Raw genomic sequence first — 144,179 nt, forward strand, 5'->3', positions numbered from 1 at the left:
AGACGGATGGTAAAAAAGTAAAGATAGGGTGCAGTCTGACTGTCAGGAAGGACAAGCAGGCAATGGGACGTAGTTGCAACCAATAGGGTGAGTATCAGTACATTAGGGATGCAAAATCAAAAAGGGTAGCAAATACGGTACTCAAGGTGTTGTATCTCAATGCGTGGAGTATAAGAAATAAGGTGGATGATCTTGTTACACTATTACAGATTGCCAGGTATGACGTTGTGGCCGTCACTGAAGGATGGTTGTAGTCGGAAGCTGAGGTCCAAGGTTACACATTATATTGGAGGGATAGAAAGGTAGGCAGAGGGGGAGGCGAGGTTCTACGAGTAAAGAATGGCATCAAATCAGTAGAAAGATGTGACAGAGGATCGGAAGATGTTCAATCCTTGTGAGTTGAGTCGAGAAACAGTAAAGGTAAAAGGACCCTGATGGCAGTTCTATACAGGCCTCCCAACAGTGGCTGGGATGTGGACCACAGATTACAACAGAAAATAGAAAAGGCGTGTCAAAAGGGCAATGTTATGATAGTCATGGGAGATTTTAACATCCAGGTCGATTGGGAAATTCAGGTTGGTAATGGATCTGAAGAGAGTGAGTTTGTTGAATGCCTAAGAGAGCTTTTTAGAGCAGTTTGTTGTTGAGCCTACTAGGAGATCAGCTTTACTGGATTGGGTGTTATGTAATGAGCTGGCGGCGATTAGGGAGCTTAAGGTAAAAGAACCCTTAGGAGCCAGTGATCACAATATGATTGAGTTCAACTTGAAATTTGATAGGGAGATAGTGAAGTCTGACATAGCAGTATTTCAGTGGAGTAAGGGAAATAACAGTGGTATGAGAGAGGAGTTCGCCAAAGTAAATTGTTAGCAGCTGCTGGCAGGGATATCAGCAGAGCAGAAATGGTGTGTGTTTCTGGGGGGAAATGAGGAAGGTGCAGGACATGTGTATTCCAAAAATGAAGGAATACTCAAATGGTAAAATAGTACAACCATGGCTGACAAGGGAAGTCAAAGCTAATGTAAAAACAAGAGAGGGCATACAACAAAGCAAAAATTAGTGGAAAGACAGAGGATTGGGAAGTTTTTAAAAACCTACAGAGAGCAACTAAAAGAATCATTAGAAAGGAAAAGATGAAATATGAAAGCAAGCTTACAATAATATCAAAGTGCATAGTAAAAGCTTTTTCAAGTATGTAAAAAATAAATGAGAGATGAGGGTGGATATAGAATCGCTAAAAAATGAGGCAGGAGAAATAATAACGGGGAACAAGGCAATGGCTAATAAACTAAATGAGTACTTTGCATCAGTCCTCACTATGGAAGATACTAGCAGTGTGCCAGATGTTGTAGTGTGTGAGGGAAGAGAAGTGGGTGCAGTTATTATTACAAGGGAGAAGGAGCTCTAAAAGCACCTAAGTCACCCAGACCAGAGGAACTGAAGCCTAGGGTTCTGAAAAAGGCAGCGTTAGAGATTGTGGCGGCATTAGAAATGATCATTTGGATCAAATGATCCAAAATCATTGGATTCTGGCATGGTGCAAATGTCACTCCACTCTTTAAGAAAGGAGGAAGGCAGCAGAAAGGAAATTATAGATGAGTTAGTCAGACCTCAGCGGTTGGGAAAATGTTAGAGTCAATTGTTAAGGATGAGGTGATGGAGTACTTAGCGACACAGGACAAGATAGGACAAAGTCAGCATGGTTTCCTTCAGGGAAAATCCTGCCTGATGAACCTGTTGGAATTCTTTGAGGAGATTACAAGTAGGATAGATAATGGGGATGCAGTGGATGTTGTATATTTGGACTTTCAGAAGGCCTTTGACAAGGTGCCACACATGAGGCTGCTAACCAAGTTAAGAGCCCGTGGTATTACAGTAAAGTTACTAACATAGTTAGAGCATTGGCTGATTGGTAGGAGGCAGTGAGTGGGAATAAAAGGATCCTTTTCTGGTTGGCTGCCAGTGACTAGTGGTGTTCCACAGGGGTCGGTGTTGGGACCACTTCTTTTTATGCTGTATATAAATGATTTAGATGATGGAATATAGATGGCTTTGTTGCCAAGTTTGCAGATGGTATGAAGATTGGTGGAGGGGCAGTTAGTGTTGAGGAAATGGGTAGGATGCAGAAGGGCTTAGACAGATTAGGAGAATGGGCAAGAAAGTGGCAAATGAAATATAATGTTGGAAAATGCATGGTCATACACTTTGGTAGTAGAAATAAATGTGTGGACAATTTTCTAAACGGGGAGAAAATCCAACAATCTGTGATGCAAAGGGACTTGGGAGTCCTTGTGCAGAACAGCCTAAAGGTTTACTTGCAGGTTGGGTCGGTGGTGAGGAAGGCAAATGCCATGTTAGCATTCATTTCAAGAGGTCTGGAATACAAGAGCAAGGATGTGATGCTGAGGCTTTATAAGGCACTGGTGCGGCCTCACCTTGAGTATTGTGAACAGTTTTGGGCTCCTCATCTTAGAAGAGATGTGCTGGCATTGGAGAGGGTCCAGAAGAGGTTCACAAGGATGATTCCAGGAATGAAAAGGTTATCATACGAGGAATATTTGATAGCTCTGGGTCTGTACTTGCTGGAATTCAGAAAGATGAGGGGGGATCTCATTGAAATCTTTTGAATATTGAAAGTCCTAGACAGAGGAGATGTGGAAAGGATGTTTCCCATGGTGGGAGAGTCTAGGACAAGAGCACAGCCTCAGGATTAGAGGGGCGTCCATTCAAATCAGAGATGCGGAGACATTTCTTTAGCCAAAGGGTAGTGAATTTGTGGCCACATATAGCTGTGGAGGCCAGGTCATAGTGTGTATTTGAGGCAGAGATTAATAGATTCTTGATTACAGGGTTACAGGGAGAGGGCCAGGAAATGGGGTTGAGGAGGCGTAAAAAAAGGATCAGCCATGATTGAATGGCAGAGCAGACTCAATGGGCCAGATGGCCTAATTCTGCTCCTATGTCTTATGGTCTTATGACGAGGACCGCTTACCTCAGGTGGACGAACCTGTTCAAGAATCATCATCTGCTCCAACACTTCCAGAAACTTTCCCAGATACAGTGGTCTCACCAGAAAGATATACTCCATAGCCTAATGGCCAAGCAGAAGTGACTAACAAGGCAAAATAATCCTCTCACCTTGCTGGAGTGTTCAGCTAGTCTACCCTGACCTCCATTAGCTTTGGTGTTTTTAAAAAGAGATCTAATGTTGAAAACATTTCAGAAAATGAGACTGTTCTTAAAAAAACAGGAACTGGTGGAAAAATAGGAGAAATCAGAGAGAGAGAGAGAATTAAATAACAAAGAGAAAGACAGTTATAAGGATGGCAATTCTTTTTTATGTTTTTGTAAGGACATAAGTTACATACTGTGGGTAAAGTTAACTGAATCGCTTGATTTCAGTGACTACAATTTTAATGCAGTTCTTTGGGCAAGAAGTACATACTGTACCTAGTTTTTCTGTTTTTTTTTCAAGAATGGGAGATGTAGTGGTAGTTAAGTGTTATTCCTATGTTACTCAGTTAGCCCCTCCCACATGGGAAGAGTTCACATATTGTCCAAGCAGCATTATCAATAAAGGTCAAACTCAAAATATTACTCCCACCATGCTCAACCTTTCGATTCCTGACTTTGTATATAGGCTTAACAATATATTTCCCCACATCCGCTCCACTATCTGCTCTGGTGTTTCATTCCATTCCCTGTAACTCTAGTTTAAACAGACCCCCCTCCCCACCCCATACAGCACTTCCACAAGGATATTAGAACCCCCCTCCAGTTCAGGTGCAAACCATCCATCTGTACAAGTCCCACCTTCCCTGGGAGAGAGTACAATGATCCAAAAATCTGCAACCCTCCCTCCTACAACATCTCCTTAGCCACGTATTAAACTGTATTATTTTCCTGTCTGGGCTCACTGGCACATGGTGTGGGTGGCAATCCTGGATATCCTTTCCTTTAACGTAGCAGTTAACTTCCTGAACTTACTTTGTATGACCTAATCACCCTTCCTACTCATGTCATTGGTTCCAATGTGGACCATGACCTCTGGCTATTCACACTCCCATGTAAGAGTACTGTGGACTCGATCCCTGGCATCCGAGAGGCAACAGAGCATCTGAGAATCTTGTTCTCATCCACAGAACCTCCTTTGTGTTCCCCTTACCACTGAATCACCTGTCATTAGAAATCGCCTCTTCTCCCCCCTCCGTCCCTTCTAAACCACACAGCTAGACTCAGTGCCATAGACCTGACTGCTGTGGCTATCCTCTGCTAGGTCAACCCCCCCCCCCTCACCGCCACCACCCCCAACAGTATCCAAACTGGTATATCTGTTGTTGAAGGAAACAGCCACAGGGGATCTCTGCACTGGTTGCCTATCCCCTTCCCCCGGACAGTCTCCTTTGTCCTGGACCTTAGGTGTAACTACCTCCCTGTATTGTCGGTCAATCAACCCCACCCCCAACCTCCTGAATGATCCACAGTTCATCAGCTCCACATCCAATTCCTTAACACAGTCTGTAAGAGGCTGCATCTGGTTGCACTGCTCACAGGTGTAGTTGTCAGGGACGCTGGAGGTCTTCCTACATCCTTCAAGAGAAGCATTCCACTGTCCTGCCTAACATCCCCACTGCTCTAACTGTGCAATAAGAAGGAAAGAAAATTTAACAAAAAAAGTTGCCAACAACCTCCACCTCTTCTCACCAAACTCTCTACGAGCCAAGGCCTCAACTCTGCACTCTCTCACTGGCCCGCTCACACAGTGGCCGCTCCGCTTAAACCTAACTTCTTTATTTTGCCCCTTGCCAAGTATTTAATTATGCACACTCCAACAGTCCTAGCAAGGTGTGGTATGCAGAATGTCCCAGCTGGAACCGCTTGCTTCTTTTGAAATCTCTGCCCCTGCACATGCTTCGACATCTAGTGATGTATGGTGGGCAGAACGTTAACAGGAAACCCAACAAATTATTGTGAATTGACATTTTAGTTCCAGGAGCATCTTAATCAGCGTTGTTACTTGGTATCCTAGGACCATTTGTGTTTGATAGGTTTATCTAATTGTTGTCAATATTGAACATTTTCTAATCACGTTCATTATTGGCATTCAGGAATTTCTCCGCTTTTATTGGATTAGTTTAAACATTCCTTCAACTACATAAGATGTGAAGTATCATCCCAAAAGAAGTTTATCACCAATCTTTAGAATAGGTAAGGGAAATAATTTAGTTTTCTCTGGGTTGCTTGTTTTTTAAATAAGGGAAGGAAACCATGTTTCAGTTTCCAAACCCACATAGCACAGTAAAATAAAATATCCCTTTGCTCTTAGGATAATTTGATCTCAACAATTTTCCTGTCATGACCTGTTTAAAGAGATGGTTGAGCTGTTTTACCATACAGGCTTTATTGTTCTGATGGTGAATGAGATGGTTGAAAGCAGTTAGACCACAATAGCATGTTTTAAACAAGCTGCTACATCTGTCACTGGGCACACCATATCCTCCCCCCGCACTGGTGCAATACTCCAGCAGCACCCTCTGAGCACCCAACAAAATTGATGGCTGAGGTCAAGAGGGATATCCTTAGGGTAAGCAAAAGGACCTTGAAAGAGGGAAAAAAGCCTTTTACAGAGAGTGAGATAGGAGTTTAGAGTTCAGGACCTTGGTGACTCATGGCATGACTTCCACTGGTGGGCTGATCAAGCGAGAGATGATCGAGACTAAGGCTGGCAAAAACAGACATCTCATTTTAATTAAGACTGTAGGAAACATACTGCTCAATTTCTTGACTCTATCAGAAAATCCCCACAAAAATGGTTTGAATCTGATCTCTGAAAAAGACCAATTTTTGAAATAATATATCAGAAGAAAATAATTGAAGCTCTTATTAAAAACTGAACTGTTCAACTCAGCTTCTGAACAGACAGTTTTCCAAAAACAATTCAGCATTAAAAAAATCTCGTAAAACTAAAATCAGTGGTCATCCAAGGAAAACAATCCATTGTCATAGAAAAGTAAAAAGTAGGAACAGATATAGGCCAATTGGCCTTTTCAGCCTAGTCCACCATTCAATGCCATGGCAGGTCTTGTATCTCAATATCCATAGTGCCACCCTCCACACTCCCCTTGGTGCCTTGTGAAATGTATCCTTTCCTTTTCCTGAAAAGATTCTGTTGTGTCTGTGCAACTACTTGTCAATGAAATAAAAGCACACACACGGGAGATGGCTTTAACTGGTGTATTCACATTGCAGCGAGAGAGAGAGAGAGAGAGAGAGAGAGAGAGAGAGAGAGAGAGAGAGCAGACCATTACACATACATAGACAACAGATCAATGCACATAGGGTATGTAAGTTATCAGTCCATACGTAGTGTTAAGGAGAGTCATTGCTCTAAAGAAATAGATCCATACATTACACTTCCTCCTCCTTCAGATTAATGTAAAATAAAACTATATGTAAAAACATTCAATTTCCCTTTCATAAATCCTGTTCAAATAAACATGCTTTCACAATAATAGTCAATAACTAACTTCTCTATACTAAAGATTCAGTCTTTTGGGTGTCGCTCTGTTTCTTTCAGGATAGTGCCTCTGTACCCATGGACTGACCTCAGGTTTGGCAGATGTCTTGTCAAAGACGACATTTTCATTGCATCTCTGGTTCTGTGGAGTGGCATCAAGTCTGACAGGTGTCTTGTCAAAGACAAAATTCTCGGTCAACAGTGTCATGTTGCTATGATCATCACTGAGAGGTAAGTCCAGTGACTGTAATGTGCTTGTCTCATTGGATGCGGTTGACTCAGATGTGTTCTTCAGTTGAATATCCAGTATCTGGTCCACATGATGTCTCCATGTATGATATCCAGCATCCACTGTGTACATCAGTGTCTAGTTCCTGTAGCTATCCTCCTGGTGTCCACAGTAATCACGTGCAAGGACTTCCTGTCCAACCTCGAAACTCTTTGCTGCTTCACTGGGCAACTGGCTGAACTGTTTATTTTGCACTTCCCTCTGTAGATCTGGTTAAGACCATAAGACATAGGAGCAGAATTAGGCCATTCAGCCCATTGAGTCTGCTTTGTCATTCCATCATGGCTGATCCTGGATCCCACTCACCTGCCTTCTCACCAGGGCCCTTAATGCCCTGACAAATCAGGAAAAGATCAGTTTTTGCCTTAAATATACGTACAGACTTGGCCTCTGCCACAGTCTGTGGTAGAACATTCCACAGATTCACCACTCTCTGTTCTAAAGGGTCATTTCTCAGATTTGAGGCTGTGCCCTCTGGTTCTGGATACCCCCACCATAGGAAACATCCTCTCCACATCCACCCTATCTAGTCCTTTCAACATTCGGTAGGTTTCAATGAGATCTCCCCACATTCTTCTACAGGCCCAAAGCTGCCAAATACTCTTCATACACTACTTCCTTCTTTCCCGGAATCATCCTCCTCTGGACTCTTTCCAATGAGAGCACATTCTTTCTGAGATATGGGGCCCAAAACTATTAACGATACTCCAAGTGTGGCCTGACTAGTGTCTTATAAAGGCTCAGTATTATCTCCTTGCTTTTATATTCTATTCCCCTTGAAATAATGCCAACATTGCATTTGCCTTCTTTACCACAGACTCAACCTGAAAATTAACTAAATTAACCTTCTGGGAGTCTTGCAGGTCCCTCTGCACCTCTGATGTTTGAACCTTCTCCCTATTTACATAATAGTCCGCACCATTGTTCCTTTTCTCAAAATGCATTATCATACATTTCCCAACACTGTAATCCATCTGCCACTTTTTTGCCCATTCTTCCAATTTGTCTGAGTCCTGCTGCAATCACATTGCTTCCTCAGCACTACCTACCCCTCCACCTATCTTTGTATCATCTGCAAACTTTGCTACAAAGCCATCAATTCCATTATCCAAATCACTGACAAACAATGTGAAAAGTAGCAGTCCCAATACTGACCCTGAGGAACACCACTAGTCACTGGCAGCCAACCAGAAAAGGCTCCTTTTATTACCACTCGCTGCCTCCTGCCTGTCAGCCATTTCACTATCCATCCAATATCTTTCCTGTAATGCCATAGGATTTTATGTTGTTAAGCAGGCTCATGTGTGGCACCTAAGCAAACGCCTTTTGAAAATCCAAGTAAATGACATCCACTGCCTCTTCTTTGTCCATTCTGCTTATTACTGTCTCAAAGAATTCTAACAAATTTGTTAGGCAAGTTTTCCCTTTACAGAAACCATGCTGACTTTGACATTTTATCATTAGTCTCCAAGTACCTTGAAACCTCATCCTTGATAATAGACTCCAACACTTTCCCAACCACTGGCTAACTGGCCTATAATTTCCTTTCTTTTGCCTTCCTCCCTTCTTAAAGAGTGGAATGACATTTACAATCTTTCAGTCCTCTGGGACTATGCCAGAATCAAGTGATTCTTGAAAGATCATGACCAAGGTATCCATTATCGCTTCAGCAACCTCTCTCAGGACACTGGGATGTGGTCCATCTGGCCCAGGTAACGTATCCACCTTAAGACCTTTGAGTTTGCCTAGCATATTTTCCTTTGTAGCAGCAATGGCACTCACTCCTGCTCCCTGACACTCACGTACCTCTGGAACACTGCTAGTGTCTTCCACAGTCAAGATAGATGCAAAGTACCCATTCAATTCATCTGGCATTCCTTTGTCCCCCATTACTACCTCACCAACATCATTTTCCAGTGGTCCAATATCAACTCTCAACTCCCTTTTACTCTTTATATAACTGAAAATCTTTTGGTATCCTGCTTTATATTATTGGATAGCCTGCCCTCATATTTCATCTTTTCCCTTCTTACAGCTTTTTTAGTTGCCTTTTGTTGGATTTTAAAAGCTTTCCAATCATCCAACTTCCCACTCACCTTTGCTACCTGAAATGCCCTTTCCTTGGCTTTTATGCAGTCCATAACTTCCTTTAGCCACAGTTGCCTACCTCTGCCATTTGAGAACTTCTGCTCTGGGACATATCTATCCTGCATCTTGTGAACTATTCCCAGAAACTTCAGCCACCTCTGCTCTGCTGTCATCCCCGCCTGTATCCTCCCCCGATCCACTCGGGCAAGCTCCCCTCTCATGCCTCTGTAATTCCCTTTATTCCATTGCGATACTGATACATGTGAGTTATGCTTCTCCCTCTCAAGCTGAATTCAAGTATATTATGATCACTGCCTCCTAAGGGTTCCTATAAGTTAAACTCCCTAATAGGATCTGGATAGTATCCCTAATAGGATACAACACCCAATCTAAGATAGCCTTTTCCCGAGTAGGCCCAAGCACAAGCTGCTCTAAAAGGCCATCTCATAGGCAGTCAACAAATTCCCTCTCTTGCAATCTGACACCAACTTGATTTTCCCAATCCCCTTGCATGTTGAAGTCTCCCATTACAACTGTGTCATTACCCTTATTACATGCCTTTTTCAGCTCCCTTTGCAATCTCAACCCTATGTCTTGGCTACTATTTGGAGGCCTATATATGTTTCCCATGGTGGTTCTTTTACCATTGTAATTTCTTGACTCAACCCACAAAGATTCGACATTCTCTGACCCAATATCACCTCTTTCTATTTTTTTTGTAATTTATTTTTTTTATTGAAGTTCATCATCAAACAAATATTTCCATAAGATGTATTTCAGACATTGTACATATATATCATATAATCATATATATCACAAATCTCCACAAAGTATTTATCTGAAGTATACACATAGAAAAGAGTGGAAAGAAAAAAACAAGCAAAAGGAAAGAACTATGTACAAGTAGGGAGTGATCTTTTTTTTTTACAACAGATTCATTGATTTGTGAGAATAAAATCAAGCTTATGAGGCATTATGTAGTTAAACTATTTTTCCCTGTATGAAACAAATTGTTCCAGCTTATGATTAACAGATGCTGTTATCTTTTCCATTATGTAAATATCCATTGTAATTTCCATCCATGTATTTAAAGTTGGGCTCTCCTGTGATAACCATTTCCTAGTAAGAGTTTTTACCAGCCACCAACAGTATATTCATTAAATATTTATCTTTTTTCAACCATTCTTGAGGTATATATCCAAAATATATGGTCTTACTCTCTAAGGGTATTTCACATTTAAAGATGTCTTGTAGGGGATTGTGTATCCCTCCCAATAGTTTTTGATAACAGGGCAGTCCCAAAAATATGATAATGATTTGCATTTTGATTTCCACAATTTCTCCAGCAAACAGGGAGGTTACTATCATAATGGGATTTCTGAGAGGGTGTAATAAAATATCTTATCAAGTTTTTCCATCCAAACTCCCTCTATTTCTGTGAACTGGTACACTTCCATTGATATCTCCATATTGTTGTCCATTCTTCCTCAGATATAATTATCCCTCCTTCCTTCTCCCATTTTGTTTTAATGTATGAAGTCGAATGTGTTTTAAGATTTGACAACCCCTTATACATGCTTGAAATGATTCTACTACCATTATCTGAATTATATGCTTTTCTAAAGAGCTCTATCAAGCATGTATTTGCCTTGGTTACATTTTTAAGCGTCTTATTAACATAATGTCGCATCTGTAAATACCGATAAAAACCTTGTTTTTCTAATAAGTGTTTCTCTTTAGGCATTTCAAAACTGAACAGTGTTCCTTCTTTCATTACGTTGCAAAGAACTGTTATTCCTTTAGCTGTCCAGTCCTTAAATCTAGCATCCAATTTATTTGGAGTAAAATCCGACTTATATGCACACCATTTAAGAATTGCAATATCTCCCTTTAGATTATATTCTTTTATAGTAGTTTTCCGTATTTTAAGAGTCAATTTCACCCATGGGTTATCAATAGTATTTATGTACCTTTGCAGGTTGTTATCAGCCAAAATTGCTTGTATGGGGATGGGAAGTACCCGCTCCTCAATGTTTTTCCATTGAGCGTCATATGATGGGTTGCACCAATATATCACAGCTCTCAACTGTGCTGCAAAATAATAATCTCTAAGAGGAGGTAGGCCCCATCCCCCCTTTTCCTTTACTAATTGCAAAGTTTTGAGACAAACTCTAGGCCTTTTACCCTGCCAAATATACCTTGATAGCATCTTGTTCCATTCATTGAATTGATTTTGATTAATCTCTATTGGTAGGGTCTGAAAGAGATATAACAGTCTGGGCAGTACATTCATTTTAATAGACTCAATCCTTGAACTGAGACTGAGAAAAGGAATCAGGTTCCATCTTGCCACAACTTCCTTAATTTTTTATATAAAGGCTGATAATTACATTCTGATAATTTTGCCAATTTTGCCATTATACCTTTTGGTATAATGATGCCCAAATATTTGAAAGACTCTGTGTGCCATGCCCAGGGGTATCAAATTTCAATTTCTCTTGGTGGGCTATAGTAATATGAAAGTAATTGGGTTTTACCTATGTTGATCTTGTATCCTGATAACTGACCATATTGTTCAAAGGATTGCATCAATTTAGGCTAAGAGTATGTTGGTTGCCCTAGATAGATCAAGATGTCATCTGCATAATAAGCCAATTTATGCTCTGTCCCTTTAATAGTAATTCCCCTGATATCTTCATTTTGTCTGATGTATTGAGCTAATGGTTCCAGATATAACGCGAAGAGTAGCGGTGACCATGCACAACCCTGTCTCGTGCCCCTTTCTAGGGTGACTATTTGATAAATATCCATTGATTTTAATCCTAGTGGTAGGATTGTCATATAATGTCTGTATAGTTTTAATAATTGTGTCTTGGAAACCAAATCTATGTAAAACTCTGTAAAAGGAAATTCCAATTAACCGAATCAAATGCTTTTTCAGTGTCCACGCTTATCACTATTGCTTCGATTTTATTTTTTTGTATATGATCCATAATGTGAAGTGTCCTTCGTATATTGTCTTGTTTCTGGCATTGTTGTATAAAACCTGTCTGATCCTTACGTATCAGTATGGGTAGAAACTCCTCGGATCGTTTGGCCATGATGGAGGTAGAGTCACCTCTTTCTAAAGGTGTAATTCCGTCTCTTACCAGCAGAGCCACACCACTACCTATGCCTTCCTGCTTGTCCTTTTGATACAAAGTATATCCTTTGATGTTAAGCTCCCAACTATGACCTCCTTTCAGCTACAACATCATACCGAACAATCTCTAATTGTGCCATGAGTTCGTCCACCTTATTCCGAATGCTACGTGCATTTAAATACAGCACCTTCAATCCTGCATTCCTCACCCTTTTGAATTTTGCCTCTGTTTCAGGAGGTCTATGCTATATCTCAGATTCCTACTCCTGAACAACATTGCAGGTGTTTGATTGAGCAGAGTTCTGATACATAAAACAAAAGTTGTCTACCTTGTGTTATAGAGGAATGTCCTCCTTGTCCATTGCTTTAATGAACTTCTTGAATGTTTGGATAAACCTTTCCGCTAAGTTGAAATGTCTGGTGCCATTTTTCTTCATGAACATTCTGATTCTTCTGACATGCATTGTGGTCCATTATCACTCACAATTTGTGCAGGTAAGCCATTTCTGGTGAAGATAGTCCTCAGAGTGGAAGCAGTCTTTTCTGATGTGATTGACTTCATGGGTATGACCACCAGCCACTTCGAATGAGCATCCGCAGCAATTAGAAACAAGGAGTCCATGAATGGCCCAGAAAAGTCAATATGTACTCTGTGCCGTGGTGATCATGGCCACTCCCACAAGTGAACCGGTGCATGTCAGCGTTCATTTTGAACTTTTTTGGCATCCTGAACAGCTTTTGGTCAAGTCTTCAATCCGTCTATCTATTCCCAGCCACCACACGTAGCTCTGGGTGAGACTCTTCATCCCAACTGCCCCCAGGTGTCCTCCATGCAGATTCCCTAACACTCTGGTACGCAGTTTAGAGGGAAACACAACATGAGCTCCACACATCAGCGTTCTTTGAAATTGGTCTCATCTCACTGAGAACTCTAGAAGTGTATGGTCACCATGAGCTGGCCATTCTTGCATGATGATCTCATAGACTTTCAACAATGTTAGGTTATTCCTGATCTCTCTTTGTATTTCAGAATCTGCTACCAGGAAATGGTCCACCAATGCTGTATGTAACTGGTCCACCACTTCTGCTGGGCCACAGTATGAAGGCTTTTCTTCTTCATTTGTTAGTGTTGCTGTGTTGTTTGGTATCCTTGAATTCTATGTTATAATTCTATTCTGAGGAATAGTGCCCAATGTTGTAACCAGGTAGCAGTCACTGGAATTCCCTTCCTGAGATTGAAAATGGACACTGGGGACTGGTAATGTCACTAGCATAAACTCTTCTTCTGTAGAGGTAGTGGTGGAACTTCTTTATTCCCCATACTAGACTAAGGGCCTCTCAGTTGATCTGTGTGTAATTATGTTCTGTGCTCATCTGTGATCTTGAAGCAAACACAATTGTGCGTTCAGATCTATTTTTCATAATGTGTGACAAAATGGCTCCAATACCATAAGGAGACACATCGCACGTCAGTCTAATGGGCAGCAATGTGTCATAGTGGGTGAGCAGTTCATCTGATGTTATTAGCTTCTATGTTTCCTTGAATGCTTTTTCATGTCTTTCTGACCATTCCCACTTGGCTCCTGTCTGCAACAGTGCATTCAATGGATGCAGCACTGTAGCAATGTTTGGAAGAAATCAGTGGTAGTAGTTTACAGGGCCCAAGTACGACATGAGTTGTGACACACTTTCCAGTTTGGGTGCCTGCAGCACAGCTTCAGTCTTGTCTTGTGACTTACGTAAGCCAAGCTTGTCAATGACACGTCCACAGTATGAGATTTCACTCTTGAAAAGCTCACATTTCTCTCTCTTTGTGGGCAGACCATACTCACTCAGTCTGGTAAGCACTTCACCAAGTTTCTGGAGATGCTCTCCATCATCCTTGCCAGTCATGATGATGTCATCGAGGTAGCATTGTGTTCCTGGGATATCTTGGAGCACCTGGTCCATTGCTCTTTGCCAAATTGCTAGAGCTGATACAACGCTAAAGACGAGATAATTATATTGGAACAGTCCCTTGTGAGAGTTGATTGTGAACTTGACTCCTCAGTCTCCATTTGCAGGTAGTCCTGTAACAAGTCAGTCTTTGCAAACTTTTCCCTGCCTACCAGAGATGCAAAAATGTCTTCTATTCATACAGTACGCAGCACCGGGTTGACGCTCAGCTTGAAATGCAAACAACTCTGGCCTTCCCTTTCTCGATCACCAGGTCAATGGGTCTGGCCCAATCGCTCCACTGCCCTTTGAGAGAAGATTGAGTGAAGTAACTCTGTATCCTGAGACCCTGATCCCTCGCTGTAGATCCACTAGCCAGTGGGAGCATCCAGCCTGTTGCGGTCTATCAACATTTTGTACATGTAATGAAATCTCCTCTCATTCTTTTTATTCTATGAATCCACGCTTTGAAGAGCCAGTCTCTCTTCCAACAAGTTATCTGTTGCTCCCTTGTCTTGTGTAGCCCATGCTCTGATTCCTGCGGCATCCTTGTAGTCACCCTGAAAAAGACCCATTTCTTCCCATTCTCGACTTGCAGTCTGTCAATCAATTTGCATCCATGTCAATGTAGTCACACCAATCCCATTCAGCACACAAAATCTCTGTGTAAGGTAGTGTGGTGAACTACATTTACCTGTCTGGACACGCCCCCCCCCCCCCCCCCCCCGCTGACTGCTCCTGTGGCTCCTCCCACAGACCCCTGTATAAAGACGATTGGAGGCACTGCTCCTCCCTCAGTCTCCAGGATGCTGTGTGGTGGTCTCTTGCTGTTGACGGTGCTTTCTTCCAGCTAATAAAAGCCTATCTCGACTCACATCTCTGAGAGTTATTGATGGTGCATCAGGTAGACAGCCTTATCGAGGGCTCATCGTTTCCTTTTAATCTATAACATTTGATGCTTTCTCAACAAAAATCACTTTTGTCAAACAGGATTTCCCTTTCATAAATTCATGACTGGAGTAGTACCTTACACAAAGGAAGTTAGTTGTTGAAGATCGGTAATCCCAACCCCGAAACATCACTGCATGAGTTTCTCAGGGCAGTGTTTTGTGCTTAACCATCTTAAACTACTTCAATGTCCAATATAAAATAACAAAAGAAATACAAGCCTGGGAAAACCACAGGAAGCTGCCGTTGTGAGTAGATCATACAGACTACAGCAAATATCTCCCAGTCAAGACAACGCCTGCATACAGCGCTCCCTCAGTCGACATCTTCCAGAAAGTCCATGAAACTTTCACTTCTTTTATGTCTGCTTTTCATCTTAAATGTGTTTCTGGAACTGTCAGAGCCTGCAATTGACAGTTTGGAGATTGATTGAGTAATCCTGTGCTTTGCTCTCTCAGAAGGTTCCAGGAACTGAGCTTGAATGCCCTTGAGGCAAAGAAACTTTGAGATGGGGTGCAAGCTGATGTTCGATTCCATTTCACTGATTAAAGTGTCAAGGAAGATTGAAACATCAAGGCAAATGCGGAAGGCGAGAGTGGGTTCAGCACCGAATGCCTGCCTTTTCATCACTGATAAGATCCCTGTCCTGCCGGAAGTGAGACTATGTGACTGCTCACTGTACCCAGAGGGTAGGCCTCTGCGTTGAGTGGTGTCTCTCTTTCACTGATGTCAGAGGATGTTTATGGATTGGACTTAGGACTATTTCATTCCATGGTTTTCTTTGTTTTGAGGCTATCTGGAAAAGACGAATCTCAGAGTTGTATACTTTGATAATAAATGAACCTTTGAACCTTTAAAATATGGGAGTAGTGATTTTTCAGGGTTCTGCACATAGTTAATCCTGGCTGCCATGTTTCCTAACTCTGAATTAGTTGGAATGTAACACCATGAGACAGAAAGACCTGTGACTCAGGTGCAACATCTATCATCATCAGGGCCATGCCATCTTCTTGCAGTCTCAGTTACAGGAGTCCGAAGTCCCACACCACTGGGCTCAAGGATGAATACTTCCCTTCAATCTTTTAGTTCTTGAACCAGCTGGAACAATCCTAATCATTACTGTTTAGACACATCATGATCTTCTCCAGCCCTTCACCTTTCCCACCCATCTGGCTTCACCTGTCACCTTCCAGCTGCCTCCTTCCCCTCTCCCCACCTTTTAATTCTGGTGTCTTCCCCCTTCCTTCTCAATCCTGAAGAAAGGTCTTGGCCTGAAACTTTGTCCCTTTATTCACTTCCATGGACACTGCCAGACATGATGAGCTTTTCCAGCATTTTGTGTGTGTTGCTTTGAATTCGCAGTATCTGCAGATTTTCTCCTGTTTATGGTCACTTTGATCACTTTGCACTAAAATGGACTTTATTCCACTTATGTTCATTCCTCTAAAAACTGCATAATTTGTGTTTCTGGGTTTTTTTTGTGCATATCACATATATGATGGTATTCTCCTGTGATGCTGCTGCAAGCAAGTTTTGCATTGCACCTGTGCATACTTGTGCATTTCACAATAAATTCTACTTTGGCTTTGACTGCAGACCTCATTCCAATGTCTGCTTTGGCAGTGGATTCTGATATGGGGCCTTTGGCCTGAAACCTTTTATTCTCCATTTACAGGGGCTGCTTGATCTGCTGGTCTACAAATTATAAATTACAACAAGAGATAGAAAAAGTATGTTGAAAAGGCAGTGTTACATTAGTCATGGGGGATTTCAATATGCAGATAGATTGGGAAAACCAAGTTGATGTTGGATCTCAAGAGAGAGTTTGTGGAATGCCTCCGAGATGGCTTTTTGGAGCTGCTTGTGTTTGAGCCCATTAGGAGATCAGCAATTCTGGATTGGGTGTTATATAATGAAACAGATATGATTAAGGTAAAGGAACCCTTAGGAAACAGTGATCATACTATGATAGAATTAACCCTCCAATATGAGAGAGAGAGAGAGAGAGAGAGAGAGAGGCTAAAGTCACATGGTATTACAGTGGGGAAAAGGGAATTACAGAGGCATGAGAGGGGACCTGGCCTGTGTAGATTGGAAGGGGACACTAGCAGGGATAATAGCAAAGCAGCAATGACTGGAGTTTCTGGGAACAATTCAGGATAGGTACATCCCAAAGAAGAGGAAGTATTCTAATGGCAGAATGACAAAACTGTGCCTGAAAAGGAAAGCAAAAGACAGGGCACATAATAGAGCAATAATTAGTGGAAAATACTGAATAAGTATTTTGCATCTGTTTTCACTGTGGGAAGTCCAAGTAGTATGCCAGAAGTTTGAGAGTGTCAGGGGACAGAAGTGTGCAGTTGCTGTTACTATGGAGAGAGTGGTAGAGAAACTGAAAGGTCTGAAGGTAGGTAAGTCACCTGACAGACTACATCCTAGGGTTCTAAAAGAGGTAACTGAGAGATTGTGGGGGCATTAGCAATGATATTTCAAGAATCACTAGATTCTGGGATGGTTCTGGAAGGCTTGAAAATTGCAAACTCTTCAAGAAAGGAGGGATGCCAAAGAAAGGAAATCATAGGCCAGTTAGCCTGACCAAGTGGTTGGGATAATGCTGGGATAATCAATTGTCAAGGATGTGGTTTTATGGTACTTGGAGACATTTAACAAAATAGGCCAAGATTTTCTTAAGAGAAAATCTTACCTGACAAATCTGTTGGAATTCTTTCAAGAAGTAACAATCAGGATTGACAAAGGAGAATCGGCGGATGTTGTGTACTCTGGTTTTCAGAAGGCCTTTGACAAGGTGCCACATGTGAGCCTGCTAAGCAAGATGAGAGCCCATGGTATTGCAGGAAACGTACTAGCATGGATAGAGCAGTGGCTGATTGGCAGGAGGTAAAGAGTGGAAACAAAGGGAGCTTTTTCTGGTTGGCTGCCGGGACTAGGTGTGTTCCACAGGGGTCAGTGTTGGGACCACTTCTTTTTACGTTGTTTATCAATGATTTGGATGTTGAAATTGATGGGTTTTGTGGTCAAGTTTGCCGATGATATTATGATAAGTGGAGGGGCAGGTACTGATAAGGAAGTAGAGAGGTTGCAGAAGGACAGATTAGGAGAAGGGCAAAGAGGTAGCAAATGGAATACAGTGTCGGGAAGTGTATGGTCATGCACTTTGGTAGAAGGAAAAAAAAGCATAGACTATTTTCTAAATGGGGAAAAAAGAGAGAGAGAGACTGTGGTATGTTGACTTGTTGGGTGAATGATTAGTTTTTGTTGTACTTCAGATCACGGTCTCTCTTGGGCTTTGCTGTTGTTTGCTTGGTGGATGGAGGGTGCTGATGCTTTCTTTGCTGAAATAAGTGGGGGAGCGGTCATTACTTTGCTGCTGCTTTCATGGGAGGGGTGAATGGGGGTCTTTGGGGGTTCTAGTGATTTTACTGCCACTCATTCTTTGGGGCACTCTTCTGTTTTCGTGGATGTCTGTGAAGAACAAGAATTTCAGGATGTGTATTATATACATTCTCTGATATTAAATGGAATTATTGAAACTATTCAAATATCTGAGTAGCGATTGATGGCTCTGGGGCTGTGCTCACTGGAATTTAGAAGAATGCATGTGTGGGAATTGGATCTCATTGAAACCTATTGAATCTTGAAAGGGCTAGATAGAGTGGATGTGAAGAGGATGTTTCCTTTGGTGGGGGAGCCTAGGACCAGAGGGCCCAGCCTCAAAAGAGAGGAACATCCATTTAAAACAGAGGTAAGGAGGAATTTCTTTAGCTCGAGGGTGTCAAATCTATGGAATTCACCGCCACAGGTGGCTGTGGAGGCCAAGTAACTGGGTGTATTTAAGGCAGACGTTGATAGGTTCTTGATTAGTCAGGGAATGAAAGGCAATGGGAGATGGCAGGAGAACGGGGGTGAGAGGGAAATGGATTAGCCATGATGAAATGGTGGAGCAGATTCAATGGGCAATATGGCCTAATTCTGCTCCTAGGTCTTATGGTCTTAACCTCTCTGGGTTTCTGCCTGGGAGAGGCAGGACTGTGTTCCTTTCTCATCATCAGTTCTTTTTGCTGTGTATTTTATTTTTGAATTAATGACATGACACGAGAGAGAGAAAGAGGTAAAATGATTGACATTTGATTGTTCTGGTTCTAGACTGGCCTGGTTGCATTGCTTCTGAAGTTGGGTCCTGACTCCAAGAGCTACTGTCTGTTCAGAAAAAATGAATTGTTCAGAAGGAGGAAAGAAACAACAAGCAGCAAAGAAAATGAATAACAAAGGCCTGAATTAGAGAACAAAAAAGGGAGAGTAAGTAGAAAAATAAAGGAAAAAAGTGAGTGTAGAAGGATAGATAATGAGCTTGGGTAAAAGAATAAAAAGCTGAGGGAGAGTATTTCAGCACGTGGTGTCTCAAAGAGCCAGATCCTGTGAATGGATTCACAGACATTTAAATTACCTTACACGTTTTCCTTTCTACTATACAATGTGGATACAGGTCCTTGTATTTCAACATGACTTTTTATGAATGATCTGTTACATGGTTTTCTTTGGCAAGCCACAGCTAGATGAACAGACACCTGTTTGTAGGAGATTGAGTCAGTTTGATCATCCTCACAATCCTGCTTCTGTCTTATTTACTCTTTTGTCAGACTGCCAGCTTATTAGGAACACGAATAGCTGCCACATGCATGTTCTATCAGACTGATCACATGCACAAACATTCACCAGTGTCCAAAATATCAAGTCACTTCTCAATGGAGCTTGGCTCAGTGCATTATCTATGAGGAGCCAGTCTTACAATGATGAACTACCATACAGTCTTATAAAAGACTGCATTTTTAATTGATTCTAATAATAATGACATCTGTGTGTTTGGATTTTGTTCATTGTTTACTGTTTCACCATTAGAGCTTCTAAGGAATATTAACATTTTAAAGGGGTCTCATGTCCATTGTATTTGTAGGCTCTCAGTGTTGCTGTTCTTTAAGGTAGCTAACGAGGACAGAGCTACCTCGAAACACCCTTTACTGGAGTCAGTCAATTCTCAATTGGCAACACAGTTCTTATACTACATTACTTTCCCTTAAATCTATATAACAAACAATCATTAAAGTTCAAAGTAAATTTATCATCAAAGTACACATACTGTATGTCACTATACAACCCTGAGATTCATTTCCTTGCAGGCATACTCAGTAAATCCATAACAGAATCAATAAAAGACAGCACTAGCTTGGGCATTCTACCAGCATGCAAAGGACAACAAACTGTACAAATACAAAAAGAAAGAAATAATAATAATGAATAAATAAGCAAAAAATATAGAGAACATGAGATGAAGAGTCCTTGAAAGTGAGTCCGCAGTTTGGGGGAACATTTAATGATTGGACAAGTGAAATTGAGTAAAGTCATTCCCTTTGGTTCAAGGACCTGATGGCTGAGTGATAAAAATTCTTCCTAAAACTGGTGGTGTAATTCATGAGGTTCCTCTACCTTCTTCCTGATGGCAGCAGTGAGAAGAGAGCCTGGCCTGGATGGTGGGTTCCTTGATGGTAGATGCTGCTTTCCTGTGACATTACTCCTTGTAGATGTGTCAATGGTGGCAATTGATCTGGCCGTATCCACTTTGGGCTGTAGGCTTTTCCATTCAAGGGAACTGGTGTTTCCATACCAGACCATGACTCAACCACTCTGCGTCTATAGAAGCTTGTCAAAATTTTAGATGACGTACTGAAACTTTGCAAACTTTCACCTCTGTAAATTCCATACATCTTCCACATTCTCAAAAACTCTCTTTTGTATCCATGCATGGTAGTTCAGTTGTATTTTTATCCAAGTTCAATAAAGTTTTGGAACCTGATTTTACAGGGTTAGCTGGAGGAATGCTAGAAATTAGGAAAACATTTGCAGTGATAAAGAACCCAAGTGGTCTGTTGGTAACAAGGTCCAGAAGCTACAGTTCTCTGAATAAGAGCTAATAATGCAAACAGGCCACAATTTTGATACAAAATATTGGAATGTCTTATCTCCAACACTTTTAGCGAATCCATCACATCGTACTGGCTGTCTGGAACCAAACGAATAAATGTATCATCTGGTTTGGGCCATGATGGGGATTAGATGGCAGATTGACCACAGGGAGCCAGGCAGCAAGTGATGAACCTGTCAGGTTATGGAAGCAGCTGAACTATTTGGTAATTTACAAAGATACATCCATGCCAAGCACGTTTCTATCTTGCTGAATGGAAACAGATTTTCATGAAGTTTCTTTGTGCTGAACTTCTCCCTGTACATTTACACATTCCTCCACATCCTGCATACTCACATCTTTCTAACAGCCTCTTAAACATCACCATTGTATCTGTTCCAGCTACCTACCACTCTCATTTTTTTAAAAACTTCCCTCTCCTTGAAGCTTTATCCTTTTCACCTTCTTAATTGAATGTCCTCTAGTACACGAGGGCATTCAATTTTTCTGTCAATTTTGCTGCCCTGGGAAAAGGATTCAGTGTGTCTACCCTACACACTTCTCATAATTTTATAAACCTTTATCGGGTCTCCCCTCTTCCTGCACTACTCCAGACAAAACAACCTAAGTTTGTCCAAGCTCTACTTGTAGCTCGAGCCCTCCAATCCAGTCAGAATCCTAAGAAACTATTCTGCACTCTCTCCAAAGCCTCTACATCCTTCCAGTGCTGGGCGACCATTAACAATGGTTTAGAATGGTAAGAGAAACCTTCCACATGTTCCCTTCAGAATCACATTATTCTTTAGTGTTTTCCATTGATTGAACAGGAGACTTTACAAAGATTAATAAAGGGCAGTGTCTCTGCAGCAGCAGAGTGGTCAGTTCAGGATTCCCAGGTTATGACCTGACAGACGTTCTTTGTGCCTGAGCAGATGCAGCTTCTCTTTGTGTTTGCTGTTTTATGGCCTGACACAGAAATAGTGCAGCCCCCTCAGAGACAGAGCATCTGGCACACTGCAGGACTATAAACCTGGCTTCTTTTATATGAATCATTCCTCCTCAAAGAGGACTGGAACGGCTGGAGGTTTCCCCTCTGTTTTTCTGTTTGTTTCCCATACCAGCAGAGACCTGTGATTGATTCATACCTCACAGTGGGAAGGGGATCTTTCTGTTCTATCTGAAAGACTGCTCTGGCAAAGCTGAATGAAGAACTAGCCATCAGTGGCTTCAATTCTTCTGTTGTACTGAAACTGGGAACAACACAGGTTACCGGTAAAACACAGAAGTGGAAGCAAAATCAAATGCAGCTTCCATTTGGAAATGACATTGAAGATTAAATAATAGGTCTTTGCTTTTTATTACACCCATCCCCTTCACAAAATGAATACTCTTTTGCTGAGAAATTATCACTGGTGATAACAGACAATGACCTTTTGTAGAGATGAATTTATGGCTTAAAGTTTTCTTTGAAAATTTATACAGCTCAGTCATATTAACATTCTGAGCCTCTTTGTTGGCTTTACATCGCTCAGATTATTAATCAAGAGGAAATACAAGAGACTGCAGATGCTGGAATTTGAAGCAACAGAATCTACTGGAGGAACTAATAGCTCGAGCTGCATCTGTGGGAGGAAAAGAATTATAGACGTTTTGGGTCAAAACCCTCCATCAGATTTTTCAGGACTTTTCAGTAAGATTGTGCTGATTGCCCACCATATCCCATTCTCCCATTGACCAATACCCTCTCTGTCGTGGACTTCCTCAGTGCCTGAGTACTGAAACAGAGAAATCTAAGCAGTTACAGTCGGCTGAGTGAAGGAACTGTTAAAAAACAAGTTCTTGACCCGATAGTTTCCACTTGGTACGATCTCATACTTGTGATTACTTATTTAAATATTTGTGTAAATCAGCTGGGTATCATTAGCAGAAACATCTACATGCATGAATATATTTTTGGTTGTTACTTTCACTGAAACACTCCAACCTCTAACTTCCATTGCAAAATTACCACTGAATCCTCCTTGACAAGGCAGACCAGAAACATGAGCTGATGCCTTAGCCTTTACCATGTCAGTGGGCTATATTGATTTATTTCACTACAAAATCCTATGGGATATGAGCAGGTGATGTTACGTAATTCATTCTAGAATTCCTCACTAACTATATACAAGAGACCTCACAATATCTCCAAGCTCTAGATTATTTTGACAGCCATTCCTGATATAAATCAGTTATTTTGTATCTTCTTGTTGACATAATAGCATCCACTACAACACTTGAAGCTACCTTAATTGACTCTCAGTTTTGCTGAATTTCCTTTGCTTGTAATACCCTACCATAGCAACAAAGTCACATAGTTTCCTGAAGATCTCTGTTCCAGCTTTCAAGACACTGATTTTCATTTCACAGCTGTACCTGAGGATAAAGAACTAACAGTACTAAGGAGGAGAAATAAATGTGCTATTTTGGAGAGCCGATGGGCTGAGTGGTCTCACACACTATGAAGATCCATTGATTGTGCATTCTTGGCTTAAGTTAGATTTAGAGTGATAATATTGAAAGGGCAATTGCACTTTTGACAGAGGAGAAACCACCTTTCCTTTGTTAAGTAGGACCATGTTTAATTATAACAAAACCATCTGATAGAGAAATACCTTTCACTTCGAAAAGTTTCTAAATCAAGCCTGGAAGCCATGGTTGTGTTTCAAACAGATGTTTTTCCTTGAGAATATTGCAAAGGATATCAGGCCATTTGACATTTATACCCCACTTGAGCATTCCTCATCTAAGTGTGACCCTGTTCCATTCTCCCTCAAAGGATTGTCCACCTCTCCACAGATACATACAATTCACTTTAACCATTCACTACAGGAGCTTGCCCCACATTATCAAAGCCCTTCGAGTAATGAATTCTCTTCTCATTTCGTGATTGGATTTTAGGACAATATCTTGTATTGATGGCCTCCAGTTCTACTCTTCCCCATGCATGAATGTACTCTCTCCATATTCACTTTTTCAAAGCCATCAGCAGCTTAATGTCTCCATTTGGTCAGCCCACAGCTTTCTTTTCAACAGAAAAGAGTCTATCAGCCTTTCATGGATATCTTCACACACCTTGTAAGTATTCTCTATAACCTCCCTGTTACATACCCACAGTTTGAACACAGGAGAGTGGGATGCTGTAATTGTCTGTTGACCGTGGGGTGATGTGATGTCATTAGATGGCATGTTCCAAACTGTATTTAAACCAATCCACAGTCTGTGACGCAGTTCTCATTTTTATTTTTGTGCAACGTTGTTGTTGTCGGTCGGAGGTGTGGAGGCTCCACCAGTTTTGTTTGTTGCACGTTTATTCTTCCCTTACAGTCCAGTATCGGAGAGTGAAGGCATTACCGCAGTTATCCGAGTTCAAAGGATTGGATAAAGTTAATGTCATTCAACATCTTGGGAATGATAGACCTTTGTGACTGCGTTCAGGAATTGTGGCATGCATATTTGAGTTGAACCCCTGCAAGGTGGGGAAGGTTTGTGCAGTGACCACCCTCCAGTCAAAAGGTCAGTTCCTTTTATTTCCTAGTGATTTCTTCGAACAAGGCATCTCTCGGCTGTGGGATTGGCAGATAGTCATTACTTCGAAGGAATCGTTTATTTCAGGGAAATCTCTCCTTACTGACGATATAAATCACATGGACTTTTGAATTTATCACTTTAAGTCTGTGCTTGGATGAGAACTCGTTAAAAACAGTTTCTAAGTTTGAATGTTTGTGCTGCCTAACTGTTAACTTCTGATTAAGTTAGTTGTTTGATTACTTTTCTAAGTTTGAGCAGAGGTTAATAAATCTCAGGATTTGTTTTAAACCCTGTTTCAGTTTCATATTCATTGCTGCTGCATTCGTAACAAATGTGGGGGCTCGTCCAAATTTGAACCCATTCTGAGCTTAATTGCTTGTTTAATTATCGATCTGATTTGGAAAAGGGAGATACTCAATTCCTTTTGCTTGATTGATGTGTGGGTTGGCAGCAATGGATGTTAATAATTTTCTGGAATCACCAACCCCAGCGGTATTAGTGTATGCAGTAATGGGGTGGTGCGGGAAATTGCTAAAGATCTGAAGCTTAAAGGAACACCAACGGTTAAAACTAAGCCAGTAATTCAGAGAACAATTGCGGAACACTATACACATTTGGGAGATTTTGCTGAAGCGGAGTTAGATAAGTTCCCTATCAGTAAGGGAGTGATCCAGTTGCACCTGGAACAGGTAGCATTAGAAAAACAATCAGAAGGTGATTTGGAACGAAATCGATTAGAAGCTGCAGAGAACAAAAGGGATTTTGAGCTAGCGAAAGCGAAGTTAAGGTCCGAGAATTAGTCCTCTGGTTCTAGGGAACCATTTGTTGCTAGTCAGGGAGTTAAATTGGTTCTTCCATTTAATGTGGCATCTCTGTATACTTTTGAAATGTGATCACAAGAAATGTATGCTGGACTCTAAATGTGATCTAACCAATGTTTGATATGTACTTTTCAATTTCTTCCCTCTAGAAATGAACATGACTGCTTGGCTTAATCATTTTCTATCCCTGCTAACCTGTGGTGCAACTTTTAGTGATGGATATCTCGGCACATTGAGGTGCTTTATTTCACCTGGGCTGCACTTCCTTATTAATAAGTGACTTATCCAAATATGCAACCATGTATTCAGTTGTGTAGAACCTTATCTACCAATTATTTGTCCTTTCTATTACTGTCCTGAAACTTATTGGACAGTTTCAATTTTCTTCCCAGTACTGATGATACTAAGTATTCCCACAAATTGGAATCAGTTGCAAATTTCAAAGTTGTGATTTTGATTCTATTATGAATGCAAACTTCCAACATGGATCTTGTGGAACACTACCGTCCACATGCTTACATCATGAACTTACTGTCCCGCTCTCGGCTTTCTGGTCTAGATCCAGGAAGGAGATTGCTGGGGCCCTGGTGGAGATATTTGCATATCTGTTAGCTGCAGAAGAGATACCGTAAGACTACCAGCTGGGGAGGACTCACCAGGTAGAACAGAAGTATCCCCAGTAGTGTCAGAACCTGAAGAGTGAGGTGAGGGGGAACAGAGGTCTCAGAGAATCACCTTATAGGCTGGCCTATGTAGCACCGGGGGAACAAAGTGTGACTCCTACCATTTTGGGGAGCTATGTCACTGCCTTAAACACCTGGGTTGGACTTCGTGCTTTACAGGAATGGTTGGCAAATTATCTCAACGTCATGAGGACATGACTAAATTTGGTGGGGGGGGAAGTATAACGCTCTGTAGTGTATCACTGCTGATGTAATGGTTTCTCTGTAGTAGCAGTGTTTGGGTTATGACTAAAGTCCACCATCCAATAAGAGGCGTGTTGTTACTTTCTTGTGGGTCTGAGAGAAAGTATTCGTATTCTTTTGTCGGTGAGAGATGAAGAGAGAAGATGCGAGTGGAGAAAGTGGGTAGACGCTGGACAGAGGGGACTTGAAGCGAGGGTCCGAGTGTCCGTGACACTCAGAGGAGGTCGACGGGGAATGAATGGATGGATCTGGGGCGACTCCTAAGGGACCATGTTAGGGAACTGGAGCTGCAGCTCAATGACCTTCGTCTGGTCAGGGAGAGTGAGGAGGTGATAGAGAGGAGTTACTGACAGGTGGTCACTCCGGGGCCACGAGGGACAGAGAAATGGGTCACAATCAGGAGAGGGAAGGGGAAGAGTCAGGTACTAGAGAGTACCCCAGTGGCTGTACCCCTTGACAATAAGTACTCCTGTTTGAGTACTGTTGGGGGGACAGTCTTACTGAGGGAAGCAACAGTGGCTGTGCCTCCGGCACAGAGTCTGGCCCTGTGGCTCAGAAGGGTAGGGAAAGGAAGAGGAAGGCAGTAGTGATAGGGGACTGATCTGACAGGCGATTCTGTGGACGCAGGAAAGAAACTCGGATGGTAGTTTGCCTCCTAGGTACCAGGGTCCAGGATATTTCTGATTGTGTTCAAGATATCCTGCGGTGGGAGGGAGAACAGCCAGAGGTCGTGATACATATTGGTACCAATGACATAGACAGGAAAAGGGAAGAGGTCCTGAAAGAAGACTACAGGGAGTTAGGAAGGAAGTTGAAATGCAGGACCTCAAAGGTAGTAATCTTGGGATTACTGCCTGTGCCATGCGACAGTGAGAATAGGAATAGAATGAGATGGAGGATAAATGTGTGGCTGAGGGAATGGAGCAGGGGGCAGGGATTCAGATTTCTGGATTATTGGGACCTCTTTTGGGGAAGGTGTGACCTGTACGAAAAGGACGGGTTGCACTTGAATCCCGGGGGACCAATATCCTGGTGGGCAGGTTTGATAGAGCTGTTGGGGAGGGTTTAAACTAGTTTGGCAGGGGGGTGGGAATCAGAATGTGAGTGCAGGGATTAAGGTAGAAGGACAAGGGCATGATGCTAAGAGTTCTGAGTTGATGAGGAAGGACAGGCAGGGGACAGAACATAATTGTAGCCAGTTAAAGGGGTTGAAATGTGTCTATTTCAATGCTACGAGTATTAGGAACAAGGAGGATGAACTTAGAGCATGGATTAGTATGTGGAACTACGATGTTGTGGCTGTTACTGAAACTTGGAGGAAGGGCAGGATTGGATGATGGAGGTTCTGAGGTTCAGGTGTTTTAAAAGGAATAGGATGGGAGGTGGAAAAGGGAGGGCAGTGGCATTGCTGGTCAGGGATAGTATTACGGCTATAGAAAGGGAGGACACTGCAGAAGGAGTGTCCACTGAGTCGGTTTGGGTAGAAGTCAGAAGTAGGAAGGGATCAATCACTGTGCTGGAGGTAGTCTATAGGCCCCCAAATAGCCCTCTGGACACCGAGGAGCAGATAAGCAGGCAGATTTTAGAATGGAGCAGGAAATACAGGGTAGTAGTTATGGGTGACTTCAACTTTCCTCATATTGACTGGCACCTCCTGAGTGCAAGGGGGATAGATGGGGCTGAATTTGTCAGGTGTGTTCAAGAAGCATTCCTGACACAGTATGTGGACTGGCTGATGAGAGGAGAGGCTATACTGGATCTAGTTCTGGGTAATGAACCTGGTCAGGTGACAGACCTCTTGGTGGGGGACCACTTTGGTGAGAGTGACTACAATTCCTTTAGCTTCAGCATAGCTATGGAAAGGGATAAAATCAGACGAAATGGTAAAGTGCTTAACTGGGGAAGGGCTAACTTTGAAGGGATGAGATAGGAACTAGCGAGAGTAAATTGGAAACAGATGTTCAAGGGTGAAAGCACAGAAGTAATGTAGGAGAAGTTTAGGGACCACTTGTGCTGTGTTCAGGATAGGTTTGTCCCACTGAGGCAAGGAAAAAATGGTAGGAAAAGGGAACCGTGGCTGATGAAACGTGAGGCAACTCGTCAAGAGGAAAAAGGAAGCATATGTTAGATATAAGAAGCAGGAAGTAGGAGGGGCTCATAAGAAATATAGGGTAGCCAGGAAGGAGCTAAAGAAAGGACTTAGGAGAGCTCGAAGGGGGCATGAGAAGGCCTTGGCATGTAGGATTAAGGAGAATCCCAAGGCATTTTATGCATATGTGAAGAATAGGAGAATGACGAGAACAAAGATGGGACCGCTAAAGGATAAAGAGGGCAACATGTGCCTGGAGGTTGGGGAGGTCCTAAATGAATACTTTGCTTCAGTATTCACAAATGAAAAGGATCTTGATCAGGATGAGGTTGAAGTTGAGCAGGATAATGTAGAGATTAAGGAAGAAGAAGTGCTGGATCTTCTTAAAAACATTAAGATTGATAAATCCCCAGGGCCGGATATGATACACCCCAGGATGTTGTGGGAAATGAGAGAAGAGATCGCAGGAGCATTAGCCATGAATCCTCTTTGTCTACAGGGGAAGTGCCGGAGGACTGGAGAATGGCAAATGTAGTTCCCTTGTTTAAAAAAGGTAATAGGGAGAAACCTGGGAACTATAGACTGGTGAGTCTTACATCGGTGGTCTGCAAACTACTGGAAAAGATTCTTAAGGATAGGATCTACGAGCATTTGGAGAAGTACAGTCTACTCATGGATAGTCAACATGGCTTTGTGAAGGGAAGATCATGCCTCACGAGCCTGATTGAGTTTTTTGAAGAGGTAACAATAGAAATTGATGAGGGTAGGGCAGTGGATGTGGTCTACATGGACTTTAGCAAGGCATTTGACAAGGTCCCTCATGAGAGACTCATCCAGAAAGTCATGAGGCATGGGATAAGTGGAACCTTGGCTGTTTGGATAAAACATTGGCTTAAAGGAAGAAAGCAGAGGGTAGTTATGGAAGGAAAGTATTCTGTCTGGAGGTTGGTGACTAGTGGAGTGCCGCAGGAATCTGTCCTGGGTCCCCTGCTGTTTGTGATTTTTATAAATGGCCTGGATGTAGAGGTGGAAGGGTGGGTGAGTAAGTTTGCGGATGACACGAAGATTGGAGGAGTTGTGGATGGAGCTGTAGGTTGTCGAAGGTTACAAGAGGATATAGGCAGGCTGCAGAGTTGGGCAGAAAAATGGCAGATGGAGTTCAATCCGGACAAGTGTGAGGTGATGCATTTTGGAAGGACAAACCAGAAGATTGAGTACAGGATTAATGGTCAGTCACTTAAGAGTGTGGATGAAAAAAGGGACCTTGGGGTTCATCCCTCAAGGTCGCTGCACAGGTTGATAGGGTAGTTAAGAAGGCCTATGGGATGCTAGGCTTCATTAACAATGGGATTGAGTTCAAGAGTAGAGAGGTCATGGTGCAACTCTACAAATCTCTGGTGAGGCCGCACTTAGAGTATTGTGTTCAATTCTGGTCACCTCATTATAGGAAGGATGTGGAAGCTATGGAGAGGGTTCAGAGGAGACTACCAGGATGTTGCCTGATTTGGAGAACAAGTTATATGAAGCAAGGTTAGCAGAGCTGGGACTTTTCTCTTTGGAGCGTAGAAGAATGAGAGGGGACTTGATAGAGGTCTACAAGATTATGAGAGGCATAGATAGGGTGGATAGTCAGTACCTGTTTCCCAGGGCACCAATAGCAAACACAAGAGGGTATATGTACAAAATTAAGGGAGGGAAGTTTAGGGGAGACATCAGGGGTAAGTTTTTTACACAGAGGGTTGTGAGTGCCTGGAATGACTTGGTGGAGGCTAAAACACTGGGGGTATTTAAGAGCCTCTTGGACAGGCACATGGATGAAAGAAAAATGGAGGGTTATGGGGTAGTGTGGGTTTAGTACATTTTTTTAAAAGGATTATATGGGTCAGCACAACATGGAGGGCTGAAGGGCCTGTACTGTGCCATAGTGTTCTATGGTTCTAACTGTCAGCTCCAATGTGCACATTAGACTGTTTCATGTGAATGGGCCCTTTTTCTTTTTTTTAAATTTACTAACCTATAGTCAGATTAAGAATTATAAGGCTCAATTATTTAATTGCACACGGTGTACTGTCTGATATTTTATGGTTCGGATTTGTAACTGGGCAACACATCATCCAGCATCCACACAGACGAGATTTCTCAGTTTGGCTGGGCCAGAGGCTGTCTTCCCCTAGACAAACGCATGCTGGCCGAACCTGAGGGTTACATAGTATATCAGCTGAAAAGAAGGAGAACTTACGCACTGGCCTTCAGAACATTTCTAAAGTTCATTGGAAAGAGATTGTGCCCACGTTGCTGGGAAATGTCACTCCACTCTTCAAGAAGGAAAGAGGCTGAAGAAAGAAAATTATAGACCAGTTAGTCTGATGTTAGTGTTTGAGAAGATGTTAGAGTTATTCATTAAGGCTGTGGTTTTGAGCTATTTGGAGGCTCATAATAAAATAGGCTAAAGTCAGCATGGTTTCCTTAGGGGAAAAACCTGCCTAACAGATCTGTTGGAGTTCTTTGAATAAATAGCAAGCAGGATAGATAAAGAAGAATCAGTGGATGTTGGGTTCTTGGATTTTCAGAAAGCCTTTGACAAGGTGCTGCACATGAGACTGCTTAACAAGAGCTCATGGTATTACAGGAAAGATACTGGCACGGATAAAGTATGGGTTGATTGGCAGGAGACAAAGAGTGGGAATAAAGGGAATCTTTCCTGGTTGGTTACCAGTGGTTAGTGGTGTTCCATGTGTTGGGACCGCTTTTCTTTATATTATATGTCAATGATTTGGATGAAGTTTTTGATGGCTTTGTGGCCAAGTTTGTGGATGATACAAAGATAGGTTGAAGGGCCGGTAGTGTTGAGGAGGAAGGGGGGCTGAAGAAGGACTTAAACAGATTAGGAGAATGGCGAAGAATTGGCAGATAGAATACAGTGTCAAGAAGTGTATGGTCATGTACTTTTGTAGAAAAAATGAAAGAGTTGTGTATTTTCTAAATGGTGAGAAAATTCAAAAGTCTCAGGTTCAAAAGGACTTGGGAATTTTTGTATAGGATTCCTTAAACGTTAATTTTCAGGTTGAATTGGTGATAAGGAAGGTAAATGCAATGTTTGCATTCATTCCGAGAATATAAAAGTAAGGATGTGATGTTGAAACTTAATAAGGCCTCATTCAGAGTATTGTGAGTAGTTTTGGGTCCTTTATGGAAGTAAGGATGTGCTAACCTTTGAAGAGGGTTTGGAGAAGATACCACCACTTCCCCTTTATCTACAGCACTTTGCTTCTTCCAGTACCTCAAATAAATTGGTCAAACTTGACTTTCCCTTCACAAAACCATGTTGACTTCATCTGCTTTCTTGATAGATTTCCAAATGTCGATACTGTGGATGTACTGTGGACAGGTTTTTGACTGGGATGGGGGCTCCCATACGCGGTATTAGAAGAGGCTGGAGAGGTTTGTAGGTTCAGGTAGATGCATCGCAGGGACAACCCTTCCCACCACCAAGGGCATCTTCAAAATGAAGTGCCTGTGGAAGATGGCATCCGTCACTAAGGACACTCACCATCTGGGGTAGATAATTCTGTCATTAATATCATCAAGGAGGAAGTACAGGAGCATGAAGGCATACACTCAGTGATCTAGGAACAGCTTCTTCCCCCTGCCGTCAGATTTCGGAACAGCCCATGAACCCCTGAACACTAACACACTTTTTCTTTTCTTTTTGCACTACTTATTTATTTTGTCATTTATAGCAATTTTATGTCTTTGCACTGTACAACACAACAAATTCCAAACAAGAGAAAATCTGTAGATGCTGGAAATCAAAGTAATACACACAAAATGCTGGAGGAACTCAACAGGCCAGGCAGCATCTATGGAAAAGAGTAAACAGTTGTCCGAGACCCTTCAGCAGGGCTGACAAAAAGAGAAAAGTCAGAGTAAGAAGGTGAGGGAGGGAAAAAGAAGTAAAGATAGTAGGTTTTAGGTGAAATTGGGAGGGTGAAGCTGAGAGGTGGAAGAGATGAAGGGCTGGAGAAGGGGGAATCTGATAGGAGAGGGTAGAAGGCCATGGAAGGAAGGGAAGGGGAAGGAATGCCAGAGGGAGGTAAGGAGATAAGGTGTGAGAGGGAAACAGGAATGGGGAATGGTGAAGTGGAGCGGGGAGTTACAAGAAGTTCAAGAAATGGATGTTCATGCCCTCAGGTTGGAGGCTACCCAGACAGAATGTAAGTTGGTCCTCCTCCACCTGAGTGTGGCCTCATCACAGCAGTAGAGGAGGCCATCGACTGACATGTTGGATTTCACTAATTTCACTTTGTTTAAGACAGTCAAAATAAATCTGAACCTGATTCAAATAAGCACAAGCATCAATATTTTGATCTCATTAAACTTCCAACACTCTGAAAATATTTATTCCTTTGGCTAAAACATAGTTGTACTTATTTCAGCTTGGAAGAACATAGTTGGCTTACAAATTGGAAGAATGTGCCCCTTGTTTAACTCTATCCTGCCAACGTTCACTTATGTCATTACCTTTAACAAAGCCTGCTTGTAGACTGACAGATGACAGACACAGGGTACATTGTCGCCAGTAATTCAGGAAACACGAGTTGTTCTTGTTAAAGAAAATTAACTTTCTGATTTCCTGAATTCAGAAATACACGTGAGCTGACTTTGTAACAACGGAATTGCTCTAAAATGAGAGAGATTAGGTTCTTAAAAATATGACTTAATTTGGCGTGAGTTAGTGGATCAGGTTTGAAATCAGCAATGCAAAACCAGCAGTCTGCAGGATTTAAAAGGGACTCTGTTGATGGGAATACCAGTAGCCATGTAAAACTTTGGGCGAGCTGTACTAGGCCGAGAACTGTGTGCAGTCCTGGTCTTCCCATTATTGGAAGGATGTGGAAGCTTTAGAAGGGGTGCAGATGAGGTTTGCCTGGATTAGAGGGTATAATCTATATGGGAGGGTAGAGAAACCTGGGCTGTTTCCACTGGAACATCATAGGCTTAGGTGAGATCTGACAGTTCAAAAATTATGAAAGGCATAGATAGACTGGACAGTCAAAATCTCTTTTCCCAGGCACAAATTGTCAAATACTAGAGGACGTTTTGGGTGAGGGGGTTAAGTTTAAAGGTCATGTGTGCAGTAAATTGGAAGTGCCTGGAAAAGGTCACCAAGGGTTGTTGTGGAAACAGATACTGCGGAGGTGTTTAAAAGGCTGTTAGATAAATACAAAGAATGGGAAGATTCATTTAGGTTCATTTAATATCTGCAATGTCCACAAAATACAACCTAAAATTCATACTCTTCACAGACATCCATGAAACAAGAGATCCCGTAGTATGAATGATAGAAACAGCAAAGCCTTGAAGACCCCTCCACCCACCCTTTGCACAAGCACCAGCATACACATTAACCCTATTCATGCCAGCAGAAGCACCAACCCCAAACATGCAAGCAACAGCAAAGGTCCCCAAAGAGATCTTGAACCAGAGTCCATCAGAACCAGAGTTCATAACCCAGCTCTTTGGTGTCTCAGATAAGCTGTCTCTCTCTCTCTCTCTGCTGTGACAGAGACTGTGCTTGCTCCTGTGACAACGAGGGTAGAGACCCGCAACCTGTGGTCCTGATGTTACAATCTTCTGCAAAACTTCTCCAAGCTCTCATCTTGAGGACCAACAGCCTCACACTTTCCATCGAAAGGGAGAGGGATTGCTCAAGTACAGGGCAATTGTCTAACAGCCAGCGACTAGCAAATACCCCACCTGCTGAATCGTAAACACAAAGTACACTGCAGATGCTGTGGTCAAATCAACACGTACAAACAAGCTGGAGGAACTCAGCAGGTCGGGCAGCATCCGTGGAAATGAGCAGTCAAAGTTTCGGGCCGAAACCCTTCGTCAGGACTGAAGAGGGAGGGGGCAGGGGCCCTATAAAGAAGGTGGGGGGAGGGTGGAAGGTGCCAGGTGAAAAACGATGTACATAGGTATGAACATCGAATTCTCCAACTTCCGGTAATTCCCTCCCTCCCCCTTCCCCCATACCACTTCCACTCTGCCTCCTCCTCCAGCTGCCTATCACCTCTCTCATGATTCTGCCTTCTTCTACTACCCATAGTGCTTTCCTCTTACGTTCCTTCTTCACCTCTCCTGCCCATCCCCTCCCTGCTTCCCCTCCCCCATCCCTTGATCTTTCCTCTGATTGGTTTTTCACCTGGCACCTACCAGCCTTCTCCTTCCCACCCTCCCCCCTCCTTCTTTATAGGGCCCCTGCCCACTCCCTCTTCAGTCCTGACGAAGGGTTTCGGCCCGAAACTTTGACTGCTCGTTTCCACGGATGCTGCCCGACCTGCTGAGTTCCACCAGAGTGTTGTACGTGTTGATTCACCTGCTGTCTCGATGTTTCAGTCTCCCATGATGCTTCAGTCAGCAAAGTTGGGGAGGGATTGGGTCATCTGTGGGGCTGTTCCCCGAAAGGCACACGTCTTCCAGTCCATTCCCAGAGTTAGCGAAGCAGTAGGCCACACAGCTGGCCCAAAACCTACTGCTTGCATAGAACCATAGTTTGAACTGTAGACCACAGACTCCAACAGAACCCCAACTACTCTGAAAAGAAGTGAAAGACATAAGAAAGAAGAATAATTTGTTTTGTGGGAAGAAGTCGCTTGGGTTTGCAAAAACTGCTGGCTCCATCTTTCCAGATTTACTTTAGCTCAGCATTATGTTTGGCACAGACATCTTGGGCCACAAGGCTATTGTACTATTCTAAGGTCTATGTCCTGTGCAAGCGAGACCTTCTCTTGTGGTAACTCGCAATTTGTCAAGCTCTGAGTGAGACTAAAAGGATCTGAAAGTCCAATCCCTCATCCACCCCACTCATCCCTCACATCCACTCATCCCCAGTACCTCCACCTTCCCCTCTTCCCACACATCTTCACTGTGTGCCCTCACCATTACACCACACACCTCTAGTACAACCCCGTCACCCCTCCAATCCCTCCTGAATATTATTGACCCATGGCTGATCAGTGCGACCTTAGTCATAAGTAAACCTGGAAAGGCGGCTCCATCCTCCTCGTTCTGGTCCCTCTTAATGGTTTGTGGTTGGTACTTCATTACAATTTTGCAGTTCAGTGTCAGAGATTGACAACTGTAGAATCAGTTCCTGAAAGTTTTAAAGATCACAGATGCTGGAAATAGCAAAGGGAAATAGAAAATGCTGGGAACATTCATCTGGTTGGGCAGCAGCTGTGCTGATGGCAAATGAGTTCAGTATTCAAGCTGACGACCCTTCAGTTTTCACTCTTACAACAGTGTCTATGGAAAGGGATAGAAGAAACACACACAAATTGCTGGAGGAGCACCAGGGGGAGGTGAGAGGCAGGTGAGGAGAAGAGAGAAGAGGAAAGGGGAAGAGCAAAAGAAAAAAAGAATGGGAAAAGAATTACCGGAAGGTGGAATCAATGTTCATACCATCAGATTGGAGGCTACCTAGGCAGAATACGAGGTTTTGCTCTCCAACCTGAGAGTGGCCTCAGTGCGATAGAAGAGGAGGCCATGGATCAACATGTCGGAATGGGAATGGGAATCAGAATTAAAATAGTTGGCCACCAGGAAATTCTGCTTCTGGTGGATGGAGTGGAGGTGCTCGACAAAGCGATCCCCAATTTACATTGAGTCTCACCAATGTAGAGGAGGCCACATTGCAAGCACTGGATACAAAAGACAACCACAACAGCTTTGCAGGTGAAGTTTTTCCTCACCTGGAAGGACTATATGGGGCACTGAATGGATGTGAGTGAGGAGGCGAATGGGCAAGTGTAGCACTTCTGCCAGATGCAAGGATATGGGCCAGGAGGGAGATTAGTGGGGAGGGATGAATGGACAGGAGAATCACAGAGGGAGTGATCCCCGGAGAAAGCTGGGAGTTGGGAGAGGGAGTAAAGATGTGTTTGGTGGTAGGCACATAAAATGCTGGAAGACAGCAGGCCAGGCAGTGTCTATGAAAATCAATAAACAGTCAACATTTTTGGCTGAGACCCTTCAACAGGACTGGAATGTGGCAAATAGAGCTCGATCTGGAGAGGTGTACAATATTGAAAGAGCAAAGAAACGTGCAGTAGATGGCTGGGTACTGAAAGAGAATGTGGAGAGAGGGACCTTGGAGCAACTCCAGCAGACAAAATAGATAAGAAGACATTCCAGATCCCTGCCTTTATTGGCTTAAGTTTAGGCTGCAGGAGAGCAGGGAGCCCATATTTGGAAGTGCATTAAACATGGATTAGGCCATATCTGGAACACAGTGTAGAATTCTGGTCAAGGAGGACGTGATGGTGCTGGAGATGGTGCAGAGATTTACCTGGATATTACCATGGACAGAGAAGGTTAACTCTTAGGAAAGATTAGCAAGACTATGTTTGCTTTCGAAGAGAACTCCGAAGAGAGAGATTTTACCAGGTCTGGAAAATCAGTATAATTTATAGTCTAATTCTATGCAGCTGGTAAAGTGCTCTTTGTATAACTTCATCTATAAACACATTTCATAATGAAAAATGCTGACTTATTATCTTACCAGTGGCTTCTGCCAATGGTTGCGGGCAGATTTAAATCCCTTTACAGACATAACCCAATCCCCACTGAAACATAAATTTGAAACAAATTAAATATTGAACACAAAAAGGCTTCTTTTATTATGAAGATGAAAGATACAGACACAAAATAAAAAGGCAGTGTTTGTTCTGCCCAGATCTCCTGCTAACTCTCACTCCCAGAGGTGTCACAATTATAGAACCTGCTGCCTTTTTAACTCGTATTATCTGATAGGGTTTGACAAATGAATCTAAATCAGCTCAGTGTTTGTTTCTGGCATGGTCTTCCTGTAGACTGTCTCACCAGTGCTTCTGTAGAATGCTTCCATTGTTTTTCATTGGCACGTCAGTGTTTTGTAACTATGTAATGGCAGCATTCCCCCCCCCCCCCCCCCTCCACTTGCAGAAAGCTCTGATTAACACCAGCAGGGTATTTTACAGATGCCGGTGAAATCGGTCGGTGCTCATGGAAAGATGGTCCATCTGAAGTGGAGGTGCTTCCCAACCATGGGCAGATTGGATAAGGGTCATAGATAAAACCAACAGCTGCAGCGAACTGTCTGCTTCTAACCCCTGTTGAACTGTCTGCCTCTAACTAACGTTGAACTGTCTGCCTCTAACCCATGTTGAAATGTTGTGGAAGAGATTAGTTAGAAGATGGTATGTTGGACTTCATGAGTTGGTGGATTAAATTCAAGAGCTGTGAGGTAATGTTGCAGCTTGATAAATCTCTGGTTAGACCACACTTGGAGTTTTGAGTTCAGTTCTGGTTGACTCATTATAGCAGGGACTGAGAAGCTTTAGAGAGGGTGCGGACAAGATTTACTAGAATGCTGACTGGTTTAGACAGCGTGTCGTATAAGGAAAGGTCAAGCAGGCTAGGCCTTTTGTCTTTGAAGCAAAGAAGATGAGAGATAACTTGATAGAGGAGTATAAGATGGTAAGAGGCTTTGATGGAGTGGATAGCCAGTGCCTTTCTCTCAGGATGGAAATGGCTAATACGACAAGGCATAATTTTAAGGTGATTGTAGGAAAGTATAGAAGAGATACCAAAATGCTGGAGAAACTCAGCAGGCTAGGCAGCATCAATGGAAAGGAGTAAAGAGTCAACATTTCGGGCTGAGTCCCTTCATCAGTCTGGAAAGAAAAGGAGAAGAAGCCAGAACAAGAAGGTGGGGAGAGGGAAAGGAATATAACTTAGGTGACAGGTGAAGCCATATGAGGGCAGGTAGGTGTGTGGGGGAGGGAGATGAAGTTAGAAGCTAGGAGTTGATAGGTAGAAAAAGTAAAGGGCTGATGAAGAAGGAATTTGATATGAAAGGAGAGTGGACCTTGGGAGTAAGGGAAAATGGAGGGACACCGGAGGGAAGTGATAAGCAGGTGAGGAGGAGAGAAGAGGTAAGAAGGAAGCCAGAATTGGGAATGGAGAAAGATGGGGGGGGAGGGGGGGAGAGAAATTATCGGAAGTTAGACAGATCGATGTTAAAGTCATCAGGTTGGAGCATGGCCTTTTTATGCCAGCAGGGGAGGGCATTGACCAGTATGTCAGAATGGGAATGGGTGGTGGAATTAAAATGGTTGCCCATCCCACTTGTTGCGGACAGAGCAAACGTGTTTGACAAAGCTTCAGAGTGGGTGCAGAGGAAATTTACCAGAATGCTGTCTGGATTCGAGAGCATGTCTTATAAGGAAAGGTTGAGCAAGCTAACTCTTTGTCTTTGGAGCAAAAGAAGATGAGAAGTAACTTGACAGATGTGCATAAGATGTTCAGAGGCATCAATAGCAGGAGAAGTCTGCTTACCCTTGCCAATTCTCACTGAGAGTAATCATATTCCCAACAACAGTTCCCAGTGCCTGAAGCATGGTTACTCACATGGCTGACAAGATTCCCCACTTGACTCTGCTGCTGAGATTCTCTTCTTGCTTACCCGTGCACAAGAGGCACGATGTACCTTATGCCCAATGACTGGACCCGAGCTGGGTCATAGTGAGTGAAGTCTGTCTCAATAGTCCTCATCACCCACTGTCCTGCAGAATGCACACCCAAGCCATTTCAGACCCTGTGAGAGTAGAATCTATGTGAAAGGCAAGATTGTAGATAAGCAAATCTAACACTCTGGCTTACTTAACTCTGCTCAAACAGATTTAGGCAAGCTAGTCTTCTGTCGCTCAGAAGTTGATTATAAGCTGGCACCTTCCATCAAAGGTGAGGTCTTCCTTCGAATCACGAACAAAGAGTTTAGCAAATACCAGACAAACAGTTAGGTAGTGCCCTTCCTTTCTGCTCTCCACAACAGCTCCTACCAATTAACAGAGAGCAGGCCCTCAGACACACGTTGAGAAGGAAACCAGAAATGAAAGATCATTACATGGAGTTCAGGAAGAGACACTTCAGGAACAATCATGCGGAGTTAGCGCCTCCACCAGATCCCAACAAAAAAAACTGCACAAACACAAATTGCCTTTGACTCAAGTGCACAGTTCAAAGGCTGAACAATCTGCTATTGTAGGGTCCAGACCTCAGTAACAGCTTACTCAGATCCTCATGTGCTTCAGAACTGAGTCCACTGCAGTGATGGCAGACATGGAACAACAGTTCCACAGCTTCCTAGTGAGAGAAAATCATTGAGATAGTAGTGTATTTAATATTTCAGTAATATTTGAGTAATATTGTAAGTATATTGTTTGATTAAGCATTCTTATTCATTAAAATAATTCATCATGGGTTATATATAAAAAATAAGTGAAGTGCATACGTCACGACCTTATCCTGTCATACGTGCATGCCTCACTTAAAGTAAAAGTGAGTTATCTCCCAGCTCACTTGTTTTTCTTTCAATTCATTTTTTGTATGTTTTGGAGTTATAAAACATAGCAGTGGCAACGAGGAAGTTTTAAATGAACCTGAAATGACCACCTACTTGTTGAAGCACAGCGAGATATTTGAGTTTTTAAAAAATGCAGCAAGAAATGGTTGAATAGAAAAAAACCATGCGGTATGTGCTTCTTCAGGATCAGACAGAGACTGCCAAGTTAAAAAAAGGGAGAAAATTCACAGGTTCATAAACAGTGAGGATTGCGTGATAATAATAATAATAAAAAAGAGCAGAATGGTTAGCTATATCAAAAAATTGATGTGTTTGATTACACAGCAGATAACTAAACATTGTATACTGAGCAAATCCAGCAGTATTTTAAAGCAAATGGAATAGCCAACAAGAACTGAATGTTAATGTTGCTGAGTGCATTGGGTTTAAAGGCTTAGAAATTTAACTGCTCCAACCAAACCATCCAAAAGGAGCTTTGCTGATATTTTGAAAGTAATGCAGGAACATTTAGACCCAAAACCATTCTTGATTGCAGAATCAAAAGAAGGGAGGGGTCTATTTCAGCATACATGACAGAATTGAAGAAGTTGTCTGAGCATTGTCAGTTTGGTAATTGGCCTAATAGAGCACTGAGACATTAGCTAGTGGAATCTTACAAGAAAGCATTCAAAAATGGCCCCCAATTGAAGGACAACTTACCCTTAAAAGAACAGTTGAAACTGCTGTATCAATGGAAACAGCAGACAAAGAAACAATTAAGTTGTAGTCAGGAATGAAAGTGAGCATGAACAAAATTGCAATGTCTAAACAGAAACTATCACAGCTGAACAATTTGTGTTACTGTTATGGCAGGGGCTCACATACACCAGACCAATGCAGATGTAAAGGGGAAACTTGCAGAAAATACAACAAAGTTGGACACATACAAAGAGCATGTTGTGCAGGCAAAAATAATTGATCTGCACAGGGAAAAGAAAAGACTAAATAATCAAGTTGCAGCTTCAAAAAGAGCACTAACCTGCATGCTGTTGATGAAAATCTGATGAGGGTGCCACAAGACTGTGTAGCCTTGAGATTTACAATGTGAAAACTAACAATAGACAAGTAAAATGGCTTACACCAGAAGTGAATGGCAAATTAATTAAAATGGAATTGGAACTGGCTTAGCTGTTTCACTCATTCCACAAAACAATTTTGAATGGCATTTCAAAGATACTAAACTGAAGCTTGAAGTTCTCCAGCTAAGAACTTATATTGATGAGTGTTGGCGCATGGCCAAGTGGTTAAGGCATTCGTCTAGTTATCTGAGGGTCGCTAGTTCGAACCGTGTGTGTCCTTGAGCAAGGCACTTAACCACACATTGCTCTGTGACGACAACGGTGCCAAGCTGTATGTGTCCTAATGTCCTTCCCTTGGACAACATTGGTGGCGTGGAGTCGGAAGACTTGCAGCTTGGGCAACTGCTGGTCTTCCATAAAAAAAACCTTGCCCAGACTTGCACCCTGGAAACTTTCCAAGGTGCAAATCCATGGTCTATCGAGACTAACGGAGGCCTACATACATACACTGGTGAAAAGGTAACTTCTGTGGGCATGACATTTGTAACTGTGAAATATATCACAAAAAAACCACATTGGGCTTGTATGTGGTAAAACAGGAGGGCGAGCGTTATGGGGTCATGATTGGCGGAAACAACCACAGCTTGATTGGAGATCCATCCACCATTTGTATGTCACATCCCCGCAATGGAGTCAAATCAAAAATGAATTTGAAAAGATCCCGGATGATGCCACAGCAGTGTTCAACAGTGGATTGGAAAACTCAAATATATTAAGGGTAAAATAGTGTTAAATAAAAATGCCACACCCAAGTTTCACACCCTGTTTCTTATATCATCCACGATAAAAAAGCCAGTGAGCTAGACCAGTGGCTAAAAGAATTCTTTCCAAGGTTGAGTGGAGCCTATGGGCAACACCAGTGGTCCCAGCAGCCAAGAAGAATGGAGCTGTCAGGGTCTGTGGTGATCTTCAGGTCACCATCAGCCCAGGATAGAGGATATCTTTGCAAACCTTTCTGGAGGGAAACTCTTCAGCAAGGAGGAGTTAGCTGAGACCTACCTACAGATGGAGATGGAAGAAGAGTCCAAAATGTTTCTCATCATAAACACTCATAAAGGGCTTTATTGCTAATAGGCTTATTTTTGGAGTTACATCTACACCAGCACTATGGCAAAAAGCTATGGACCAGGTGCTACAAGATGGACCAGGCGCTCAGTGTTAACCTGGATGACATCATTTCTACTAGTAAGGATAACAAGAAACATCTCCAAAATCTCAAGACAGTGTTAGAATGATTTGAAGATTATGGCCTCAGGGCACGACACAACAAGTACAAATTCTTTAAATAAAGCAGCAATTACTGTGGTGTTACGTACCCTGTAACGGGTTAGAAGAACCAGCAGAAATGGAACACACCTGGAGTCTGATTTTTCTACTAACAAACTACTATTTATTTAAAACCAGATAAACCAAGGATTAACAGTGTTAGGCAGATATACGCATATATAGGTGTGAGTATATGTTTCCCAAACTCATTCAAGCTTAGGTGGTAAATGATGCAGTCTAATGATGGTATGTGAGAACGTTCAGTTCAATGCATAAGGTTGCTGTTGTTGGTAAGAGAGAGAGATTTGTAATCCAAAGGCGAATGTTGTGAGAAGGCAATTACGTCGATATTCCACAGATTCCATGACAGCAATACAAAACAACAATAGCAGTAGGTTTTATCTCCGAAGTTCTTCCACTCCACACACGAAGTATCACCGACAGTGATCTTCAACGGATATCCTTTCAAGTGGTACCACACCCGAATTCAGCTACGAGACATCTCAAAGTGGTGGCCACAGGATACTCAAACAGAATCCATGCATGGATTATCACCAACAGTAGCTTATCACTGAGGGGACCATCTTCAAGGGAACCACCACCCAGGCAAGGGTCGACACACCGGTAGATTCCACAAGGTTACCTCAAACACACAACGTGATGGTCACTTATCCAGTTCCACAGCATACAGAATAACTCCAACAGTGATTTGCCACAGGGGTGAACTACCACACCCAGACAAAGGGTAAACACACGTGGTATTCACAAAGGTTTCCCCAGAGAACCCACTCCTGTGGATTAACTAAGTGACAATCACACTTCCGTAGCCAAATGAAACAAACTCACACTTACGGGCTACTTAGAGAGAGAGTCCAAACAGTGATCTCTTTGTCACTAGGTTTCTTCTGTTTCAAACCTTCCTCTCCTCTCTTCTCTTCCTGCAAACTTCTTCTAGTTGCAGAAACTTGTGAGAGTCATTTATCAATACTCTGGATCGATCTCAACTCACCCCTTTTGGGCTACTGAAAGTTTAAACCAGCGACAGACTCACTGGTGTCTTCCATTGACCGAGTCCATCTTGGCTCTGAGCTGTGTGTGTCTGTAAGAAGAATCATCTGACCTTGCTTATTGAAAAGAAGCTGTGAGAAACCATAAACACAAGCTGCTCACCATAGCAACCCAGCAACTCTAGTCAGCAGAAATCCGAAAAAACAAAAGTCAGTCTCAATTCTTTTTAAAGTGACAGACCACAGAAAAAATGATACCCTAGGGGTAGATAACAGTGATCACGCCATTGACACACGAGAATTACACAATTGTGCGGAGAAAATTCAAGCAGTGGTGGATGCCCCAAGGCCAAAGGGCGTGTCACAGTTGAGGTCCATTTTAAGATTTGTCAATTACTACGCCAGGTTCTTGACAAATCTAGCTAATGTGCTCTACCCCTTAAAACTCATTACTACAGATCTGGAGGAAATGGCAATGAACAAAGCAGCGTGAGGTGGCTTTCCAAAAAACAAAGGAAACAGTGATGTCAGACGTTGACTTCACACATTATGATCCACATCATCCAGTGGAGTTTGCCTGTGACTCCTCACCTTATGGTAAGGTGCAGTCATGTCACATGCGATGAGTGATGGAAGTGAACACCCCATAGCCTTTGCATCACATTCCTTTACTGCTGCAGAGAAAAATTACACACAGATTGACAGAGTGGCCTCGAGTCTGGTTTGGGGTGTAAAATGTTTCAACCAGAACTTGTATAGGAGAAAGTTTACCCTCGTTACAGATCATCGAACACTAGTGTTCATTTCTACTCCATAGAAGGTTCTTCCACTAACGGCAGTTGCACGAATACAGAGAAGGGCTCTGTTTCTTAGAGGACACAGTTACAAGATCAAGTTCAAAAGGATGTCTAATCATGGAAATGCTAATGGATTGTCCTGTTTGCCCTTGGAAAAGGAAATAACTGAAAAATTTACAAAAGAGGACACTCCTCTTGATGTATTTTCCATAACGCAAATCAAATTCTCTCTATTATGACAGGGATGATCCAATGGGAAACCAGAAAAGACCCTACACTGTCTCAGATCTACATGGCCACCCAAAGTGGCTGGAATGTCCAGTAGAAATTCCCCATTTTTACCAGAGCTGGGATGAACTTGTCCTTAACAGGGCTCAGCTTACCTGGGGATTGAGAGTTGCTGTACCATCCAAGCTGAGAGCTAAAGTGTTGGAGGAGCTACATGCCAGTCATCCAGGTGTGGTCAAAATCAAAGTGTTGGCTCAAAGCTTTGTCTGCTGGCCTGGGATAGATCAGCAGATCGAGCGCTTGCTATGCACTATTCGGGAGGCCAACATGTCCAGAAGATGCCAAGAGCAGTGCCTCTCCATCCCTGCATTGCCCTGGCAGAGGCTTCATGTAGATTTTGCCGGACCATTCTGGTAGTTGATGCAGCTACAAAGTGGCCAGAAGTGTTTCCAATAGCCTCCACTACAGACTCACACACTGTTAAGCATTAAGAAGGCACCTCTTTAAGGACTGTGTTCCAGAATACTTACTAAGTGACAATCTACCACAGTTTGTTGTGGAACTGTTTCAGTTGCTCCTGAAAATCAATGGAATAAGACATATTACGTCTGCACCATATCACCCAGCTACAAACGGCTTGGTGAAAGATTTATCTACAGTCTAAAGATAGCACTGTGACCAATGTCAGCAGAACTGACACTGACACTGAATCAGAAGCTCAGTCATTTCCTCTTTGCATATCTCAATGCAGCACACTCCACAACCAACAACTCACCAGCTATGCAGTTCCTGGGTCGTCCCTTGTGCTCATGCTGGGATCTCCTCAAATCCAATCTCAGAAGGCGTATGCAAGACTAACAGTTGAGACAAATTGAAGGCTTCTCAAACAAGGAGGTTCGATGTTTCACTGCTGGACCAGTAGTCTTGGCAAGGAGCTTCAGAGGTGATCACAAAGATAAAGGACAGAACTACACAGTAGAGATTGCGCCTGGTATCATCTACAGATGACACATCGATCACTTGAGGAGAGCATAGTCAATGAAGAAAGGTGGTCAGACCTGTCAGAACAACTTCCAGCAGTCCCAGAGTCAACTCCTACAACCACTATGGAGGAGGCCCTAGAACTGTGATTGTTACACAGCCACAAATGTCAGCTGCCAGGCAAAGTGATCCCCCTTGTCAGGAAAGACATTATCCCACAAGAGTAAGAGAGCCTCCATGGTGATTAAATCTTTAGGAGTGAATGGGACAATTTAAAATTGACTATGCTGTGGGTGTCTGTATAGTAGTTGTATTATATAGTATACTGTGTATACAGTTGAGTTGAAGTTTATAACTAAGCAGAGTGAAGTGTTGTGTATTTAATGTTGCAGTAATATTTGAGTAATATTGTAAATATATTGTTTGATTAAGCATTCTTGTCCATTTAAGTAATTCATTGTTGGTTACATGTAAAAAAAGTGAATTCCATACATTATGATGCTACCACGTGATACGTGTGCGGCTCACTTAAAGTCAGTATAAACCTACATGAGCTATCTCCCGGCTTCCTTGTTTTCCTTCCAATTTGTTTTTAATGTTTTGGAGTTACAAAACAAAAAAAAGTCTACCTTAGATTATTGTGGTTTTTGTGACCACCAAATCGACAATGAGATTCTGGAGTACCGCATGAGAGTCCACGTATTTGGTAACTGTCCCTCACCAGCTGTGGCAATCTTTGACCTTAAGAGGTCAGCTATCGAGGGAGAGAAGAAATTCTGTACTGAATACTGCAGGTATCTCAAGGCAACAGACACTGCTGGGCATAGTGAAGCTGGATTCATCCTGAACAAGGCAAAACTCACTTCAGAAGTAACTGACCCAATTGTCATTCTGGGTAAACACCATGTCACCTCTTTGCTCATTAGACGTTACCACGAGCAAGTATAGAGCACAGAAATCTACAGCACATTACAGGCCCTTTGGCCCACAGTGTTGTGCCGACCATGTAACTCTAGAAATTAGAGTTTCTAGAAATTGCCTAGAATTTCCCTCACACATAGCCCTCTAATTTTCTAAGCACCATGTACCTATCTAAGAGTCTCTTAAAAGATCCTATTGTATCCGCCTCCACCACCATCACTGCCAGTGCACCCTCTGTGTGAAAAACTTACCTCTGACATCCCCCCTATACCTAATTGCAAGCACCTTACAAGTATGCCCCTTTGTTTTAGCCAGTTCAGCCCGGGAAAAAAGCATCAAGAACAACATTTTTGAAGTGAGAATGATTAAAGTAAATGGTTAAAGAAGGGTCGCAGCCCAAAATGTCAACTGCTCACTTTTTTCCATGGATACTGCCTGGCCTGCTGAATTCCTCCAGCATTTTGTGTGTGTTGCTTGGTTAAAGTAAGACCACTTCAAGACTGGTCTCTGAGACTATTCGTTCTTTTGCTAAATACTTAATAAAATGATCATTTGACTTTTACTTTCAGAAGCTAAGTTTGGCATCTTGTGGATGTCAGGCAGGGAGATGATGTTCATTTTGTATTCAGTTTATTTTGCATGAACATCACTTCCTGCACGTAAGCTGTTTTTTACATCAATTCCAACACATCTTAATTTGTATTTTGACTTGGAACAAACATGGTAGAAAGACATCCATCTCCATCCACTCTTTCTTTGCCCCTGAAAATGCAAAATCTGTGAGTTTTAAGTCTTGTTAATATTGGTGAACATTTAGTATTTGTATTTTGAAGGAATTATCATATCATTTATCGCTATTAAGTTACTGTTACGCCATGAGTTCACTCTGGACTATACAGAGGATTACACTACAATGAAGGAATGTTAATTGTGTGTATTACCTTGGTTAATAATTACCGGTAATAATATATTCAGCAGCACAACGTTTCTGTGTTGAATTTAATATGTATTTTACTTAACTTTCTGCAGTTTCATAAGCAAGGACTCATTAAAAACACTGAAGGAAGCTTCTGGCTTGGGTGATTTTTGAGAAGGTGTTTAACTCCCTACCTACACACTCACTACGAAAGCAGTAGACTGGTAGTAACAAGGACGAGAAGAGGGCATGTTCCGGATGATAAGGGTACTTTGTGATAGATGTATCTTTCATGGGGCTCCACTTCTTGATGGTGGGAGGGCTGCCCCTCGACAGAGCTGGCTGAGTCTAAAGCCCTCTGGAGCCTCCTGTGACCCTGCACACTGGAGCTTCCATACCAGTCTGAATGCTTTATAACGCTCTAACAGTACTGCCCTTCCCCCAGTGTGGTGCTCCCTCAGTACTGCCCCTCCCACAGTGTGGTGCTCCCTCAGTACTGCCCCTCCCACAGTGAGGTACTCCCTCAGTACTGCCCCTCCCACAGTGTGGTGCTCCCTCAGTACTGCCCCTCCCACTGTGAGGTGCTCCCTCAGTACTACGCCTCCCACTGTGTGATACTCCCTCAACACCATCCTTCCCACAGTGTGATGCTCCCTCAGTACTGCCCCTCCCACAGTGTGGTGCTCCCTCAGTACTGCCCCTCCCACAGTGTGGTGCTCCCTCAGTACTGCCCCCCCCCCCACAGTGTGGTGCTCCCTCAGTACTGCCCCTCCCACAGTGTGGTGCTCCCTCAGTACTGCCCCCCCCCACAGTGTGGTGCTCCCTCAGTACTGCCCCCCCACAGTGTGGTGCTCCCTCAGTACTGCCCCCCCACAGTGTGGTGCTCCCTCAGTACTGTGCCTCCCACTGTGTGGTGCTCCCTCAGTACTGCCCCCCCCACAGTGTGGTGCTCCCTCAGTACTGCCCCCCCACAGTGTGGTGCTCCCTCAGTACTGCCCCCCCACAGTGTGGTGCTCCCTCAGTACTGCCCCTCCCACAGTGTGGTGCTCCCTCAGTACTGCCCCCCCCCACAGTGTGGTGCTCCCTCAGTACTGCCCCTCCCACAGTGTGGTGCTCCCTCAGTACTGCCCCTCCCACAGTGTGGTGCTCCCTCAGTACTGCCCCCCCACAGTGTGGTGCTCCCTCAGTACTGAGCCTCCCACAGTGTGGTGCTCCCTCAGTATTGTCCCTCCCACAGTGAGGTGCTCCCTCAGTACTGCCCCTCCCACAGTGTGGTGCTCCCTCAGTACTGTGCCTCCCACTGTGTGATACTCCCTCAACACCACCCCTCCCATGGTGTGGTGCTCCCTCAGTACTTCCCCTCTGATAGGGCCAAGTTCCCTCAGCACTGCCCCTGCCTTGGTAGGCAACTGGAATGGCAACCTAGATCATTGTGTTTGAGTGTGTCAAATAACATTTGAACCAGTTCTCAGTGATAATAATTGAGATGCAGTTGAACTAGTGTCCATTGAAGGCGTCATCTATAATCATTATTTGACTCACTCTGCCACGTCTACCTGGACCTTCAGACTGACCTTTGAAAAGTTTGATAACTTGTTACTGCTGCTCCACATGTTGCAGATCCTCATTGTCATGGGACAACTGGAAATTTGAATCTTATTCAAACTTGTTGCCAGTGTTTCTGACAGAGACAGTTGAGCCAGAACTTGTAGTTTGCGTGAGGTCTCACACTCAGCTCTTAGAATACTGATGCTTGTTAACAAGGTATAGTACAAGTTTGAAATAAATTCCTCCCAACTCGCAATGTCAGTCCCTGACATTATTCTGGGAAAGCCGAGCGTACCTTGTGATAGATCATTCTCCAGCCTCCTGTTTTCCTGCAGTCCAGGCAATGCTGAAGGAAGATCCTGATTGGGGGAACCTGTTATGATATGTTCAGGTTTGCTAAGACAGGTGAGGTGGGAAAGACAGCTATGAGGAGGATACAGTCCTGAAGTCCTGGAGTAATACTGGAAGCAGACAGTGGATTGTAACTAACCTCAAAGACTTGCAATACCCTCTCCATTCAGCAAATAGAAGCATCCACAATTCCAAATGGAAATAAAGTGACCGGCCAGTTTGTTTCTGTTTCTAGGAATTGATGACAACCACCGTTTTTCCTGTAGAGAAAATATTCTTTTGGGATTTTTCTTCTTCTTCCTAAGCCCATCAACCCTACTTGTGCATAGGCCAATGACAACAGGTTGCCAAAGTCCTCTGTCCTAGGCTAATCTTTCAAGTTATCGCCAAGTGTACCCCATCTTCGGAGATCCTTCCTCTCCCTAGCATGAGGTCTTTGAGCTTCTGTTGGTGTTTCTGTAGCTCTGGGTTTTTACGGGATGAGGTAGCTAGTACCATGCCCAACCCTCCTCCTTTCATACCCAGACTTGGAACTATCCATGGCGAGGTTATTCTCCTGGGACGGGCGATGTTTATTTTATGAGTGAGAATTATCTACAAGGATAAAACACTCCAAGTTCAAAGTAAATTCATTATCAAAGTACACATATGTCACCATATACAACAACAGAATTCATTTTCTTACTGGCAATAAATCCATAATAGAATAATAACCATAATAGAATCAATGAAAGACTGCCCCAATTGGGTATTTACAAGTGTCCAAAGGACAAAAACTGTTCAAACACAGCAAGAAAGAAATAATAATGATAAATAAGCAAGAATGTCGAGAATATGAGATGAAAACTTGTTGAAAGTAATCCATAGGTTATGGGAACGTTTCAGTTATGAGACAAGTGAAGTTGAATGTAGTTAGCTCCTTTGGTTCAAGAGGCTGATGGCTGAAGGGTAATAATGGTTCCTGAACCTGGTGGTGTGAGACCTGAAGCTCCTGTATTTTCTTCCTGATGGCAGCATTGAAAAGAGAGCATGACCTGGGAGGTGGAGGTCCCTGATAATGGATGTTGCTTTCCTATGACATGCTCCTTGTACATGTGCTCGATGGTGGGGTGGGGGTGAAGCTTTACCCATAATGCACTGGACCATATACACTATGTTTGTAGGATTTTCCATTTAAGACCATTGGTGTTTCCATACCAGGCTTTAATGCAGCCAGTTAATATACTCGCCACCACATATCTGTAAAACCTCTTATCTTCCAATGAGGACTGACTCATGGACCTCTGGTCTCCTCCTCCAGAAGTCCATAATCAACTCCTTGATCTCGCTGACATTGAGTAAGAAGTTGTTGTGACACCACTCAGTCAGAACTTCAATCTTCCTCTTACATGCTGATTCATCATGACGTTTGATTCGGCCTACGACAGTCATACAATCAGCGAACTTGAATATGGCACTGGAGCTGTGCTTAGCCACACAGTCATAAGTGTAAAGTGAGTAGAGCAGGGAGGTAAGCCCACAGCCTTGTGGTGCACCTGTGTTGATGAAGATTGTGGAGGAGATGTTGTTGCTAATCTGAACTGACTGGGGTCTCCAAGTGAGGATATTGAGGATCCAATTGTATAAAGAGGTATGAGGCCAAAGTCTTGAATCTAATTGTTTAGTTTTCAGAGGATGACGCTATTGAATGCTGAGCTGTAGTCGAGAAAGAGCATCCTGATGTATGTATCTTTGGTGTCCGGATGTTCTAGAGTTGAGTGAAGAGCCAATTAGATAGTAGCAGCTGTGGATCTGTTGCTCTAGTAGGCAATTTGGAGTGGATCTAAGTCACTTCTCAGGCAGGAGTTGATATGTTTCATTATCAACCTCTGAAAACACTTCATCATTGTGGATGTTAGTGCTACTGGATGATAGTCATTGAGGCAGGTTACCACGTTCTTCTTAGGCACTGGCATAATTGGAGCAGGTGGGTATCTCAGACTGCCAAAGCGGGAGGTTAAAGATCTCAATGAGCACTCCAGCCAGTTGATCGGTACAGGTCTCTCATACTCAGCCAGGTACCCCATCTGGGCCGGATGCTTTTCGTGGGTTCACCCTCCTAAAGCGTGCTCGCATTTCGGCCTCAGAGACTGAAATCACAGGGTCATTGGGGTCTGTGGGAGTTTGTGATGGTTCCTCCATGTTTTGAGGGTCAAAGTGAGTATAGAAGGTGTTGAGCTCATCTGGAAGTGAAGCCTGTTGTCGCCTGTGTCACTTGATTTTGTTTTATAGGAGCTAATAGCTTCCAAGCCCTGCCACAACTGTCGACCATCTGTCATTGATTCAAGTTTAGTCTAGAATTGCCATTTTGCCCATGAGATGATTTTCTGGAGATCGTACCTGGAACGTCCTTGGTTACCAGACATGAATAGCTCTGATCTGGCCCTCAGCAGGTTGCAGATCTCATGGTTTATCCAGGGCTTCTGGATGAAGAAGACTGTGAATGATTTTGTGGGGACATACTCAGCTGTTTTAATAAAGTCCGTAACAAACACGGTGTATTCATTCGGATCCACAGATGAGTCCTTGAACACGGCCCAGTCCACTGACAATCCAGTAACCACTCCTCTGCCTCCCGTGATCATCTCTTTGATGTCCTAATCTCTGGGGCCTTGCTCTTTAGCTTTTGTCTGCATGCAAGTAGAAGAAGAAAACCAAATGACCCGATTTACCGAAATGTGGTCTGGGCATGAAACAGTAGGATTCCTTATCTTAGTATAACAGTGGTCTAGACTGTTGGGACTTTTGGTGCACAGTTTATATGCTGATGGTAATTGGGCAGGGATTAGCCTGGTTGAAGTCTCTGACTATGATTTGAAATGCGTCGGAATGGGCTATTTACTCAATTTTAGTGAAAATGCTAGAAAATTAATGAAGCTTCTTATAAGGTAACTGACGATGTTAATAATCCAATGACAGGATCTTCGATCACTGAGCTTCCTTTGCGGAGGGCTTATTCTTCCCCTATTTTTATAGTGCTTGTTTGCTTAGCAATAACTGAAGGTATCTTCCCATTGATGATTTAAATTAGAGAAAAGTCCACTTCCCTGTTCATTAACCTAGAAGTTCCCTTCCCACTTTTCAAATTCCTTTGTGAAATCTTGATTAAAACCAATTTGTATGAAGCTAATAATTACCCAGGATGTTGCTAATTAAAGAGAACATAGAACATAGAATAGTACAGCACAGTACAGGCCCTTCGGCCCACAATGTTGTGCCAACCTTCAAACCCTGCCTGCCATATAACCCCCACCTTAAATTCCTTCACATACCTGTCTAGTAGTCTCTTAAACTTCACTAGTGTATCTGCCTCCATCACTGACTCAGGCAGTGCATTCCACGCACCAACCACTCTCTGAGTGAAAAACCTTCCTCTAATATCCCCCTTGAACTTCCCACCCCTTACCTTAAAGCCATGTCCTCTTGTACTGAGCAGTGGTGCCCTGGGGAAGAGGCGCTGGCTGTCCACTCTATCTATTCCTCTTAATATCTTGTTCACCTCTATCATGTCTCCTCTCATCCTCCTTCTCTCCAAAGAGTAAAGCCCTAGCTCCCTTAATCTCTGATCATAATCCATACTCTCTAAACCGGGCAGCATCCTGGTAAATCTCCTCTATACCCTTTCCAATGTCTCCACATCCTTCCTATAGTGAGGCGACCAGAACTGGACACAGTACTCCAAGTGTGGCCTAACCAGAGTTTTATAGAGCTGCATACAGCTCCCGGGGACTTATCCATCCTAATGTATTTTAACAACTCCAACACCTCCTCTCCCTTAATATCAACATGCTCCAGAACATCAACCTCACTCATATTTCATTACATTACATTCACTCATTACATTACATTGTGACTCTTAAACTCTATCCCTCGACTTATGAAAGCTAACACCCCATAAGCTTTCTTAACTACCCTATCTTCCTGTGAGGCAACTTTCAGGGATCTGTGGACATGTACCCCCAGATTCCTCTGCTCCTCCACACTACCAAGTATTCTGCCATTTACTTTGTAATCTGCCTTGGAGTTTGTCCTTCCAAAGTGTACCACCTCACACTTCTCCAGGTTGAACTCCATCTGCCACTTCTCAGCCCACTTCTGCATCCTATCAATGTCTCTCTGCAATCTTCGACAATCCTCTACACTATCTACAACACCACCAACCTTTGTGTCATCTGCAAACTTGCCAACCCACCCTTCTACCCCCACATCCAGGTCGTTAATAAAAAGCACAAAAAGTAGAGGTCCCAGAACAGATCCTTGTGGGACACCACTAGTCACAGCTCTCCAATCTGAATGTACTCGCTCCACCACAACCCTCTTCTTTCTGCAGGCAAGCCAATTCTGAATCCACCTGGCCAAACTTCCCTGGATCCCATGCCTTCTGACTTTCTGGATAAGCCTATCGTGTGGAATGTTGTCAAATGCCTTACTAAAATCCATGTAGATCACATCCACTGCACTACCCTTATCTATATGCCTGGTCACCTCCTCAAAGAACTCTATCAGGCTTGTTAGACTCGATCTGCCCTTCACAAAGCCATGCTGACTGTCCCTGATCAGACCATGATTCTCTAAATGCCCGTAGATCCTATCTCTAAGAATCTTTTCCAACAGCTTTCCCACCACAGACATAAGGCTCACTGGTCTATAATCCTCCGGTACATTCCCGTGGACAACGTAGACATAAAGATCCTAGCCAGAGGCTCAGCAATCTCTTCTCTTCGTGGAGCAGCCTGGGGAATATTCCGTCAGGCCCCAGGGACTTATCCATCCTAATGTATTTTAACAACTCCAACACCTCCTCTCCCTTAATATCAACATGCTCCAGAACATCAACCTCACTCATATTGTCCCCACTGTCATCAAGTTCCCTCTCATTGGTGAATACCGAAGAGAAGTATTCATTGAGGACCTTGCTCACTTCCACAGCCTCCAGGCACATCTTCCCACTTTTATCTCTAATCAGTCCTATCTTCACTCCTGTCAATCTTTTATTCTTCATATAATTGAAGAATGCCTTGGGGTTTTCCTTTACCCTACTCACCAAGGCCTTCTCATGCCCCCTTCTTGCTCTTCTCAGCCCCTTCTTAAGCTCCTTTCTTGCTACCCTATATTCCTCAATAGACCCATCTGATCCTTGCTTCCTAAACCTCATGTATGCTGCCTTCTTCCATCTGACTAGATTCTCCACCTCACTTGTCACCCATGGTTCCTTCACCCTACCATTCTTTATCTTCCTCACCGGGACAAATTTATCCCTAACACCCTGCAAGAGATCCTTAAACATCGACCACATGTCCATAGTACATTTTCCTGCAAAAGCATCATCCCAATTCACACCCGCAAGTTCTAGCCTTTTGGCCTCATGATTTGCCCTTCCCCAATTAAAAATTTTCCTGTCCTCTCTGATTCTATCCTTTTCCATGATAATGCTAAAGGCCAGGGAGGGGTGATCACTGTCCCCCAGATGATCACCCACTGACAGATCTGTGACCTGACCCGGTTCGTTACCTAATACTAGATCTAGAATGGCATTCCCCCTAGTTGGCCTGTCAACATACTGTGACAGGAATCCATCCTGGACACACTTAATCAACTCTGCCCCATCTAAACCCTTGGAACAAATCAGGTGCCAATCAATATCAGGGAAGTTAAAGTCACCCATGATAACAACCCTGTTATTCTTGCATCTTTCCAAAATCTGCCTCCCAATCTGCTCCTTGGTAAATCTGCTGCTACCAGGGGGCCTATAGAATACCCCCAGTAGAGTAACTGCTCCCTTCCTGTTCCTGACTTCCACCCATACTGACTCAAAAGAGGATCCTGCTACATTACCCACCCTTTCTGTAGCTGTAATAGTATCCCTGACCAGTAATGCCACCCCTCCTCCCCTTCTCCCCCCCCCCCCCATCCCTTTTAAAGCACTGAAATCCAGGAATATTGAGAATCCATTCCTGCCCTGGTGCCAGCCAAGTCTCCGTAATGGCCACTACATCATAGTTCCATGTATGTATCCAAGCTCTCAGTTCATCACCTTTGTTCTTGCATTGAAGTACACACACTTTAGCCCTTCTACCTTACTACCTTTATACCCTTTATACTGCTTCTCTTCCCTCAAAGCCTCTCTATATGTTAGATCTGGCTTTACTCCATACACTTCTTTCACTCCTCTATCGCTCCGGGTCCCATCCCCCTTGTAAATTAGTTTAAATCCTCCCGAACCATGCTAGCAAACCTACCTGCAAGGATATTGCTCCCCCTTGAGTTCAGGTGCAACCCATCCAATCTGTACAGGTCCCACCTTCCCCAGAAGAGATCCCAATGATCCAAAAATCTAAAACCCTGCCCCTTGCACCAACTCCTCAGCCACGCATTCAACTGCCATCTCCTCCAATTCTTACCATCACTATCACGTAGTACTGGCAGCAATCCTGAGAACGCCACCCTTGAGGTCCTGTTCTTCAGCCTTCTGCCTAGTTCCCGAAACTCACACTTCAGGACCTCATCCCTCTTCCTGCCTATGTTGTTGGTCCCAACATGTATCACGACTTCTGGTTGCTTTCCCTCTCGTACCAGGATGTCGTGCACCCGGTCAGAGACATCCCGGACCCTGGCACCCGGGAGGCAACAAACCATGTGGGTTTCCTTCTCACGTCCACAAAATCTCCTGTCTGCTCCCCTGACTATAGAATTCCCAATGATGACAGCTCTCCTCTTCTCCGTCCCATCCTTCTGCACCACAGGGTCAGACTCAGTGCCAGAGGCCCTGCCACCGTGGCTCACACCTGGTCAGTCGTCCTCACCAACAGCATCCAGGACGGTAAACTTATTTTTCAGGGGAATGGCTACAGGGTGCTCTGCACTACCTGCCTACTCACCTTCGCTTCCCCCCCTCTGACTGTCACCCAATGATAATAAATAAAATAAATACAACCTGAGCTTTAAATGTTTGATATTCACAACTTGTCTTTGGAGAGTGACCAGATGCCTTGCAGAACATGAAGATTTTATGAATACCACCCTCCCAAGCCTGTTCGTGACAGCAGACTCTTCCACTAATACTTCAAACCCTGTATTTGTACCATTTCAATTATTTTAAAAGATGACCTGCAAAGATTTTTCTCTGAATCAAAAGCTTTTTCATTAATGTTCAATTTTACAGAACATTTATATATGTTTGGAGCAGTAGGGTATGGAGTTGGACAAGAGTTTGATTTAACCAATCTGTAATACAATACTGTGTTATACATGAATGTGAGTCCATTCTGTTTTATTCTGTCTGTGAGTTTTGCCCAGGTAACCACAAGCTTCACTGAACATTTTTGTCACTGCACTAAACCCTTCAGGAAAATTTGAACAGATTTCTGTTTTTATTTCAGATTTACAGTATGTGCTGTTTTTTTATAATTCTTCCAGGACATATCTTCATTGGACTGTCATTTCAGATGGCATAATCTTCATGATTACAAATGCACCTTCATCGGCAAACCTGTGGTATTCAATAGGGCAAAGTATGAGCTTTGAAACAGATAAATCAGAGTCATTATTAATGGTGAAGACGGGCAGGTGTGTGTGAGAGAGTGCGATGAGTCATTGATCTGTCAGATAATGGCAAGATATACCAGTCACAAATCAACACACTTTACCCCTGTAGCTGGGAAGAGAAGGACTTGCCACGGGAACACAGTGATAGTGAGACTGGGGCCATCTTCAAAAAGGGAAGCAAGTGCAATTGTGTTAACTATAGATTTTCTATTGTCTGTCACAGGGTAAGTCACCTTCAGAATCCTTTTCAAATATCTTCTTCCAGTGGCCAAGGACTGCTCCTCAAATCCCATCCATTTTGAAGTACAGAGGACAGCATCTCTACCATGCAACTATATGAAAAACACAGGATCAGCGTTAGTCACCGAACATGGCCTTAAGTGACCGCTACAGCCTTTAACTCCATCAGTCAAGAAGAACTGTGAGCATCTTCCTCAAGTTCACTTGAAGTTTGTCTCCACACACGTCTGCAAGCTGTGATCTTAATCAATAGGTCCAGTCTATACAGACACTGCGATTAACAAGTTTGTTTTGCTGCCACAATGTTTTTTTCAATACTTCTCACCTCACCTCCAACCGGTTTCCCTCAGGAGTGGAAAAAATCTATAGAAGTGAGAAAATTTCAACCAACATTGTCTCTGCTCCAGAACCAGGACTCAGTCATTGAGCTGCTGTACACAGATGATACTTGCACGTGTGCTCGTTAGATCATAAGACAAAGGAGCAGAATTAGGCTACTGGGCCTATCGAATTTGATTCAATGCCCTGACAAACCAAGAACCTATTAACCTTGGCTTTAAGTATACTCAATGACTTGGCCTCCACAGCTGTCTATGGCAATGAATTTCACAGATTCACCACCCTCTGGCTAAAGAAATTTCTCCTCATCTCCATTCTAAATGGATGTTCCTCTATTCTGAGGCTCTGCCCTCTGGTCCCAGACTCACACATCTTCTCCACATCCACTCTGTCTAGACCCTTCAATATTAACCATATAACCATATAACAATCACAGCACGGAAACAGGCCATTCCGGCCCTCCTAGTCCGTGCCGAACTCTTAATCTCACCTAGTCCCACCTACCCGCACTCAGCCCATAACCCTCCACTCCTTTCCTATCCATATACCTATCCAATTTTACCTTAAATGACCCTCTCTTGGCTGGAAACATCAACTGTACTTCTTCCTATAGATGCTGCCTGGCCTGCTGCATTCCACCAGCATTTTGTGTGCATTGCAAGGACTCCCAAGTCCCTTTGTATCTCTGATTTTTTAATTGCTCTCTATTTAGAAAATAGTCTACGCCTTTATTTCTTCAACCAAAGTGCATGATCATACACTTCCCTACACTACATTCCATCTGCTGCTTCTTTACTCATTCTTCCAAGCTGTCCAAGTCCTTCCGCAGACTCCCTGCTTTCTCAATACTACCCGCCCCTCCACCTATCTTTGTATCGTCTGCCGACTTGGTTACAAAGCCATCAATTCTGTCATCCAAATCATTAACATGTAATGTGAAAAGAAGCTATCCCAGTACTGAGCCCTGCAAAACACCACAAGGTAGCCAACCATTATCGGCCCCTTTTTTCCATCTCTTTGACTTCTGCCAATCAGCCAATGCTTTATCCATGCTAGTATCATTCCTGTAATGCCATGAGCTCTTATCTTGATAAGCATTTTATCAGAGACCTTCTGTAAAGCCACGTAACCAACATCCAGTGACTCTTCTTCTTTGTCTATTCTGCCTGTTATTTCTCAAAGGATTCCAACAGATTTGTCAGGCAAGATGTTCTCTTAAGAAAACCATGCTGACTTTGGCCTACTCTATCATGTGCCTCCAAGTACCCTGGAGAGGACACAGTCCATCAGAGGCGCAAAGCCATTATCCCCTGGGATCGATGGCTGCCTACGACTACTACAGGAGGCACTGTTTCAAGAAAGTAACCACTAAACAGGAGGCACACAAGCCTGAAATCCCACACCACCTGGTTCAAAAGCAGCTACTTCCTTTGTTTCATGAACCAACGGACACAACTCTAATCACTGCAGTTCAGCAACAGTATGATCACTTTACAATAAAATTAGCTTTTTTATTTTAAATGCATTCTTTCTTGTAAAAATTGTCAATAATTTATATTTTTCTTGTGTATGCTGTTTATATGATGCTATGTTTTTCATTGTGCATACACATACAGTGCTGGTGATAATAAACTCTCCTTTGACTTTGTTCAAACAGACATTACAATTTTGCTTCCAAAGCACACAGTGGACACAGTTTGAACCAGTACAACTCCAATATGTTCACTTCAAAACAATGTTTGGATTTATCTTTTCAAAACATTTTAGGAGATTCCCTGCCTGAAGAATTCCTGGCCACTGATGCTTTTTGAGGAATATATTCAAACTTATGCCACCTTAAGGGCTGGACATTTTTCTGATTTTATCTAGCAAGGACCTCTCATTCTCTCTGGGGACTACTTCTGAGCTTGGTCAAGTCTGAGGTGTCTGTCAGGAAAGGAGCACATTGGCCAAATTAGAACAAGGATGACCTGTTAAATCTACATAAGTGAAACTACTGCCTCAGTGTGGGGAAGAAGATTCTGAATTCTGATAATGCACATGAAGCAGACAAATGGATGGAAACCACACTGAAGGAATTAGCTTAAAGACTGTCCCAGAAAACAGAATGGTGAAGAAATTCAGATTTATGGCTTCAATACAAATCTGCACAACAATCTCCTAGCCATTTAACAGTTGATTTATTCTTACAGGGAGTCTGGTCACTGCGCAATAAAAAAACATTTCGGAAGAATTACAGCACATAGCATTCAGTGGCACAACATGTGAGAAAGTGGTATGACACAGTGGTGGGGATTTTTTGATGATTGATGCTGATTTTTTGAGACAGTAACGTATGTAGTGGTTGGGAGAGATGTTCCTGTGATGTATTGAGCTGAGTCTGTATTTCTCTGCAGCTTCTTACATCCTACATTATCAAACTGTCATAACAGACCATGGATTCTTTCAACAGTACATCTGTGGAAGCTTGTTACAGTGTTCATGTGACAAACTAGACTTCTTTAAGCTTCTAAGGAAGTAGAGATACTAGTATTACTCAGAAAATGCTGGAGGAACTCAACAGGCCAGGCAGCATCTATGGAAAAAGCTGTGGAAAAGTCTTTTCTCATAGATGCTGACAAACTTATACAGTTCCTCCAGCATTTTGTGTGTATTGCTTGGATTTCCAGCATCTGCAGAGTTTCTCTTGTTTGTGAGAGATACTAGCATGCTTTCGTTGTGATTGTGTCACACTCTCTGTGTGGTGAACTACATTTACCTGTCTGGACACGCCCCCCCCCCCCCCCCCTCTGCTGACTGCTCCTGTGGCTCCTCCCACAGACCCCTGTGTAAAGGCGGTTGGAGGCACTGCTCCCCCCTCAGTCTCCAGGATGTTGTGTGGTGGTATCTTGCTACTAATCATGGAGTCTTGCATCTAATAAAAGCCTATCGTTTGCCTCCCGTCTCCAAGGGTTATTGATGGTGCATCAATTTTATTAGCTGCAATTTTAAAACATGGAGAGCATTTTATGACCACATAAATTGGACATTGATCCTCAAGCTCCCAAAGACACTCTCTGATTCCAGCATGTCTCATTGCACTGTGATCAGGAAGTGACATAACCTCATTCCTCAGTGATTACCTCACTGCTGGTGGCAGTTCTGTCACTGGACAGTGCTACAGGTGGGAATCTCTGCTCTCAGGGGTGAGACAACATCGCTATACACAGATGGAGCTGAGGGAGTCAGAAATCATGGAGGAAATATGCCTCAGTGTCTGGAAGAGAGTGTGTGGGTGATTAGAGGGGGAGGGATTAATTATGGCCCAAACATTTTTCTCAGTTTTGAGTAAAATCTTCGCTCTGCTTTTCTTGGTCTGAAGTTCCCATCGATTCTTCACATTAGACAGGAGAATCTGGAGTGATGGGGAAAAGGTCACAAAGGGTTGCCAATGGAAATGTTGAAAGGAAACAGCTGATATTCTGGGAAAACATACAACCCCATCAGCTAAAGTTAAACTCAGGTTTCATCGAGTGCTGTTACCTTGGCTGATATTGGTAACTGTTTTATTATTGTCACATGTATCAAAGTACACTGGAAAACTTTGTTTTGCACAGAGAAGGCTTATGGAATGCTTGCTTTTATTAGTCAAGGCATTGAGTTCAAAAGTCAGGAGGTTATGTTGCAACTTTATAAAGCTCTGGTTAGGCCTCATCTGGAGTATTGCATATACAGTTCCGGTCGCCTCACTATCTGAAGGACATTTAGGTTTTGGAGAGGGCACAGAAGAGGTTTACCAGGTGCTGCCTGATTTAGAGGGCATGTGCTATCATGAGAGGTGGGATAAACTTAGGCTGCTTTCTCTGGAGTGCCAAAGGCTGGGGAGACATCTGATAGAGGTTCCCATGATTATGAGAGGCACAGATAGGGTAGACAGGGAGTATCTGTTTCTGAGGGTAGAAGTGTCTAATACTGGAGGGCAAGCATTGAAGGTGAGAGGGAATAGGTTCAAAGGGGGTTCGAGGGGTAAGTTTTTTACTCAGAGAGTGGTGAATGTCTGGAATACACTGCCCGGTATGGTGGTAGAGACAAATACATTAGAGGCTTTTAAGAGACGTTTAGATAGGAACATGGATGTGAGGAAGGTGGAGGGATATGGACATGGTGTAGGGAGGGGGGATTAGTTTTTGGGTGTTTCTAATTGCTTTAGTTAATTTGGCACAGCAATGTGGGGCATAGGGTCTACTCTTCTGCTGTACTGTTGATGTAGTGCATGAGAAAAGAAAATCAGAATAGGAATGAAGTGTTACAGTTCAAAAGAAAGCGGCGGGAAGGTGCAGGGCATGACCAGGTTCAGTAGGCTGAGAGGTTAAGAGTACATGTTACTGTACAAGATGTGTTTGAACTGTGTTTCATGCGTTACACTGATTAGATTGCATGCATTGCACTGGGTCTGACGTGGGTAATGGTTGGACTCTGTGGGCCTTAGAAAAGGTAGTGAAGAGGGAAAAAAAAAGACTGAGCAAAACAAAACGTAAGTGCAGAACAAAATACAATCAGCGACAAGTCCAAACAGATGCTGGAAATCCATAGCAACACACACAAAATGCTGGAGGAACTTGGCAGGCCAGGCAGCATCCATGAAAATGAATAAAGTCGACATTTCAGGCTGAGACCCTTCATCAGGACTGAGAAGGAAGGGGGAAGATGCCAGAATAAAAAGGTGGGCAAGGTGGAGGGAAGGTCGAGAGCTGCAGAAGAAAGAATCTGATAGGAGAGGAGAGTGGACCACAGGAGAAAGGGAAGGAGGAGGGGGCCCAGGGAGAAGTAATAGGCAAGTGAGAAGAAGTGAAAGGTCACAGTGGGGAATCAGGGAAGGTGGTGGGGGGGGGAGGATAGAGTTTGTTTACTGGATGGAGAGATTGATATTCATGCCATCAGGTTAGAGGATAGTTCCACGGTAGTGCAAGAGGTGATCCATACTGTTCTGCTGCTAAGTAGAACTGAGATTGTGCAGGTGGATTCAAGAACCTAATAGTCGTAGGAATGTGGCTGTTCCTGAACCTGGTGTTGTGGGACGTCAGGTTTCTGGAGCTTCTGCCTGATGGAAGCAACGAGAAGATGGAATGGAGTGGACAGTGGAGACCCTCGATGATAGGTACAGCCTGCCTGAGGCAGTGCCTCCTGTAGATGTTGTCACTAACGGGGTGAGATGGCCTGTGATGGACTGGGCTGCGTCCACAATTCTGCAGCCTCGTGTTGCTGTAAATTGGAGGTGTCATACTAGGTATGATACAACCAGTAACGATATGACCGTGATGGCAGCAACACTCTGGCAGGCAGTCAGCTGAAGTTGACCTTCATGGGCCGGTAAGCCTGAACAGCCCACACTTAGAAATAATTATGTGATGCACCTAACAAGTTTCAGTGAATCCTGCAAGTTAGAAGAAACCCCTTACTGTAATATTGCATCAAAACCACAATCTGCGTCACCTCTCGGTATTGTTTGAAGGCACAAACTGGAGATCTAGGATTACTCCTGGTTCTGATAGGATCTGCTGTATCAGAGGATGAAGGGTGTTTTAAAACATGTCTATCTTGAGGTCCTGTTTGATGTTTTCAACTGAAGCTGTTAACTTAAACAAATTTGATCTTCCTGGCTGGGAGCAGTTTAAAATGCAGTTTTTATTTTAGGCTGGAAGTAACAAGGTCACTTCCCTGGGAAACTGTGGAAATGTCCTGCCATTGGATTATCTTCACGCATCCCCCTGAACCTGGTCAAGGGGAGTGAAACAACGAATAAAATAAATACCACAGCCCATTCAAACCCCAGTACCAGCATCTTAAATCATTATTACTGGACACTAACATCCTGATTTATTCCCATCCACATCCCCACCCATCCACCACATCCCCACCCATCCACATCCCCACCCATCCATCTCTCTATTCTTCTCATCTCTTTGTTAGAATCTAAATATTACCACTGTGAATGTGAATTCTTGCAGTCTGGAATCCAACTTTTTTCAAAACATCAGTTTAAAACGGGTGTTTGATCAATATAATAAGAATATGTGCAGATAACAGGAAGGACGTGAAGGCTTTAGAAAGGGAACAGAAGTTTACCAGGATTTTCCCTGGTCTAGAGGGCATATAAGAAAAGGTTGTACAAACTTGGACTGTTTTCTCTTAAATCTGAGAGTCCAAGAAGAGACCTGATAGAAGCTTACAGAGTTATGAGAGGTGAAGGTAGGGCAGGTAGAGTCTTTTCCCAGGGTAGAATTGTCAAATACTAGAAGACATATTTGTAGGTAAAAGACTTAAGATGTAAAGGAGAATTACAACATATTTTTAATATAGAGGCCGGCACATGCCTTGAACTCACTGGAAGGGTAAGTGGTGGGAGTAGATGCCATAGCAAAGTTTAGGAGCCTTTAGACACATGAACAGACAGGGGATGAAGGGATTTAGTTTCATTTGGCCAGCACAGACATTGTGGGCCGAATGGTTCATTCTATAACAAACTGAAACTTCAACAGTTTGAATTCAGAATTCATCTAATCCTGGATTTCTGGACCATCTACTTGTAACCATTCCCAGTGTATAAATTGTGAGTGAAGTTTAAAATCTTATCTTTCTCTCGGGACTATTGTTTGAATTCAATGCGTACCCCATGAGGAACAACACAAACAAGAGGCAAATCATTCCCACATCTCGCAGGATTCCTGGCAAAATGAGTGGGGGCGGGGGGATCACAAGGGAAGGTGGAGCCACGGCAGACAGACAACTTACTGGGAGATTTTCTGGGACCGAGCGCTCATCAGTGAATTGGATCTGAGGTGACATCACAGTGAGTGGGAGAGACATTCCTAGGAATGATGTCAAGGATCCTGCGGAAGAGACCTCACGTCCCTGGAAGTACGTGTTAGAGGAAAAGTTGAAGCAGCTGAGACGGGACGTGGCTGGACGTTAGTAACCCCGACGGCAGCAGACTCTGTACTGGAGTAGGGGGAGGGAGACAAGGGAGAGACAGTGTATGCGGTGGAGGGGTTAGCTAGACCGTCTGAGACAGAGGGAGAAAGGAGAGAGGAAAGTATACAGATCTATATGTTATAGAGAAAGGAAAGGGAGAGGGGTAAAGAGGAGGAAAGACGGGGAAAGAAAATCAAACGAATGTGAGAGAGGGAAGGGGATAGGGAGATACAGGGCGAGAGAGGGGGAGAGGAAGGTAAGGGGAGGAAGAGAGGGGGAAGAGAAAGAAAGTGGGAGCGTGAGGGAGAAAAGGGGAAATTGTGCGATAGAGGAGTGTGACGGAGCGAAAGGCAGAGAAAGCGGGGTGAGAGAAGCAGAAGGAGAGGAAGGGAGAAAGAGAGGGAGTGGGAGGGCAGTGCACTGCCGGTTGTTGGGACGGTCGGTGCCCCGGGAGCGGGCTGGACCCCGCGCCCATGTCGAGTCGTTAGAGCATGGCCTCGGCGGTGTTTGAGGGGACCTCGCTGGTGAACATGTTCGTGAGGGATTGCTGGGTGAACGGCGTGCGGAAGATCATCGTCAACCGGCGGGAGGAAGAGTTTTTCGAGATCAGGACTGAGTGGTCGGACAGGAACGTGCTGTACTTGCACCGCAGTTACCCCCAACTGGTTCGCGTCTTCCGCAGGCTGACGAACGCCTTCCCCGAGGATCAGGGCGCCCTGTCCCGCTCTCTGCTCCAAGGTTTGGCTCTTTTGCAACTTGGCAAACTTGGCGCGTTAAAAGCTAACTGTGGGTGGTTAAAGTGAAAAACACTGGAAACGCCTTCAACTTGGATAAATACCAGTCATTTCACCGCATTTACCCACCCTCCGTTTCCGGAGACCGGGTTCTGTCCACCCGGGGTGGGGGTGGGCACTGCAGTTGTCCCTGGGCGTGGGAAGGAGGGGTTGAGAAGATTAAAAATTCCCTCTTGACCGGCGAAGGTGAAGGAAGAGTCCCCATCCTCTCGCTTTATCCCCTTTCCCCTCCCCTAATCCTTCTCCACCCCCTGTCCCCTTCCACCCTTTTCTACGCTCTCTTTCCGACCCCACCCCCTCATCCCTCTCACTGTCCCCCCACTCTCCGCCGCTGCAACGTTGTGAAGCGGACCCCTTGTCCGGTGTCCTCCCTCTGTACATTCCAGCTGGTGGGGTGGGGTGCACATCTGCCCCCGGCCGTGCGCTCAGGCCGAGCGATCTTACCTTTCCCTCCCGCTACTGATCGGGGGTCGGGCCGGCTGGATATACCCAGAGGCCGCACTGAAATCTGTCTAGGATCTCCAGACTATAGTTAACGCAGCCGCAACTATATATATATATATAGAGAGAGAGAGAGAGATACTATATATATAGTATCCCTCCCTATCAGATTTGTGTGTGGCTTGCTCTCCCCAGCTCTGTTTCTGTTTGCCTCTTTGACTCCCTTTCTCAATCTCTCTCATCTTTGTGCTTCCCTTCTGCTCCTTTCCCTGATCCTGCTTCTCGCTGTTGCTGCCTTTTTCTCACGTTTCTTTGCCCCACTGTCCTTGTCTTTTCTAGTTTCTCTACCATCCTGTCTCTCTCATTCTCCCTGTGTCTCTGTTCTGTTACTGCCTCAATGCTCCAGTCTTTACATCTCCCTTTCTCTGTATTTATTTCCATTCTTATTTCAGATTTTCTCTTTGTCTGGTCCTTTGCCTATTTTTTTTCTTTTTCTCCATCCATCTCTTTCTGTCTCCTTTCTCTCTCTGGTCTCTCATTTACTCTGCCTATGCCCACTTTCTACCTCCCTCTATCTACATCATACCTTCTTTACCATCTTTCACTTGTTCTCTCCCCTTTTTGTTTCTCTCTTCTTCCCTCCCTTTTGATCTTCCTCTCCCATTTTCCCTACTGCCCCTCAATCCCCCCCTCTCCCTCTCCCCCTCTCTCTGTCTCTCTGCTGCATTTGGAGGATGACTTTCACAACTCAGATTTTCCCTTCCACTTCTTTCTCACTCATTGCCTTTTTAACTTGGGTTAAATACATTGGATTTTTTCATCTTTACAAGCACTGTAGTGTGCTGTGGCATAACACCAGGCAGTGTTTTAGAAACTTTGTGAGTGCTGGGCAGAAGCTGCTCCAGAGTAGTTAAACTGCGTTTCTGTACCTCTATTTACTGCCTCAAAATACCTCAAAGTTCTTTACAACTCATCTCAGAGAGGGGTGGCATGGTAACATAGTGGTTAGAACAACACTTTACAGTACCAACGACCGGGGTTCAATTCATGCCACTGCAGTAGGGAGTTTGTACATTCTCCCTGTCACCACCAGTTAGTAGGTTAATTGTTCATTGCAAATTGTCTTGTCCCATGATTAGGCTAGGGTTAAGTCACTGGGCAGCACAGCTCAATGGGCCAGGATGTATCCCAATAAATAAAAACTGTAGATTTGCCAAAGTAAATACTGGAATGGCATTTGATGTGAGAGCAGGCATCGGAGTCATGGGCCAGTTGGCTTTCTGTTGTAAGGAAATATGATTTTAAGATATTTTTGAAGAGTAGCTTGAAGAATAGTTGTGTAATCAGCAGATTTATAATGGTATTGGAGCTGTGCCTAACCACACCATCATGAGAGTAGAGAAGTGGGCCAAGCAACCATCCTTGAGGTGTGCCAGCAAGGAGGAGATGTCATTTCCAATCCACACAGATTGTGATCTCACACTGAGGAAATCAAGGATCCAGTTGCAGAGGCCCAGGTTTTGGAGCTTGTTGATTAGAACTGAGGGTATGATTGTGTTGAATGCTGAGCTGTAATCAATAATTAGCAGTCTGACATGGGTATTACTATTGTCCAAGTGATCCAAGGCTGAGTAGAGAGCAAGTGAGATTGCATCCTATAGATCTATTGTGCAAATTTGCAGTTGGGTCCAGGTCCTTGTCTAGGCAGGAGTTGATTCTAGCCATGACCCAAACTCGCAAATCCCTTCATCACCATCGATGTAGGTGCCACTGTTCAATAATCGTTGAGGCAGCTCACCTTGCTCTTGGGCACTGGTATTCTTGTCACCTGCTAGAGCTGATGCTCTTGATTCCATCTCTAACTTCAAATTGGAATTGTTTTTTTCTTGTTCTTAAAATAACCGTGCATAGATCGTAACTGGGCTTTTTGTATAGGTCTGGATCATTGCTCCTGAATGCCACAGTTCTAACCCTGAGTATGCTACGAATTTCCTGGTTCATCCACACCTTTGATTTGGGTATGCCCGGTATGTTCTCGAAGGCCCAAACACAGGTATTGGTTAAGTTGGTGACAACTGTGGTGCATTCATTCAAATTCAAAGATGAATCCCTGAATATTTTCCAGTCCACCAACTCAAAGCAATTCTGTAAGCTCTCCTCTGCCTCCCTTGACCACTGCCATTTTTACAATTCTAACCTTAAGTTCAAGTTTAGAATTATCACAGGCAGGTATGCATAGGGTATAAATGTCAAGAAAATAATAATAATAAATACTTTTGAGTGGGAAATTCTTTTGATACAGCAGTAACAATTCAAAACACACTTAGCAGTGTGCAGACTTAACTAATAATAAAATCCAGAATAATAATCTACACAATAATAATTTACTAATGTGCAGTAATAATGTATGAAATAATAAAACTGACTGTTTTATGATTCTTGTGACAGCGGAGTCTGTTGGAAAGGGAGCTCTGCTGCTTATTCAGTAACCCATGGAGAGGATGTGCCTGATTGTCTGTAATGGATAAGTTTGTTTAGTGACCTCCTCTCCACCTCTAACTAAAGAGTCTGGGTTGTAGCCAGGGATGGATCCAGTCTTTTTGATGAGTTTACTTAGTTAACTTTTTGCAGTAACAGCACAGTACATCACAAACATAAACTAACATAACATTACATTTTTAAATTATACATTTACATGTGTGCTAAAATAATCAATAAAATAAACATAATGACACATGCAAGATTCAGAGAGAGGAAAAGAAATATAGGCTGAGGTTTTCAGATTGGTTCAAGAACCAGATGGCAGTGGGGAGGAAGGTGTTGTTGAACGTTGAGTGTTGAACTGGATATCCTGCCTAATGGCAGCATTGAGACAAGGACATGGCCCAGATGGTTCAGGCTCCCTGATAATGGGTGTTACCTCTCTGAGAAAAGTCTGTTCTAGATATCCTCAATATACACAAGTTCTGTAACACAACAGGTGTGCTTGGTGCTTCTGAGTTGGTTTGTGAGGTTCTGTCTGAAAGATGCTGAGGTCATTTTTCAGAAAGGTAGGAGCTCACGCAAAGAACTGAAGTGGGTCTGGCTTCCAGTTGTTCTGAATGACCAGAGTGGGGGCACTTTGGCCCCTGTGGTACCTGGAGTGGACTAAGTGCCTGGGCAGTTGCTTGATATTTCACCAGTTCCTAAAATCAACATATGCTCACGTGATGATGTACCCTTTCACCATCCCTGCAACACCCTACCTCCAACAGCTCTTCCCAGTAAACCAGCCCCTGCGCCCCCAAACCCTCTCCCTGATACTCTTCTCAATGCACACCCTGCAGTTTGACTGTGCTGTCCCCAGTTCTCTAACACAGAACTTTTTGATCAATTTCTACTCCATTAAAGGGAGTTGGGATTTATTTCCAAAGTCCAGTTTATTGTCATATACACAAGTACATAGATGCAATGAAATACTTGCTGGCAGCACTATCACAGGCACACAGCATCATATAAATAGCATTCACAAGACAACCATGCATTAAACACAATTAGAACACAAAAAAGAATTAGTGCAAAGAGATCTGAGCTAATCTACAATGATTAGGGTTGCCCTAAAGGGATGTTGCTGTTCTTGAACCTGGCCATATGGGACTAGATATTACAGACCTCCTGCCCAGCAGGTAGATGGCCTGGCTTGGGAGGAACAACACCTTGTATTCCGTCTGTACCCTCCAACCTGATGGTGTGAATATCAATCTCTCCTGCCAGTAAACAAATTCCTGCCCTGCTTCCTCTATTCTCCACTGTGGCCTTTTACCTCTTCTCACCTGCCTATTACTTCCCCCTGAGTCCCTCCTCCTTCCCTTTCTCCCATGCTCCACTCTCCTCTCCTATCAGATTCTTTCTTCTGCAGCCCTTGACCTTTCCCACCCACCTAGCTCCACCTATCACCTCCCAGCTAGCCTCTGTCCCCTCTCCCCCTCATTTTTATTCTGGCATTTTCCCCCTTTCTTCTCAGTCCTGAAGAAGGGTCTTGGTCCGAAATGCTGACTGTTTATTCATTTCTGGAGATGCTGCCTGGTCTGTTGAGTTCCTCCAGTGTTTTGTGTGTGCTGGTTTAATGATAGATGTTGCCTTCTGGAAGCAGTGGATACTGGGGAGGCTCCTGGCCATCTGATGTGGATTTTAACTAATTTAAATTTGATAATGATGTTGAAACTTCTGAGTCAGATGATAGAAACATTCAGGAGCTTTTGTCTCAGCAAGGGAAACTGATAGGGTGGAAATCCAATCAATTCTGGGAGCTAATTAAGTAATTGGTTCCAGGATTCTCCTGTTTCAGTGAGTAGTTTTTAATTTAGGAAGGTATTGGTTGCTAACCCAATACAAGACAATTCATAAAAGATTGAGGTAAACTTGTGGATAATTAATGACCCACAACTCTTTGAAAAACCTAAAGGGCAAATGTTTCACTGGTTGAACCTGCCCCATAAACTGGTCTAATATGTTTTTATTCTCCTCCCTTCCTGATCACTTAATCACATCGCCTGTGTAAATCTTTGATTCTCTGTCCAAATAAACACACTTCAGCTCTAGAGCCTTGGCTATGGATGCTGAATGCTAGAATTAAACTGATCTTATCTTCATCCCCATTGTTCCACCCTTCCCCACTGTTACTCAGGGCCATTGGTGGAACTTGCACTGATCCTGCACTCAGAGCTCCACTAAGCTGAATTCCTTCAGCTCTGTAACTCTGTCTGCTGAACTGGTTACATTGGTGACATCCCTTGGCTTTGACTGGCTGCGTTACATTACATTGGCTCATATTGAACCACACTATTGTCATCAATCACCGGAGCAGATCCAACCAACAAAGGTCAAACATGGGACTTTTTTACCTCAAATGGCTCAGTCACTTAACAGGATAAACTTTATTAAACTTTGAGGGTGCCTCATTCTGCACTCTAGGGTTGGGTTAAATAGCTAGGATGACCCAATGTTTGGCAGAATAACACACACTCAGAACTTGCTTTAAGTGTCCATATTCAGAAACCTTTCTTCAAGAATAGAGGTGTGAGAAGATCAGAACAAGAGCCACAGGATAATTTGGTGTGAAGGTGAATGTGTATTGTGAAAAGGGATGTGCCTGAAGTTCTGCTGCCCACAGTTCTTACCAGTTGTCAGGAGCATGTTGGTTCTACCTAACGGGACTCTTTCCGCAGGACCTTGCGTATCTGGAGCATCACTCACTCATGTCTGGAAGGGTACCTCTGCCCTAAGCAATACCAGTCCTAATTGTCCCTTGGGCAAGTATAGGAATGGATAGAAAGGTACGATAGGGTCTTTTAAAAAAACTACTGGACAGGTACATGGAACTCATAGAAATAGAGGGCTATGGGTAACCCTAGGTAATTTCTAAAGTAAGGACACGTTCAGCACAGCATCGTGGGCTGAAGGGCCTGTATTGTGCTGTAGGTTTTCTATGTTTCTATATACCTTCACCTTACCAGGCCTGGAGCCATGGGCTGTGGGTATTTACAGCCTTTTTACAGTTCACCCTTCCCTGTACAGCAGCCACCAACCATGCCAAGAACATTCAGTAACAAGTACACCAGCCTGATCCATGTGAGGAAGGGATAGACTTCAAGGTCAGAGGGAAAGGTGCAGGACTGAAACTTCACCTCATTTCACAGGGAGTACTGTTGAAGGGTGGCGAGGCGGTGACCAGTGGGATCTGCAGTGTAACAGGGAAATGGTACAGCAGGGAGAGAAGGCAGGACACAATGCAGGGGCAGGGAGGGAGGCACAGGACAAAGCCCACAGGGAATGAGTGGTGGAGAGGGAGAGGAAAGCGGAGGAAATGGTTGATCAAACCAGATATTGCTGGAAACACTCAGCAGGACAGATGGCATCTGGAGAGAGAAACAGAGTTAATTTTCAATGTGATATTTCATTAGAACTGGGAAGAATTGGAGATACATTAAGAGATGCAACAGGTTTAAAGATACAGAGAAGGGTGGGGGTGTTTGTTAGAGCACAGGATAACAGGGTGAGGACAGGAGAACAGAGCAAAAGTAGCAGAAATTAAAATGTGCTCATCAAGCATTCTGACAGGCTGTATCACTGTTTCGTGGGGGAGGGGTGTAGACAGTGGCTACTGCACAGGAACGAAAGAAGCTACAGAAAGTCGTAAAATTAGTCAGCTCCATCTGGGGTACCAGCCTCCAAAGTACCCAAGACATCTTCAAGGAGCAAAGCCTCAGAAAGGAGATGTCCATTATTAAGCACCCCCATCACCCAGGGCATGCCCTCTTCTCATTGTTACAGTCAGGAAAGAAGTATAAAAGTTGAGGTGAAGGCACACACTCAGCGATTCAGGAACAGCTTCTTCCCCTCTGCCACCTTATTACTAAATGGACATTGAACCCGTGAACACTACCTCATTTTAAAAGTAAATATATTATTTCTGTTTTCATACTATTTTTAATCTATTCAATATACCATAATTATTTTTTTTTCTTTCTGTGTTTATCATTATACTGATGCTGCTAAGTTAACAAATTTCGTAACACATGCTGTTGAAAATAAACCTGATTCTGATGCAAAGCCAGAACAATTTAGATAATCACAGGACAATTCTGGTTTGATCCTGAGATTACTAAATTTGAGATTTCCTTTTTGCCAGGAACCTCCTCAAACAATAAATGGTCTGGAATGTTAATCCAGAGTTACAACAAATTAACTCTGATACACTGTTTAATTTATTCTGGTTATTATCTTCCAAATTTCTATAGATTCTAGTTTGGTACCTGCAGGTTAGAGGTAGCAAATGCCAAGAAAGGAGGAAGAGTGAAAGTGTGGGAAAACAACTGCTGGAAATGCAGTAAGTATTCCGTAGGTCAGGCTGCATCTGTAGGAAGTTAAATAGAGGTAATGTTTCAGGTTGGAGACCTTTAGTCAGTGGAAAAAGTAGAAATGATGCCATAATTTATAGTAAGTGTAGATATCAAGACACTTAAAAGACTGAGCAGCATTAACATGAATTTACGAATGGGAAGACATGGAGTATGTAATATTTTGGAGGCATACCTACTAGAGTAGATGAGAACAGTGGATATATGTTATATTTGAATTTTCAGAAGCCTTGTAAGAAGGAGGTAAGGGTAAATGGAATTGAGCTTAATAATATAGTAACATAGATTGAGAGTTGATTAACAAAAAGAAAAGTCTGGGTTACATTTAATTTATATTTTCTCTTGTGAATGCTGCTGATATAATGCTAGATACATTATGTTGCTGTAAGTAAGATTTTATTGCAACTGTGCACGCATGTAATTGTACATATGACAATAAACTCAACTTTTACTGCATCACCTTGAAGCCACTTGGCATTCCCCTCACAACTCACATTCCCATTTTCACTTTGTGGAGAGATTACATTGGCCAAATCAATGATTTTGATTGTGAATAGCCTGAAATGTTAACCATGCCTATCTCTCCCCAGATTCTGCTTAATCTGGCATTTACTGTCTTAATTCCAAATTTCAAACGACCAGTTTCAGATACGGGCTGAGAAGACTAGAGCTAGCAATCACCAACTAGACTCAAAGTAAAGGGCTGGTTGTTTGGGATTGAAATGAGGAGAAATTTTGTCACTTTGAAACTCTTTACCACAGAGAGCTGTGGAGGCCAGTCACTGATGGCATTCAAATCAGAGATCGATGGACTTCTCAATATCAGAGGAGAATAAATCTATAAATAAATATATTTAGGATGGACTGGAGAACACAGCTGAGGAGGAAGATTAGTCATGATCTTGTTAAATGGTGGAATAGGTCTGATGGGCTAAATGTCCTCTTCCTGCATCTATTTCTGAAGCCTTTGGATACAAGAGACTGAAACATAACGTAAACTGTCCCATGAAATCCTCTCTGTTGACAGCGACACACAGAAAATGGTGGAGGAACTCAGCATGTGTGCAAATGAATAAACAGTTGATGTTCAGGACAAGACTCTTCTGAGTAGGAAGGTGTCAGAATAAAAAGCTGGGGGAGGGAAAGGAGGCTAGCTGGAAGGTGATAGGTGAAGTCTGGTGGGTGGGAAAGGTCAAGGGCTAGAGAGGGAGGAATCTGATAGGAGAGGGCTGTGGATCATAGGGGAAAGGGAAGGAGGAGGGGACCGGGAGGGGGTGGGGAGGCAATGTAATAGGCAGATGAAGAGGTAAAAGGTAAGAGTGGTGATCTTGGCCTGATAGAGGTGTCATTTGTGTGAGCAGTCACACACCTTGGGGTAGAAAGGTGTGTGGGCTCGTGCACACAGTCCAGAGACACTGACAGGACTATGTGGCAAGGCCTGGAGCTTCCGAGCCAGAGTGGGCTCGTGCACGGGGATACAGGCACATGTTGGCACGGGTTGTGGTGGTGCCCGTGGGCTCAGGCACATGGACATGGACAAGGACAAGGACTGTCATTTAGGTAAGAAGGCTTTGGGGTAAGCTGAGGTTTGCAGAAGGTTGGAGAGGTGAGCAAGGGTTAGGAATGCAAACACCAAAACCTCCAGATATAGGTGAACTGGGGCAGGGCATCAAGATGGCATCTGCCCCCATCCCTGGCCCGTAGCTTCCGGTCAGACATAACCCTATCAACGAGTAATTGTAAGCAATGGATAGACTGAAGGGATCGGAGAGATGGTGGTTCTGAATTTGGTGCTGACAGTGGACAGGTGAATCTGAGACTGGAGAGACCCAAGGGTGGTCGAATCAAGGCAAGTTGAGTTGATTGTCACGTGCATGGGTATGATGAGCTACGAGTACAATAAAAAACTTGCAACAGCTTCAGAACCATGGGTATAAACAGGGTGAACATAAATTGGCAAATTGGTTTATTATTGTCACATACAGCAAAAAGCTTGTCATGCAAATTATTCATATAGGTTAGTTCATTACACGGAGCATTCAGGTAGTACAAGCTAAAACAATACCAGATTGCAGAATATGGAGCTACTGTGCAGGGCAGATAGACAAAAAGGTGCAAGGTCATAACCTGGTAGATTGTAAGATCAAGAGTCCATCTTATGGTATTGGGGAGCCATTCGTTAGTCATAACAGCAGGATAGAAGCTGTGTCTGGTGGGAAGGGGAGGGTTTCGATTGTGCTGGCTGCTTTACAGAGGCAGTGAGACGTTTGCTTCTGCGATATGCTGTGTTGTCAGCACGTCTCTGCTCTTCTTGTGGTTGCAGGCAGAGGAACTGGCATGCCAGCCATGATGCATCTGGGCAGAATCTTTTCTGAGGTGTATCAATTTAAAAATTAGTGAGTGTCGACGGGGACGCACCCAATTTCTTTCGCCTCCTGAGGAAGTGGAGGTGCTGAGGAACTTTCTTGGCAGAGACATCGGAGGCTGGATCATGATGGTGGTGTTCACTCCTAGACACTTGTAACTCTGAACTCCCTCGACCGCAGCACTGTTGATGTCAACATGTACCACCCCTCTTCCTGAAGCTCTTTTGTTTGCTGACGTTGAGCGAAAGGTTGTTGTCCTGACACCATGTACTCCAACCCATCACTATTTGCAATATGGCCAACTATGGCGTAATCATTTGCAAACGTGTAAATAGAGCTAGAGAAAAACTGGCCACGCAGCCATGAGTGTACAGGGCTCAGGGTGCAGCCTTTGGGGTGCCTGTGTTGAAGATGATTGTGGCGGTGTTGTCGCTTATCCTTACTGCAAGTTGGTCAGGACGTCAAGGATCCAGGTGCAAAGGTTGTATTGAGTCCAGGTCTCAGAGTTTGGTGATGAGTTTGCTTGGACTTATTGTATTGAAGGTGTAACTGTAGTCAGTAAACAGTAGTGTAACATGGGTGCCTTTACTGTCCAGATGCTCCAGAGATCAGTGTAGGGCCAAGGAGATCATAGCCTTGTTTTGGCAGTAGGCAAATTGCAGGAGTCGCAGCTGTCTGGAAGGCTGCAGTTAAAGTGTGCCCTGACCAATCTCTCAAAGCACCCCATAAAATTATACAAGACAGTAAAGGGGGGGAGGGGACTGTGCCTCGAGGTGATTAATTGTTGACATGGGCTTGATGAGCAGAAGTACCTACTCTATGGTTTGGCCACAACCAGATTGCTAGGAATGGAACCAGTCAAAATTAATAAAGTTCATGAGGTGGAAAGATTCCAGGGACCCTTCCTCATTCTTATTGTAACCTTCAGCTAGAGATTAATAAAGTCATAGCAGTGAGCTCTATCACACAGAAAGAATGCAGGGAACAATAACCTATGTTTATGGAGTGGGAGGTCATTGAAGGGAAGGGCTGATGGAATTTATCGACAACCAGGGCTGCACTGTGGCACCTGTGCTGCCCCCCAACTCCAGAGCCTGGTTCAATCCTGACCCTGGGCAATGTCTGGGTGCAATTTACATCTTCTCCCTGTGGCAATGGGGGTTTCTTCATGGATCCTAAAGACAGCAATTGTCATTTGCTGCTGGTGTGCAATATGGTGGTAACATCTGGAAGGAATTGCTGGGAGTAAGGGAGGAAAATAAAATGAGGTTGGTTTTATAGGCAGTTGATTGGCACGGACACGGTGGGTCAACGGGCCTGTTTCAATATTGGATCACTCTAAGGACTTAAGTCTGAAGGACGTAATTACATCTTGATTCCAAACTTTCTACTTGAGATTGTTGATGACTGGTTGGATGAACCAGAAGCTAAGCTAAGCTAGCATCTACTACCAGGTGGTTTGATAATTTTTATGTTCCCGCTGTCTTTTCTAGGATTAGTTGCCGTAAAAGAAGCTCCTGACATAGAAACAAGGTTGAATGAAATCGAGAAGGTCCTGAAGATTATAATTAACTTGCCCTGCAAAGTAAGTATCACTTTATGTTGACTGTTGATGCTGATTGTGGTGTAAGTGAAAGACTTGAATGTTGATTCACGCTTTCCAAACACTCCCACATTTTCGCATGGCTAAAGTTCTTGAGTTGGATACTGGGATCTTTTCAGGATGGATGGCACCAATTCAAGTCTTATGCATATCTCATGTAATTGCCATATCTCTTCTCCGCATCCGACAGAGCAACAACAAAGCTCCCCATTTCTTCAACTTCCACCCCACCACCTTCCACATGGATCATCCTTTCAATACTCCTCCAGCTGCCAGGAGATTCCCATCACCTGACACGTATTCCCCTCCCCTCCCCCTTGAACAATTCAGAAGGGTTGCTCCGATGTTCACTCTTCCATCTACACCAGTGACACTATATTGAAGTGCACAGTCTCATGCAACTGCAGAAGATGCAACCTGTTCTCTTCCCACCATCCAGGGCCTGCAGCCATGTTTCCAAGTGATTCACTTGGACTTCTTCCAATCTCATATCCTGCAATCAGTGTTCACAATGCGGTCTCCCCTATGCTGGAGGAACTAAATGAAGATTCATATTCCTTTGTAGATACTGAGGTATTGAGGACAAAACCTTTTCTGATTGACCACAGCCCATTCAGAAAGGAAATCCTCCATTGTAACCCTAGCGTTCCACTTATTAGCTGCCCCGGAGAAGACTGAGGAAACCAATTGGTCTATGGTCAATAAACGTCCAGTCACTTTCAGTAACATTCCACTAATAAATGAATGCATACTGTTAGTCATTTCAACAAACTTGTTTTCAGTATTCCAGGTCAGAGGTTGTCCTCACCTTCTTTGAGAGATCATCCATAGACCAAGTATTAAAGAATGATAATGTCCAAAAGGTTCAGATGACCTTCCAAAGTCCAGTGAAAGTATCAGGTGAGTACACAGACTATTCGATCGATACTTGTTTATTCACAGGCATAACACCAGTGGCTGGGAAATCCTCACAAAGCCTGTGGGTGGGGTGGGGGGGGGGGTGGGGGCTGGCAGCTCAGTCTACATTGGACTTCCAGTCAATAATCCACTGTTGATTTTGTGTTCATACAAAAGTTTGGTACACTCCTGGATACAAAGGCAGAGAGTAACATTGAGGTAACAGATCAGTCATGGTATTGTATTGATCTTTGGAGGGGCTGCAGAGGAATTAGATTGATTTTTATTTTCATATATTATTTCCATCTTTTCCTATGGCACAGAGAAGCCTCTTAGCCTGTCAAGTCTGTACCTCAAGAGAGCAATCCAGCCCTGACCTGTACCTTATTCTCTCTTATGTGGTAATGAACGCTCCCTGATATTCCCTCACGGGCTTACACACTGGGGCAATTTATAGTAACCAATTAACCTACATCGGTTTAGGATGTGGGGGAAATCCAAGCATCTGGGAGAAACCCACGTGGTCACAGTCAGCACCTGGGGTCGGGATCGAACCTGGGACTCAGGAGCTGTGAGGTAGTACCACTACCGTGAGTGCCGGTGTGTAGCAAGTGCTGAACAGTGGGTTAGGCCTGTGGCCCAATCACAGGATTACAGCATTGGCCCTTGTGCCTTGCTAAGTTGTTAAGTCTTTGCCCTTCAATTGACATTCTGGCAATAAACTCTTTTTATTGCTGGAATAACTTAAAACACCGCTCCTGCACTCTTTTTATAGTCGTGTTTTTACTTGCTCCGTAAAGTCTGCTCTTCAAATACAGTGTACAATTTCGGTCACCCTGTTTCAGGAAAGACGTCATTAAGCTGGAAACGGTGCAAACAGTATTGATGAGAATATTGCCAGGACTCAAGGGCCTGAGTTACAGGGAGAAGCTGGGCCGGCTAGGGCTTTACCCCTCGGAGTACAGGAGGTTGAGGGTGATCAAAGATCTTGATCTCAAATATTTTATGTTGTTTGCTAAACTATTTCAGTTTAGCAAATTTGAGGTAGTAAATTGGATTAGACATTGGCTCAATGTGAGAAGCCAGAGAGTGGTAGTGGAGGATTGCTTCTCTGAGTGGAGGCCTGTGACTAGTGGTGTGCCACAGGGATCAGTGCTGGGTCCATTGTTATTTGTCATCTATATCAATGATCTGGATGATAATGTGGTAAATTGGATTAGCAAATTTGCTGATGATACAAAGATTAGAGGTGTAGTGGACAGTGAGGAAGGTTTTCAAAGCTTACAGAGGGATTTGGACCAGCTGGAAAAATGGGCTGAAAAATGGCAGATGGAGTTTAATACAGACAGGTGTGAGGTATTGCACTTTGGAAGGACAAACCAAGGTAGAACATACAAGGTAAATGGTAGGGCACTGAGGAGTGCAGTAGAACAGAGGGATCTGGGAATACAGATACATAATTTCCTAAAAGTGGCGTCACAGGTAGACAGGTTCGTAAAGAGAGCTTTTGGTACATTGGCCTTTATAAATCAAAGTATTAAGTATAAGAGTTGGAATGTTATGGTGAGGTTGTATAAGTCATTGGTGAGGCCGAATTTGGAGTATTGTGTGCAGTTTTGGTCACCGAAATACAGGAAGGATATTAATAAGGTTGAAAGAGTGCAGAGAAGGTTTACAAGGATGTTGCCGGGACTTGAGAAACTGAATTACAGAGAAAGGTTGAACCGGTTAGGACTTTATTCCCTGGAGCATAGGAGAATGAGGGGAGATTTGATAGAGGTATATAAAATTATGATGGGTATAGATAGAGTGAATGCAAGCAGGCTTTTTCCACTGAGGCTAGGGGAGAGAAAAACCAGAGGACATGGGTTAAGGGTGAAGGGGGAAAAGTTTAAAGGAAACATTAGGGGAGGCTTCTTCACGCAGAGAGTGGTGGGAGTGTGGAATGAGCTGCCAGATGAAGTGGTAAATGCGGGCTCACTTTTAACATTTAAGAAAAACTTGGACAGGAACATGGATGAGAGGTGTATGTAGGGATATGGTCCAGGTGCAGGTCAGTGGGACTAGACAGAAAAATGGTTCGGCACAGCCAGGAAGGGCCGAAGGGCCTGTTTCTGTGCTGTAATGTTCTATGGTTCTATTTCCTCCTCCCTGTGTTGCCAGTAATTCCTTAGCCTGAACGTCCTTTCCTATTGGTGCGAACTCTCCCGTGTGCTGGTGGTGTCTCTCCCTCATAGAATCCTGATAGGAGTTTATAAAATTATGAGAGGCAGAGATAGAGTAGACAGCCAGTATCCTTTCCCCAGGGGCAAAATATCTAATACTGGAGAGATGAAGGGGAAGATCAAAGGAGATATTTGGAGCAGGTTTTACACACAATGTGTGCTGCCAGGAGACAGAATCGCAGATAGAGGCATTTAAGAGGCTTTTGGATAGGTACCTGAATGGAGGAATATGGACCATATGCTGGGCGAAGGAACAAGTTTAATTAGTTCATCACAACATTAGGTCCATTCCCATGTTCTGTGTTCTACGTTCTAAATGGGCCCTTGCAGCCCACATTATCCAGACCAGGCATGAAGCTGATTTACTTCAGTCCCATTTATCAACATTGAGCCAGATCCCTGAAACCTTCTCCATCCAACCACCTGTCCAAACGCTTCTGAAACATTGTCACCGTATTTGCCTTTACAACCTCCTCTGGCAGGAAATGTTTGCTACCCTCTGTGTGAAAACCTACCCCTCAGGGCTTCTTTAATTCTCAATTTCAACTATGTCTTCTAGCTCTAGTTCTAGTAAGTTGTAGACTTCCCTGCCCTGGGAAAAAGTTTCTGACTATCTCCCACCTGAGGCCTCTGTCAGTGAGGGTTGACCATCCTGGCCATCTGGATAAACAAGCCTGGGCAGAGCAATCTGGGAAACGATGTAGCAAGCTCCCCACCTCCATGCAGCCGATGAACCCAAGGGAATGGCACCAATAGCATTACAGGAGTTGCCAGTCAGCAACGTAGAACTGCCTTAGGGATTCCAGCTGCAGATTTCTCTCTCAGCATTTGCACCCAAAGCTATGAGTGAGTGGGTATAGCTGTAGAGGTTTAAAATCAGAGTTTTTCTTCTCCTAGATGAGCTGCCAACCACAGTTAACAAGCCTCATCTACTTGAAGCGACTGGTTTTAAGGCACCAGTAACCTGCCTTTGTCCATTCTCCTGTCAATAAAAATGGTTCCACCAGGCTTAGTAGCTAAGCCACATGTGAAGGCCAGGAGCTGGACTTGGTTTTCAGAGGCTATTAGATGTGCACGCCATTGGAAGTGTTTAATAGGTATTGGGAGCTTGTCTCCATTACCACCCCTGGCTATAACAACATTATGGAACCTCTCTCCTATCTACGTCCCTCATAATTTTATAAACCCCTATAACATCACCCCTCAGCCTCCTACAATTCAGTGAGAATTAACCCAATTACCTTTTATAATTACAGCCCTTCATTCTGCGCAACATGCTGGTGAACCTATTCTGCACTCTCTCTATGGCTGCCACTTCCTTACTGTCGTGTGGCAACCAGAATGATACGTACATGTCTTGCACAGCTCCAACACAATGTCCTTACTCAACACCTCTTCTTATGAAGCAAGCATACCCTCTCCAGCTGTGTCACCACTTTCAGGAAGATATCAATTTACACCCTGTTGTTTCTCTACATCAACTCTGCTAAGATGTCTGCCATCTACTCTCTGTCCTACTTAAATCTGACCTCACAAAGTGCATTATCTCACAGCTGTTTGGATTAAAACCCATCTGCCACTGCTCCACCCAACTTTCTATGTCCCATCATATCCTTAGATAACCTTTGTTATCAACAATTCCACCAATTTTTGTGTCAAGTGCATACTTATTAATCATACTCCTACGTTCTCATCCCAGTCAATTATATATATATTACAATCAACAACAATCCCAACACAATCTATGTGGTACACCACTATTTACAGGCATACAGTTGGAAATGCAACCATCTATCATGGCCCTCCGCTTCCTATCACCAGCACTGCTTGGCTGCCTTAAACTCCAGAGCAGCACGCTGTGTAGGACATTGTGGAAAGGTTTGCTAAGGTCTACGTACACCACATCTACCATACTGCATTCATCAATTTTCTTTGTCGTCTTGTCAAAAACTCAGTCAGATTTGTGTGACATGATCTTCCCTTTACAGAACCACGATGACACCTCCTAATCAGACCCTGACTTTCCAACTGAGCATAAATTCTGTCTTCTCAAGTAGTGATCACTGGCCTGTGATTTCCCAGCTTATCTCTTCTGCCCTTTTTAAACAAGGGGGGGGGGCAACATAGCACATCCTCCAGTTCTCTGATTCCTCATTTGTGATCATGAAAAAGAAAGAAGTCTCCACCAGAGCTCCTTTGCTTTTCTTAGCATCTTGCGATAGAGCCTAAAAGGCCCTGGGGACTCATCCACCATATTGCTCTCCAATATTTCCAGCACTTCCCTCTTCCTGATATAGATGTCTCCAGAATATTAACAAAACTCCTTCTTTAACTCTCCAGTCTCCACATCCTACCTAGTGAATACTGGAGGGAAGTATTGTTTAGCATCTCGCTCATCCACTGTCCCTGGGCTCCACATATTGTCTATTGATTACTCCTCTGTTTCCTCAGGGGATCTATTCCTTCCTTAACCACCCCCTTCTAAAATATAATTCTTCATTCTACTTGCCAAGGTTATTTCATGGCCCTTTTTGCTTTAATTTGTTTTTTAAGTGTTCCTGGTCATCCCCGATCATCCTCAAGAGACTTGTTCTATACGTATTTCCTATAACTGGTATAAGCTTCTTTCTTTCTCTGACCATACCTCCAATAGCCTTGTTAATCCAGGTTACTTAAGCTTACCATCTTTGTTTCTTACCCTCGTGGGGCTGACATGACTCTGAACTTGTACTATCTCACTTTTCAACACCTCTCACTCAAAGGATATTGCTTTCCCCTCTAGCTGCTCCCAATCTACTTCTCCTAGGTCCCAATCCACTCTCCACTTCCCAGGGTGAGACCAGATCACATTCAAAAAGCAAATTGCTGGAGGAACTCAGCATGTCAAACAGAATCCATGGGGGCAAAGGGATAGTCAATGCCTGTGGCCCAGAATCCATGGGGGCAAAGGGATGGTCAATGCCTGTGGCCCAGAATCCATGGGGGCAAAGGGATGGTCAATGCCTGTGGCCCAGATTCCATGGGGGCAAAGGGATGGTCAATGCCTGTGGCCCAGAATCCATGGGGGCAAAGGGATGGTCAATGCCTGTGGCCCAGATTCCATGGGGGCAAAGGGATGGTCAATGCCTGTGGCCCAGAATCCATGGGGGCAAAGGGATGGTCAATGCCTGTGGCCCAGAATCCATGGGGGCAAAGGGATGGTCAATGCCTGTGGCCCAGAATCCATGGGGGCAAAGGGATGGTCAATGCCTGTGGCCCAGATTCCATGGGGGCAAAGGGATGGTCAATGCCTGTGGCCCAGAATCCATGGGGGCAAAGGGATGGTCAATGCCTGTGGCCCAGAATCCATGGGGGCAAAGGGATGGTCAATGCCTGTGGCCCAGAATCCATGGGGGCAAAGGGATGGTCAATGCCTGTGGCCCAGAATCCATGGGGGCAAAGGGATGGTCAATGCCTGTGGCCCAGAATCCATGGGGGCAAAGGGATGGTCAATGCCTGTGGCCCAGAATCCATGGGGGCAAAGGGATGGTCAATGCCTGTGGCCCAGAATCCATGGGGGCAAAGGGATGGTCAATGCCTGTGGCCCAGAATCCATGGGGGCAAAGGGATGGTAAATGCCTGTGGCCCAGATTCCATGGGGGCAAAGGGATGGTAAATGCCTGTGGCCCAGAATCCATGGGGGCAAAGGGATGGTCAATGCCTGTGGCCCAGAATCCATGGGGGCAAAGGGATGGTCAATGCCTGTGGCCCAGAATCCATGGGGGCAAAGGGATGGTCAATGCCTGTGGCCCAGAATCCATGGGGGCAAAGGGATGGTCAATGCCTGTGGCCCAGAATCCATGGGGGCAAAGGGATGGTCAATGCCTGTGGCCCAGAATCCATGGGGGCAAAGGGATGGTCAATGCCTGTGGCCCAGAATCCATGGGGGCAAAGGGATGGTCAATGCCTGTGGCCCAGATTCCATGGGGGCAAAGGGATGGTCAATGCCTGTGGCCCAGATTCCATGGGGGCAAAGGGATGGTCAATGCCTGTGGCCCAGAATCCGTATTTTGCTGAGTTGCTCAGCAGTTTATTTTTGCTCCAGCATCTGCAATATCTTGTGACCTACCTGAGTTAGACTAATATGCAAACTCCTGCACACCCTATAAAATGCGGTAATGTTGAAGGAACTTATTCATTCGAGACACAAAATCCTGTATTAGCTGGATATATTGAGCATCAGGCATGAAATGCTGGAGGAGCTCTGCAGGCCTGATGAAGGGTCTTGGCCCGAAACATCGACTGCTCACTTCCCCCATCGATCCTGTCTAACCTGCTGAGTTCCTCCAGCATTTTGTGTGTGTTGCTGTGGCATTTATTTTTCTGGATATTCTCCAGGCTCATAAGTAAACATTATCCTTTCCTGTTCCCAGGACTGAGGACTTGGTCTGTCTGCTGGATGTGGGTGTTTGCAACATTCTCACACATCCAGGTTTTCTCCAGAGTTCCTAAAAGCACACAGCCACATTAAACACCAACAACCTGCTGGGGGGGGGGAGTCATCTGTGAGCATTGGCACCAGAACTTAGTTGGCTGTAAGAGAATAGTCCTCACAAGTCCAGCCGTGTAAATGTCAAATTGTTTCCTTTTAGAATTGGTGTGTGCTGTACAGAATAAAACCCCCTCTTCCCCTGGGTTGTTCGGACACCAGAAAAGGAAACCTGGACGAGTGTCACACGAAAAGCCTTCCCGTGCACCATTCCATTTTGAGGACCCACGCAAGTGAACTTGTGGATCTGTTCAAAGGCCGCTTATATAATCAGGGCTGTAGCAACATTGTAAATGTGGTTAACAGATGGAGTACAGCTTTATTTTTGACATTTTTAGGTACTAGTGCTCAAGATGTGCGACTGATTTGCGTGCAAAGTGATAGGTCTTGGCGCTCACTCGTGACATAGAAGACAGAAAGGAAGGAAGCCTGCTGAGCCTGTGTCCTTTCTGAAAAGGCACCAAGATGGGGAGGGAGACTGGCCGGCAGCTAGTGGGAATTTATTACTAGCTCTTGGCTGCCACCTGCTGGACTAAAAGCAAGCATGTCCAACACAGTATTGCTTCAGAGAGAGTCATAGAGCGTGAAACAGGTGGGACTGCCGACTGTATTGCCCAGCCATCTGCCCGTGTTTGGCTCATGGCCCTCCAGACCTTGGCTGTCCATGTACTTATCTAAGAGGTTTTTAAATATTGCTAATGTGCCCACCTCATTTTTTATTTCTGACAGCTCAGTCCAAAAACCCACTACCCTTTTTGCATGAAGAAACTGCCACCAATGTCTCTTTTAAATCTCCTATCTCTGATCTTAAAACTATACCCATTGTGTTTAGCATCCCTCCCTGGAGAATATAAAACTGCTTTCACCTTGTCTATTCCCCTTATGATCTCTACCATGTCACCCCTTGATGTAGCCAAGTGGTGGAAAGATTCAACAAAATGCTCAGCAATCTATTGACACTGACCCAATGGTGTGAAGCAAGCTGTGGCTTGTGAGAGGGAGGAGATTAAAGTTAGTTTATTGTTGTCATAGGCCAACATACACACGGGGTAAGTGCCAAGGAAAAAATATTTTTGCAGCAGCATAACAGTACATTACAAAATTAGGACAAGTGCATAAATCAACATAAGTTAACATAAATTATGCATTACTTGCTCATGTACAAAGTATGATAAAATAAATCTAGCGACACTAGTGTAAGATTGCAAGAAAATAAACATTTTAAAAAGGTCTGAGAGGTAAATTCTTAACACAGGGACTGTTGATATCTAGAACTCCCTGCCAGAGGAGGTGGTAGAATTAATCACTATATTTAAAAGATACTCACACAAGTAATAAAGAGGCAAGCAGGAGAAAGTAAATGGGCTGGTTGGGTGATGTTACGGCAACAACCTTACACTCCATGTCAACACGAGCAAGGAATTGACTGTGGGCTTCAGGAAAGGGAAGGCAGGAGAATGATCTTCATTGAGGGGGTCAGGAATAGAAAGGGTGAGCAGCTTCCAATTCCTCAGCATCAGCATCTCCAGATCTAGCCTGGGCCCAGCATTTCGATGTAATCATGAAGAAGGCATGGGAGTTTGAAGAGAATTGGTATGTCAGCAAAGATTCAGGCAAATTGCTGCAGATGTACTATGGAGAGTATTCTGATGATTGAATGGTCCGGAGACTCCAATGCAAAGGATTGCAAGAGGCTGCAGAGGATGGTATATTCAGCCAGTTCCACCACGGCCGTAAGCCCCACCACCATCGAGGACATCTTCAAAAGGCAGTGCCTCACCTCCCAGGACATGCATCTTCTCATTAATACCAGTAGGGATGAGGTACAGGAGCCTGAAGACCCACCACTATAGCATCTTCCCTCCACTATCAGATTCCTGAATGGTCCATGAATTCGTGAGCACTACCCTGTTATTCCTTTCTCTTTGCACTATTTAGTCGCTTATAGTAGTTTTGCACCTTGCTGAAAAACAACAACTTTCATGTCCTGTGAGAGTGATAATAAACCAGTTTGAGATTCTGAGGAATCATCTTTGTGGATAATGTCTATGGTCTAAATCAGAGAATTCAATCCCTTTTCTAACGATTGGGAGAACAAAAAAACCAGGCTGGAACTGCTGGGTCTTTTAGATGAGATATTGGGCTGGAGCTCCTCCTTCTGTCTGGTGGATGTTTACCTGTTTGTTTGTTTATTATTTTATTGCTGGCACAAAACAATGGACTTCACGGCATATGTCAGTGATAAATTAAGCAAGATTCTGATTCTGATTTTAAGGAGGGAAGGCATAAAGGATATGGTCCTAATATGGGCACATGGGATCAGTGTAGATGGCCTAGAGGGTTGGAATGAATATGGTGGGCTGAAGAGCCTGTTTCTGGGCTGTTTGGCTGTATGACTCTATGACATCACTTCTACTTGTTTTCTCTTTTGCTTTATGCCTGTGACCTTGACCTTTCCATTAACCTGAACACTTCTCACAGTCCACTCTACCCTGATCCCTCAATCATCTGACATACCTCTATCAAATTGCTCCTCAGTCTTCCCTCGAGAAAACAGTGGCAATTCCTCTAATCTCTCCTTGTAACTGTAGTCCATTCCAGGAACATCCTCTGAATCTGTGCTAATACTTTCACGTTTACTGTAATGGGGTGAGCAGAGTTGAACACAGTACTCCGTATGAAACCAGACCCATGTTTAACAGAGGCTCAGCAAGAGCTCACTGTTTTTATTCTCTGTGCCTCTGTAGATTAGGTCCAGAGCTGTCGATATTTCATTAGCCACGTTTTAAAGTTACCCTGATGGTTTCAATGTAATGTGCACACACATTCCCATCTCCTTTGCTCCTGCACCTTCTACAATATCCAAAGTTCAAAATAAATTTATTATCAAAGTAGACCTTGAGATTCATTTTCTTACAATAAAGTGTGCAAATACAAAAAGAAAAAAAAAAGTTAGCAATAATTATCAAGAAGGTGAGATGAAGAGTTCTTGAAAGTGAGTTGTGGGAACAGTGCGGTGTTGGGGTGAGGGAGGTTACCCCCTCTGGATGAAGAGCCTGACGGCTGAGGGGTAATAACTGTTCCTGACAGATGGGGCTTGGCAGCCTTGGTTAGCAGCTCATCTAGGAGAAGGAAAACTCTGATTTCAAACTCATGGGGAAGACTTTGAGAGTAAACCCCAAGGGGAAAACTCCAGAGCTGGAATCCCTAAGGCAGAGTCCCAAATTGAGTTCAACGCTGACTGGCAGCTCCTGCGACTCTGCTGGCACCAAACTGTTTCGGTCTCTGCTGTTCCTTTGTGTTCACCAGTTCTGCGGAGAGGGGGAGCTTGCTACATGGGCAACAGCTTGCTCTCTATATTGTACTGCCCAGGCAGCTAGGATGCAATACCCATGGCCAGCTCTGGTCAACAGAAGCCTCGTGCTCAGAACCTGGTGCTGTAAGTTGTGAGGATGGCACAGCGAGAAGAGAGCGTGGCCCGAATGGTGGGGGCCCTTCATTCTGGATGCTGCTTTCCTGTGACCGTGCTCCTTGTAGATGTTCTCAATGGCTTTACCCGTGATGGACTGGGTATCCACAGCTATTTGTCGGCTTTTTTGTTCAAGGGCATTGGTGTTTCCATACCAGACCATGATCCAACTAGTCAATATGCTCTTCGCCACACATCTATAGAAGTTTCTAAGTTTCCTGTTAAATGTGTAACTTCACACTTCCCTGTGTGTAATTTTGAGCTGTACATTAGTACATTCCACCAGTCCATTTACATCCAGCTCCCATCTATTACTATCCACAACAAGAGCAAATCTGCAGGTGCTGGAAATCCACACAGGATGCTGGAGGAACTCAGCAGGTCAGGCAGCATCCATGGAAAAGAGTAAACGTTTCTGGATTGAGAACCTTCATCAGGACTGGAACAAAGAGATGAGAAGTCAGAACAAGAAGGTAGGGGGAGGGAAGGAAGAAGCACATAGGTGAAACCGGGAGAGGGGGAGGGGTGAATTGGGAAGTCGATTGGTGAAAGAGATAAAGGCAGGAGAAGGGCAACACTGACAGGAGCGGACAGAAGACCATGGAAGAACAGGAAGGGGGAGGAGTGCCAAAGAGAGGTGTTAGGCAGGTAAGGAGATAAGGTGACAGAGGGAAAAGCGGATGGGGAATGATGAAAGGTGGGGGGCAATTACTGGAAGATTGAGAAGTCAATGTTCATGCTATCAGGTTGGAAACTACCCAGACAGTGTTGCTCCTCCAACCTGAGTGTGGCTTCATTGTGGCAGATAGAGGAGGCCATGGACTGGCATGCTGGAATGGAAATGTGATGTAGAATTGAGGAGGCATGTTGGAATGGAAATGTGATGTAGAATAGAGGAGGCATGTTGGAATGGAAATGTGATGTAGAATTGAGGAGGCATGTTGGAATGGAAATGTGATGTAGAAATGAGGAGGCATGTTGGAATGGAAATGTGATGTAGAATTGAGAAGGCATGTTGGAAAGGAAATGTGATGTAGAATAGAGGAGGCATGTTGGAATGGAAATGTGATGTAGAAATGAGGAGGCATGTTGGAATGGAAATGTGATGTAGAATTGAGGAGGTATGTTGGAATGGAAATGTGATGTAGAATTGAGGAGGCATGTTGGAATGGAAATGTGATGTAGAATTGAGGAGGTATGTTGGAATGGAAATGTGATGTAGAATTGAGGAGGTATGTTGGAATGGAAATGTGATGTAGAATTGAGGAGGTATGTTGGAATGGAAATGTGATGTAGAATTGAGGAGGTATGTTGGAATGGAAATGTGAATTAGAATTGAGGAGGCATGTTGGAATGGAAATGTGATGTAGAATTGAGGAGGTATGTTGGAATGGAAATGTGATGTAGAATTGAGGAGGTATGTTGGAATGGAAATGTGATGTAGAATTGAGGAGGCATGTTGGAATGGAAATGTGATGTAGAAATGAGGAGGCATGTTGGAATGGAAATGTGATGTAGAATTGAGGAGGTATGTTGGAATGGAAATGTGATGTAGAATTGAGGAGGCATGTTGGAATGGAAATGTGATGTAGAATTGAGGAGGCATGTTGGAATGGAAATGTGATGTAGAATTGAGGAGGCATGTTGGAATGGAAATGTGATGTAGAATTGAGGAGGTATGTTGGAATGGAAATGTGATGTAGAATTGAGGAGGTATGTTGGAATGGAAATGTGATGTAGAATTGAGGAGGTATGTTGGAATGGAAATGTGATGTAGAATTGAGGAGGTATGTTGGAATGGAAATGTGATGTAGAATTGAGGAGGTATGTTGGAATGGAAATGTGATGTAGAATTGAGGAGGCATGTTGGAATGGAAATGTGATGTAGAATTGAGGAGGTATGTTGGAATGGAAATGTGATGTAGAATTGAGGAGGCATGTTGGAATGGAAATGTGATGTAGAATTGAGGAGGCATGTTGGAATGGAAATGTGATGTAGAATTGAGGAGGCATGTTGGAATGGAAATGTGATGTAGAATTGAAAGGGGTGGCCACTGGGAGATCCTGTTTTTTCTGGTAGATGAAGCGAAGATCCTCAGCAAAGCAGTCTCCCAATCTGCATCAGGTCTTGGCGATATACACCAGGAGCACTGGACACAGTAGATGACCCTAACAGACTCACCAGTGAAGGGTCATTTCACCTGGAAGGATTTTTTGGGGCCTTGAATGGTAGTGAGGGAGGAGATGTAGGGCAGCTGTAACACTTGTTCCATTTGCAAAGATAAGACCAGGAGGGAGATCAGTGGGGAGGGATGAATGGACAAGGTAGTCACGGAAAGCAGAATGTGAGGAGTGGAGGGAAAGATGTGCTTTATAGTGGGACCCCCTTGGCAGAAGTTATGGAGAATTATGTGCTGGGCGCGAAGGCTGGTGGGGTGGTGGGTGAGGACCAGAGGAACCCTATCCCTGGTGGGGTGGCAGGTGGATGGGGTGAGGGCAGACATGCTTGAAATGGAAGAGATGTGGTTGAGGCTGCATTGATGGTGAAGGAAGGGAAGGGAAGCCCCTTTTTTGGAAGAAGGAGGACATCTCATTAGTTCTGGAATGAAAAGCTTCATCCTGACAGCAGATACAGTGAAGATGGAGAAACTGAGAAGGGGATGGCATTTTTACAAGTGACAGGGTGGGAAGATGTATGGTCCAAGTAGCTGTAAAAGATCAGTTGATTTACAAATGTCAGTAGATAAGCTGTCTCCAGAGATGGAGACAGTGAGATTGAGAAAGAGGAGGGAAGTGTCGGAAGTGGACCTGGTAAATTTGAGGGCAGGGTGGAAGTTGGAGGCAAAGTTGATGAAGTCAGCGAGTTCAGCATGCGTGCAGGAGGCAGCGCCAATGCAGTCGTCAGGAGTTGGGGACTGTAGGTTTGCAACATAGACTGTTCCACAGAACCAACAAAAAGGCAGGCGTAATGCGGATCCACGTGAGTGCCCATTGTTACACCTTTGGTTCGAAGGAAGTGTCACTATCATTATTGATGCTGCTTCGGGTGATTACTCCTCAACCAGATTATTATTTCTAAAATTTTTCCCACCAGCAGGTCTTTTAGGAATCAAAAGGTTGAACATGGTGTGACTAGGAAAGATATCAATAAATTGATATTGTTTCCGTGCTGTGATTGTTATATGGTTATAGTGTCCTGAGCTGCACATATTTCAATGCAGGAAGTATTGTAGGAAAGGTGAATGAGCTCAGCATGGAATTATGATATTGCAGCCATTTGTGAGAGTTGGATGGGGGAGGGGCAGGACTGGCAGCTTAGTATTGCATTGTTTTAGACACGACAGAGCAGGAGGGATCAAAAGAGGAGGGTGTGGTTACTAATCAGGGAAAATGACACGGCAATGCTCAATCAGGACAGACTGGAGAACTCGACTAGTGAGGTGTTATGGGTGGAACTGAGAAATAAAAAGGAATGACCATGTTAATGGGGCTATATAACAGACCACTCAACTGTCCTAGGGATCTAGAGGAACAAATTTATAAAGAGATCCCATAGTGGGTAATTTTAACCTTCCACATATTGACTGGGACTCACATACTGTAAAAAGACTAGACAGGATAGAGTTTGTCTAATGTATTTAGGAAAGTTTCCTTCATCAGTACGTAGAAATCCCAATGAGAGAGCGAGCGATACGGGATCTGCTATCAGGGAGTGAGACAGGGCAGGTGACAGAAGTTTGTGAAAGGGAACATTTTGCATCCAGTGACTACAATGGCATTAAAGTAAGTATGCAAGGAAATAGGTCTGGTCCATGGATTGAAGTTCTAAATTGGAGAAAGGCCAATTCTGATGGTAGCAGGAATAATCTGACAAGTGTGGATTGGGACAGGCAAAGGTGAACTTGGGAAGTGGGAGCCTTCCAAAACAAAATTTTGAGAGTACAAAGCTTGTATGTCCCTGTCAGAATAAAGGGTAAAGATAACAAGTGCAGGGAACCTTGGCTTTCAAAAAATATTGAGGCCCTGGTTAAGAGAAAAAAGGAGATGCATAGCAGGTATCGGTAAGTAGGAACAAATGCGGTGTTTATGGAGTACGGGGAATGCAAGAGATCACTTAAGAAATAAATCAGGAAGGCTAAAAGAAGGCATAAATTTGCTCCAGCAGAAAAGGTGAAGGAGAATCCTAACAGATTCTACAGGTATGTTGAGAGCAAAAGGATTTCAAGGGGCAAAATTGGTCCTCCGGAAGACCAGAATAGTAATCCGTGTATGGAGCCAAAAGAGATGGGTGAGATTTTAAATGAATTTGTTACATCTATATTTCCTTGGGAAATGGACACAGAGTCTATAGAAGTGAGGCAAAATACCATCAACTTCATGGACCATGTACAGATTACAGAGGAGGATATGTTTGCTACCCTGAGGCAAATTCGGGTGGATAAATCCCCAAGGCCTGACAGGTTCTTCCCTTGGACGCTGTGGGAGGCCAGTGCAGATATTGCCAGGGCCCCAGCAGAGGTATTTAAATCATCCTTAGTGACAGGAGAGGTGTCAGAGGATTGGAGGATAGCAAAAATTGTTCCATTGTTTAAAAGAGGCTCTAAACAGAAACCAGGAACTTATAGGCTGGTGAATTTGACGTCAGTTGTGGGAAAGTTATTGGAGGTATTCTAAGGGGCCAGATATAGAAGTATTTGGATAGACGTGAACTGATTAAGGATAATCAGCATGGGTTCATGCATGGCAGGTCATGTGTAACCAATCTTATAGAGTTTTTCGAGGAAGTTACCAGGAAAGTGGATGTTATCTACATGGACTTTAGTAAGGCATTTGACAAGGACCCGCGTGAGAGGCTGGTCAAGAATGTTCAGTCTCTTACCATTCAGGACAAGGTAGTAAATTAGATTAGACTTTGGCTTTGCTAGAAAAGCCAGAGGGTGGTAGTAGAGTTGCCTCTCTGACTGGCAGCCTGTGACTAGTAGTGTGCCACAGGGATCAGTGCTGGACCCTTTGTTGTTTGTCATCTCTATCAATGATCTGGGTGATACTGTGATTAACTGGATCAGCTGGAAAAATGGACTGAAAAATGGCAAATGGAATTTAATGCAGACAAGTGTGAAGTGTTGTACTCCAGTAGGACCAACCAGGATAGGCCTTACACAGTGAACAGTATGGAATTGAGGAGTGTGGTAGAACAAAGGGATCTGGGTATACAGGTCCATAATTCGTTGAAAGTGGCGTCACAGATAGATAGGGTCATAAAGAAAGCTTTAGACACATTGGTCCTCATAAGTTGTATAAGACACTGGTGAGGCCTAATTTGGAGTATTGTGTGCAGTTTTGCTCACCTACTTACAGGAAAGATGTAAACGAGGTTGAAAAAGTGCAAAGAAATTTTACAAGGGTGTTGCTGGGTCTGGAATACCTGAGTTATAAGGAAAGATTGAATAAATTAGGACTAAATTCCTTAGAATGTAGATTTGATAGAGGTATACAAAATTATGAGGGGTCTAGATAGTGTATATTCAAACAGGCTTTTTCCACTGAGGTCGGGTGGGACTGCAACTAGAGGTCAGGGGTTAAGGGTGAAATGTGAGAAGTTTAAGGGGAACATGAGGGGAAACTTCTTCACTCAGAGGGTCATGACAGTGTGGGAAAGTGTGGAATGAGCACAAGTGGTCCATGCGAGCCTGATTTCAGCATTGAAGAGAATTTTGGATAGGTAGATGGATGATAGGGATATGGAGGGCTATGGTCCCGGTGCAGGTCATTGGGAGTTGGTAAATTAAATAGTTTTGGCATGGACTTGATGGGCCAAAGGGCCTGTTTCTATGTTGTACTGCTCTGAGAGTCTGTGACTATATTATTGCTATTACGGAGGAAGTGACAGTAGGTGAAGGTGGACAATGAGGTGCAAAGGTCAATTTGGGTGGATTGTGAGGTCGAGAGTCCACTTATTGTACTAAGGGACAATTCAATTGTCTCAGAACAGTGTGATAGCAAATGTTCTTGAGCTGGATGATGCATGTTCTGAAGGTTTTGTATCTTCTGCCTGACGGGTGGGGAAGAAGAGAAAATGTCCGATTTGAGTGGGATCTTTGATATGTTGCCTATTTTCCCAAGAAAGCAGAAAATGTAGACAGGAGTTCATGGAGAGGAGATTGCTTTTTGAGATGGACTTAGATGTGACTACAATTCTCTGCAATTTCTTGCTATTTTGGGTGGAGCAGCTGCCAGATAGGGTGCTTTCTAAGGTGTATCTATAAAAATTGGTGAGAGTCATTGGGGATCATAGAAAAATTCCTTAGCCTTTTGAGGAAGTAGAGGCACTAGAGTATTTTTTGGCCATAGCATCTATGTGGCTGCACCAGTTTCAGTTACAAGAGGAAAGAATTCACAAAAGTCAAATCAAGTCACTTTTTATTGTCATTTCGACCATAACTGCTGGTACAGTACATTGTAAAAATGAGACAACGTTTTTCAGGACCATGGTGTTACATGGCGCAGTACAGAAACTAGACTGAACTACGTAAAAAAACAACACAGAGAAAAAAAAACAACTACACTAGACTTACCCAGGACTGCATAAAGTGCACAAAACAGTGCAGGCATTACAATAAATAATAAACAGGACAATAGGGCAAGGTGTCAGTCCAGGCTCTGGGTATTGAGGAGTCTGATAGCTTGGGGGAAGAAATTGTTACATAGTCTGGTCGTGAGAGCCCGAATGCCTTGGTGCCTTTTCCCAGATGGCAGGAGGGAGAAGAGTTTGTATGAGGGGTGTGTGGAGTCCTTCATAATGCTGTTTGCTTTGCGGATGCAGTGTGTATTGTAAGTGTCCGTGATGGCAGGAAGAGAGACCCCGATGATCTTCTCACTATCTGCTGCAGGGTCTTGCGATCCGAGATGGTGCAATTTCCAAACCAGGCAGTGATGCAGCTGCTCAGGATGCTCTCAATGCAACCCCTGTAGAATGTGATGAGGATGGGGGGTGGAGATGGACTTTCATCAGCCTTCGCAGAAAGTAGAGACGCTGCTGGGCTTTCTTTGCTATGGAGCTGGTGTTGAGGGACCAGGTGAGATTCTCCGCCAGGTGAACACCAAGAAATTTGGTGCTCTTAATGATCTCTACTGAGGAGCCGTCGATGTTCAGCGGGGAGTGGTCGCTCCGTGCCCTCCTGAAGACAACAACCATCTCTTTTGTTTTGTTCACATTCAGAGACAGGTTGATGGTGTTGGAGATGCTTCTCCCGATCCGGACTGACTGAGCTCTCCCAGTCAGGAAGTCTAGAATCCATTTGCAGAGGGAGGTGTTCAGGCCTTGTAAGCTCAGCTTTCCAATCAGTTTCTGAGGGATGATTGTGTTGAATGGTGAACTGAAGTCTATGAACAGCATCTGAACGTAAGTGTCTTTTTTGACCAGGTGGGTTAGGGCCAGGTGGAGGGTGATGGCAATGGCATCGTCTGTTGAGCGGTTGGGACAGTACGCAAACTGCAGGGGGTCCAGTGAGGGGGCCAGCAGGGTCTTGATATGCCTCATGACGAGCCTCTCGAAACACTTGATGATGATGGATGTGAGTGCAACAGGACAGTAGTCATTTAGGCAGGACACTGAAGACTTCTTCAGCACAGGAACGATGGTGGCCAATGGAAGTGCCAACTTCCTCCAGCAATGACCTGTTAACACAGTGCAAACCAAAGACTGTAGCTAGGAGCTTCCTGGCACTGAGGCTGATACCACAAGGGTAGTGGAAGTGACAAAAGGAGGAATCGAAGAGCCTCTGGTTCTGCTCTGGCTGGGATGTGGAGATCCCTGCACAGTGATTCACACCATTGTGTAAAGTAGTGAGGGAGGTGTTGGGGGAGGCAGCTTGGCAGTGTTTAACCCAGAGGCTGATGGGGTCAGAGCTGGGGGGAGCACATCAGTGGCTGGCTGAAACCCATCAAGGCCGTTTTAATAACAAACAATCTGCTGGAGTAATTCAGCAGGCTGTACAGCATCTGTGGGAGGAAAGGAATTTAGAATCCTCTGTCGGGGCTCAAAACATTGACAGTTCCTGTCCTCCAACAAATCTGAACTGGAGTTCCCTTGACAAGGGAGAATGAAGCAAGAGAGGGCAGGCAAAAGGGAGCAGGCTGGTGTGGGTGAGAGGTAGGGAGCAGACAGAGAGAATGGCAGAGGGAGTGAGAGAACAGAAGGGAACAGACCTCCTCCCCACCCTCTTTAATTCAGCCTGAGTCTGAAAGGAGTTCAGTTTCCTTGTGTCGCCAGCGGGGAAACACTACATGAGGTTTGCTGTTGAAGAGGCTGTGTACTGGCAGGGAGAGACTTGCACGTTCAGCTCTCCTGTTCAGAAGATTGCTAGCCAGCGGTGGAAGCTGAAAGTGAGAACAACAAGCACTACCCACTACACTACTGCACTAGATGCATCACAACAACCATTTTGACACCAACCATTAGATTTAAAGTAAATATGCAAGGAGATAGGTCTGGTCTGCAGGTTGAGATTCTAACTTGGAGAAAGGCCAATTTTCCGGAGAATGATCTGGCAGGTGTAGATTGGGACATGGTGTTTTCTGGCAAAGGAGAACTTGGAAAGTGGGAAACCTTCAAAAATGAAATTTTGAGAGTACAAAGCTTGTATGTCCCTGTCAGAATAAAGGGTAAAGATACCAAATGTAGGGAACCTTGGCTTTCAAAAAATATAGAGGCCCTGGTTAAGAGAAAGAAGGAAGTGCATAGCAGTTATAGGTAAGTAGAAACAAATGAGGTGCTAATGGAGTACAGGGAATGCAAGAAAACACTTAAGAAATAAATCAGGAAGGCTAAAAGAAAGCATGAAGTTCTCTAGCACACAAGTCAAAGGAGAATCATAAGGGATTCTATTGGTATGTTAACAGCATAAAGTTTGCAAGGGACAAATTTGGTCCTCTGGAAGACCAGAACGGTAGTCCATGTGTGGAGCCAAAACAGATGGAAGAGATCAGTATTGACTCAGGAGGTGGACACAGAGTCTGTAGAAGTGAGGCAAGGCAGCATTGGACAGATTACAGAGGAGGTCCATGTGAGCCTGATTTAAGAGGAGTTTGGATTGGTACAGTACTTGGATAGTAGGGGTATGGAGGGCTGTGTTGCCGGTGCTGGTCTATGGGAGTAGGCAGATTAAATAGTTTTGACATAGAATGAAGGGCCTGTTTCTGTGCTTTACTTCTCTGTGACTCTGTGGCTGTGTTGTTACTATTACGGAGAAAGTGACAGTAGGTGAAGGTGGACAATAAGGGGGAAAGGCCAATTTGGGTAGATTGTGAGGTTGAGAGTCCGTTTTATTGTACTAAGGGGCTGTTCAATTGTCTCATAACAGTGTGATAGCAAATATTCTTGAGCTAGATGATGCATGTTCTCAATATTTTGTATCATAAAACATTGAGAGTCCCTGCCCTCTAACGAATCTGAACTGGCATTCCCTTGTCAAGGAGAATGACGCAAGAGAGGTGGGCAGAAGGGAGCAGTCTGGTCTGGGTGAGAGGTGGACAGAAGGGAGCAGTCTGGTCTGGGTGAGAGGTGGGCAGAAGGGAGCAGTCTGGTCTGGGTGAGAGGTGGACAGAAGGGAGCAGTCTGGTCTGGGTGAGAGGTGGACAGAAGGGAGCAGTCTGGTCTGGGTGAGAGGTGGGCAGAAGGGAGCAGTCTGGTCTGGGTGAGAGGTGGGCAGAAGGGAGCAGTCTGGTCTGGGTGAGAGGTGGGCAGGGAGAATGGGCAGAGGGAGTGAGAGAATAGAGGGAACATGTCAGTAGAGGGAATGGGGGCAGGAGAGGAGGAGGGTAGAGAGAGAATATTTGGACATGGGAGATGAAAGGACTGGAGGCCTGAGAGGTGGGGTAGGAAGGAACTACTGGGACCCAGGAGAATATTGTGAGGTGGGGTTACCCATCTGAGTCTGGGTAGGGGTCTGGCCTTCCTCAGGGCAAAGCATGCACTGAGCCGGGGCAACCTGGCCTGACACTGGGGATAACCATGTCCCCTCGCATTGAAGCCATTAGTTGGTCCTCCTCTGAAATAACCCAGCACTATGCATTCTCACTGTCTCCACAGAAATCATGCGGTCAAACGGATTTTGCTTGGCAAACACAGAAACAGTCGTCTTTGACCAAGGGATTCCTAATGGCAAGGAACAGCAGCCGGCTGCAGACCCCATGGAGGAGATGTGAGTGCTTTCTTGCTCCACTGTAGGTTCCATCAGGCTAGTCGTGGGAGGCTGGAGAGACAGAGGTCTGTAATCAGGTACAGACACGCACTCAGTGTGGATGCCACCACGGGCTGCAGGGGGTGATTACAGTGCTCAGCCCCACACCACATGCAGATGTCCCTGTCTGTACAGAACGCAGAAACAGACCCTTTGGTCAATCTACAGTAATCCCATTTGCCTGCATTAGTTCTGCATCTCTCCATGTATTGCCTTAGTTGTCATATCCACAGTGAAATACCTTGCTGCTGTGAAGATCACGGAGCAGTGTACATGGTCACTATAAGAACAACAACAAGCGCAAACCCCCGAATGGCTCAAAGGTTGCATTGTAGTGCAGAAAGTAATGTTAGAGATACCGAGAGAGGTTGAATTCAGAGTCCAAGAATGTGCCACCACCAGTGGGAAGGGGATGCGAATGAGGAGGTTGATATCAGCGAGGAAGAAGCTGTTTCTGAGTCTGAATTCCAGGCTTTCAAGCCCAGGAGAGAGAAGAGAGGAACAGAAATAGCCAGGGTGGTGGGCATCTTCATAGTTGAATTACTCTTCCTGTTTAAAATAGCCTACAGTTTAAATGACTAGCAAGGTGAGTCATGCAATGTTAATTTCATTTATCCATTTATTGAGATACAGTGTGGAATACGCTCTTCAGCTCTTCGAGACACACGCTACCCAGCAACCCCCCAATTTAATCACAGTACAATTTACACTCTTTGGACTGTTTGAGGAAACAGGAGCACCTGGAGGAAACCTACATGGTCATGGAGAGAACGTACAAACTCCTTACAGGCAGCAGCTGGAATTGAACCCATGGTCACTGGAACTGTAAAGCGTTGTGCTAACCACTACACTACTGCTTCCTGAGCAGAAATGCCAAATAAGTTTAAGGTGAAGGCAATAAAATTTAAGGAAGATACCTGAGGTTTTTTTTAAAGAGGTTCTGTTAGGTGTTTGGAACATGCTAGCAGGAGTAGTGCTGGTGGCAGACATGGTAATAAAGTTACGAGATGTTTAGGTATGTGAGTACACGGGAATGGATCGTATTCCAAGAGAAAGATTTAGTTTAATCTTCGTGGTCAACACATACATGATGGGCCAAAGGGTCTGTCCTGTGCTGTACTGTTCGATGTTATGTAATTAGGTGGGCTGAACTGGCATCAGAGAGTGGTTAGGGGCAGTGGGGATTGATCTGTATTGTGCATTATTCAACAGAATTTGAAGAAGGAGGGGCTGTGTATGTCCTGCCTTTAACTTGGTGGATTATCTGTTGAAGTCACACTGGAATAATTGGAGGCTCCCTACCTCAAAGTTTCAGAGACCCAACTCCGGTGCGGCTTGTACAGAGTTTGCACGTTCTTCCTGTGACTGTGGGATTCTCTCACATTCCAGAGGGCTGGCAGGTTAAATTACACCTACCTGTCGGTGAGGTAATGGGCAGGGGAGAGAGAGGAGCTTACGGAGGGAGTGGGACTGAGGGGATGGAGGGGAGAGAGAGGAGGTTACGGAGGGAGTGGGCCTGAGGGGATGGAGGGGAGAGAGAGGAGGTTACGGAGGGAGTGGGACTGAGGGGAGAAAGAGGAGGTTACAGAGGGAGTGGGCCTGAGGGGATGGAGGGGAGAGAGAGGAGGTTACGGAGGGAGTGGGACTGAGGGGATGGAGGGGAGAGAGAGGAGGTTACGGAGGGAGTGGGCCTGAGGGGATGGAGGGGAGAGAGAGGAGGTTACGGAGGGAGTGGGACTGAGGGGATGGAGGGGAGAGAGAGGAGGTTACGGAGGGAGTGGGCCTGAGGGGATGGAGGGGAGAGAGAGGAGGTTGCGGAGGGAGTGGGACTGAGGGGATGGAGGGGAAAGAGAGGTTACGGAGGGAGTGGGACTGAGGGGAGAAAGAGGAGGTTACAGAGGGAGTGGGCCTGAGGGGATGGAGGGGAGAGAGAGGAGGTTATAGAGGAAGTGAGACTGAGGGGATGGAGGGGAGAGAGAGGAGGTTACGGAGGGAGTGGGACTGAGGGGAGAAAGAGGAGGTTACAGAGGGAGTGGGCCTGAGGGGATGGAGGGGAGAGAGAGGAGGTTACGGAGGGAGTGGGCCTGAGGGGATGGAGGGGAGAGAGAGGAGGTTACGGAGGGAGTGGGACTGAGGGGATGGAGGGGAGAGAGAGGAGGTTACGGAGGGAGTGGGCCTGAGGGGATGGAGGAGAGAGAGAGGAGGTTACGGAGGGAGTGGGACTGAGGGGATGGAGGGGAGAGAGAGGAGGTTACGGAGGGAGTGGGCCTGAGGGGATGGAGGGGAGAGAGAGGAGGTTACGGAGGGAGTGGGACTGAGGGGATGGAGGGGAAAGAGAGGTTACGGAGGGAGTGGGACTGAGGGGAGAAAGAGGAGGTTACAGAGGGAGTGGGCCTGAGGGGATGGAGGGGAGAGAGAGGAGGTTATAGAGGAAGTGAGACTGAGGGGATGGAGGGGAGAGAGAGGAGGTTACGGAGGGAGTGGGCCTGAGGGGATGGAGGGGAGAGAGAGGAGGTTACGGAGGGAGTGGGACTGAGGGGATGGAGGGGAGAGAGAGGAGGTTACGGAGGGAGTGGGCCTGAGGGGATGGAGGGGAATGAGAGGAGGTTACGGAGGGAGTGGGACTGAGGGGATGGAGGGGAAAGAGAGGTTACGGAGGGAGTGGGACTGAGGGGAGAAAGAGGAGGTTACAGAGGGAGTGGGCCTGAGGGGATGGAGGGGAGAGAGAGGAGGTTATAGAGGAAGTGAGACTGAGGGGATGGAGGGGAGAGAGAGGAGGTTACGGAGTGGGACTGAGGGGATGGAGGAGAGAGAGAGGAGGTTACAGAGGGAGTGGGCCTGAGGGGATGGAGGGGAAAAGGAGGTTACAGAGGGAATGGGACTGAGGGGATGGAGGGGAGAGAGAGGAGGTTATGGAGGGAGTGGGCCTGAGGGGATGGAGGGGAGAGAGAGGAGGTTACGGAGGGAGTGGGACTGAGGGGATTGAGGGGAGAGAGAGGTTATGGAGGGAGTAGGACTAAGGGGATGGAGGGGGGAGAGAGGAGGTTACGGAGGGAGTGGGACTGAGGGGATGGAGGGGAGATAGAGGAGGTTACGGAGGGAGTGGGCCTGTGGGGATGGAGGGGAGAGAGAGGAGGTTACGGAGGGAGTGGGACTGAGGGGAGAAAGAGGAGGTTACGGAGGGAGTGGGACTGAGGGGAGAAAGTTATGGAGGGAGTGGGCCTGAGGGGATGGAGGGGAGAGAGAGGAGGTTACGGAGGGAGTGGGCCTGAGGGGATGGAGGGGAGAGAGAGGAGGTTATGGAGGGAGTGGGACTGAGGGGAGAAAGAGGTTACGGAGGGAGTGGGCCTGAGGGGATGGAGGGGAGAGAGAGGAGGTTACGGAGGGAGTGGGACTGAGGGGAGAAAGAGGAGGTTACGGAGGGAGTGGGCCTGAGGGGATGGAGGGGAGAGAGAGGAGGTTACGGAGGGAGTGGGACTGAGGGGAGAAAGAGGAGGTTATGGAGGGAGTGGGACTGAGGGGAGAGAGAGGAGGTTACGGAGGGAGTGGGCCTGAGGGGATGGAGGGGAGAGAGAGGAGGTTATGGAGGGAGTGAGGGAGTGGGCCTGAGGGGATGGAGGGGAGAGAGAGGAGGTTACGGAGGGAGTGGGCCTGAGGGGATGGAGGGGAGAGAGATGAGGTTATGGAGGGAGTGGGACTGATGGGAGAAAGAGGAGGTTACGGAGGGAGTGGGCCTGAGGGGATGGAGGGGAGAGAGAGGAGGTTACGGAGGGAGTGGGACTGAGGGGATGGAGGGGAGAGAGATGAGGTTATGGAGGGAGTGGGACTGATGGGAGAAAGAGGAGGTTACGGAGGGAGTGGGCCTGAGGGGATGGAGGGGAGAGAGAGGAGGTTACGGAGGGAGTGGGCCTGAGGGGATGGAGGGGAGAGAGATGAGGTTATGGAGGGAGTGGGCCTGAGGGGATGGAGGGGAGAGAGATGAGGTTATGGAGGTAGTGGGACTGATGGGAGAAAGAGGAGGTTACGGAGGGAGTGGGCCTGAGGGGAGAAAGAGGAGGTTACGGAGGGAGTGGGCCTGATGGGATGGAGGGGAGAGAGAGGAGGTTACGGAGGGAGTGGGACTGAGGGGAGAAAGAGGAGGTTACAGAGGGAGTGTGCCTGAGGGGATGGAGGGGAGAGAGAGGAGGTTACGGAGGGAGTGGGCCTGAGGGGATGGAGGGGAGAGAGAGGAGGTTACATTGGAAGCATGAGGCTGAGAGTGAAGGAGTAAAGGAATCTCAGAGAGAAGTCATTTTTTCACACTGCTCAAGGAAAAGGAGCTAGACTGCGCAGGCACGTGACATACAGCACCAAAGGTTTAAAAAAAAGACCACCATATACAGCGGGCAGAGGAGTGAGTGGGAGCAGAGTGGGACGGCTTTGGCGTGAACAGGCAGAGGCAAAGGTAGGTTCTGGTAAGTTTTGTTTGTTTAGAGTAGAGAGAATGCCAGGCAGGATGTTGGAATGCTCCTCTTGCAGGATGTGGGATGTCAGGGAGACCTCTGGTGTCCCTGACAACGACACCTGCAAGAAGTGAATCCAGCTGCAGCTCCTAACAAACCGCGTTAGGGAACTGGAGCAGGAGCTGGATGACCTCCGGATCATTCGGGAGAATGAGGAGTTTATAGATAGTAGTTTCAGGGAGGTAGTTACACCAAAGGAGCAGGGCATAGGTAATCGGGTTACAGTCAGGCAAGGGAAGGAGAAAGGGCAGGCAGAGCAGGGCTCCCCTGTGGCCATTCCCCTCAACAACAAGTATGCCGATTTGGATACTGTTGGGGGGATGACTTACCTGGGACAAGCTGCGACAGCCGAATCTCTGGCACTGAGTCTGGTTCTGCAGTGCAGGAGGGGGGGTGGAAGAAGAGGAGAGCAGTAGTGATAGGGGACTCAATAGTTAGAGGTACAGACAGGAGGTTCTGTGGTCGTGACAAAGACTCCCGGATGGTTTGTTGCCTCCCAGGTGCCAGGGTCAAGAATGTCTCTGATCACATGCAAAGCATTCTGAAGTGGGAGGGTGATCAGCCAGATGCCATGGTACACAGCGATACCAATGACGTAGGAAGAAAGAGTGAGGAGATCCTGAAGAGTGAGTATGGAGAGCTTGGTAGGAAGTTAAAAAGCAGGACCTCGAGGGTGGTAATCTCAGGATTGCTACCTGTGCCACATGCCAGTGAGGGTAAGAATAGGATGCTCTGGAGGATGAACACGTGGCTGAGGAGCTGGTGTAGGGGGCAGGGTTTCAGATTTCAGGATCATTCAGACCTCTTCTGGGGCAGGTGGGACCTGTACAAGAGAGACGGGTTACACCTGATCTACAAGGGGACCAATATCCTTGCAGGGAGGTTTGTTAGTGCTTCTGGGGGGGCGGATTTTAAACTAGATTTGCCAGAGTAGATAGTGGAACGGGGGTAAGAATAAATGATGTTAGTAGTTCATGCAAAGTCACAAATAGTAAGGTTGTGAGTAGTGGTAATAATCTTCTGAGGTGTGTATATTTCAATGCAAGGAGTATTGTGGGAAAGGCAGACGAGCTGAGGGCCTGGATTGACACGTGGAATTACGACATTGTAGCCATTAGTGAAACTTGGCTACAGGAGGGGCAGGACTGGCAGCTCAATGTTCCAGGGTTCCGATGTTTCAGACATGATAGAGGCAGAGGGATGAAGGGAGGGGGACTGGCTTTGCTAGTCAGGGAAAATATTACAGCAGTGCTCAGGCAGGACAGATTAAAGGGCTTGTCTACTGAGGCCATATGGGTGGAGCTGAGAAACAGGAGAAGTCTGACCACATTGATGGGGTTGTATTATAGACCACCCAATAGTCAGTGAGAATTGGAGGAGCAAATCTGCAGAGAGGTAGCAGACAACTGCAGGAAACATAAAGTTGTGATAGTAGGGGATTTTAATCTTCCACATATTGATTGGGACTCCCATATAGTTAAAGGTCTAGATGGGTTAGAGTTTGTAAAATGTGTTCGGGAAAGTTTTCTAAATCAATATATAGAGGTACCGACTAGAGAGGATGCAATATTAGATCTTCTATTAGGAAATGAGTTAGGACAGGTGACGGAAGTGTGTATGGGAACACTTTGGTTCCAGTGATCATAACACCATTAGTTTCAACTTGATCATGGATAACGATAGATCTGGTCTTCGGGTTGAGGTTCTAAACTGGGAAAAGGCCAAATTTGAAGAAATGAGAAAGGATCTAAAAAGCAAAGTTGTTCTCTGGCAAGGATATGATAGATAAGTGGGAGGCCTTCAAAGGAGAAATTTTGAGAGTGCAGAGTTTGTACGTTCCTGTCAGGATTAAAGGCAAAGTGAATAAAAATAAGGAACCTTGGTTCTCTAGGGATATTGGAACTCTGATAAAGAAGAAGAGAGAGGTGTATGACGTATAGGAAACAGGGAGCAAATAAGATGCTTGAGGAATATAAAAAGAGTAAGAAAATACTTAAGAAAGAAATCAGGAGGGCTAAAAGAAGACATAAGGTAGCTTTGGCAGTCAGGGTGAAGGATAATCCAAAGAGCTTCTACAAGTATATTAAGAGCAAAAGGATAGTGAGGGATAAAATTGGTCCTCTTGAAGATCAGAGTGGTCGGCTATGTATGGAACCAAAAGAAATGGGGGAGATCTTAAATTTTTTTTTGCGTCTGTATTTACTAAGGAAACTGGCATAGGGTTAATGGAAATAAGGCAAACAAGTAGTGAGGTCATGGAACCTATACAGATTGAAGAGGAGGAGGTGCTTGGTGTCTTGAGGCAAATCAGAGTAGATAAATCCCCAGGACCTGACAGTTTATTCCCTCGGATCTTGAAGGAGACTAGTGTTGAAATTGCAGGGGCCCTGGCAGATATATTTTAAATGGTGGTATCTATGGGTGAAGTGCTGGAGGATTGGAGGATAGCTCATGTTGTTCCATTGTTTAAAAAAGGCTCTAAAAGTAATCCAGGAAATTATAGGCTGGTAAATTTCACGTCGGTAGCAGGTAAATTATTGGAAGGAGTACTAAGAGATAGGATCTACAAGTATTTGGATAGACAGGGACTTATTAGGGAGAGTCAACATGGCTTTGTGTGTGGTAGGTCATGTTTAACAAATCTATTAGAATTTTTCGAGGAGGTTACCAGGAAAGTGAATGAAGGGAAGGCAGTGGACGTTGTCTACATGGACTTCAGTAAGGCCTTTGACAAGGTCCCGCATGGGAGGTTAGTTAGGAAGATTCAGTTGCTAGGTATACATGGTGAGGTAGTAAATTGGATTAGACATTGGCTCAATGGAAGAAGCCAGAGAGTGGTAGTGGAGGATTGCTTCTCTGAGTGGAGGCCTGTGACTAGTGGTGTGCCACAGGGATCAGTGCTGGGTCCATTGTTATTTGTCATCTGTATCAATGATCTGGATGATAATGTGGTAAATTGGATCAGCAAATTTGCTGATGATACAAAGATTGGAGGTGTAGTGGACAATGAGGAAGGTTTTCAAAGCTTGCAGAGGGATTTGGACCAACTGGAAAAATGGACTGAAAAATGGCAGATGGAGTTTAATACAGACAAGTGTGAGGTATTGCACTTTGGAAGGACAAACCAAGGTAGAACATACAAGGTAAATGGTAGGGCACTGAGGAGTGCAGTAGAACAGAGGCATCTGGGAATACAGATACATAATTTCCTAAAAGTGGCGTCACAGGTAGATAGGGTCGTAAAGGGAGCTTTTGGTACATTGGCCTTTATAAATCAAAGTATTGAGTATAAGAGTTGGAATGTTATGGTGAGGTTGTATAAGACATTGGTGAGGCCGAATTTGGAGTATTGTGAGCAGTTTTGGTCACCTAATTACAGGAAGGATATTAATAAGGTTTAGAGAGTGTAGAGAAGGTTTACAAGGATGTTGCCGGGACTTGAGAAACTGAATTACAGAGAAATGTTGAAGAGGTTAGGACTTTATTCACTGGAGCGTAGAAGAATGAGGGGAGATTTGATAGAGGTGTATAAAATTATGATGGGTATAGAGAGAGTGAATGCAAGCAGGCTTTTTCCACTGAGGTTAGGGGAGAAAAAAACCAGAGGACATGGGTTAAGGGTGAAGGGGGAAAAGTTTAAAGGGAACATTGGGGGGGGGGGGCTTCTTCACGCAGCAAGTGGTGGGAGTGTGGAATGAGCTGCCAGATGAAGAGGTGAATGCGGGCTCACTTTTAACATTTAAGAAAAACTTGGACAGGTACATGGATGAGAGATGTATGGAGGGATATGGTCCAGGTGCAGGTCAGTGGGACTAGGCAGAAAAATGGTTCGGCACAGCCAAGAAGGGCCAAAAGGCCTGTTTCTATGCTGTAATGTTCTATGGTTCTATGGAAGTGGGACTGAGGAGATGGAGGGAGAGAGAGGAGGTTACAAAGTGAGTGGGACTGATGGGGTGGAGGGGAGAGAGGAGGTTATGGAGTGGGACTGAGGAGATGGAGGGGAGAGAGGAGGTTACGAAGTGAGTGGGACTGATGGGGTGGAGGGGAGAGAGGAGGTTATGGAGTGGGACTGAGGGGGTGGAGGGGAGAGAGAGGAGGTTACAGAGGGAGTGGGATTGAGGGGATGGAGGGGAGATAGAGGAGGTTACGGAGGGGAAATTGGACTGAGGGGATGGAGGGGAGAGAGGAGGTTACGAAGTGAGTGGGACTGATGGGGTGGAGGGGAGAGAGGAGGTTATGGAGTGGGACTGAGGAGATGGAGGGGAGAGAGAGGAGGTTACGAAGTGAGTGGGACTGATGGGGTGGAGGGGAGAGAGGAGGTTATGGAGTGGGACTGAGGGGGTGGAGGGGAGAGAGAGGAGGTTACGGAGGGAGTGGGATTGAGGGGATGGAGGGGAGATAGAGGAGGTTACGGAGGGGAAATTGGACTGAGGAGATGGAGGGAGAGAGAGGAGGTTACGAAGTGAGTGGGACTGATGGGGTGGAGGGGAGAGAGGAGGTTATGGAGTGGGACTGAGGGGGTGGAGGGGAGAGAGAGGAGGTTACGGAGGGAGTGGGATTGAGGGGATGGAGGGGAGATAGAGGAGGTTACGGAGGGGAAATTGGACTGAGGGGATGGAGGGGAGAGAGAGGAGGTTACGAAGGGAGTGGGACTGAGGGGATGGAGGGGAGAGAGGTTATGAAGGGAGTGGGACTGAGGGTATCGCTCATAGGACTGAGATAGATCGAGTGGCTTGTTTCTATGTGGGAAAAAGGGTTAGTCTGGGGTGTGTTGAACTGTAAGGAGGGCAAAGGAACACAGAGTAATACAGCACAGAAATGGACTCTTCAGCTCATGAAGTTGCACTAAAGCAATTAAACTAGTAATCCCTTCTCCAGTCACAAGTTCCATACCCATTCTTTACACATTCATGCACCTAACCAAGAAGCCCATCTAATGCCTCCAGTACCCACCCACAGCCCCGGCAGCACATTCCAGACACCTACTGCTACTGTGTAAAATAAAACTTCACCCTTACATTAAACGAGTGCCCTCTAATATTAGATATTCTGATCCAAAATGGAATTCTTTTTTCTGATGAAGGATCTTGGCTCGAAAAGTCAACTGTTCATTTCCCTCCGCAGAGCTCCTCCAGCATGTTGTGTGTTTCTCCGATTGTGTCCTTTCCTTGAAAGTAGAGTGTAAATAGTTTTTCTTGTGAATGTGCTTATGTGATGCTTTGTGCCTGTTCTGTTCTGTGAGAAAGCTTTTCATTGTACCTGTGCATGGAACAATAGTTCCAGTCAAATTTATTGCCATTCAACCATAAAACAAAACGAAACATCATTCCTCTGGGGTCAGGGTGCAAAACTCAGTACATATAGTCACAGAAAATATTAGCACAAGGGTCTGAGTGACATGGCCTGAATATTGACAGGATGGCGTAACGTGTGAGGTGCATGTTTATCTAGACAGTGTAATGATACTGGAACTAAAACGAGCAGTTGTATGAATATGTGAACCAGCAGCAATAAAAGGTGAAAAGTGACCGGTGCAGGATGAGAGTGTGTCTGTGAGTTGTGGAGTGTGGGGGTGGGGGTCGCGGGGAGGTGACAGGGCATTCACACTGGGTGTTCGTGTGTGCCTGATGGCAGAAGGGTGTTAAGAAATCCAACAGCCTGTGGGAGAAGCTGTTACCCAGCCCTACAGTTCTGGTTCATATGTTGTGATACCTTCAGCCTGACAGCGGGATGAATGGGAGGGGTCTTTGACAAGGCTGAAGGCACTGCATGTGCAGCACTTCTGAGACATTTGTCCTGAATGGGGGTGGGGGAGAGAGATCCCATGATGTTTTCAGCAGGTGTCACTATCAATTGCAGGGTCTTGCGATCTGATGCTTAGCAATCCCCATAGCAGACAGTGATGCAGCTGGTCACTGCTCTTGACCTTGACCCTAGGAAAAGATGATAACTGTCTACTCTGTCAATGCCTTTAGTAATCTTATAAACTTCTATTACATTCCCCCCAATCTCCAACACTCCAGGCAAAACAACCCAGTTGTCCAACCTCTCCCTCTCCCTCATCCAGCCAGTATCCTGGTAATCCTCTTCTACACTCTCTCCAAAACCACCTGTAATGAGCCACTCGGAATCAGGTGTGGCCTAAACGGAGCCTTATTGGACCTACTGTTTCTCCGAAGCTCTGGTGCAATGAGTTCCACCACTAACAGCAGCCATTCAAAGAGTCAGACACAAGACTGCCATTGCTAGAAGCTGGGACAAAGGGAAACTGCTGGAGGAAGTCAGCAGCTGTGGATGGCCATCATTTGGAGATGAGACCCTTCATCAGAACTGACAGTGTAGAGCATTGGTGCTCAACCTTGTTCTTTAAATTTTTGATTATCAGATTGCAAATTGGTTAACAATAATTGAAGATCACATCTTTAGAACATAGAACAATACGAACAGGAACAGGCCATTCAGCCCACAGTGTTGTGCTAAACCAGCAAAAAAGCAAATCAAATACATCCAAACACTAATCCCTCCTACCTACACAATGTCCATATCCCTCCATCTTCCTCACACTCATGTGTCTATCCAAACGTCTCTTAAAAGCCTCTAATATGTTTGCCTCTACCACCATTCCAGGCATTCACCATTCTGAGAAAAGCAGCTTACCCCTCACATCCCCTTTGAACCAACCCCCTCTCCCCTTCATTGCATGCCCTTTGGTATTAGAAATTTCAACCCTGGGAAACAGATACTCTCTGTCCACTCTATTTATGCCTCTCGTAATCTTGTAAACCTCTTTCAGATCTCCCCTCAGCCTCCAGAGAAAACAACCAAAGTTTATCCAGTCTCTCATGACAGCACATGCCCTCTAAAACAGGCAGCATCTTGGTAAGCCTTTTCTGCACCCTCCCAAAAGCCTCAACATCCTTCCTATAACTGCATGCAATACTCCAGATGTGGCCTAACCAGAGCTTTATAAAGTTGCAACATAACCTCCTGACTTTTGAACTCAATGCCCCAACTAATAAAAACAAGCATTCCATAGCCTTCTTTACCACCTAATCAGCCTGTGTAGCCATTTTCAAGGAGCTATGAACTTGAGATCCCAAGATCTCTATGCTCAGCAACACTATTAAGGATCTTATCCTTAACGGTGTACTCTCTTTGCATTTGCCCTACCAAGGTGAAACACCTCACATTTATCTCTGTTAAACTCCATCTGCCATTTCTTTGCCCATATCTGTAACTGATTTGTAGTGTGCTGTATTCTTTGCCACTCTTCTACACAATCCACAACTCCCCCAATCTTGGTATCATCTACAAACTTACTAACCCACCCATCTACATTTTCATCCACATCATTTATATATGTCACAAACAGCAGAGGTTCCAGCACAGATCCCTGTGGAACTCCACTAATTATAGACCTCCAGCTTGAACAAGTCCCTTCAACCACTACCCTGTCTTCTATGTGCAAGCCAGTTCTGAATCCAAACAGTCAATTCGCTGCAGACCCAATGCATCTTAATCTTCTGGATTAGCCTCCCATGAGGATCTATGTCCAACTCCTTACTAAAATCCATGTAGTCAACATCCACAACTCTACCCTCATCAATTTCTCTTGTCACCTTGTCAGAAAACTCAGTCAAGTTGGTAAGGCACGACCTGCCACCAGCAAAGCCATGCTGGTTCTCCCTAATTAGGCCATGCATTTTCAAATGTCATATATTCCATCCCTAAGAAATTTCTCCAGCTATTTCCCTACAACTGACATGGGACTCACTGGTCTATAGATCCCAGGATTTCCCCTTCTTCCCTAATTAAATAGAGGTACAACATTAGCCACTTGCCAATCATCCAGGACCTTGCCTGTGGCTAGAGAGGACACAAAGATACTGGTCAAGGCCACAGCAATCTCATCTCTTGCCTCCTTTTACCTGGGGTAAATCCCAATGTACCCTCATTAATCCTCATCAGGAGGCCAAGCACTACCCCCTCCTTGACCTCTAGACGTCCTATCATATCACTTAGCACTGATTTCCTAGTCAACCATATCCTTCTTGGTAAATACTGAAGCAAAGAACTCATTAAGTACCTCACTCACATTCTCCATATCTAAGCAAATGAAGAAGAAGAAAGCCCTTAACTCCGAATGGAGTCATCAGGACACCGCCGTGACGGCATTTTTTTTTAGCAGGCTTTCTTGTTTTTACAAGGCCCAGTTGCTCGCTCGACGCTCAACCCAGCGCGGATGGAAAGCGTGCAAGGGAGCCGGCTGGATTCGAACTCGGGAGCCTTCACTCCAAAGTTTGGCGCTGATGCCAGTATGCCACCAGCCGGCTCATCCAAACAAATGGTCCGCCCTTTATCCTTGAATGGTCTTCCCTCCCAATTAATGTTTCTTAGTTCCTGCCGAGTCCCTTGTAATTTGCCCTACTCTAACTTAAAACCCTCAAGGACCATACCTATCCTTGGCTATAGCTATCCTGAAAATTGAGGAGCTGTGGTCACTGTCCCCTAACTATTCACCCACTGAAATTTCAGTCACCGGGCCAGGCTTATTACCCAACATCAGGTGCAGTACAGCCCCTCTTCTCATTGGACTGTTCACATATTAATTTAAGAAATCTTCCTGGATGTACCCTTTCACAACATCAAGACGGTTGTAAGCTTGTTATAGCAGGTGAAGATCTTGACGAAAACCACATTAACTAGGTAAGAGGTGGGAAGTCCAATTTAAAACATCTTTGCTTTCTCCCAAAGCTGTGGAAACTTATTTTGAATATCACTAGTTATTCAGAAATTTTGCTTGTGTTGTTCTATCACTCTGCAGTTCAATAAGACACTCTTGCAAAGTGATGTTAATATTGTTCACATTCACCCCAAATGGATCCACCACCCAATCGGGAATATGTATCTCCAGCAGGTCTCTGAACCAAAATTCCATGTCAGGGTGCAGATGTTTCAAATGATCAAAATATATGATCAGTATATATAATCAAATATATAATCTTGCAATTCTATTTTAATTGTGGCCAGTGAAGGAAATTGCATAAACTCACGACAACCAACATTGCTGCTTAAGAGTTTGAGAGTGCTCCAAGAAAAGTAGGAATAACCTTTTTGCAGGATATGAGACTGAAGATTTTTTTCCTTGTGACTGTTGATTAGGCTCGAAAGAAAATTAGCAAATGTTGAGGATTATAATAAGTATAATCACATAATTTCAGGTGCAAAAATACCGGTATTGAATATACATGTAAAAATAAAAATAGATATTTAAGCAGTATTTTTTAAAATAATTTAACTTTTTACTGTTAATTTTACAAATATTTTTAAAGTACTATTATAAATGCAAATTTTTGTGGCAATAAAGAGCACGTATTCACCATGAAAGTGAATTGAACTTCCTTTCAAAATATGGTAATTATCAGGGATTGAATGGAAGTTGTAAATGGATTTAAAGGAATCACACCTTCTCACCTCTCTGCAGTTTCTGACAGATGACCCCACTGCAGTAACTGCAGCCTTCATGCCACGTTTTATAAATATTACATGTATCGCTGGAAGGCAAACAGAACCGTACTCGCTGACTGGCCTTGCTGCAGACCCCCCCAGTCTGCAGTTTGTGATCTGGGGGTAGTTGTGCAGCGGACTCAGCAGGCCACCCTGCAAGGTGTGAACAGTGATGTGTGCGGGAGCAGAGAGAACAACTGATGTGCTGCTGCACCACACACACACACACACACACACACACTCACACACACACACACACACACACACACACACACACACACTCACACACACACACACTCACACACACACACACACACACACTCACACTCACACTCACACTCACACTCACACTCACACACACACACACACACACACACACACACACACACACACACACACACACACACACACACACACACACACACACACACACACACACACACACACACACCACCCCCACCTGCTTTGTTGCCTCATTTGCATCACCCAGCGTATTTTCCCTTTCATTTCAATCAGGGTTCCAATTAAATTACGTATTTTTTTATTGATATAGTTTAGTAATATTTCATTAAAACAGTAAACTGATCATGGCCCAGACAGATACTCCTGTGGCCCCCAGTTTCTTTTGTTATTTGTAGCCCCTATGAAATCTGGCAAGCCCATATTGAGAGCCACTGGTGCAGAGTATAAGGAGAGGACTGAGAGTCTGAGGGGGCAGATGGTGGGCAGATAGAGCCATGTTGGAGGGCAGAATGATGGTTGACACTTTGAGTTGAGACCTTGCATCTCTGTGAATGACGTGCTTCGATCAACAAAGTGGACCAAAGTAGCTGGGCCTCAGTACTGAGTTTAAATTGGGAGGGTTTTACAGAGACAGGGATGCTGGTGTTATCTGGTGCCTCGCTGTACCTGCTGCAGGGAGACCAGGTCCCAGGTCTCAGGTGTAGGAGGGCAGGGATCATTACTCCTGGTGGGTGTGAGTTTTGTGTCGGGTCTGGGTTGTTACTCGTGTTCTCGATGATATCTCAGCTACAAAGTGACTTTGCCCTGGAGTGACACTCACTCACCACAACACTGGCAATACCCAGGAGCCAGTTCACTGCCCCATCCATTAGTGCACTGATAAACTGCAGTTGTAATTCACCCAGGCTGGGGCTGAGCTTTGCAACTTATTCCATCCTTGTCACAGCAGACAGCCGTGGGAGGAGAGTGATAAACTCCAAAGGCTCTGGGTGGTCAGTCAGCTGAAGCTGGTCTGTTATTGATTGCTAACGCGACCGTGCATGACAGGAAAGTGTCCCATTGCTCAGGGGTGTTTCTCTGCATTTGCACCCCATTTTGCCATCTCTCAGCAAGTGTCAGGGCCCAATTATCCTTCATCTTTGAGATCATTAAGTCACAATAGAGTGCTCACAGACCATTGTTGATCTGAGAATTTGTTATCAATGTTCATATGCACATCAGAGGTTGGTCATAAAAAAGAGAAAAGGATGCCTTTCCCATGTACCAACTCAGAGTTGAGCAAGTTCACACTGGTACTACAGGGGAAATGCTGAGATTGACAGGTGCATGGCACTGACGGAGGGGCAGTAGTGAGGGAGGACACACTATGGGAGGGGCAGTAGTGAGGGAACACCACACTGTGGGAGGGACAGTACTGAGGGAGCACCACACTGTGGGAGGGGCAGTAGTGAGGGAGCACCACACTGTGGGAGGGGGCAGTAGTGAGGGAGGATCACACTGTGGGAGGGGCAGTACTGAGGGAGCACCACACTGTGGGAGGGGCTGTACTGAGGGAACACACTGGGAGGGGCAATACTGAGAAAATGCCCCATGGGAGAGGTGGTACAGAGGGAGCGCTGAACCGTGCAATGTGCCTGAACTGTGTTCAAATTCTCTCAGTGTAAGTTGATCTCATACCCTCTTGACTAGGACACAACAGTGCTTGTCCACTAAGGCACTTGATGCTAGAATCTCTTGATCTTTTTATTGCAAACATTCAGTGAAAGGCCTTTGGGCAGTTGATGATGTAACAGAATCAGATTTATCATCACTGACGTGATGTGAAATTTGTTGTATTGTGGAGCAAAGACACACAATGACTATAAATTACACAAATAGATAGAGTACCAAAAGTGGAATGCTGTTATTGGAGTGAAGTGCTCGTGGAGAAGGAGAAGCTGTTCCTGAATCATTGAGTATGGGTCTTCTGATAGCCATACCTGCTCCCTGAAAGTAGCAACGAGAAGAGGACCTGACTCAAATAGTGAAGGTTCTTGGTGATGAAGCCGTTTTCTTGAGGCACTGCCTCGCAAAGGTGTCCATGATGGTGAGAAGTGTTGTGCCCATGGCATGATGGAGATGGTAGTTGTTGGTGCCATTACTAATTCCTGTACAACTGAACGTGGACAGTTATTATGGGAATGGACCAGGGCAAGAAGGATGTGTGGATGAGGACAATGCAGACACACAGTAATTCAAAGTGCAGGGACAAGGCATGTTCTCTCCCGGTGCTGCCTGGACCTGTGAGATGCCAGGGCCAAACAGTATGATTGTCACTGACACCAGCTACTGGTGATATGCTCACTAGGATTGGTTTGTTATTGTCACAAGATACAGGGAAAAGCTTTGGTCTGCCTTCCAGGCAGATCATTCCATCCTTAAGTAAATCAAAGCAACAAAAAGGGAAACATGCACAATATGGAGTTAAAGCGCTGTGCAGGTGGGCATGACAAGGTCGATTAGGAGATCAAAAGTTATTTTGGTGTATTAAAGGAGAGAAGGATGAAAGTAAACTCTGGAGGAAGAATATTAGATATTTTGGATTTACCTGCTAATATTATGATATGAAATACCTTCTCCAAGTGGAAAGCACATTACTCATTTTCATCATATTGGGATTTTTTTAGTTTGTTTAATTAGGTTGTCAACTGGTAGGAGTTTTTATTCTCGATTGATATTAGTGTCACAGCCTGTTTTGGCAGGGTTGTACTCTCACAGACTGTCCACCATCCACCATGACATGTCAATTTTCCGTTAGGTGGAAAGCAAATGAATCCTGAAGCCAAGCTGTCAGCCTTTCAGTACATCAGAGACCTCCTAACCCACCAGGCACCCAGAGTCTTTAGAACAACGATCTGCTGGACGAATTCAGCAGGAAACAGCATCTGTCGGGAATGGAGCTGTTGACGTTTCAGGTCGAAACCCTGCATCAGGACTTCAACTTGCAGAGTTTTGACCCAAAGCATTGACAAATCGCTGAGTCCCTCCAGCCGTTTGTTTTCTGCTCCAGATTCCAGCATCTGCTGTCACTTGTGGTTCAATGAAACCCGCACTTCTGGAAACTCCTGAGAGATTTTTAAAATCTCAGTTAGCCAATAAGGCTATCAAAGACTTCGGCCGAACTAAACACAAAACCCAGCACCACACCTCTTTTGCTAATCACAATATGGAAAGACTTTGAGGGACACCTAGAAGCATGGCAGCAGGAAAAAGGTTTATCACTGAGTTACTGTGGCAGAGGTTTACAAGTTAAAGAGGCAGATAGGAGGGGAAGGGAATAAAACCACAGTTCTGGTTCACACAGATTTATATTGTCTGAAAGGTCACACAGAGTACGACATACGAAAGAAAGAAAGAAATTGTTCCTTAGTACAATGTAAATCTTTATATGAAATATGCAACTGCTGCAGCAGAATTATAAATTGATCTGTTATTTAGCTGACATCGCTGTATTTTTGTATTCTTGTTACATGCATCGGGTCCGCATCAACCCCACTGAGTAAACCTGTCTCTCTTGCAGACTACAGAACGGAAGTGACTTTACTGAAGAGCTTGATGACGATGATTCCAGCGCCTACGTTACAAACTTATCCTATTATCAGCTTGTTCCCTTTGAAACAGACATCTTGGAGTGATTGCGACACCAGGCACATTTAAAAAGAGGCTGACTTGCACCTTGCCTTATTCATCTATCCTCTTGTTTCCAACAGCGAGACGTGAAGTGGATAACAATATTCAGTTTGCAGGCTGGGTCAGTTTATGAAGGAATCCAAATACTTGCATTATTCTCTGATTGCAGCTTCTTGCCCAGCTGTTCATGAAAGGATCAGTTGCCAGTGAGCCTCAGCTCTGGCAGAAGGAGAATTCACAAGCTGGTTTGCTAATTTTTGGAAAGCACAAAATGTCTCCTTGTTAAAAATAGATAATAATCAGCAGGGTAAGCAATTATCTATAAAACAGAGCACCTTGACAGTACAGGTGGGATCCATTCACCTTGCAGAAGAGTTGGTGTGGAGTGTTCTGGGTTGTAATGTGTCTCAGTATTTTGTGTTTGCATGCAGAGGTAGACCTGGGGAGGAGGAGACCCTATCCTGTGGTGGGGGCTGGTCTTGAGATCATCCCCACACAGATGGATTCAGAAAGAGGGAGGTATTTGAGGCAATGCTCATCTCAGAATGTTCCATCTTCACCCCTCCTGTGTGTCTTTGAACACTGAAGGTTCATGAAGCTACTAAAGACTTTGATAATGCTGTCTAAACTGTGTTCTTCACTGCATCCCCATGGACTGCACGTGATCCCTGTTATAAGACCTTTTAAACAAATCTCCACTAACTTACTATTTTTGACTTATGTAAATAGTAAATTATTAAATCAAGATTGTTTTATAGAGCGTATCTGCAAATGTATTTTATTGGCAGCAGTATTAATCATTAAAATATTTTAATCAATGCAATAACCAAATGGTGGCCATTTATTTCAGAATAACGGATGAATACAGAGCCACATTTTGATGCAAACTATTAACAGAGCTGCACTTACTTTTACAGCTGTCACCTTCAAACCTTTGATAATCCAGCATACTCAGGTCTTTGATAGTTCTGGACCACAAGGTTTTCTCGTATGACCTACCTACCTACCTTGCCATTCTCTGTAACTTGCACTATCTGCAACAGAATCCTACCCCTAAGCCCATCTTTTACTCCCACCCCTGCCCCACCCTTTTTTTCTGCAGGGATCGCTCTCTATATGACCCCATTGTCCATTCTTCCCTCCCCACTGATATCCCTACTGGCAAATCTCCACAGAAGAACAAGTGCTACACCTGCCCCTACACCTCCTCCCTCACTACCATTCAAGGCCCCAAACAGTCCTCCCTTCAATTTGGAGTCTGTCAGAGTCACCTACTGTATATGATGTGGCCTCCTCGGACTGCTTTGTCAGAGACCTTTGCTCTGTCCGCCTCAGAAGATGGGATTTCCCTGTGGCCACCCATTTCAACTCAACTTCCCATTCCCATTCCGACATGTCAGACCAGGGCCTACCCTACTGCCATGATGAGACCAAACTCAGGATAAAGGACCAACACCTCATGTTCTATCTGGTACCCTCCAACCTGATGGCATGAGCATAAACCTCTATAACTCCTAGTAAATTTTCCTCCTCCCTTTCTCTTTGTCCATCCAGGTTCCTCTCTCACCACTTCTCCTCACCTGCCTATTTCCTCCCTCTAGTGCCCCTCTTCTTTCCCTTTCCTCCATGGTCCACTGTCCTCACCATCAGATTCCTCCCCCACCCATCACCTCCAGATTCCTACCTCATCCTCATCCCCCACTCATCACCTCCCAAATTCCTACCTCATCCTCCTCCCCCACCCATCATCTCCCAATCCTCCTCCCCAACCCATCACCTCCAGATTCCTACCTCATCCTCCTCCCCAACTATCACCTCCAGATTCCTACCTCATCCTCCTCCCCCACCCATCACCTCCAGATTCCTACCTCATCCTCCTCCCCCACCATCACCTCTAGATCGCTACCTCATCCTCCTCCCCCACCCATCACCTCCAGATTCCTACCTCATCCTCCTCCCCCACCATCACCTCTAGATCGCTACCTCATCCTCCTCCCCCACCCATCACCTCCAGATTCCTACCTCATCCTCCTCCCCCACCCATCACCTCCAGATTCCTACCTCATCCTCCTCCCCCACCCATCACCTCCAGATTCCTACCTCATCCTCCTCCCCCACCCATCACCTCCAGATTCCTACCTCATCCTCCTCCCCCACCCATCACCTCCAGATTCCTACCTCATCCTCCTCCCCCACCCATCACCTCCAGATTCCTACCTCATCCTCCTCCCCCACCCATCACCTCCAGATTCCTACCTCATCCCCCTCCCCCACCCATCACCTCCAGATTCCTACCTCATCCTCCTCCCCCACCATCACCTCCAGATTCCTACCTCATCCTCCTCCCCCACCCATCACCTCCAGATTCCTACCTCATCCCCCTCCCCCACCCATCACCTCCAGATTCCTACCTCATCCTCCTCCCCCACCCATCACCTCCAGATTCCTACCTCATCCCCCTCCCCAACCCATCACCTCCAGATTCCTCACATCCCCCTCCCCACCATCACCTCCAGATTCCTACCTCATCCTCCTCCCCCACCATCACCTCCCAGATTCCTACCTCATCCTCGTCCCCCACCATCACCTCCAGATTCCTACCTCATCTCTTCCACCCACCCACCTTCCCCTTCATCTACCAGCTTCTAAAACATCCCCTCTCCCAACCTTCCTATTCTGGCTTCTGGCCTCACCTCCAGTCCTGATGAAGTATCTCAGCCCAGAACATTCTCTCCATAGACACAACCCGTCTGGCTGAGTTCTTCCAGCGTTTTCTGTATGCACAATTCTGTAGTGACCCAAGTGCCCAAATAGGCAGTGTTGTGAACATAAATGAGTTGAATTAGTGGAGTGTTGGAACTGACACTTCATTGTAATTGATAGAACGCAGTGACTGTAGCAATGTAACAGTCACAGTGATGCAAACACACAGTGCTACAACGAACCCAGTCCTGTAACTACCCAACTTATCGCAACTGCCCTGTCCAGAGCCACTGTGCCGGCTCACCGTACCTGGTCACTGTAACGGTCACTGTACCAGGTCACTGTACCGGCTCACCGTACCGGGTCACTGTACCGGGTCACTGTACTGGGTCACTGTACCGGGTCACTGTACCGGGTCACTGTACCGGGTCACTGTACCAGGTCACTGTACCGGCTCACCGTACCAGGTCACTGTACCAGGTCACTGTACCGGGTCACCGTACCGGGTCACTGTACCGGGTCACTGTACCAGGTCACTGTACCAGGTCACCGTACCGGCTCACCGTACCATTTTACTGTACCGGCTCACCGTACCATTTTACTGTACCGGCTCACCGTACCAGGTCACTGTACCGGGTCACTGTACCATTTCACTGTACCTGGTCACAGTACCAGGTCACTGTACCGGCTCACCGTACCGGGTCACTGTACCGGCTCACCGTACCATTTCACTGTACCGGGTCACAGTACCAGGTCACTGTACCGGCTCACCGTACCATTTCACTGTACCGGCTCACCGTACCAGGTCACTGTACCAGCTCACTGTACCATTTCACTGTACTGGGTCACCGTACCAGGTCACTGTACCGGCTCACTGTACCATTTCACTGTGACGGGTCACCGTACCATTTCACTGTACCAGCTCACCGTACCATTTTACTGTACCGGGTCACTGTACCATTTCACTGTACCAGCTCACCGTACCATTTCACTGTACAGGCTCACTGTACCGGGTCACTGTACCAGGTCACTGTACTGGGTCATTGTATAATGTCACTGTACCAGCTCACCGTACCGGCTCACCGTACCATTTCACTGTACCGGGTCACTGTGCCAGCTCACCGTACCATTTCACTGTACCGGCTCACCATACCGGGTCACTGTACCGGCTCACCGTACTGGGTCATTGGACCGGGTCACAGTACCGGGTCACAGTACCGGGTCACTGTACCGGGTCACTGTACCGGGTCACTGTACCGGGTCACAGTACTGGGTCACCGTACCATTTCACTGTACCAGCTCACCATACCATTTCACTGTACCAGGTCACCGTACCATTTCACTGTACCAGCTCACCGTACCATTTCACCGTACCGGCTCACCGTACCATTTCACTGTGCCGGGTCACCGTACCATTTCACTGTACCAGCTCACCGTACCATTTCACCGTACCGGCTCACCGTACCATTTCACTGTGCTGGGTCACCGTACCATTTCACTGTACCAGCTCACCGTACCATTTCACTGTACCGGCTCACCGTACCATTTCACTGTGCTGGGTCACCGTACCATTTCACTGTACCAGCTCACCGTACCATTTCACTGTACCGGCTCACCGTACCATTTCACTGTGCTGGGTCACCGTACCATTTCACTGTACCAGCTCACCGTACCATTTCACTGTACTGGGTCACCGTACCAGGTCACTGTACCGGCTCACTGTACCATTTCACTGTGACGGGTCACCGTACCATTTCACTGTACCAGCTCACCGTACCATTTTACTGTACCGGGTCACTGTACCATTTCACTGTACCAGCTCACCGTACCATTTCACTGTACAGGCTCACTGTACCGGGTCACTGTACCAGGTCACTGTACTGGGTCATTGTATAATGTCACTGTACCAGCTCACCGTACCGGCTCACCGTACCATTTCACTGTACCGGGTCACTGTGCCAGCTCACCGTACCATTTCACTGTACCGGCTCACCATACCGGGTCACTGTACCGGCTCACCGTACTGGGTCATTGGACCGGGTCACTGTACCGGGTCACAGTACCGGGTCACAGTACCGGGTCACTGTACCGGGTCACTGTACCGGGTCACTGTACCGGGTCACAGTACTGGGTCACCGTACCATTTCACTGTACCAGCTCACCATACCATTTCACTGTACCAGGTCACCGTACCATTTCACTGTACCAGCTCACCGTACCATTTCACCGTACCGGCTCACCGTACCATTTCACTGTGCCGGGTCACCGTACCATTTCACTGTACCAGCTCACCGTACCATTTCACCGTACCGGCTCACCGTACCATTTCACTGTGCTGGGTCACCGTACCATTTCACTGTACCAGCTCACCGTACCATTTCACTGTACCGGCTCACTGTACCATTTCACTGTGCTGGGTCACCGTACCATTTCACTGTACCAGCTCACCGTACCATTTCACTGTACCGGCTCACCGTACCATTTCACTGTGCTGGGTCACCGTACCATTTCACTGTACCGGTCACTGTACCAGGTCACTGTACCGGGTCACCATACCATTTCACCGTACCGGGTCACCGTACCATTTCACTGTACCGGTCACTGTACCAGGTCACTGTACCGGGTCACTGTACCGGGTCACTGTACCGGTCTCTGTACCTGGTCACTGTACCATTGCACTGTACTGGGTCACCGTACCAGTCACTGTACTAGTCTCTGTACCTGGTCACTGTACCGGGTCACTGTAACGGTCACTGTACTGGGTCACTGTAATGGTCACAGTACCGGGTCACTGTAACGGTCACTGTACCTGGTCACTGTACCGATCTCTGTACCCAGTCATTGTACAGGTCACTGTACCTGGTCACTGTACCGATCTCTGTACCCAGTCATTGTACAGGTCACTGTACCTGGTCACTGTACCAGGTCACTGTACCTGGTCACTGTACCGGTCACTGTACAGGTCACTGTACCGGTCACTGTACAGGTCACTGTACCGATCTCTGTACCCAGTCATTGTACCGGTCACTGTACAGGTCACTGTACAGGTCACTGTACCGGTCACTGTACAAGTCACTGTACCGGTCACTGTACCGGTCACTGTACTTTTCACCGTACCGGGTCACGGTACCACGTCCATTTGACTGTGATTCAGCCGAATTGAAGTAATGAATGTGCCTGAACAAAGCAAAAAGCAAATTTGCTTGAAGTCCATTTTGGCATCATTCCTATAATGAAGCATGTGAGGTGGGTATTGAGAACAATTTCTAGTGACCGCTAATACTCCATGTGCTGAATGAATTTAACAGACGCACTGAGCATACCTGTCACACATTACGCAGATCCCCACTGTAGGGATCAGAGTGACATTATCAATGAATCTGACTAATGTCGTAGGAATAGAGAAACAGGTTCTTCCTTCTTGGTTAACTAGTTACCGAGTGATAACACCTTCTGTTATGTGAGGGAGATTTTAGTTGTCCTGGAGCAGGTAAGGCACTCTGCGACTGTGAGCCCAAAGAGGGTGAAATATTACTCTGCCACCTAGTGTATTCAGTGGGTCAATCACAAACAGGAGAAGCTCTGCAGATGCTGAAAATCCAAGCACACTCACAAAACGCTGGAGGAACTCGGACAACAGGCAGCATCTTTGGAAATGAGTAAACAGTCGATGTTTCAGGCCGAGACCCCTCTTAAGGACTGGAAAGGGAGGGGGAAGATGCCGGAATAAAAGGGTGGGGGGATGGGAAGGAGGACAGCTGGAAGGTGATAGATGAAGCCAGCTGGGTAGGAAAGGTTAAGGGCTGGAGAGGAAGGGATCTGATAGGAGAGGAGAGTGGATGATAGGAAAAGGGAAGGAGAAAGAGCACCAAGGGGAGGTAATAGGCAGACGAGAAGGAGTAACAGGCCAGAGGGGAGAACCGAAGAAGAGGGGTGTGGGAGGGAATCTTTTTACCCAGAGGAGAAATTGATATTCATGCCATCAGATTGGAGGCTACTCAGATGGCGTACAAGGTGTTGCTCTTCCACCCTGAGGGTGGCATCATCGTGCCACAAGAGGAGGCCGTGGACTGACATGTTGGAATGGGAATCGATATCAGAATGAAAATGTTTGACCACACTTGACGTTGAGAGACCACACCACACGCTCATCCCAAGGCCTTCTGCAGACAGGGAAAATAAGCCACGGTCAATAGTAATCAGATTCCTTTGGTACAAAACCAAAGCAGAGATTCTGCACAAGGCCTGGGGAAAGAAGAAGGTATTTTTTAAGTGGGAAATTAATATATTTTGATCAAGATTACTCCCAGTGGTCCTGCAGAAACGTAAGGAATATTCTGTAGCGAAGCGAGTATTAAAGCAAAGAAAGATTAGATTCCAGACTCCGTACCCTGCTAAACTGCGAGTGTTTTATGAAGATGGGATCCAACTGAATCAGACAGTGGAAGAGGCGACTACAGACATGAAGGCCAGAGTGTTGCACGTCAGCGTGATCAAACCGAGGGAAAGCCTGGCTGAGCAGATATCCCGCTCTGCTTGGGAAATAGTAAGAGAGTCGAGAAAGCAGGGGACGGGAGGAGGGCGAGAGAAGTATATCAGGAAGAGACTGAGTTTTCTGAAGACAGCCCTCACCCCCTCCAGAAGAGCCATAAGGTTTGGCTAACTTTAAAAGTGTTGAGAAGCTAAACGGAAGCAAAAATAGAAGGTGCTATACTTATCTCAAGAAGCACACATTATAATGTGGATTTTATGTTACTCAATTATTTTATTTTTTTATTCATTCATTCACTCCTTTTTCCCCACCTAAATGAGAATATATTCATGGGAATAGTACACAGGGAAGTGACCCGGTACAGGTACTGCAGTGGGGACCCTCAACTCACAGGAAGGAGGGGCTATCCCCGACAGCTAGATGTTTCCTCTAGCTCAACCCAGGGTCATCTACTAGAGACCTCAGCCTTGGAGTCACACCTTCAGTACCTTTTTTTTCATTCGTGTTTCTTGGTTCTTATTTGTTCAGGGAGTAGATCGATTAAGTTCTATATCGCTAATTTTAAAGATATACTGACAGATAAATACACATGGCTAAGGACAAAGTAAAATTCATTTCTTTTAATGTCAATGGGCTGTAAATCCAATCAAATGCAGTAAAATTCTATACAAAATGAAAAAAGAACAAACCCATGTAGTATATTTACAGGAAACTCACTTAAGTGATAATGAGCATGGAAAACTAAAGAGAATGGGCTTCACTAATTTGTTTTTCTCCTCATATAAATCAGGACATAGGAGAGGAGTTGCTATTCTCATCTCAAGCAAACTAAATTCTGAAAAAGTATTTGAAATGGGAGATAAGGAGGGCAGATATATTCTGATAAGGGTTAATATAGACAGAAATTCAGTTACTCTATTAAATATATACGCACCCCCAGGAAGTGATATTAGTGTCTTTCAGAAAATTACTAATATCATGGTAACGGAAACAAAAGGTCTCCTGACATGTGGGGGAGACTTAAATTTACAATTACAACCAAAGTTAGATTCTTCCAATAGAAAAACCTATGAAACAAAATCCTTACAGAAGAAAGTTAATACAGTTTTTGAGGATGTTGGTTTAATTGATATATGGAGGGACCTTTTCCCCAACAGAAGGGATTACACTCATTATTATGCCCCCCATTCTGTATATACAAGAATAGACTATTTCATAACATTTGGAGAAGAGAAAGACAAAATAAACACCTGTGGAATTGGGACAAGAGATGTAAGTGACCATGCACCTATATATTTATCTGTTGATTTTGACCTACAACCAAAGAATACTAGTTGGAAACTAAACTCAAATCTACTCAATGATCCCTATTTTAAGGAATAAATTAAAAGAGAAATTGGTGTTTACTTAGAATTCAATGATAATGGAGAGGCTTCACCTCCCATTCTATGGGATACTCTGAAAGCGGTCTTAAGAGGGAAAATGATAGCGATATCTTCATCTAAGAAAAAAATAAGGAATAAAACATTAGAGGAATTACAAAATAGGCTGAAGGAACTAGGAAAAAAAAACACAAATTGAGTTTGGCACAGGATACATTAGAGGTAATTAAAAAAATTAGGAATGAAGTTAAGAGCTTGGCTACACAAGAAATCAGGAAAAATCCATTGTTTCTGAAACAGAGACACTATGAAAGTGGATCTGAGTCTATGAAAATACTGGCGTGGAAACTGAAAAACAAATAGCAGAAAATACAATTCATAGAATTAGGGATCCTAGAACAAAAGTGATTTAAAAAAATAAGCTAAGTGAAATTCAAGAAGCTTTTGAAGTGTTTTACAAAACTCTATATTCCAAAGTTCCAGGGGGAAGCATAACCCAAATTGACACCTTCTTGAATTCTCTAGAGTTACCCACTTTAAGGGAAGAACAAAATAGAATGATGACTGCTGACATAACTGAAGTTGAACTAAAAGCTACAATTGGTAGGCTTAAATTAAGCAAGCCACCAGAATCAGATGGATATATGGCAGAGTCGTATAATGAATTTAAAAATAAGTTAATTCCTGTTTTACTTCCCACACTGAACTGGGCTCTAAAAAAGGCACAAATGCCACCCAGCTGGAAGGAAATGATAATCTCAGCTATACTGAAAGAAGGCAAGGATAAAATGGAATGTGGGTCATTTAGACCAATATCTGATCTTAATGTAGATTATAAATTATTAACCTCCATCACGGCCAAACAATTAGAAGAGTTTCTACCCATACTGATACATAATGATCAGACAGGTTTTATACAACAATGCCAAATACAAGATAATATATGAGGGATACTACACATTATGGATCATATACAAAAAAATAAGATTGAAGCAATAGTGATAAGTGTGGATGCTGAAAAGGCATTTGTTTCGGTTAATTGTAATTTTCTTTACAGAGTTTTATATAGATTTGGTTTACATGACACAATTATTAAAACTATACAGACACTGCATGACAACCCTACTGCTAGGATTAAAATCAATGGATATTTATCAAATAGTCATACCCTAGAAAGAGGCACGAGACAGGGTTGTGCATGGTCACCACTACTCTTTGCATTATATCTGGAACCATTAGCTCAATACATCAGACAAAATGAAGATATCGGGGGAATTACTATTAAAGAGATGGAGCATAAATTGTCCTGTTATGCAGGTGACATTTTGATCTATCTAGGGCAACCAACATACTCTTTACCTAAATTGATGCAATCCTTTGAACAATATGGTCAATTATCAGGATACAAGATTAACGTAGATAAAACCCAATTACTTTCATATACCTATAGCCCACCAAGAGAAATTGAAAGTAGATATCCCTGGGCATGGAAAACAGAGTCTTTCAAATATTTGGGCATCATTATACCAAAAGATTTGGCAAAATTATCAGAATGCAATTATCAGCCTATATATAAAAAAATTAAGGAAGATATAACAAGATGGAACCTGATTCCTTTTTTCAGTCTCAGTTCAAGGATTGAGTCTATCAAAATGAATATACTGCCCAGACTGTTATATCTCTTTCAGACCCTACCAATAGAGATTAACCAAAATCAATTCAATAAATGGAACAAGATGTTATCAAGATATATATGGCAAGGTTAAAGGCCTAGAGTTCATCTCAAAACTTTGCAATTAGCCAAGGAAAAGTGGGGGGATAGGGCCTACCTTCTCTTAGAAATTATTATTTTGCAGCACATTTGAGAGCTGTGATATGTTGGTGCAACCCATCATATGACACTCAATGGAAAAACATTGAGGAGCGGGTACTTCCCATCCCCATACAGACAATTTTGGCTGATAACAACCTGCAAAGGTACATAAATATTATTGATAACCCATGAGTGAAATTGACTCTTAAAATATGGAAAACTATTATAAAAGAATATAATCTAGAGGGAGATATTGCAATTCTTAAATGGTGTGCATATGACGTGGATTTTACACCGAATAAACTGGATGCTAGATTTAAGGACTGGACAGCTAAAGGAATAACATTTCTTTGCAATATAATGAAAGAAGGAACACTGTTCAGTTTTGAAATGCTTTAAGAGAAACACTCATTAGAAAAACAAGACTTCTATTGGTATTTGCAGATGCGACAGTATTTTAATAGGACAGTTAAAAATGTAACCAAGGCAAATACATGCTTGATAGAGCTATTTAGAAAAGCATATAATTCGGATAATGGTAGTAGAATCATTTCAAGCATGTATAAGGGGTTGTCAAATCTTAAAACACATTCAACTTCATACATTAAAACAAAATGGGAAAAGGAAGGAGGGATAATTATATCTGAGGAAGAATAGACAATAATATGGAGGTATCAATGGAAATGTACCAGTTCACAGAAATGGAGGGAGTTTGGATGGAAAAGCTTGATAAGATATTTTATTACGCCCTCTCAGAAATCCCATTATGATAGTAACCTCCCTGTTTGTGGAAATCAAAATGCAAACCATTATCATATTTTCTGGGAATGCCCCATTATCAAAGACTATTGGAGTGGGATACACAATGCCCTACAAGACATTTTTAAATGTGAAATACCTTTAGAAAGTAAGAGCATATATTTTGGGTATATACTTCAAGAATAGTTGAAAAGAGATAAATATTTAGTGAATATACTGCTGGGGGCTGGTAAAAAGACTCTTACTAGGAAATGGTTATCACAGGAGAGCCCAACCTTAAATGCATGGATGGAAATTACAATGAACATTTACAAAATGGAGAAGATAACAGCATCTGTTAATCATAAGCTGGAACAATTTGATTCATACTGGGAAAATTGTTTAACTACATAACACCTCATAGGCCTGATTTTATTCTCACAAATCAATGAATATGTTGTAAAACAAAAATCACTCCCTACTTGTACATAGTTTTCTCCTTTTGCTTGTTCTTTCTTTCCTCTCTTTTCTATAGGAGTATACCTCAGATAATTATTATCTGGAGATTTGTAGCATATGTGACTATATGATACATATGTACAATGTCTGAAATACATCTTATGGAAATGTTTGTTTGATGATGAACTTCAATAAAAAATAAATTACAAACAAAAAGAAAATGGTTGACCATTGGGAATTTCAGCTTTTGATGGACAGAGCGGAGGTGCTGAAGGAAGCAGCCCCCCAAGTGGGAGCACCAGATACAATAGGTGATTCCAGCAGATTCAAAGGTGACATGTTGCCTCACCTGGGGACGTGAATGGAGGAGAGGGAGGAGGTGAACGGATAGGTGTAGCACTACTGAGGGCAGTGGGGAGAAATTGGGCATATGGAGTCTGATCACAAATTGGCCACAGTCTAATGCCTGCCTGTTGTGGAGCAAAAACCTCCTAAGGCTATTGGAAAGAGTGAGCCAAATACCGTTGACTGCATCACTAATACAAAATATGAACAAAAGAAACCAGGAGTAGGAGCAACCCACACAAAATGCTGGTAGAACACAACAGACCAGGCAGCATCTATAGGGAGAAGCACTGTCGACGATTCGTGCCGAGACCCTTCGTCAGGACTAACCGAAAGGAAAGATAGTAAGAAATTTGAAAGTAGTGGGGGGAGGGGGAAATGTGAAATGATAGGAGAAGACCGGAGGGGGTGGGATGAAGCTAAGAGCTGGAAAGGTGATTGGCGAAAGTGATACAGAGCTGGAGAAGGGAAAGGATCATGGGACGGGAGGCCTCAGGAGAAAGAAAGGGGGAGGGGAGCACCAGAGGGCGATGGAGAACAGGCAAACAACTAAATATGTCAGGGACGGGGTAAGAAAGGGAGGAGGGGCATTAACGGAAGTTAGAGAAGTCAATGTTCATGCCATCAGGTTGGAGGCTACCCAGCCAGTATATAAGGTGTTGTTCCTCCAACCTGAGTTTGGATTCATTTTGACAATAGAGGAGACCATGGATAGACATATCAGAATGGGAATGGGACGTGGAATTAAAATGTGTGGCCACTGGGAGATCCTGCTTTTTCTGGCAGACCGAGCGTAGGTGTTCAGCGAAACGGTCTCCCAGTCTGCGTCGGGTCTCACCAATATATAAAAGGCCACACCGGGAGCACCGGACGCAGTATACCACACCAACCGACTCACAGGTGAAGTGTCGCCTCACCTGGAAGGACTGTCTGGGGCCCTGAATGGTGGTGAGGGAGGAAGTGTAAGGGCAGGTGTAGCACTTGTTCCGTTTACAAGGATAAGTGCCGGGAGGGAGATCGGTGGGAAGGGATGGGGGGGACGAGTAGGAGCAGGTCTTTCTGCCCCCAAGCCTGTCTCACAATTCTATATGGTCATGGTGGAACTGACCTGGGCCTCCACTTCCGTGCCTGTTCTACCAACCCTCTGTTCCCTGATCTTTCTGAAGTACATCTATTTCCCGTTTCGTTTCCCCAATGACTCAGCTCCACAACCTTCCAGAAGACAGAATTCCAGTGGCATGAGGTTCCCATGTACCTCCATTTTAAATGATCATCCCTTATCTTGGAAATAAGATTTGAGGCTCTCTCACAAGTGGAAACATTTCAACACCAATCCTCTCAAGCCCCTTAAGGATCTTTTTATGTCTCAATAAGACCGTCTCTTTATTCCATACTTCACTGTCCTCGTCTGTCTATCACCTCCCAGCTCTTGATATCAATCCTGCTTGATCCGCCTCTCACACCTCCTCCCCCACCCCACCCCACCACCTGGATCAATCTATCAACCACCAGTTCTTGCTCCATCCCTTCCCTCCACCTTTTTATACTGGCTGTCTCTGATACACCATCAATAACTCTCCGAGACGTGAGGCGAGATATTGGCTTTTGTTGGCTGGAAGAAAGAACAAGCAGCAATTGACCACCATGCTACATCCTGGAGACTGAGGGCAGGGCTCAGGCCTCAATCGCCTTTATACCGGGGTCAGTGGGAGGAGCCACAGGAGCAGTCAGCAGGGGGGGCGTGTCCAGACAGGTATTTGTAGTTCACCACATTCTCACCCCCTCCCTGCCCTCATTCTTTCCATTCCAGATAAAGGGGCAGAGAGAACCTGTGGCTTGTCGAATGCCAGATGAAATGCGAAGTCTTTGGTGTAACTGCAAGTCTGTGTCTTTGCTATTGCCTAGCTCACTCTTGTGCTTGCTATTTTTTTGCCGATGGGGGAGGGGGGATTGTTCTCACTGCTGCTTACCCCCGGGAATGGGGAGCTGGGGGGGGGGGGACTTTGGGGTTCTCATGTTTAACAGTCTTTCATTCTTTGGGGCACTTCTCTGTTATCATTTGCGAAGAAAAAGCATTTCAGGATGTATATTGTATACATTTCTCTGACATTAAATTGGACCTTTGAACCTTTGTTCATAGTTTGGCTCTCCGTTTCTCTCCATAGATGCTGCATGATCTGTTAAGTCCCCCCAGTGCTTTGTGTGTTGCCTCAGATTCCAGCATCTGCAGTCTCTTGTGTTTCAATAAGATCAATCCTTGTTCTTCTAAACTTCAAAAAATATAGATCTAATTTCTCCAGCAGTTCTTGATAGGACAGCCTTTCCATACCAGAACTTAGCCCAGTGATCCTCAATGCTTTCAATGTCAGTATTGTTTGACATTCAGTCTCATCACAACAGGGAGCCTTGGCAACTGGACTCTGACAATTGGTGTCATTCCAAAGCAAAAAAACAATTGAGTTTATCTGCATTTACTGAAAAAGAGAACTACTTACTGCAAAGTCACCCATACACGCTTTTGGTTCATAATAGAGCACTGCCCCCCGCCCCCCATGCACCATCTTCCTCATAGTTTAACATGAGTTTGAGCTGTTTCCCAGAGACACATTAAACAAGAAAACAAAAAAGAAACCTACCCAGTCAAGCAAGCCAGAAGCAGCCTTTGCAGCTGAAAGCCTGGACAATATAAGTAAAGAAAACAATAATGTTCATGTCAAGCAAGCTACCCTCTTCATACTTGTTCAGAGAGAGGCCAATGAGGTCATAGCTTGGAATTAGGCCCCTCTACTCATCCAATTCACACTGGCCCATCTAGCATCCATTTAATAATTGATAGTTAGTTTATTATTGCCACGTGTACTGAGATTCAGTGGAAAGCTTCTGTTTCTGTGCCATCCATATATAACTACATCAAAGGAGCAGAAAAAGGAAAGAAACACATGGAATATAGTGTTACAGTGACAGTGAACGTGAAGTGCAGGTGGACAAATACAGGGCCACAATCAGGTAGATTTGATAGATAGATAGATAGATAGATAGATACTTTATTCATCCCCATGGGGAAATTCAACATTTTTTCCAATGTCCCATACACTTGTTGTAGCAAAAACTCATTACATACAATACTTAACTCAGTAATAATATGATATGCATCTAAATCACTAACTCAAAAAGCATTAATAATAGCTTTAAAAAAGTTCTTAAGTCCTGGCAGTTGAATTGTAAAGCCTAATGGCATTGGGGAGTATTGACCTCTTCATCCTGTCTGAGGAGCATTGCATCGACAGTAACCTGTCGCTGAAACTGCTTCTCTGTCTCTGGATGGTGCTATGTAGAGGATGTTCAGGGTTTTCCATAATTGACCGTAGCCTACTCAGCGCCCTTCGCTCAGCTACCGATGTTAAACTCTCCAGTACTTTGCCCACGACAGAGCCCGCCTTCCTTATCAGCTTATTAAGACGTGAGGCGTCCTTCTTCTTAATGCTTCCTCCCCAACACGCCACCACAAAGAAGAGGGCGCTCTCAACAACTGACCTATAGAACATCTTCAGCATCTCACTGCAGACATTGAATGACGCCAACCTTCTAAGGAAGTACAGTCGACTCTGTGCCTTCCTGCACAAGGCATCTGTGTTGGCAGTCCAGTCTAGCTTCTCGTCCAACTGTACTCCCAGATACTTGTAGGTCTTAACCTGCTCCACACATTCTCCATTAATGATCACTGGCTCCATATGAGGCCTAGATCTCCTAAAGTCCACCACCATCTCCTTGGTCTTGGTGACATTGAGACGCAAAAATTGATTTTTCTCATGTAAGAAGTCTGTTCAAGAGTTCAAGCTTGATACAAACTGCCATTGAGTCTCATAGAACGTGTCCTCAACCTTTTGTATCTTCTGCCCAACAGGACGGGAGGAGCGAGGAGAGAGAACTGACTATGTTGGCCACTTTTGCAAGGCAGTGGAAAGGCTGGTTTGTGTAATAGACTGGACTGTGTTCAGAACTCTCTCAATTCCTCCAGACTTTGAGCAGAGCAGCTGCCACACCAAAAGCCACGATGCATCTGGACAGGAAGCTATCTATGGTGCATCTATGAAAATTGGTGAGAGTCATTAGAGACATGCCAAATTTTCTTAGGCTTTAGTGTCTATGTGGCTGGACAAGTTCTAATTATTGGTGATATTTACATCGAGGAACCTGAAGTTCTTAATCATCTCCACCTCAGCATCACTGATCACATTTTATTCTCCTGACACTCGCATCAACTCCTCCCTCCTCTGATTCTGCCACCACCTACACACTCATTCGTTCATTACGTGCAGTGTCTAATGACGTGGTCTGTCCATGAACATGATTCATCTTGGAAATCTTTCTACAGAAGTGATTTGCCATTGTCTTCTTCTGGGCAGTGTCTTTACAAGACGGGTGACCCCAGCCATTATCAATACTCTTCAGAGATTGCCTGCCTGGCGTCAGTGGTCGCATAACCAAGACCTGTAATATGCACCGGCTGCTTATACAACCATCCATTACCTGTCCCCGCAGCTCCATGTGACCCTGATCGGGGGGCTAAGCAGGCGCTACACTTTGCCCAAGGGTGACCTGCAGGCTAGCGAAGGGAAGGAGTGCCTTACACCTCCTTTGGTAGAGACATATCTCCACCCCACCACCCAAACCGACACAGTAGGGACAATACATAGTTGACCGAGAACCCACATGTCCTTGAGATGTGGGAGGGAACTAAACACATGGATGAAATCCATACATTCACAGGAGGAATCTGAAATCTCCGCACAGCCATCACTGGAGGTCAGGATTTACCCTGCGTCACTGGAGCCAAAAGGCAATAACCTTCTGCACCATTTGCTGCCCCAATTCAGCATCCACAGAACATAGAGTCACAAAATATCTCAACACATTTACAAATGTGATGTTAAAAGCATCAGAAAACACAAACCATCATGATGTAACGTTGTGAAGCTACAGAAGGTGGAGGTTGATGAATGTGAGTAGAATGCCAAAACCAACAAGGAACATTTCAGAGAATTTCATGAGTCTGTTTCCGTCTTTTTGACTCAGTAGTAACGTATGTGTGATGGGATTCTGGTAACCAACCAGTGAGATCATTTGTAGCTGGTTGCTGGCATTTTGTGCAGTCACTAACATATCTGCGTCTAGAATCCTTGACTTCCTAACTGGAAGACCACAATACAGTCGGCCCTCTTTATCCGGGACCCCTCGCAGATACCAAGAAATGCGGATGCTCAAGTCCCTTATTTAACCTGTCTCAGTGAGGTGGATCTTAGGACCGACATCAACCAGGCATGGAAGGAGAGCGCGCTCGGAAGTTGTCTGTCACTGGATCGAACTCGGGAACTTCCCGAGCCCGGCACTGTAACATATGTTCTTAAGTGTTTTATATGCATAGAAAGGTAAAATATATACTATATACTAAGACAAACGTTTGACTAACTGACACTGAATAATACCAGATGTACCTGTTCCGACTTACTTTGTAAGAACTTCCGATTTTTTTCGATCCCGATCCACGATAACCCACGCACACCCTCCCATATACTTTAAATCATCTCTAGATTACTTATAATACCTAATACAATGTAAATGCTATGTAAAATAGTTGTTGTACTGCATTGTTTAGGGAATAATGACAAGAAAAAAAAGTCTGTACATACTCAAACAACAAGTGCTGGAAGAGCACTTCCGGGTTTTCTCAATTTGCGGTTGGTTGAATTCGCACATGCGGAACTCGCGGATAAGGAGGGCCGACTGTATGTGTGGATTTGTGATAACATCTCCTCCTCACTGACGATCAACACTGGCGCACCCCAAGGGTGTGTGCTTAGCCCACTGCTCTACTCTCTATATACCCATGACTGTGTGGCTAGGCATAGCTCAAATACCATCTATAAATATGCTGACGATCAACCATTGTTGGTAGAAACTCAAATGGAGATGAGAAGGCGTACAGGAGTGAGATATACCAACTAGTGGAGTGGTGACACAGCAACAACCTGACACTCAATGTCAGTAAGATAAAAGAGCTGATTGTGGACTTCAGGAAGGGTAAGACGAAGGAACACATACCAATCCTCATAGAGGGATCAGAAGTGGAAAGAGTGAGCAGTTTCAAGTTCCTGGGTGTCAAGATCTCTGAGGACCTAACCTGGTCCAAATGTACTGATGCAGCTATAAAGTAGGCAAGACAGCAACTATATTTAATTAGTAGTTTGAAGAGACTTGGCATGTCGACAAAAACACTCAAAAACTTCCAGAGGTGTACCGTGGAGAGCATTCTGACAGACTGCATCACTGTCTGGTATGCTGGGGGGGGGGGGCACAGGCTACTGCACAGGACCAAAAGAAACTGCAGAGGGTCAAAAATCTAGTCAACTCCATCCTGGGCACTAGCCTACAAAGTACCCAGGACATCTTCAAGGAGCGATGTCTCAGAAAGGTAGCGTCCATTATTAAGGACCCCTAGCACCCAAGGCATGCCGTTTTCTCACTGTTAAAATCAGGTAGGGCATACAGAAGCCTGAAGGCACACACTCAGCGATTCAGAAACATCTTCTTCCTCTCTGCCATCCGATTCTTAAATGGACACTGAACCCATGAACACTACCTCACTTTTTTAATATATGTTATTTCTGTTTTTGCATGAGTTTAATATATTCAATATACAGTACATATACTGCAATCTACCTATCTATTTCTTTATTTATTTATTTATTTATTTTCTTCTAGATTATGTATTGCATTAAACTGCTGCTGCTAAGTTAACAAATTTCACGACACATGCCGGTGATAGTAAACCTGATTCTCATTCTGATTCTGAGAACCACCAAGATCCCAGCACGGAGTTATGGTGCTCACTAACAACAGGGCCTCAATTATATCATCCTTCTTCTCTGTAATCTGCTCTGGCCCCCAGGAGCTCCACTCTTCTGTAATTAAGGCTTTGTGATTATAGAACATAGAGCAGTACAACGCTGGAACTGGCCCTTCGGCCCACAGCGTTGTGCTGAACCAGCTAAAAAGTAAATCAAAAACATCCAAAAATGAATCCCTCCTACTTACACAATATCCATATCCCTCCATCTTCCTCACATTCATGTGCCTATCTCATGTGCCCTACCACCATCTACCATTCTGAGTAAAAACCTTACAGCTCATTCCGTCAGCTCTGAACCTCCACCCCTAACCTCCTTCCATAAACCTTTCCAATTCTCCACCCATTTAAGGAGCTCTTTAAAACCTCTTTCACCAAAACCCTAAAATCTCTTTCACTGAACTTAGCCAATAACGGTAGTGCTTGTAGTGTTTATAGCCAGGTTCATTACGTTAAAGACTCCATATAAATACTACTTGTTACTATACCACACAACTTCTTGTCTCTTTAAACTCTAATCTACCATCTTTTCCAGCACTTGTAATTATAATTCTGCTAGCCATATCCACAGCTACTTTTTGGATGACTAATCCTTTGCTTCTGAGGAGATTTTTCATAGAACATAGAACAAAGAAAAGTACAGCATTGATATAGACCCTTTGACCCATGATTTGTACCAAAGAAATTAAGTTAGCAATGCCCAATTAAACTAATCATTTCTGCCAGCCCTTACTCCATATTCCTCCCTTCACTTCATTTCCATGTGCCTATCTAGGAGCCTCTTAAACACCCTTATTGTATCTGCCTCCAACACCACCCCTAGCAGTGCATTCCAGTCATCCACCACTTTATGTTTAAAATGTAAACCTGTCCCACACATCTCCTGTAAACATTTCACCCCCCCCCCCACCTTAAATGCTTGAGCTTTACTATTACGAACATCAAATTTGGGAATTAAATACTGGTTGTCTACTTTATCTGTGCCTCACATTTTCTATCAGATCTCAGTCAGCCTCCAGAGAAAACAAACCTTGCTTGTCCATTCACTCCTTTTAGCACATGCCCTCTAAACCAGGCAGCATCCTGGGAAACTTCTTCTGCACCCTCTCCAAAGCCCCCACATCTTTTCAATAAGGGCCACCCAGAATTAAATGCAATATGCCAAATGCAGCCTAACCAGAGTTTTGTCAAGCTGCAACATAACTTTCTGAATCTTGAACTCAGTGCCTCAACTAATAAAGGCAAGTATGTCATATGCCTTCTTAACCTGTGTAGCACTTTCAGGGAGATATGGACTTGGACCCCAAAAATACCCAAATATCAATGCCATTAATAGCCCTGCCATTTATATTTGGTGTAACATCTCACACTTACCCAGATTAAACTCCATCTGCCATGTTTGCACCACATCCATAGCTTCTCACAGAACTTTTCCAAATGCTTCAGACTGCACAATCCTTATTTTCTTACAATAGGGAAAGGGGCCATACAGCCCATCCAGTTTATGTTGGATTGTAGAGCATTTCCCGCAACTGTGTGACAACTACTCAAAAATCAATAAAAGAAAAGAAAAGGGGGCAGTGGGAAATTAAAGCGTAAACCAGGAAGCCAAGGAGGGCGCGTGACAAGTTCCTGGCAGGTAAAACTTGAAGTTTTATAAATACATAAGGAAAAAACAAAGATCAGTGGAGACACAAGAGATTGCAAATGAAGCAGAAGAACAACCTGCCGGAGGAACTCAACAGTGTAAACAGTAACTCCAGAGGAGAAGGGGAAGGAACTATCGATATTTTTAGGTTGGGACAAGGAAAGTTTAGTGTTCACAGAAGATCCAAAAGGTGAATTCTCATGAGTGCAGGATTGATGTCATGAAGATATACTGACATTGATACTGGGGAGGTGTAGATACGATACACAGCACTTAGGAAGAGATCAAAGCATGATAAGTCACCAGGGGACACTGTATCCCAGTCTCAAGAGAGGCTAGGGAGGAAATAGTAGATGGTCTACAGACAGTCTTCAATCCCTCTGGTGACTAGAGACTGAGAACTGGATTGATGGATTGCAGCTGTCAGTTCTGCTTTTTCACCCACGGGTGCTACCTGTCCTGTTGACTATTTTCATCACCTTCTGTTTATACTTGCAGTGTCAAGGCTTGTTTCCATGACAACAATACATACCTCCCACTTCCGGCATAGTTCAAGTTTGTGATTCAGTGCAAAAGAACTATAGAGCCAGAGTGTCAAAAGCTGACACCTCTCACTCACTTGGCCACTGCCCTGGTTTCTGTGGATCTGAGTCCTCTGAACACAGGGGAAAGAATTGCTCCACTCTTCTCGGTCTAGAGTGGGACGGGATGATGTGTGACCCAGGCAGAGGAATCTTGCCCCTGCCTTGCCAGTGGCTTCAGCAGATGGTATGAGATAGGAAAACAGACATAATTTCATTTTCATTTATTGACATGCGGTGCAGAATAGGCTGTTCCGGACCTTTGAGTCGTGCGGCCCAGCAATCTCCAGATTTAACCCTAGCCTAATCACAAGACAATTTACAATGGCCAATTAACCTACCAACCAATACATCTTTGAACTGTGAGAGAAAACTGGAGCACCCGGAGGAAACCCACGCAGTCACAGGGAGAACGTACAAACTCCTTACAGGCAGCAACTGGAATTGAACCTAGGTCGCTGGTACTGTAAAGCATTGTACTAATCACTACACCACCGTGCCATACTCACAGAGAAAAATTTGACTTTGCTTCAAAAAATGAGGTACAGAAAACTTTTTAATGTCGGATCAGGAAAGCAGTGATAGTTATCTCAACAGGTGAATGGGTGCAGTGGTGCACTGGTAACAGGGACACAGGTTCAGTCCTGATCTCTGCTCTTGTCTGTGTGTAATTTGAATGTCATCCCTGTGTGACTACTTGGGCTTCCCCTGGGTTTTCTGGTTTCTTCCCACAGCCCAAAGATGGTTTGGTAACTTAATTTCCTACTATAGATGTACAGAAGATTAGTGGACTCTGGAGGGATTTGGTTTGGCGAGAATAAAATGGAATTAGTGTGGTGGGGGGGGCTCAGGGACACGTCAACGTTGACATGCAAGAGATGGGCTGAAGGGTCTTTTCCATGCTTCATTACAATTGGTATATGATGGTATGCACGAATTCAATGGGCTGAAAGGCATGATTCCATACTAAATGACACAGTCCACTATGGGATCTGGTTGAGCCAGGAGACTATCCATCTAGTTTAAAGCAAATTGTATTCCAGCACTCGAAAGGCTCCATGCCTAGGCTGATGGTTGGCCAGAACACAAAATAGAATGGCTCTGTTAATTAGGGAAGGCAAATCCATGTCTGTAACACAAAGGAGTCATGGCTGATGTGAATCTGGATCGTCAGTGGTCTAGGAAAGGTAGGGTCCTGCGTTCAGACACCAGAAAGGCACATGGAGATCAGAACTGAAGCCCCCATATGGCCAACAATTAGTTATGGCAGTGACTCAGGTCACAATCACTCCTTCCTCAAACCCTACGGAGGAGATAAAACAGGAATATGAATCAGAATCAGGTTTATTATCACTGACCTGTGTCGTGAAATTTGTTAACTTAGCAGCAGTTCAATGCAATGCAATGCATGATAATATAGAAAGAAAAATGATAAATATGTAAATCAACTACAGTAAATATATAAATGTATATTAAATAGTGCAAAACAGAGATAATATAAAAAAAGTGAGGTAGTGTTCATGGGTTCAATGTCCATTCAGAAATCAGATGGCAGAGGGGAAGAAGCTGTTCCTGAATCGCTAGGTGTGTGCCTTCTGGCTTCTGTACCTCCTTCCTGACGGTAACAGTGAGAAGAGGGAACGTCCTGGGTGAAGGTAAATCCTCTGCAGCAACAAATGACCTGCTGGAGGAAGCAATGTCTGTGCAAGGAGAGGTACTGTCAGTATTTCTTGTCGAGACTCTGCATCAGGACACAATACGCAGTTATATTCTCTGCTTGATTTGAGACATTACTGAAAAATTCAGCCTGAAGGTGGAGGACTACACAGCATATCTATGCCAAATCAGTGCAAACATTTGTCACAATGAAATCCCGAGGTGTAGAATGTAGAAACATGTGGCTGATTTAGTAAACATCGAACAGGCCAAATCCAGACACACAGCACTTTATTTTGTCAGATCATCAGCGGGCGAGGTTACGGATGCATTAGCATTTGGGTGTGATATGGGAGTGGGAGGGAGGACGGTGATATTGGTGAGGAGAGACTGTGACCGTGAGAGGGATGGGGAATAGGATGAGAGGTTGGTTAGGAGCAGGAATGGTGCAGGGGCTAAGGCAAGGGTAAAGAAGGAGGGAATGGGATGAGCAAGGAGGCTTAGGATACGTAGATTGCTTTGGTGTTGCTGCACACACTATCGCTCAGACTAGGCAGAGCTGAGGGAAGAATAACTATTATCAAAAACAACCATTTGGAATCAAATGACGGTGTCTAGTATAACAGTGTATCACACTTTTAGAGGAACACCCACACACAAGCACTGCAGTGATGGGCTGTTTCGAACAATTAAATATCCCATCCAGACCAGCAGCATTCTCCATACAGAGTATTAAGCCATTCATCAACTGTTCGCAGTTATATGATATTACGCAATTATATGATACTTAAAGAGCTAGACATGCACAATTACATATTTCACCAAATATAAACTCAGACAGCCCCTTAGTCTTCTCGGAAGACAGAGTGACCGTTGCCTGCAAGTGCCTTCCTGTTGAAGTCTCTCCACAAACTCACTTGCCCCTCTGCTCTGTTTGGGTGGGTCCAGTGCACCAGACAAGTGACTGTCTTCTGGATTACCTCCCTGGCCCAGAAGGTAATCCACCTTCAGATAGCCCCTCAGCCTGAGTGACTTGATCTAGTTCACTCGTCTCACAGTTATCTCACACACAGCATCTGAGCTTTCACAGTTAAGTGAACCGCTGAGATCTGCCAAACCTGGGCAGATCACCATCTTGAGTGACCTCAGCAAAGATTGGGGAAATATTCTGAACACAATCTTCTCCCATTACAGAACAACTCACTTTTGTAACTATACATGTTTATAGTCAATGGATTTGCCTTCTATTTACCATCTTTACTGCTCTCTTTAGATGTCCAATGAAGACCACTGAGATTTCCCATCCTCTGACACCACATTACATTCAGTTCCTCTGGAGGTGAGTTCCACGTTTCTACCTTCCTGTTTCCAAGGCATAAGAGGTCTAGCTGCTCACATGACCTGCTCCTTTGTGCAGTGTGTCCTGTCCATAGGACACACAACTATGGGCTATTTGTGGCAGGATGTGTTCTCGCCACCCTATATGATCTACAACCCTCCTGCCCATCATATTCACGTCCTGACACATACACCTCAGCGCTGAGGAAGAATGTGATGTCCCATTATAGACCTGTTCCCTGCCTACACTTTGCAATCCTGGCTGGGAGGAAGCTCCCTCATGTTGTCCAGCACCATTCTCTTGCAGCTCCCTGAAGTACCAGGTCCACGAGATTCACCCCTTCAATTGAGTTCTCTCAATAACATTCACTGGTGCTGGATTCAAATGGTTCCTCATTGCATTGAGTCTTGGATTTGAAGAGATACGGCATGGAATCAGCCCTTCTGCCAGCTAGATCCCTACTAACCCATGAGCACTAATATAACACCAATTCCCATTTTTTAAATTCTTCCCATATTCCCATCAACTCTTACCAGATTCCCACAGTCACCTTCTATAGTTAACTTAACAAACTGTACCTCTTTGGGATATGGGAATAAACTGGAGCACCCTGGGAATATCCACAGTCACATAGAGAATATTCAAATGCCACATAGACAATGCCCAAGACAGAATTGAACCTGTCTCTCTAGCATTGGGAGCAAGCAGTCTTACCGACAGCACCACTCTGCCTCCATATTGGGTCAGTGGTAGTTTATGGTGTCAGTAGGCTTGTCCGAATCAGAATAAGGTTTAATATCACTGATGTATGTCGTAAAATTAGTTGCTTTGCAGAGCAGTACAGTGCAATACATAATAAATAACAACTATAAATTAAATAAGATATATATACTGTATATATATGAAATTAGTGCAAAATGAGAGCAAAAAAGAAAAAAAAGGATGAGGTAGTGTACAAGGATTCACTCTTGATTCAGAGATCTGATTGTGGAGGGAAAGAAGCTTTTCCAAAAATGTTGAGTGTGTGTCTTCAGACTCCTGTACGTCCCCCTTGATGGTGGCAATGAGGAGAGGATCTATCCTAGGTGATGGGGGCCCTTGTTGATGGATGCAACCTTTTTCAGACATCACCTTTTGGAGATGCCCTCAACGCTGGGGAGGTGAGTGCCCATGATGGTGCCAACTGAGTTTACAACTTCATGCAGATTTTTTTCTGATCCTGTGCAGTGATCTCTCCATACCAGATGGTGATGCAACCTGTACAATACTCTCCACGGTACATCTATAGAAATTTGCTGGAGTCTTTGGTTACATACTGAGTCTCCTCAAACTCCTAATAAAAATTAGCTGCTATTGTGCCTTCTTTGTAATTGGATCAATATGTTGGGCTCAGGATAGATCTTTGGAGATGTTGACACCAAGGAACTTGAAACTGCTCACCCTGATCCTGCGATGAAGACTAGTGTGTGTTCCCTGACTTCCCCTTCCTGAAATCCACAATCAATTCCTGGGTCATTGAGTGCAAGGTTGTTGTTGTGATACCACACAACCAGCTGATCTATCTCGCTCCTGTACGCCTTCTCATCACCATCTGAAATTCTGCCATCAATAGTTGTGTCATCAGCAAATTGAACCACACAGTTGTGGGTGTAGAGAGGGTAGAGTGATGGGCTAATCACACATCCTTGAGATACCCCAGTATTGATTGCCAGTGATGAGGAGATGCTATTTCTGATCTGCACTGACAATGAGGAAGTCAAGGATCCATTTGCTGAGGGAGGTACAGAGATCCAAGTTATGTTCCCTTCTACCAGCAGCTAGCGTACTTACCATCCTGATGAATCATTGTGCTCCACAGTTCTGTGACCACCCCCTGGGACTTGAACTATGTCACTCCCTTGAAAAGCAACTGCACACACTCCAGTTACAAGGTAAATGGCTGACTCCATAGGACATAAGATAGAGAAGCTGAATTTGGCTCCTTGTGTCTGCTCCACCATTCAATCATGGCTGTTTCTTCCTCAGCCCTAATTTCATGCCTTCTCTCAACCTTTAACTCCCTCATCAATCAACAACCTCTCAATTTCTGTCTTAAATATAACCAATGACTTGGCCTCCACAACCTCTGCGGCATCAAATTCCACAAATTCACAGCCCTTTGGCTGAAGAAATTCCTCCTCATCTCTGTTCATTCTGAAGCTGTGTCCAATGATTATATACTCTCCTAATTTCCTCCCTGCATCCACTCTGCCCAGGTCTTTCAGGTCCTGGTAAATTTCAATAAGGGCATATTCTGGAATTAGGGTATATAGCAAATATTAATTTCACCTGCAACTGGTCTTCAGATTTGAATGTGGATTGCAGATTGAATTTAAAACACAGCTCAGAACAATTAGACCTCAGATGCCTGCATATACATGAATCCACCAAGAGTCAGTGGAGATTAACATTCATTTGGGTGTCTGGAGTGTAGATGTGAAGAAGGAGATGTGTGAAAACTGTATGTAAATCAGAGGAAGTAATGTAGATATATTGTAACTGTAGAATTGTCCTGCTGTTACCTTTGATCTTTAGCATATAAAAATGCCATCTAATATTTGGTCAAAGGGGCTTCTTCTTGCAAGAGTATCTCAATATGATGTGTAACTCATTTTCTGCTGAATAAAACATTTCTATATCCATTAGCTTCAGTGTCTCTCAAGTGACTTTGTTCATGTCACATCCGGGACTGTACAGACACAGGAGTCATTAATCCAGAGCACCACCTGCGGTTCTATCCAGCTGGGAGTGAAACAGCTCCCTTACCATGACTTGGTCACCTGGCAGTGGGAGGACTATCTTCTCTCCCTCTCTGATCAGCAATATGTTGCTTCTGCTTTGCTCGATCCTTCAATGTGTTACCATGGTTACAGTGATCCTTCACATCCCCCTGTAATCTTACTATCTTTCTGTACACTTGTAATTTCTGTTGCTTCCTGTTCTTCCACTGCCCTCCTCACTCTGACGTCTGTCTGCTCATTCCCTTGCTGCTCCTTACTACCCCCTTTCTGGTGAGCTTTATTTTAATCTCTGCTACCCCCTCAGGCAGCTGCACTACTTCTGACAGCTCCTGACCGTGATGGCCCCTCCCCTCAGGACTCCTGCCATGACTCCCACACACTCTCCTCCATGCTTGGGGCTGCTGTCTCCCTGTGGGCCTTGTTAGCTGCTTTGCGGGTCACACACCTTCGCTGTCCCTGTCTTGTCAATGTTATTTCTCCTTTTCCTGAGTCTACGATCGCTCCTGCCTTACTCAGAGTGTCTTTTCCCAGGACAGTACCTTCATTGTTTGAGCGCACCCAAAAATCCACAGGAAGCTGCACTCTCTCAGCCTCAGATACCCGAGGATGACTTCTCTCCACCCTCATCGTTTCACCTCCTGCACTGGTAACATAAATCGCCTCTGCAGTCACGGGCCAGGGTGGATATTGACGACTCCATGACCACTGACATTTTACATTGCTGGCTCCCTTATAAACCTTTAGTGTACATCCGGGAATGACCTACACCGGCAATCGAGGCTGCCATCAGCTGTTTGTCTGACCTCAGCAGCCGAAACGGAAAGAGAGAGCGCTGCTGTCGATTCTGCCTGCTTTGGTGAGTGATCCTCAGGCTTTGCTCTTTTCAGGAGGCTGCCTCCAACCATGGCCTGAGAAGCTGCAGCTGTAACAAATCATCTCCTTTGCCCTCCCACACCTATTCCAGCAGTTCCTCGCTGCGTGCCCCACTTGCTGGCACACAAAGCAAGTTCTCTGGGACGTCACAGCAGCTACATTCACTACAGCTGCTTTACGACTTCTCTCCCCCCCCTGGTCTATCTCACCGGCCTATGACACTACCGCGGGGTAGGTCGATCCCACTGCTATCACCAAATCTAAAACTTCCTAGTGGGCTGAGCTCAGGCCATCCTTCAATATTTTCAGGAAGACCGGGTAATCCCTCCCTGGATTATCCAACCCGGAATACCCCTCACACGCTCGATATTTGCACACTGCATAATCCATGGCAGGTTCATCAGCTCTCTGAACTACTGACATTATCGTTCCCCAGTCACTACCTCACCTCCTCCCTGAAGAAGCACTATCTCTCTTCATTGCTGGTACTCGCTGCAGTTGCCCATGTGCTCGCTGGACCACACATAATCCTCTGGCTCTTCGCTTTTACCAACACATGGATACCTTTAGGGTACATCTGGTGAATTTCAATCATTTCCTCCAGCTTGCACCAGAATTTTGTATTCCCACAGGCAGTCCTAAGTGAGGGCAACCCTGACAAAATGCTCTGCTTATCCCTGGGGATGAAGAGCTTATGGATGGTCATAATGAAGATCAAGGGCTGGCTCAGGTCATCAGGGTTCTTGACCTCAATTGGTGCCATCCTGACAGATATATCTGGGGATAACCTGTCCCTCACATATCTCTACACTAATTCCCAAACTATAAACAATGGACAAAAATAAAACAGTGCTTATTCAAAACCACAGGGGATCACTCTGTAATCTGCCACTTTGTGTATTTCAACATATAATGCCTAGTGAATTCCTTTACATTTATAACTGTTACACCAAAGTTACAGACTTATTTTTAAAACACACAAACACACTTCCAAATGTGTCTGCTACTATACAGCTCTACACACACTCTACAGACATCTCAAACAGTCAGTAGCCACCCTTTGCAACTGGTGGCCACACACACACACACACACACACACACACACACACACACACACACACAC

General features: G+C 44.5%; 1 protein-coding gene and 1 long non-coding RNA gene across 3 annotated transcripts; one reads left to right on the top strand and one right to left on the bottom strand.

Annotated features, from left to right (window-relative positions):
- Positions 1-56,228: 56,228 nt before the first annotated feature.
- On the bottom strand, positions 56,229-65,287 carry LOC140742216 (uncharacterized). The gene is made up of 3 exons (XR_012102255.1): positions 65,195-65,287; positions 56,660-56,758; positions 56,229-56,370 (listed from the first exon to the last, which is right to left on the bottom strand). It is a non-coding gene; the product is annotated as an uncharacterized lncRNA (long non-coding RNA).
- pxdc1b (PX domain containing 1b) lies at positions 63,766-116,155 on the top strand. Of its 2 annotated transcripts, XM_073073043.1 has the most exons (5): positions 63,772-64,694; positions 75,950-76,041; positions 76,842-76,959; positions 97,269-97,380; positions 115,231-116,155. In XM_073073043.1, the coding sequence occupies exons 1-5, from the start codon at positions 64,448-64,450 to the stop codon at positions 115,343-115,345; spliced, it is 684 nt and encodes a 227-aa protein (XP_072929144.1). In that variant the 5' UTR covers positions 63,772-64,447; the 3' UTR covers positions 115,346-116,155. The 2 variants fall into 2 exon arrangements, with proteins under 2 accessions (XP_072929145.1, XP_072929144.1); XM_073073044.1 differs by lacking the exons at positions 97,269-97,380; positions 115,231-116,155 and adding an exon at positions 83,813-86,595 and having other exon boundaries at positions 63,766-64,694.
- The last annotated feature ends 28,024 nt before the right edge of the window (positions 116,156-144,179 follow it).

The sequence above is a fragment of the Hemitrygon akajei genome, chromosome 20, assembly GCF_048418815.1.
Source record: "Hemitrygon akajei chromosome 20, sHemAka1.3, whole genome shotgun sequence".
Classification (NCBI taxonomy): domain Eukaryota; kingdom Metazoa; phylum Chordata; class Chondrichthyes; order Myliobatiformes; family Dasyatidae; genus Hemitrygon; species Hemitrygon akajei.

Bases quoted from the DNA above. Each gene is read 5' to 3' on its own strand.
- pxdc1b (XM_073073043.1), top strand. From the start codon at position 64,448: ATGGCCTCGGCGGTGTTTGAGGGGACCTCGCTGGTGAACATGTTCGTG. The intron at 76,042-76,841 runs GTAAGTATCACT...ACTTGTTTTCAG, and splicing joins TAATTAACTTGCCCTGCAAA to TATTCCAGGTCAGAGGTTGT. The intron at 76,960-97,268 runs GTGAGTACACAG...CTGTCTCCACAG, and splicing joins AAGTCCAGTGAAAGTATCAG to AAATCATGCGGTCAAACGGA.